Source organism: Oenanthe melanoleuca, chromosome 22, assembly GCF_029582105.1.
Source record: "Oenanthe melanoleuca isolate GR-GAL-2019-014 chromosome 22, OMel1.0, whole genome shotgun sequence".
Taxonomy (NCBI): domain Eukaryota; kingdom Metazoa; phylum Chordata; class Aves; order Passeriformes; family Muscicapidae; genus Oenanthe; species Oenanthe melanoleuca.
The window spans coordinates 4,321,141-4,439,530 of record NC_079355.1 but is presented as its reverse complement, the minus strand read 5'-3'; the positions used below and the strand labels follow the sequence as shown (position 1 = coordinate 4,439,530).

The 118,390-nt window shown below is 42.8% G+C and overlaps 7 protein-coding genes across 18 annotated transcripts in view; 2 read left to right on the top strand and 5 right to left on the bottom strand.

The window, feature by feature from the left end:
* Window positions 1–2,024: 2,024 nt before the first annotated feature.
* KAT6A (lysine acetyltransferase 6A) lies at window positions 2,025–34,916 on the bottom strand. 2 transcript variants are annotated; one of them, XM_056508665.1, is made up of 18 exons: window positions 34,745–34,916; window positions 32,847–32,889; window positions 31,962–32,732; window positions 22,728–22,836; window positions 22,073–22,188; window positions 21,743–21,824; window positions 20,859–20,994; window positions 19,322–19,635; window positions 18,070–18,188; window positions 16,459–16,574; window positions 15,532–15,673; window positions 14,926–15,087; window positions 13,936–14,029; window positions 12,492–12,723; window positions 11,207–11,417; window positions 9,845–10,537; window positions 8,812–9,133; window positions 2,025–7,053 (listed from the first exon to the last, which is right to left on the bottom strand). In XM_056508665.1, exons 3-18 carry the CDS (start codon window positions 32,562–32,564, stop codon window positions 4,469–4,471), a joined length of 6,036 nt encoding a protein of 2,011 aa, XP_056364640.1. In that variant the 5' UTR covers window positions 32,565–32,732; window positions 32,847–32,889; window positions 34,745–34,916; the 3' UTR covers window positions 2,025–4,468. The 2 variants fall into 2 exon arrangements, with proteins under 2 accessions (XP_056364640.1, XP_056364641.1); XM_056508666.1 differs by lacking the exon at window positions 32,847–32,889 and having other exon boundaries at window positions 34,745–34,846.
* Window positions 34,917–34,950: 34 nt separating this feature from the next.
* Window positions 34,951–45,502, top strand: AP3M2 (adaptor related protein complex 3 subunit mu 2). The gene is made up of 10 exons (XM_056508674.1): window positions 34,951–35,160; window positions 36,496–36,548; window positions 38,522–38,796; window positions 39,414–39,585; window positions 40,103–40,240; window positions 40,782–40,867; window positions 41,419–41,552; window positions 42,352–42,559; window positions 43,249–43,393; window positions 43,828–45,502. The coding sequence occupies exons 3-10, from the start codon at window positions 38,524–38,526 to the stop codon at window positions 43,926–43,928; spliced, it is 1,257 nt and encodes a 418-aa protein (XP_056364649.1). The 5' UTR covers window positions 34,951–35,160; window positions 36,496–36,548; window positions 38,522–38,523; the 3' UTR covers window positions 43,929–45,502.
* A 524-nt stretch (window positions 45,503–46,026) lies between these two features.
* Window positions 46,027–59,529, bottom strand: PLAT (plasminogen activator, tissue type). Of its 5 annotated transcripts, none has more exons than XM_056508669.1 (14): window positions 57,611–59,529; window positions 54,953–55,054; window positions 53,895–53,934; window positions 53,356–53,487; window positions 52,857–52,970; window positions 52,327–52,501; window positions 51,679–51,770; window positions 51,251–51,425; window positions 50,836–50,921; window positions 50,206–50,401; window positions 49,586–49,722; window positions 49,362–49,502; window positions 47,790–47,938; window positions 46,027–46,925 (listed from the first exon to the last, which is right to left on the bottom strand). In XM_056508669.1, exons 2-14 carry the CDS (start codon window positions 55,031–55,033, stop codon window positions 46,767–46,769), a joined length of 1,677 nt encoding a protein of 558 aa, XP_056364644.1. In that variant the 5' UTR covers window positions 55,034–55,054; window positions 57,611–59,529; the 3' UTR covers window positions 46,027–46,766. The 5 variants fall into 5 exon arrangements, with proteins under 5 accessions (XP_056364644.1, XP_056364643.1, XP_056364645.1 ...); XM_056508668.1 differs by having other exon boundaries at window positions 59,397–59,500; XM_056508670.1 differs by having other exon boundaries at window positions 54,953–55,056; window positions 57,614–59,372.
* A 64-nt stretch (window positions 59,530–59,593) lies between these two features.
* Window positions 59,594–70,312, top strand: IKBKB (inhibitor of nuclear factor kappa B kinase subunit beta). The gene is made up of 21 exons (XM_056508667.1): window positions 59,594–59,698; window positions 59,771–59,865; window positions 60,534–60,651; window positions 61,391–61,460; window positions 61,881–61,969; window positions 62,426–62,515; window positions 62,873–62,997; window positions 63,327–63,434; window positions 63,736–63,865; window positions 64,316–64,510; window positions 64,763–64,877; window positions 65,228–65,351; window positions 65,605–65,756; window positions 65,873–65,934; window positions 66,375–66,484; window positions 66,740–66,789; window positions 67,306–67,405; window positions 67,592–67,739; window positions 67,937–68,064; window positions 68,799–68,889; window positions 69,378–70,312. Exons 1-21 carry the CDS (start codon window positions 59,594–59,596, stop codon window positions 69,444–69,446), a joined length of 2,274 nt encoding a protein of 757 aa, XP_056364642.1. The 3' UTR covers window positions 69,447–70,312.
* VDAC3 (voltage dependent anion channel 3) lies at window positions 70,176–82,869 on the bottom strand. 2 transcript variants are annotated; one of them, XM_056508676.1, is made up of 9 exons: window positions 82,777–82,869; window positions 80,977–81,048; window positions 79,818–79,867; window positions 75,665–75,817; window positions 74,566–74,618; window positions 73,094–73,321; window positions 72,040–72,190; window positions 71,070–71,127; window positions 70,176–70,823 (listed from the first exon to the last, which is right to left on the bottom strand). In XM_056508676.1, the coding sequence occupies exons 2-9, from the start codon at window positions 81,041–81,043 to the stop codon at window positions 70,732–70,734; spliced, it is 852 nt and encodes a 283-aa protein (XP_056364651.1). In that variant the 5' UTR covers window positions 81,044–81,048; window positions 82,777–82,869; the 3' UTR covers window positions 70,176–70,731. The 2 variants fall into 2 exon arrangements, with proteins under 2 accessions (XP_056364651.1, XP_056364650.1); XM_056508675.1 differs by having other exon boundaries at window positions 82,245–82,833.
* A 1,807-nt stretch (window positions 82,870–84,676) lies between these two features.
* POLB (DNA polymerase beta) lies at window positions 84,677–92,855 on the bottom strand. 6 transcript variants are annotated; one of them, XM_056508661.1, is made up of 14 exons: window positions 91,913–92,855; window positions 91,778–91,835; window positions 91,638–91,704; window positions 91,034–91,108; window positions 90,457–90,515; window positions 89,693–89,742; window positions 89,237–89,288; window positions 88,200–88,254; window positions 88,040–88,112; window positions 87,482–87,552; window positions 86,693–86,779; window positions 86,251–86,315; window positions 85,590–85,729; window positions 84,677–84,977 (listed from the first exon to the last, which is right to left on the bottom strand). In XM_056508661.1, the coding sequence occupies exons 1-14, from the start codon at window positions 91,971–91,973 to the stop codon at window positions 84,883–84,885; spliced, it is 1,008 nt and encodes a 335-aa protein (XP_056364636.1). In that variant the 5' UTR covers window positions 91,974–92,855; the 3' UTR covers window positions 84,677–84,882. The 6 variants fall into 6 exon arrangements, with proteins under 6 accessions (XP_056364636.1, XP_056364633.1, XP_056364638.1 ...); XM_056508658.1 differs by having other exon boundaries at window positions 91,485–91,704; window positions 91,913–92,018; XM_056508663.1 differs by lacking the exon at window positions 86,693–86,779 and having other exon boundaries at window positions 91,913–92,023.
* Window positions 92,856–116,927: 24,072 nt separating this feature from the next.
* ERLIN2 (ER lipid raft associated 2) overlaps window positions 116,928–118,390 on the bottom strand; it is a 2,239-nt gene continuing 776 nt past the window's right edge. Inside the window, exons 3-4 of the mRNA XM_056508614.1 lie at window positions 117,320–117,454; window positions 116,928–116,974 (exon numbers count right to left, since the gene is read on the bottom strand). Coding sequence (XP_056364589.1) covers window positions 116,928–116,974; window positions 117,320–117,454 — 182 coding nt within the window. The remainder of the gene's footprint in view (window positions 116,975–117,319; window positions 117,455–118,390) is intronic.

Here is a 118,390-nt window from a genome sequence, read left to right as displayed (position 1 = left end):
CATGTAGCTGAAGTCCTGCCTTGCTCTAGGTGAAAAATAAATGTTTGGTGAAGTTGCTGAGCTTCTCTGTATTTGGGGCAAAATAATTTTATATTCAAAGCTCAACTTCAGGCATCTATTTTTAGGTAAATTATTCTGGCTGACAAGCTGTGAAGATAAAAGCTGCTGCAGGCCTCACCTCAGCTGCTGTAAACTTGGTCTGCCTCAGTCAATCTGCATTCCTCTATTACTTGTAGAGATCTTGCAGAGATCGCATCCCAGCAAGGAGCTCTTTCCTGAGCTTATTAAGAAGGTTCAGTTCTTTTTAGCTTTTTCTGAATTATCTCACTGCTGTAACCCTCTAAGGTCATTCTCCTTTCAGTTAGTTTCTTTCAAGAACCCCAACTCTTGTCTCCCAGACAGTAGTTTGTTGCTAAAGGTTGCATTCAAACTCTTCCCTGCATGCTGAGAGCTGGAAGCAGACATTTTGGTTCACCTATCAACTAATTTAGAGCAAACCTGACAGTGTCGAGCAGAGCAACTCTCCCATGCCCACAGTATGACCCTGGCCGTGGCACTGCAGAACCTGCAGGAGCAGCTGTTCCCACCATGCTCTGTGGCACCAAAGGTTCTTGCTCAGACAGCCAGATTTCAAACCTGTTTTGGCTTGGTAACTGTTGCCGTAGAAAGGCGAGAAAAAACAGCAACAAGACACTGTCTTGCTTGGTGCAAGAGCAAGAAAGAGCAATTTATTGAAGGAAACCATTGCCTTAAATAAGGCAGTTCATGCAAAACAAAATACAGACAGATCATTGGTCAGAGAAGGAGACACCTCTTATCCCAGGCTTTCTCATGGATCCCGCAGATGTTTATCTTTTGTTATGGTTCTTTCTCTCATGTTTACAGTAGGAAAAGAGCCTCTAGCTTGGGAAAAATCCTGGCTGGAGTTGAGAAAGGAAAAAGGCCTGGCTGAAATGTGCCTAGGCCTTCAGCAGTGCCCACAGGTAACTCTCTCAAAAGAAAACAACAAAAAAAGATGACGACAAAACAATCCCAAAAATACAGCAAAAACAACAAAAAAATAACCACAAACTCCCTCCAACAATCCTCCTTTCCCCTCTTTAGTCATTATCTAATGGTAGGATTTGATAGTTTGTTGGACGATTCTGACAAAGAGGTCACCTATTTTATGGCTCCCAAGTGTGGCTGTCATCAAGTCAGCCCACACAAACTGAGGCTGGGTTTTTTTTATTAGTTTTTAATTAACAGTTAACAGTGCAGCCCATTTGATCAAATAATGCTTTTTATAAACAGCTTGCCTTCTTGAAGACAACCCGTGTGACACAACCCGTCTGTGGAAAAGTCTTTGGAAGGTTCTTTTGGCCACCAGGTCTCTCTATGGCTCAGGCCAGCCCTGAGGAGCAGCTCTGTCCTGAGCTGGTCACGGGGAACTCCAGCAGCCACCCCACTGCTGCTGGACTGTGCTTCCCTCACTGATTCCATTCCTGCTGGACTGTGCCTTCCCTCACCGACCCCACTGCTGCTGAACTGTGCTTCCCTCTAGCGCTGGCAGAACTCTGAGCCTGTGCAGAACGTGCAGCAACAGCACGGCACCCCAGGGATCCAGCTGTGCCTTAGAGCTGCAGGGCAAACCTTGCTGGGTGAAATATCTCGTTCTCTTCCTATCCGAGGTTCTCATTACAGACGAAAGATCAGCTAAAAGAAAAACACACTCTGCCAGGTTGAAAGTACACAAGTCAAAATTACAAACTGAAGCTGACAAAAACCAGGACCACATTTGGTTTTGGCCAGCCTTGGCAGAAAGGAATTTGAAGGTGGTGACTTCTGGAAAGGGTTCAAGTTTGTTCTTCCTAATTTTTCTCTAATTTGAAATTCTAGATAAAAATTAACATGAACAAGAGATCTCATAAGTGAATTCTCTTGAAGGTGAAAAGGCCCACAGGGAATCATTCTCCCAGGACAAGTATCAGGGACAGCATTCACCACTCAAATGGAAGAAAAAAAATTTACACGCACAACTGACATCCAAAATGGCTCAACATAATTTATTTTTTTTTTTTATGTTAAAATGTACAGAGTTCTTTTGAAAGTACTTGCTAGAAAGGGGAAAAAAAAGTGATATTACATACAAGGAGAGGAAGGGAGACCATCCAGCCAGGAGCGTATGACATGGAGAATTACAAAGGCATCTAGGCACCCCCTTCCCCTTAGCTTACAAGTCACCATGAACAAAGTACAAAGAGGTTACAAAACAGGAAAAGCAAATATAAACAGACAGGAATAGACTCAGCTTCATTTGTACATGCGGCTTTTAGAGGCATCTGGAGCTCCTATTCACACACTCTAGAGATCTCTTTAAAGAGAATTTTATCTTTCTTAAAATAGTTTTTAATATTCTACAACAAAGATAAAAAATTTTAAAGATGGAATGAAATGAAAAAGCTCTTATTTTTAAAAGGCATCGAAGTCACTAACAGTGAGATTTTTTAAATTTCTTTTAGAAGATTACCCAAGTTATCTTGCTAAAAATACATTTTTTTTTAAACAGAAGTGAAAAAATGGTAGGTACCAATATTACTGCGTTGGATAATTTCTTTTTATATATAGAAAAGAACTTTTTTTTTCTACAATAGTTCTACAGTCACAAAGGTTTGTGGAAAAGGGAGCTGCCCAATTGATAAAAAAACCCATACAAAACCAAACCAAACATAAAGGCAAACAAACTAAATTCATGGCCCTCGTTTCAACAGCTTCTCCTCCTGTCTCAGACCCACCCCCACCCCAGGAAGCAGCGACACAGCTGAAGATCTAAGAAGAGAGGGCAGCACAGTGCGCTTTCTACACGGGTTATTTGGAACTGGAATATTATATACAGAGAAATGGGGTCCTACACAGCCTTGTACATGCTCAAAACTAAACAGAAACAAAAAGTGGAAGTCCTTTGAATCCTGCCTTGTATGGTTAGCAGTTACTGGAGGAAAGTCCATTTTAGTGCATCTGAAGAAACCCCAAATTTTAGATTCTTTTGGTTTAAAAACAAAAGGAATTAGTCTTATTAATGTATCTGCATTTCTACTTCATATACAATTAAAAAAAACTTTACATTAAAGGGTTGTCCCTTTTTGTATTGGGTGACATGCCAGCAGTGTAGCCAAAATTAAGTAAATTGGATTTTGCAGTAATAAATAGCAAAATCCTGCCGCTTAGACCCTGCTATGGTGTTGGGACGGTTTCACTGCTGTAAAAGAGGCCGATTCCCTTCTTTTCCCACACTAGATCAAATGTGTGACTATTCCTATAAAATGGATATCAAACACAGTAAGAGAATCAGGAAAAATATCACTGACCCCTAGAACGCGGCACATTCAGCAACTTCTACCCCAGAGCAGGAATGGGGAGTGACGAGGACACCGCAGGGCTCTCACCCCAGTCACCAAATGCACACCTTTTCTTCCAGCATTTCCCAAGCCAAGAGATTAACTGGGAACTGCTGCTCCTGAGCTCAGTCTGACTCCAGGGCTCAGAACCAAACCCTCAGCAGCACAGAGCAGTCTGGGCTCTCAGAGCTGGGGGTGCCTGAGGGCACTACGAGAGCCTGGAACCATCCCTTGTCCTACAGCCCATCACCCACCCTGTCCTCTTCACCACTGCCCAAGGGACATGGAACAAGCTCTCTCCTGAGATGCTTCCAGCAGTTCAGTGACAGAACATGTGTGCATGCATGCACATGTGTGTTCACGTGCATGCCTGGGTGGTGAATGGGATCATTTTAAAATTACATTATATTTTCAGCATAGAACATACAATTTCAATTAACTCATCTACAAAAACACCAATGTGAATGGTTTATTGTTTACACCTAACTCCAAATTTTACTGAGGGTGAGGGAGTCAAGGAAAATTAAAGATTTTTCCTGACTTGCAGAAATAAAGATCTTCATTTATCCTCTGTGTCCCCTTCCAAATCTCCCAATAAGTGCCTCCTGCTAGAAGTAGGAAATGTTACGTGGGGTTTAGAGGGAAGGTTGTTATTCTTTGAGATGTCAAACATTTTACATGGCTGCAGCACTAGAAACTGCATACAGAGGGGCACAGGGGAGGGAATAGGACATATTGAAAAAAAAATTTAGGAATATCACATTACATATAGTCTGTCCACTTTGTCAGCAAAGTAAGGCTCTTTTTAAATTATGAAAAGATTTTGTGCATGTTTCCCCTCTTAAAAATATCTGTGATTTTAGCTGTAAAATGTTTGACGACTGTAAAGAAAAGAAAAACAAACAAACAAACAAACAAAAATCAAAAAAATAAAGACCAGGCTTCCTAAAAAAAAAAAAAAACCAAAGAAAATCCCTCTAAATCTACAGCAATATTTTAACTGGAAAAAGGTCCATTTTCTCTGGTTTGTCAGTATAAAAGGTTCCTTTATTTATATTTATTTCAGTTTTTAGGATGCAAGTTGATCTTGCTCATCTTCTCATGTATGGTCCATTAAGAGACTGCTTGGGCACCCCAGCAGCGTTCATGTAGCTGTGATGGGAGGGGCCAGTGTACATCATGTTCCCATGAGGATTTGGCTGCATAGGCTGCTGGGTATAGGCCTGGCTCCCCATCATTCCCATCTGCATCTGCATAGGATACTGTGCTGTCTGGTTCATGTAGGCAGGGTTGCTGTGGTAGCTGCTGTTCATCATGGGCTGCGTCATCCTGTAGCTGTTCATGGCGTTTAGGGTGTTCATGTTCATGGAGTTGACGTTGTAGGGTGCAGTTGGCATCAGGTTGACGCCCATGTTCATGCCACGCTGCACGGCCAGGGCACGGGGCCCGGCCTGCATGGCCACGGCGGCGCCGCTGCGGCCGTACAGCTGCTGCTGGTGCGCGCTGGCCGAGGGCAGTGGCGCTGACTTGGAGCGGATGGAGATGTGCCCCTTGACCGGCATCTGCCCCTGGAGCCGCTGGCTGTGTGCAATGCCGATGTTGGTGGCAGACATGTTGCACTGCAGCAGAGGGGATGTGAGGTTCATGGTGCTGGATGCCAGGTTTGGTGGGGGAGTCATAGTGGCTTGTGCTTGTGGGGTGCCAGCCAGGGGGTGAGAGGGAGCCAGCTGAGCCAGCCCTGTGTTGGAAAGAGAAACGCTGGTTGCATAGGAAGTCACAGCAGGAGAATGGCTATAAGGCATGGCATGAGGGTCCATAATGGTGTTTGTCAGCTGCTGCAACTTGGCTAGACTGAATGTGGCTGATGGTTGCGAATAGCTCCCAGCACCAAAATCCCCAGGAATCCTCTCATAGATACTTATGTTCCCAGTGCTGCCTGACTCGGGGATTTCCATGATCATCGGTGCTGGGGTGAAGCTGTTGTTCATGCTACACTGAGATAATGGAGGCTGCTGCTGGGGGGGAGGTGGGGGCTGTGGCTGCTGCGACTGTGGCTGCTGCTGTTGTGGCTGTGTTGTTGGTTGCTGGTTACTTGGAGGCCTTTCTACTACACAGCTCTGAGGTGACTTGATATTACAGTTTGCTGCAGGCTGGACACTGTTTTGCTGCATCATGCTGCAACTGCTGCCAATGTTTGCCATTTGCTGAGTGACAACACAGCTGTTCTGAGTGAGGCTGCTAGAAGAAGACAGTCCTCCATACGAACAGCTGCTCTGGGAAGAATTATTTCCACAAATGCTGCCTCCCATAGTGGAGTCATAGCTGCTGGGGTTTTCATAATTCTCTGTAGTGCTCTCAATGCTGCCAAGGTCACTGAAGCCACTATCCACCACCTGCTGAGAGTGGTCCGATACTGAAGGCACATCCATCATGGGGCTGGTCTCCATGTTCTGCATAGAGGGTGCGGACAGGGATCCCTGCTCAGGACTGATCTGTGTGTAACTGCTCTCCAGAGCAGGCACATTTGGGCTGCTGACAGAACGCACAGACTGGCTGGGGTGGGACTGAACCGAGGATATTGGACTGTTGTGTTCTGAGGCCTGGCAATCTTCAACCATTGATATCTGAGGATCCTCCTCAGTCTGGGTGTAACTCTGCAAAGTCTGACAAGCTGCAAGAGTTTCTTCACAGTCCTGGTAAGCTACATCATGCTCATTGCTTTCCTCCTGTGTCAAGGACTGGACTGCTTGAACAGTTTCAAGATCTAGTTCACTATGAGGAATCTCCTCCTCTTCCTTTAATTCAATTAAACCCTCTTTATTACTTTGCTCTTCTTCATGATCATCTTCAGACCCAGGGACATGCTCTGAGGCCACTGATGTCTCATTGGAAGCCTGCTCTTCCTCAGAATCTGCCTCTGCTTCATCTTTTTCTTTCACATCTTCTCTACTGCTTGGTATGTTTGTTTCTAAAAAACATTCCTGCACCTGAGGCTCCTCCTTCACCCCTTCTTTAACAGGGTGTTCCTCCAACTCTTTTTTCTTCAAAGACTCTGAATGACCATCATCTTCATCATCAGCATCATGGTCTTCGTTTTGATTTGTCACTATTGCAACTTCCTCTTCCTCCTCATGGTCATGTTCAGGTTCATCTAATTCTTGCTGCTCTTCTTCTGATTGCCTCTGCTCTTCTAAAATCCGTGGCTTCTCCTCCACTTCCTCTTCTGCCTCAGGTTCTTTTACTTCTGGCACTGGACTGCTGTTGCTATCTACAGGAGAAACTGCTCTTACTTCACTGCTGGCTACATCTTCATCTTCTCCCTCTCCTACCTCTTCTGCTTCCATATTTGCATCTTCCTCTTTCCTTTCCTCAGTGAGAGGCAGGTCTTTTTGCTCAACACATTCTTCTTTATCTGAAATTTTGGCCTTACGTCCTGGTTTTGAATTAGCTACCACTTCATCAACTACTTCATCCTGAACTGACAGCGGCACCTCCTCCCGGTTCAGTTTAAAACCTGGTTTTCGACCAGGCCTTTTCTTCCAGTGGACTGGTTTTCGGCTTTTCCCTTTTGGCCATCCCTTTTTCTTTTTCATAGGTGTGGAAGTATCTGGCTCAAGTGAAGAATCTTTTGCTTCACTATTCCTCAGCATAGATAACGGTTTCAAGGGTGGGTTACCTGAAAATACAAATTTAAAGACACTGTTCAAACTTTTTTTTTTTGGTAATACTGCACATGACATTTTCTAAGAACATCAACTTTTCCAAGATTTTCCATGTTCAAAGCTCTGAGCCTTTAATACACAATTCAAATTAGGCTCTAAGCTATATAATAAAGTCCTGAAAAGACAAATTAATTGCTGCAACACTCTATTTTTGAATTGTCATAAGGCAGTGCTGTCCTTCTTGCCCAGCCTAATTTTTTACCAAAATAAAAAGTCAGCTGTTTATGATGAACATGTTTAGGTAACTGACAGCACACTGTATTTTCTCTAAAAGCATTACAGTTTTAATATGTATATCTAAAGGCAGCTGCACTGAAGGCAAGGGCAGCCAACAGATACTGTGTGATATCAGGAGCAGCAATACCCTAAAATAATATGGTTACTATTTTATTGCTTCAGGGACTCTGAACAACTTGCAGAAGTTCAGGGGAAAAAAAAAAGCAACAGAAGTGAGACAAGGGAGCCGAAAGCACTAAATGAAAAGTATTCATAAAGTAGGTGAGCCAGAAATGTATCATTGTAGTATAAAATGGGTGTGAGTTAAATCAGTGGCTTTCAAAGTACCAATTTTGATCCCTGATCACTTAAAGGACTATTCGTAGTCCGCAAAAGATGGTTAAAAAATCACTGATTTATTTTATAAAAGAATATATAGATGCATCCACTGCATCTCCACCAGAAAACATCCAGAAGAGCACAAATGAAAAAGACTTAAAACAACTGATCTAAGAGATCTGTCTTCAACTCCATAGTCTTATTAACGGTGCTAGAGTAACACAAAAATGCATTTAATGAGTAATCTAATCACAACAGAATTTAACAGAAACAATGGTGTAAGACGACTGTGCATGTATCCCCACCAAGCAAACTCAAAGTTGTCTGCATGTTTGCCCTAAAACTACATAGTTATATGCTGTAGTAAGGATTTAACGGTAACTGATGCCAAATAGATAGTAAACCTGGCTATTATTGTATTAATGCTTTCAACATTAAAGTACTTTGAAAGAAAAATTCTTCTCTGGAACCACAGCCTAACTGAAAATCATCAATTAATGAGGCAACAATTTTTTCTTATGTGATAACGGCACCATACTTGTTTTTCACACAGTTGTTCATTTTTATTTTGCTGACTGCTTTGCACTGTGTAGCCCATCAAAACAAGGACATCTAATAGCCATGAAGAAGATTGCTAACTGAGTATCTGAATGATAGATGTGTCTTCTGAATTGTCAGTGGACTCTTTGTCAGAACCAAATTAATTTGTTTTATGAACTGAAGGTTCAGAGAACGTTAAGGAACTATGAGAAGCTGAGAGGGTGAACATGCAATGTGATGAAGAAGAGGATGTCAGAAGAGATAATTTAATATTTCCCTCTGTTATGGAAAACTGGGGGCTCGTCAGTTCATTTCCATTTTATTTCTGTAACTGACTCTGCTGCATGGGTTTTCCCACAATTATAGACACCAATTCCATTAGGAAAGCTGAATCAAAAGGATAGCCTGGGATCAGGTCATTGCCAATAGGATAGTTAAATGTATGCACCACATTTTCATAAAACTAGGGAATGTCTGAGGCTAGTTTGACTGGTAATTTATGCCTAACCTACATCTCAGCTGGAAATTAGGAGCCAAAGAAAGCAGCTGGTTCTGTCATGAGCTGTTATCATCCAACACAACCTATCAAACTTTCACCAGTGTACCTGCATACATACCATTATTGTCATCAGACTCCTCCTCATCTCTGGACTTCCTCTTGGAAGAGGGTCTATGCCTGAGTGTGTCTGGTTGGGCTAAGTGCCGAAAGTACCCACTTGATGAAAGTTCACTCTCCTCCTCTTCATCCTCCTCCTCCTCCTCCTCTTCCTCCTCCTCAATCTCAAATGTAGGCTCTAATTGAGGCATTGGTCGTTCAGAGTCTGAGTCCTCAAATGGTTCATCCAGCACTTCTGTGGTTTCTGAGATGGTTTCAGTGACAACACTGCTGTTGTGATGCTTACGCTTGCGGACCCGCCTCTTCCGATGGAGAATTGGTTTCTGAAAGTGAAAGGTGGGAAAAGAGAAGATAGATTATCATGTGCAGTAGAAACTAAACACTAGATAAATACAAAACATGAACAGCAGAGAACTCCCTTCTAGAATCCAGAATTCACTAGAAATACTGTCTGGCACCTGCCACTAGTTATAATTTAAACAGCTGAAGCCAACAGTCCATCCATAACAGCTGGAACTGGACACACTATAAAACAGACGTAAATAGCTTAGAACAAGGTGCAAAAATTATGCAGAAAAGAACTTTTTAGTGCAGCATCCCACGAAGAAAGCATTTGCTTAGACACATTGATAAAATTCACATCTCCAAGGTAAATAATTTCAATAATTTCTGATTTCTGTTGTTTAGAGAGCATTTGTGTTTTGCAAGCTTCTTTCATAAGTAGGACTGTATCTGTTTCTATTTTGCATGACTGAGAAAAACTTTAATAACAAAGTTAGGAAAAAAAAATCAAAAGCACAAGATAGAAGCTAGAATCAAAAAACCCTCAAACTCCTACCTCTAATTCACCATAAACAGCACTGCAAAAAGTAAGCAGGAAGTACCCCACAGAGAGAGTTCTGGAACATGGAACATGTGCTCCCTGTACACTTAATACAGGCCTTATGAATTGCACCATCCTTCAGAAAGCCCCACCATACTTACAGAACTGACTGGGTAACACAGTCAAAAAGAACAAGAAACAAGGCACACACCTTTCGTTTCAATGTTGGCTTGGTGAGAACAGGTGGAGAGCTCGAACGAGGACTCACAGGCTCATCCTCTTCCTCTTCACTGCTCTCACTGAAACACCTCAGAAGTGCCCTGTCACTGTCACTGTAGCGCCGGGGCAATCTGTCACAGTCCTCTGGGAATCTGCATTTCAGTGGCTCTGTGTTCTTCTTCAACTGCCCTCTCCACCTTTCCACACCTTCACTGTGCTGCCGACGGGAAACTGCAGATTTTTCACCTTTGCCATACTGTCCCTGCGAAGCAGCAGATTTTTCCTCATCCTCAGCATACCGGCCTCTCGAGGCTGGAGATTTCTCCTCGCATTCACCACATCTTCCCTGCAAGACAACTGACTTCTCCTCACAGTCACTGCATCGGCCTCGGGAGGCTGCTGATTTTTCCTCACATTCACTGCATCGTCCACTGGCAACTGCTGTTTTTTCCTCGATGGGCAGTGCTGGCTCCTTCTCACAAAAGGGCTCATGAAGTTTTTTGCTCTTGCGGTTCCATCGACCTCTTCGTGATGGCTGACTGTTTGCAGGAAGACTATCCAGGGGAAAAATGTGCTTGTTTGGTTGTGCAGAATTGGCTGGAGCAACAATGTCTGGCTTTTTTTCACTCTCTGTTGGTGAATAAGGCTCCTGCTCTTTCTTCTCCCATGACACAGATTTTACCACCTGATTTAAATAAGAACAAATAGATTTCACACTTCCTATTTCAGCATAAATGTCTATCCTGAATTTTGATTACACAAAAGCATTTCAGCAAAAAGTCAGAAAAGTTTAACAAAAGTGACTTTTAAAAATCGGGGATTAAAAAAAAAGATTTGACCTTTAAGAACTCCATGTAGTGCTACTTGCTACTCCTTTCCTCAGAGGTGATAATACACTTCACTTAGCTTCCCAACTAGCCACTTCAGTCAGCCATTCATTCGTGGCATGCCAGAATGCTAACTTAACCTTGCTACATTCAAACACAGTATTTGTGCAATTTTTAAGAAAAAAGTGAGAAAAACTTGGAAGATATTTATCCATTAAAATGCACAATTAGTTTAATGTAAATACAGTAACAGTAGATAATCTGCCTCAGTATTCTACTCAGCATTCACTACCTGATGCAAGAGTGCAGCCTTTCCAAAAATTGTTCTCTTAGACTATGCCTCAATGTTTTCACTAGTTTTATTTTCTAATCTGAAACCATAAAGATACATAAACTAACCATGACTGCATTGCTTTTTATGATTACGACAAATGCACTAGCTTCACATTTCAAATTTTGTTAGTGCTGCCTCCAAAAGCATTAAGTATAAACTACATGCCACACAGAAATAAGAGATTCACTCTTACGCTGGTCTCTGGATCCTTTTCTTTCTGCTTTTGTTGCTCTTCATTTTCCCCATCCTCTGTTTCCTCTTCTTCATCTTCAGAGACAACTGAGTTGGAAACTATAACAGGTGTCCAACGCAGACATTCTGCATCCACATCAATAGGTCGGACATTATTTCTGAGCTTTGCCATGTGCTCCTGGATGAGCCTCTCCCGACGAATGATCACAAACCTGAACAGCAATGATACTCTGATCAGGTGACATACTGCACATGCTGCCATGTGAAACAGATACATTACAGAAACTGTATTACTCTCAATCCTCGATGCCACAAATACTTCAGAGAGAACAGAAACTCATTAAAATAGAACAATTTTCAGTACCATCTGCAGTACCAGAGAAAGCATCTTACAACTGAGGAAATGTTAAAATTCTTTCCACTTCTCGTTAATGGTGAAGCCATTATCCTTCCATGGGTAACATCTAGCTGCATTTGTATTATGGACAAGGGGTATGTCATTTGGTGAATGGGCACTATAAGGTGAAAGCTACTGAAGAGAAATAAAAGGACTGCTCAAGAAAACTTGCAGTCCCAATACCACAGTGCATTTTGTTTAAATATCTAAGATAAATATCACTGGTTAAATGTGTACTGTGAGTTGAAGACATAAAACTATTCTCAAGTTTTCCAAATAAGTTTCAACTTTATCACAAACAGAATAGAATACAACCCCACTCATGAAACTGCTGTGGTCTGAAACAAGACTAACGCCCAGTATTTCACCTGACTTGTTGGCTGAGCAAGCAGGCTACCTCTATTCTATACCAACACACTTCATCTCTCCCAGCCATCTGTCTCCCTCTTCAAGCATTCCATGCTAATCCACAGAGTTTATGGCATTTTTGAGACAGAGGAAAGGAGGAAAACAACTGTCTGCTCATTGTCTGAAAATAAGGAGCAGATCTGCTTCTAGAGAAGGGAAGTTACTGTGCTTTCTCTATTTGTGAGTGTATTAGACTCATTTGGCTGAGGGATCCCAAAAAAACACGACCAAAAAAGCAACATGCTCTCACAGCAGCAAATTACTCAAAATTCCACATCTGCAGTGTGATACAGCTGGACATCTGAGCCAGCATTGGCATGGAATGATTTATGCATTGCACCTGAGTACCACGGTCTGAGTATCTGGACACTAAAGTCTTTAGTAAAATCAAGTCTATTAGATATGTTTTGTCTTCAAACACCATTGAATTTCAATGAAATACATCTGAAGGTATTTGGGATTACGAGTCTCTTGCACTCACTGATCACTACGGAAGTCAAGCATTCGTAGATGATGCAGAGTGGAAGTGATATCTTGAGGGCAGATTCCAGTCAGCTTGCTCAATTTCTTGATGCTTAATTGCTTGTCACGTTGATGATAAAGGCACTCCAATATTACACTTTTCCAATAAGCCATATATGACAGGCGCCCCAGGTCTGACAGGGGCTTCTCTGGTGATCCTGCTTGACCCTCACGCTTTGAAAGCAAATAGCCTAAACATAAACAAGAAAAAACTTTCAAAATATGAGCCTCTGTTTCCACCCCCACTTCTACAAAAGCCTCAAACAATAGCTTAGTGCTGCTTACAAGTTGTAGACAGCAGCTCTGAATGATACTTCGAGTCATGGGGCCAATTTTTTATTTTCTTGTTTAAACTCCTGTTATTCAGCGATCGAGTTTGAGATTTCTGAACTCTGCTGCTATCAGACACTCACTAAAGGCAATGCCACAAGATGGCAGCAGGTGCCTACCTAGAAACTACACCAAGCTAGAAGCACAACAGCAATAGCAATTTTGAAAATGAAGAGGAAAAACACACTCTTAAAACTAATATGACTAATAATTTTCTTGAAAATTCTCTACTGTCAAACTTAGGACCATATTGGAGAATATCAAGCTACATTTGCAGAGATGTCATTATTTTAAGACTGTGATACATTGCATGGGTTCAAAATGGAAGAACATGGCAAATGTGCCTTCTCACCATCTTTCTACCACAACCTGCATTTGTTGATTTCTCAAGATACATCCTTGAGTTCTTTTGCTTCACCAGTATTTTCAGGAGAACAAAAACTTATCTACAAAAGATACAATTCTGATATAATTCTACCAGCAGAGTTTTCCTCTGAACATGAACTCCAAAACTTGTCTGTCCACAGGGAGGGCTGTATTAAATTGCCCTAGGCACAACAAAGAAATGTACAGTTACAGGGGAAGTTTCCCATGACATTACTGAGATACATGTAGGAATCTCAGAATTACCTGAGTATTCAGAGCTTAAGTATGTCTGGTTTTATTGCTCTCAAAGTTAAACTAAAATGTAAGACACTTCTCCTCAAGACACTCATTCACCTCCTCAAGCTGCTGAAGATTCCCACAGACCATGCAGCCTTACTGCCGGTTTCTGTATAAGGAATTATATGCACAAGACAAGCCTCTGCTAAAATCACTACACTGACACATGCCTTTAGTTTCTACCTTAAGTTGCTTACACAGAAAACTTTGGAATTAAGGAGAAAATTATCAATTTCTCTTTAGAGCTGAAGTTTCAACAAAAAGAGTAAATGGTCAAGTTCAGATGACTTTATAAGCTTTAGAAGCCTTGTCCTGAAGTGTGTTTTATTTTGAAAAGTATCTGCTTCTACTGTTAAGTCCTTTAAAATAAGAAAAGACACACTAAAAAAAGTAAAGAAAAAGTTCCTTACTGAAGTCAATTAGGAACCTGCCATAGCCCTTACGCTGGTATTGTGGAAGAATCATTATACAGGAAACATTGTACTTCTGTTGGCAGTGTTTTTCCTGTTGGAAAAAAAAAAGCATCATATTGGAAAAACAGATCAGTGAGAAACAGTGTAAGTTGCTTTGTAAAAGTGGCTAAGTAGTTCTATAGAAAAAGTGAGATAGGACGCCACAAAGTTTCTTAGGAACAATAAAGCCAAGGAAAGATTTTAAAGAGACAATATTAAAACTCTATAATCATTTCAGATAAGAAAAGCAAAAATAATGAAAACTTGACATAACCTTCTGCTTAGATAGCATACAATAAAGAACATGGGCTGCAGAGAAGATATATTCTAAGAATAAATCTGAATGCAGCTAAATTCATTGCAAAAGAATGCAATTTTCCAGTGATTCTTTAAATGCTACAAGCATAACATACCAAAATCCAGCCTCATATCTACTGTTCTGAATACTAAAAAAAAAAAAAAAAAAAAAGCTTCAAATAAAATTATTTTAAAATAATTGAAAAAATTAAGGATAAAAATCTTAAGAAAAGTTCTTCTGAAATCTTGGCCCTGTTCCCTCAAAATAAAGAAAAGGCTTCAAATCAGGTGCAAAGTTGCCAAACTTGTTTGGAAAACAATGTATATACACAACAAAAGGTGAGATAAACAGAATTACCAAGGAATGCTATCTCCACCAAGAGCAGGAAGTAATTTGAAAAGATTTTTTTTAACTACTAGCTGCAGTACAACTTCCTTAGCAAGTATATGCTATCTAGTGTTTACAGGAAACTTGGGTTTTACTAGGTGGTGGTCTCCGAATGTAATATAAATAAAAGCTGGTTGCAACAGATGTCTATACCTATATTACATAATTTATTATATAAAATGCAAGAGCCTAAATTACAACAATTTAAAGAATCCAAAGCAGCACTGCTCATCATACCAAACAATTCGTACCCAAATACTTACCTTGGAAAAGTAGCCAACAAGGTGACAGCCCTTAACATCATTCTGTGTCAGCACATAAAAAAGAAATGGCTCCACATCATAATAGAGAGTCTTGTGATCCAAGAAGAGTTTAGCTAACAAGCACAAATTCTGGCAGTAAATAGTGCTGACATTGCCATCAACCTGAGACAGGAGGAAAAGTTCTGTCACTCCATTTGCTGTTACACAAGCACGGGCTTCACCTGAGTATCCATGCACATTTGAAATGTCTTAACATGAGAGAAGACTTCTCTGCCACAGGAAGGATCTCAAAGGACTTAAAATTTCCACAGAATGGAGGCTGCGACAAAGTCACTGTTACATCCAATAGCTTAAGAGAAAACTTAAAATTAATTTTTGTAAAATAAAAACTCCAGATTTTTACAAAGTGAGTCTTCTGTGTTTTATGGATGAATAATCAAGACACAAGGTCAGTTCCTACTGGCTGCATGCGTGTTGTTCTTCACTCTTGGAAACTCAGTGTTTCAAGAATGAAGATTTTTAAGACTATCAAAAATTTATCACATGATCAGGTGCTGAGGACCCTATTTTATAGGTAAGAGAGAGTGGCTTCATTTTCTAACTTACCTCAAAGACTGATATATTATTTTTTCTGTAAATTTCATTGGCTGGAGGATGAAACCAGCCACACTTTTTCATATGCTGTTGGAGAATAGTTCTGCTTTTCATGTATTTTAGACAGAATTCACAAAGGTACAACTTCGGTAGCCTGTAAGCAAAGATAAAGAAAGAGCAGAGACTGAAGACAGAGACTTCTGTATAAATTTCCTCACTCCTGCCAATAGGGAACTTGATGAAAAACTCAACATACCCTGATCTTGTGTGTGTGGTAATGAGGGCAAAACCACCTTACCATGGTTAAAGTCATGACACTATTCTGTAACAAATGCGTATTAAAAAAATGCCCTTAATGTTCTGCAAAATTACATTTACATTATTAACTTATGCTAGGAGAAATAGATTAAAATCCTAGGAAAAAACCAGTAACCCCTCCCAATTTTGCACTAATGATGCTAGGATGGATGAGATAAATATGTACATACCCTTGAGTGATGGGTCACACCACCACCTACCCGTTTGCTTTAAAACCCTATTACATATTACACTGACACGAACAACTGGAATGCAAGTATCCCAAAATTATTGTGATTTAACTCCATTTATTTACTCTAGCTTGGTTAGGAATGTCTTTGTACAGCTAGAATAATTCCTCATGACAGACCACATGCTCTTATTAAACGGCAGAACAAAGAGTTTCATTAAATTTTCTTCCTCTAGCTATAGCCCTTACAAACCATCCCTCTTTCTGAACAAAGTACAGAGTTTGCAGTTCAGACAATTTGCAAAGTTCTTAAGCAAGGTAATAGCAAAGCAACTATGTGTGCAGCACAGAACAATCTCTCAGACACCAAAATATGGAAACTACCAGATTTCTATGACTGCTGGAGTACAACTTTCCCATAAACACTAAAGAAGAACAAAGCAGAGTCTTACCTGGAATATTCCTGTGGATATGGGGAGGAGTACCAGGTCTGGATTTCATACTTGCCAAATTCAATAACAGAAGGGCAGCGGACTTGTGGATCAGGGGGCCCAGTCACCCCTACTTTCTATGCAAGGGGAAAAAAACCCAAGTTTTCATGAATTTCCAAGTGAAAGACTTTTAAGATTAAATAAATTAAAACATTTTAATCTACACAGACCATCCTGCTCGAACTCACTGCTAATTAGGAAGAAGCAGATGTTGCTCTCTGACACTAAAAACCAGTACCAGTCACACTTCAAGGAATCATGTGATTCACAACAAGAAATAATTAATAAACATCATTATACCATGTATCTCCACTACCATTCATGGTGTTGCGTGTCATAATTTTAAATATAAATTAATAGAAGACTAAGTTTGAGTCTCGCTGTAATTCTCTTTCTTGTTATTTCAATAGTAAGAACAGAAACATGAGCTGCTCCTGAGGTTAAAAACTAGAATATGTGAGTATTTAACATTACACATTAGCATCTTCCCAGCTCTGAGACTAGATGGACTACTGTGAATGTAGCAGCTACCAAACCAATATTCAGGATGCAGGTACCTGCTTATCATCACAAGTGCTGAAGAATTAAAGAAAAACCTCACATTTATTAGAAGAAAAAAATACAAATAGAGTATTTTAAACTATTTATACAACCTTTATTTCCCCTGTTCCTCTGATAGTAACCGTGTATTTTATACAGCAACTAAAAATAGGGATACTAAATGCTCTACTTTAAAAGAAAACAAATACTTTTCTCAGCTCATGAAGATTTTATCTCAGAAGACTGTCACTCACAGAATTATAGAAATCCAACTATTCCTACTAGCCTTGCATTATAATATGAACAACATGGACTGAAGTTACTAACAAATGAAAACACTTCATGGAGAAGGTCAGCAACTAATGTGAAGAGTACCAGTGAATTACCTATATGCAAATTTATGCTAGCAGAATGAGACAGCTATCTATACCCAGGACAACGGGTTAGTGTTTGAAAGGCAACATTCCAAATTAACATCTTGCTAAGCTTCCTAAGCAGGACTGGAATTGGCAAAAGTCGCCTCAGGATCTAGTCCTAGGCATCCACATTTCATGGAGCTCTAGATGCAAAGAAACAGCAACCTCTATTGGTAAACATCTATCCACGTGCACACAGACACAAACAGCAATGCTCTATCCTGTTCCACAAGGAGTTAAAGTATCTAGAAAAAGAATGCTTTAACTACTCAGAGACTCTATGTGATCCATGCTGCTAGAAAACCATCCCATATTTAACTGTTTTCATAGTCCACATGTTTTACCAGTTATTTAACATTCTGAGAGGACTAAAGCCACAGCCCCCAAGGCTTTTCAGTCACCTTACACTCTTATGTTCACTTTTATATTATCCTTCAGCTCAGCCCATCACTCTGAAGCAGCAGAAACCAAGCACATTAGTTTCTGTGACAGACTGACTCATCTGAAGTTTGTGTTTCTTAGTGTTATTTTGTTGTTGGGGCGGTGGCTTTAGATTTGTTTAAATTTCTTTTACAAATATGGTACCTACTGCCAGACACTGAAAATTTAACTTTACCTGCAGCGCTTGTTCCTGAATATCTCGAAACAACTCCATGTCTTTTTCATTTAAGACATCCTGGCTTCCAAAAAAACGTTCCTCAGTTTCTTTCTTTCCATCCCAGCCATCCTGATTGTCTGTAAATGAGAGAGAAAAATGTGTTCACCTAAATTTCCAAAAAGTATTTGCTTTTGTTGCAGTGACAAACAACATCTAGCTGTATTCACACACTGTACCAGGTTTCTTTTATGGGACTTTCTATTCAGATTTGGGACCATAAAGGAAGAACACGTTCTAGATTTGGGACAATGTAAGTAGTATTGTCCTATATTTAAGCAGGTTCAAACATCACCACCTAGATATTCACAGTACCATGAAGGCATAAATGGCTTACTACTAAGGACACCTACATTCATCACCTTAGAAACACCCCTTTGAAAACAAACAAACAAACAAACAAATCTGAACAAAAAAACTAACAAAATCCTCCAGACACTTCACCTCACTCCCAAAGCATTAAGTCACATTGCTGTTCTTCCAGCACCAGCCAGGTTAATGCAGGTAACTATTCTAAAGCCATAAACATAGTAATTTATTGTGGAATATTTCCCACTGCCTGCTTAGGAACAATTCAGAACCATTCAACAAAACTGTAAATAGCTGAATACAGAAATGAAATAAAGGTCCAGGCATAGATAATATCTTAAGGTAGAAAAGAAGAAAAACCAAGGAAAGCAGAACTGCATTCCAAAGGGAAGGGATGGTTTTCAGCACTAAGATGCTAAGCCATACAAGCAGGCTTCTCTGTGGCTGAGAAACCTGAGAAACATTTGCATGAATCCATACATTGGAAACTTATGGGTCAGTCAGACTGGTTTTAGTTATCTGTTTTCCATTTCATACTTCTACCTTGCTGCTTCTAATTTTCATGAACCACTGCCTATGTTATTGCTTTCAAATGTGACATTATTTAGCCCATTTCCTAGGCTGTCTGCAAATGCCTCCTTACCAATGGGCATTCTACCTCACTGTAATCATTTAACCCTTCATCACACCTTGCCATCACATACAAAAAGGTTAAAGTCTGCAGGATCAATTCATTTTTCCAGCTCGTATTCTACCTCAATGCACCAAACAGAAGTGCATTCCAGTGTTAACTTTCAGCTCGAAGTTTCCATCCTCTAACAATTCCAGGCACTTCAACATCCTACCCTTCGAACATTTGCTTGGTATACAGGATACTTACATTGGCAGGGTGTAAAATCTTTACCTGTGGGCCATTCTGAAGTGCTAGACTTCCTGGTACCCTTTTTCCTGATCCTATACTGCTGAGAATAGTCTACCACTTCTCCTCGAGCTTTTCGTCCATCAGGGGAGGGAGTGAAGAATTTAGTAAGGCCATCTATAAGCCCTTTGGTTTTCTTGTTAAACTTCAAAGTGTTGCTGCCATCTCTGCAGAAGTCCAAGACATCTGTCTGCTCCACGTATCCTCCTTCTGATGATGCTGGCTGGCTGGACAGAGCCATCTTACGCTTCCGACCCCGGCCAGGACCAGTGCGAACTTTGCTGAAAGGACCTTTGGATCTAAAGGATGAGAAGGGGAGAGACGTGGTCAGAAGATACGGTAAGGCGGCCTCCCACCTTCTCTAACGTATTTATCAACCACACAGAAACGTCAGCTGAAGAATCTAATAATACAGGAGTCATCAAGAGGCTGTGTACCCTACAGGAGACAGGATTTAAACATCTCAGTAGAAGTACTGTAATATTTTTCTCTACATTGAACATTATGTCAAACTAATTTGAGTATAAACAATAGATTTTTACTGATTTTAAAATCAGTAACTAGAATGAATACATTGCACAGAAGGCTTCAATTTATGCAATCTTAAACAGTTTTCCTTTTGCTCCTCTGAATTATATTTAGAGTTCTTCTATGCAAAGTTATTGTACTAATTAAAAAAAAAAAAAAGTTTAATAGAGATGCTCCCTCTATGTTTTTAGAAGCATTAAATTTTGTAAGGTTGTTTTCCAGAGCATGCTCTGGTGCTATTGGTTAGAATCAACTGGTCGTTCAACTGTTTTTTAGCTGATCTCATGTCAAAACTTACATTTTTGTGACATGCTCCTTCACTGTTCTGCACCCTGAAGAGTCCAGAGCGCTGCATCACAACCAGCACTGCACAGCAATCTTAATTCAAGGAAATTACTTTGGCTGAACAGTTATCCAAAGAATTCCTGCCCACACAAATCCAATTCCCAGACAACTAGCTAGCTGCCCCACAACAACCACAACATGGCTGCAACAACACAATCTGTCTTGGCTCAATAGAGTTCTCCACAAATGCAGAAACATGTGGAATGGAAGCAGGAAGGGGCCAAATATTTTCTGGCAGCAGTGTCAGATTAAATATGTCAAAAAAAAAATCTCATATGCTTTATTGTGATTACTTAATTTTTTTAAACAACAGGAAGGGCTCTTGGGAAATGCAAAGCAAGGCAATTATGCCGGAAGAAGGAGGCATCCAGCAAAACAGAATACATGAACAGCAAAATTTGCCTACGACTGTAAGGAATAGTTAAAAAATAAACTAAAAAACTAAACTAGTGAATTACTACAAAGAGTAAAAATGCTTGGCCAAAAGAAGCACTGAGGTTACTTGTAGTCTTTCACAGCCCTTTTCAGAAAATCTGTAATGAAAGCTCTTAATCGTAAAAGAAAACTTCTCACAAAGTAAACTAGAGACCTCAGAAATACCCACTGTCCTACAGAATCTCACATCTTGCTCTTCCTTATAGAGACTTACGTTGTATTTTGATTCTTTAACCTGTTTTTGGGACGTCCTATAGGGTTAGCGTAGCGTCTTTTGATCTGTGCTGCCTTTTTCTGTAAAAGTTTTCTTCCTTTCTTCCGTGGTCGGCATATTTGACATATCCACATACCTATAAGACACAAGTCCCCATCACCATCACCAAATGCAAGAGACATCTATATAGGACAAAAGGGAGAAATACAGCCCACAGGCCTTCTGAGATTAATGATAGGAATAGTACGAAAGGCCCTGATTAGCACACAGATGTGTAAGAAGAATTATGCGTATGCTTCAACAATCTAAACTCAAGTCCTGTTAATATTCCCCAGCCCCCAAAGAGTTCCAAACACAAAGGAAGTTTCATTAATTGGCAGTACATCATCAGAAAACCTTGATTTAATGGTTAATTATCCCATTATCTGCTTATGACTCTACCACTTCCAACTATCTATTATATGAAAGTTCTCTTCTAACTACCAAGGAAGAATCTTTCATAGATAATCTGATTGGAAAGAGAAGTTCATTTGTCCAGAATACTCCACTGTCAAAAACACAGGAGTTGTCTCTCTCTTTTGTACAAGGTTATTCATGCAAATGAAAGCTGATCATCTTAATTTGTAGGGATCTCTTCTATTCCTTCAAACCTCAAGATTTTCTTTTTCAAAACCCTTCACAGAGAGTAACGTACAGGAAACAGGAGATAGTGAAAAAACTTGGATGTGAGGTTCTGACCCTTCTTTGGTTTCTAATACCTGAAAGGTAATTCCATACAAAAATGAGCTAAATGTGGCTAAAAGAGGACCAAATAAGTGGAAGCACTGTCTGTTGATCTCTTCCAACACCATCTTAAATTATCCCTTTCTCCACAAAGTCCTTACCTTTTGGCATTCTGGTAAGAGGAGGATCACAGCATTCCATGTGAAAACCACGATCACAGGAGTCACAAAATAGCATGTTATCCTGTTGAAGACAGATAATCTCTCTTTATATGTGCATCAGCATCAAGCCCCCCATTAATTTGTCACAATTTCAGAGAACAGGCAAATAGTTTTCAAGTACAGACAATTCAAGATATTTCACAGGTCTCAGACTACCAGACTAAAATAAAAGCTGCAGACATTTACCTCTTAAATAATTTTATTTTGTAGTTTAATATAACAGCCACAAAACTGGTATCCTCATCATTAAATCCACACTCCACTACTCACAGCATTTTTTCCTTGATCTCTGCAGGAACTGCATGTTTTGCATTCAATACACTGCCATCGCAAGGCTTTCACTCGAACTGTCAGCTCTGGAGAAAACTTCAAACAGGATGGATGACCTAGAGAAAAAAAGAGAAAATTTTACTGGTAAAATCATTATTCTTCTATTAATGGTCATACATAGCTCACATAGAGGCTACTGTATCAATGATGTATTCCCAGAATTTTGGTTATTCAGATATTCCTATTTTTAGGTGCTTCTATTCTTAGCTATTTGTAACACAAACCAATGCCCTAAATAGCAAACAGCAGGCCCACATACAAAAGAACCTAAATTTTCATCACTGAATTGAGAAACATGATGAAACTGGTCTTCACTGCCACATTAAAAAAAAACAATTTCCAGGAGCCATATGAATTATTTATGCTAGGTTAACTCAACTGTTTCCCCTCTGGAAGCCTAAGATTCAGCTGAACTAACTGACATATTCCTCTCATGTCTGGGTCAGCAGGAGTGACCACAGCAGAGTTCTCTGTCCCAAGTGTCAGGATTCTCGCTAGCTGCACACTCCCTCTGTGCTTGGGGCAGAGCAGGCAGGGTACAGCTGCTCTGGCTCCAGGGAAGGGCAACACCAGCACCCTGGCAATGGTCACCTACCACTGTTGCCACAGTCAGCACAAGAGATGAGCTCCTCAGGCTTCTTCTCCCGATTTTGCTCTTTTGTACCAAGGCAGAAACTGCAAATTGGAATTGGTTCAGCAACCGGCTGTGAGTAAAACAGACAGTTAGAGCACTGGGGATCTCAAGGGAGCAAACTGTAATACACAAATTGACACAGATGTTTATATATGACATAAACATGATGTAATACACATCATGTCTCAAAGATTTTCCCTGGTTCTCACATTCAATACAGCACTAACTGAATAGAAGTTAGTACTCCAAAGCACAAAAACTGTACAACTATTAACATGGCTATGAAAAACTAAAATCTTCCTGCAGAAAATTATGTGAGTATGCTATTTAGCAATTACAAGCAGATAAAAAGGTGTGATCTCTCTGAAAAAGTTATGAGGGCAGTTAGACATTGTGTAGGAAAAAAGATGTATTTAAGATGAGGCACAGCACAAGCAAAGTAAGAAATAGATATGAGTTAGCCAACAATACATTTGGACTGGAATAATCAGGACATTTTTAAATTTAAGGACTGACATTCAGCCTCATCAAAGATGTAGCAAGTGCAATAACTGTTTGTTTTAAAGTGGTACTTGATCAACTAATAAGAGTGAAAGGATGGCGTAACTTAACATTAAGTGCTGGATTTAATTATCTAGAAAATTCTTTCTAATCCAATTCTACATTTAAAACCTATGATTGATAATTTCCAGAGCAAATATGTACACAAAATTGAATTTAAAAATACAATAAAAATATGCTAAAATCACATTGAAAACATCGGAAATGGGAATAATGTTAGATCATGGCAAGTTTTGAGAAACATTCTTTGTATAGCTGTATCAGGTTACAGTTAGTGATTTCGAACATACCTTTTCAGAATCTATTCTGCAGGTATATATGTGTATGCTGTTAATTACTGCATGGAAGCATATGCCAGAAGAATTTCAAGCACCTTTACCCTGCCTAAGCCAAAGCCAAAGCTGTATCCAGAGTAGTTTCTTACAGGCACCAGGTTTGTTTATTTTACTGTAATACAGGAACTGAAAACGTGAAAGCTCTACCTTTCACTCAGTGTACAGACAAAGCACACACAGTACACTTTCAGTCTGAGATGTCATCCTTAAAGCGCCCACTAGATGGAAACAATTTGAACACCTTGGAAATTTGCTGTTTCAAAAGTTAGCCACACAACAGGAATGAAAGCCTGGCATTCTTTATTTAGAATACAAGTATTTATATTAGCCTTCGGGTAAATCCCAAATAATGCTGAAGTATAAACTAATATGAAATCACCTTCCCATCAAACCACTTCAGTCTGGAATATGTTCACAGGATTAGTTAATTGAAGGATTGCAGCTTTTGCTCCTTTTGAGAAACAGAGAAAACAAGACAACTTTAGCTAGTTATGCCAAGCACACAAATCATTACTATCCAAGTGGGAGGGGGAAGCAAGCACCTTTACTGCCCACAGGAGTATCATTCCAGCCACAGCCACCAGAGCAACTGGAGCTGAAATAAGCTATGCAGGGATTCCCTATCCTCTTCTAACAGAGAGAGGGGATCTACTGCACACAAACTGTTCTCTTTTTCATGACTGGGCTCTAGGTGCCAGACATCTAGCTGCTTCCAGTCACTATCAGGTTTAGAGGGAGGAAAAGAACCTTGCGTATGAAGGTTCAGCCAGTGCTTTAATTTCTTTGGAATCAAGATTTCAGGAATTACTTTTACGTTCTGCCTTTTGAAAGGAAAGCTGTAACACTCATGCAACTTTTTAGGGGAGAAATAAAATTATTTCATATATCCTCTGCAGGAAGTTAATGAACAATTCATTTAATCAAATACAGTTTTATAGACAGTCAACAGCCTAAGATAGTAATTCTTTTCTGTTCCAGCCAGTATTTGTGCATACCCTGTTCATGCCCACACGTAAACACTATCTAGATTTGGAACCAGCTCAAAAACTATCCTTCACAGCTTCAATGTTTCCTGCATTTACTACCCCTGGCAAGCTGCAAGCAAACACTTTAATCACATTTTAAAAAACCCCAAAACATCTATAGTTTGGGGAAAGGCTCTACTAGAATTCAAAATGTTTTAGAATAATTAATTAAATTGGAATGATTTTGAATGTGGAAATCAGGCTACTCTTCCAAAGCTTCTGTGTGAGACTGTTGTACTAAGTACGGAGAGATTTCACTGCTGCTGTGTTTGTTCAGCAAAGAACATCCTGGCAAGTGAAAAATGCAAGCACACAATGAAAGATTAGTGAAAACAAGACTGGAAGCAGGCAGCTCAGTTTCATACTGAAAATTTTTGGCAGACATTCAACTCCTTCTGCTGTTTTGCTAGCAAGCACATCTATCTGTGTGATGTCACCAGATTCAGCGAGGGAGGGAGCCAGAACAAATTGGACTGACAGCGTCTTACAGCCTGCCAGCCTCTCAGCACATGCTGTTACTATACAAAGGGTTTCTAGAAACTAAATGCTCCTTAAAGATTCTCAGACTGTATGCTCTCCTAAAGGCACCTATGGAGAAGTGCCTATGGAAGAAGTGTAGTAATTTCACAATCTCGGTTTTGTCCAACCTATCGGCTTTGTAGTCCTCTTAATTCAGGAGAAGTGAGGTTAGGAAATGCCTCAAAACTCAGTCAAGTTGGCATGCCACAATGTCCCAATGCTCACTTGTCAGTAATGTTAAAGCACTTTACAGATGTTTTAATACCAACTAGGGCTCACCAGATACCAGGACTATCTTTGTCCCATCATCACATACATGTTTCTGGTAGTCACTGTGGTTGGAATCGAGTGGGAATAGAATTTAAACCAGCATAAAAGAAACACATACACTCACAGTAACATTTTTTTTGCTTTGCTCTTTAAGACCCCCTAGAAGAACCGTAGATGACTTCTGAGAATTCACACTAGATAATGCTTTCTTGTGTGTCTGTTTTTAAGCAAGTGACAAATCATTACTCCTCACTTCAAACAGCCCATTCTGTTGCAAAGGTTTCCCTCAAAAGCTGTAGCTCCTGGCAAGAGCAGATGAACCAGAAAAGACAGAGGGAAAGTACAACCTACACCACATGTAAAAATTATTTAAAACATGAGGAAACATGTTTCAAGTGAGCATGACATCACAAAGCCTGGATTAAATGCCTTTTGGATCAGTGGCTGGAGAGGAAAACTGATCCAGTTCCATGCCTCAATAAAATCAGAACCAATGAATTTCATATCATCAAAGTAATTTTACAAATCATGTGGGCGTTTTTGCTGTATATGGAGAAAGCTGCAGAATTTAGGAAATACTATTCAATAATATCAACTTGTAGCAGCAACAGTTAGTAACTAACCCTTTTTCTATATAAGTTACCAAATCACAACTCTTAATGTTCCCTCCAGACCGTAGAGTGAAGAAAAAAAATAAGCAACTGAGAGTAAAAACAGAAATCCCTTAAAATACTGTTTTTACTCAAGAAAACAACGCTGAATATATTAAAACACCCAAGAAAAGCTATTACCGAAACATACACATGTATGTTTGTCTGTATAAATGGATATTGTCTCCAATTCACTTGTTGAATCTCATTTGAAAGGAAGAAGCATATTAATTTAGCAGAAAGATGGCCTAAAACACGAGACTACATTAAAACAAATATGAAATGGCATACAGAAGAAAGGAACAAGCATGAAATACATACCTCTTCTTAAGAGAAACATATAGGGTCATTTAAATAGAAAAATTAAAGGACATTTAAAATAAGTGCTGCTGTTTGAGGAAAGTCTAATACAACGGAGAGAAAATCTGAAATGCTGCTACAAGAGTAAAGCCAAGTGCGAAGGCTGATAGCTTGGATACTAGTGAGGTATACACAGGCTGCATTTTCTGCAGTGATTATTGATATCTGGAAACCAATGCAAAAAAGCAATGTAAATAGTATCTGGGGCCGACAGTCAAACTGAAGAAATTATCTTACTACCAGATACAGTAAAAACTTCACAGAATGTCAACTGGAAATGCTTGGACAGACGATTGTTAAACAACCTTCCCAGAATTAACAAGTTCTGTAATCTGAGGATTAAAACTATTCAAGATTTGTTAGTCACAATCAGAATCACATGCTAAGACTTCCTGACTGCAAACTCAGGACGGTGAGGGGAAAGAGAGGCTCAGATTTCCTTCTCTGCACTATGAAGAAGCTCCCTTCACTTGACACTGATTCAGAAGCCTAGCAGTTCAAGTTACTGAAGTTTTCTTTACTCAAATAATATCCTGTGAGCTCTCAAATAAAGTCTGTCCCAGCTTCATAATTTTCAAGAAAATATAGGATGTTGTCTTGAGAGTGAAAGATTATTATATTATTCTATTTTAGATCAAAAAATATTTCTAAGCCACAGCTGCAAAAGAAAAACACCCCCCTCAAATTAAGAGCAAGCTACTATCTTAAGTCCTCTCACTGAAAAAAACCCCCTTGTATTCCACAATACTTAAAAAAAAGGAACTTCAACATTTACTTTGATTTCTAGAAATAAGTTATTTTGGGGATAAGGCTTTGTTAAAACCTAAGTAATGTCTGTGCATAGAGGTAATTATTCTATCTTTAAATACTGGAAACTGCTTAACTTCCAAGTCTAGCAGCACCCCTAAAATAATGGAAAATACTTCAGCTAGAAAATGGAAAAACATATTTAACAGAATACAGAGCCTCACATAATTATGATACCAGAGAAGAGGAGCTGTTAATTAAAGATCACTATGTGATTCAAGTCTGCTTGTAGTTTACCCAGGATACCCACACAAGTTCAACTGTGATACCAAATCCTACTCAGTTTTTGAACCTCTACCACCTTGAGCATAAAAAGGAGAGAACAAAAACATTCTACACGTTAAGTCTTCACTATCAAAATTCACTGCTCAATATGCCACTCTTCACAGTAACACTTAACCAAGTCCCATAGTCACTACATGCTGTTTTCTCTCCCAGCACCACACAGGCAGCCTTATACAGCAGGTGTGGCAAAAACCCAAACACATGCTGATAAAACTTTTTATGAACAGGTCTGTTGCTGAGCGACAAACCCATACAAAGGTATCCTGAATTTGCAAAGCCAGGTGAAGTCAGTCAGAACATTTTATGGTTGTACATTTTGAAGGAAAAAAATACCATTGGTGGCAGCACTAAGCAAGTGCATCTACTTGTTCCTGAGATTGCCCTGAAGACTTTGCATGCAGCTTAATGATTAGCAGCTTCTAAAGTTGTCACTGCAATGCCCAACAGCAGAATTACCTTCCTTCCTTCCATGCACACCTTCAAGGAATTCACTATGAGCCCCAACAAATTCAGAGATCCAGCACTACAATCAAAACACTTATTACTATATATCTAGAACTGAGTCTCAAAGACTGAGGAGAAACTTAATGCTGGGAGAGGCTGTATACTGTTCATGAATTCTAAATGAAGTCAAACCTATACACACACTCATCTAAAGGCAATATCCGACACCAATTTTTCTGGACTTTTAAGATCATATGGGACAGTTCAGCAGAAATGGGGAAAAACGTTGACTTCTTTTATAGTTCAGAATACCTTTCGGTTTTTAGTATTTTCAAACCAGAAGCTATTTTTCATGCATAGGTCCACAGACTGGTTAACTAACCTTCAAAAGTACCTTAAAACAAGCAAATATATTAGAAATGGGATTCTGTTTCCTACTCAAAGGTCATTCTTCTTGGACATCCTTCTCCTTCCTTTCTTTTGCATCTCATTACAAGTCCAGATTTACAACAGCAGTAACAATGGGTAGACTGCCCAATTCTTGAACATTTAAATAAGCAATGTTGCAACCTCTCATCTAATGCCAGAAGCAGTATTATTAGCTGCTCCGAGGAAAGGTGTTCATACATCAGAAAAATATCGGTGAGGAAAGAAAAACTAAGATTTATACATCAAATACAGAAAAAACATAAATAGGTGGACTAGAGGCCAACATGACTTAATCACAACTCACGAGGATAAATGTAGTTTGAGATCCTTGAACAAGCAAATACCCACCTACTTCACAGAGACTGAAGGACTCAACAGTCTGTCACACATAGTGTTTGTTCACCAGATTTTGTTGACTCCCTGTTTGGACTTAAGAACATGGAACCTATTTTTCGACTAAAATTGCAGTACTTCATTTAATAACTATTGCTTTTTAACTTTTTTCCACCTTCACTATGACTGAAGATAAAATTGCTGGGAAACTAGGAAGAAAGCAGGAACAGAATGACCGGTCCTCATTCTCTCTGCTGTTTCTTCCCTTCCTACACAACAAAGCTAACACTGGAATCAAGCTGTTTGTTTCTTTATCAACACTCTCCAGCATTCATTCACTCTCCTCTCTGCTTGACTAGCCCTTAAAGCTCCATAGTAAATACAATTTCTTTTTTAGCGTAACTTCAGAGAGATGTCATTCCACATCTGTCAATAATCTACCGGACATAACGGACTGACAACAGGGATCTGGCCAATATATTACACTAGTCTCCTGCTTTTTAATCTGCTATCCTAAACTCAGCTTCTGCTGAAATTGTGTCAGAGAACACTGCTGAAAAAAATACCTCCTCCACAGTGGTACTCATTGACACAGGTATGCATCGTAACATCTGGTATCTTCTCACAGTGACAAGCTTTGCCTCTAAGTTATCATGGCTCCAGACACTGCCAGCACGACTCTTGGTACTGTTCAGCCCCATTCTATAACATCCATTCACAGGTGTCCACAGCAATAGTATTTAGGACCTGCTTAGATTGGCTCAATTACCAAGAGCTACTTCACCTGTTCATTAATCGAGTGAATAAAGTTCAAAGCAATTTTTTTTAACACTTGTGTTTCCAGAGCTACACAGTGTACAGATGGAGGCCAGAAGGTTTTTTTAGACATAACTACAGACTTCTCTTGCCCAGAACCAGCTGGAAGAGAGTGAATCCTAGTCCTCCTCTAGCTGGGAGCCTAAGCTTGAACTGCCCTTGAAGAGATGGGTGAGCTCTCAATACGCAATCACAGCATTCTGGTTGCAGATCATTTGTGTACTTCGCCCCACACAAATAAATCAAAAAATAACCTTTTACCAGTAATCAGACAGTTCTTTCATTTAAGACATGGAATTAACAATTTTTAATGTTAAACAGGCACAATATAGCAATAGCTATTGTATGTTTAGAGGCCTTCAAAACAACTATGATGCCCTCATAGCATACGAACTTTCGAAAAAGATACAAGAAGCTTGGCTTCATGTGAGTTTATGTTCTGGGATCTAGATATACTGCTGGCAAAAAGGAAGGCCTGACTTGCCACTCAATCAATACTGGCAGAATCTACATGTTTTAACATAGTATCTTCAAAATTACTTCAGAAACTAGTATGAAACTCTGCCTGAGTTATGCAGCACAGAGACAGTACATGAAGAGCAGAAATCTAGGGTTAAGCACAGACACGCAGACACAAAAACTCAGAAGAATGAATTGAAAAAATCCCTTGCAAAATTTCTATTTTTCCAGGGGAGCAAAAAACAAATCCCAGAGTACATTCAGTAGCTCATACCACCATTCACCACACCGATTTATAACATTTTAAGGAAAGTGCAGGGAACAATTAATCTCAAAGAATATCAAGCTACTCCTGAGTTTTGGCACATTACAGGGAAGCTGAATAGGCTGTGAAACATGCTGTGTTAATAATATGTACAGTCACTATTATCATCTGTTACCAATACTCTCTCAATCCAGCCACCTCATGCGCCAGGTTTGTTTATATCCAGTCTTCACGACATTTTACAGCTATACTGATTTCATTATAGAAAAAGTTGGAGACCTACATAGAAAACACCTGTAGACAGAACACTGGAATTTTCAGCATAGTAATACTTCCTACATTACGCCAGCCCACAGCACAACACACTGACAAGTACTGTGTCCACAGTAAAGCTCCTACAGTTAAATTAGAACTTCATGGAAACTTTACTGGTGATAAAGCAGCTGTGCAGATTTTATTTTCTTTAGGAAGAAGACTCCCACAGCAGTTTTAAATCTTCAAATCCTAATAGATCATTAAAGCATCTTTAACCAGAGAGTGAAACTGACTTCAAAAACCATGAGTAGGACACACCCAAAGAACTCATCCCTGAACAGAATATTTATACCATCCAAAAACTTCCCATTCTGCTGAGAAATATATCTCTTTAGGATAAAAAAGAATAATTTTCACATTCTAGATATCCTAGAGACAAGTAGCGCAAATGTATGAATCACTGGCAAATTGATCTTCAGTAAACAAAGACAAGCTTCTGTTTTACTCTGTGCTCACAGTAACAGAAAAGATACTGACTGGGTATGAATTTCACTCCAACAACTTCATCTTGAGGTTAGAGCAGAGGATCAATGACCTCAGGAATGCAGAAGTATGGCGGAAAGGAGGGGAAAATCAGGAAAAAAAAGAGAAAGCAACAGGAAAAAGATACTTTGTTTTTTATATAGAACTTATACTTAAAACGGGGGAGAGGGGAGGGGGCAGAGGATGCACAAGTCCTTGAGTGCTCATTCCAGCATCTCCATGCTCTCTAGATCACAGAATGGCTTGGGTGGGCAAGGACCTTAAAAGTCATCCAGCTCCAACCCTCTGTCGCAGGTAGGAACACCCTCCACCAGAAGAGGTTTCTTCCTATTTCACAACAAAGAGGTTCTGGGACAGAAAGTCCTTTGACCATTATAAAGAAAGCCTCTAAGACAGCATTAGGTGGCAATTGCTAAACAATGCTTCTCTGTTACCTGAATTCAAATAGAAAGAAGAAATGGCAGACAAATAAAAATGTGAAAGTAGGAGATCATCTCAAGTTTGCTTTGCAAATTCACCTCACCTCCAAGACAGGAGGCTTACTGCCTATCTTTTGCTGACACACCTACAGCAAGCCTGTTACCATACCTTCAGTTCCACTGCACACAAGTGCTGTAAATTCCCCACAGTAGCTCATCTGCAGTTTTCTGGTCCAAAGTACAAATTACAATCCATTACATTTCCTCTCATGTTTAGAAAATTTGATATAATGGGATCCTAAATACACATTTGTAACTTCTAACATACCAAATTCAAGATCATGGGCCTCAAATTACAACTCTATACTGACACATTCCATCGATCACAAGAAAACGACCATGCAAAAAACTGTTTCTTACCTTATCCTTTTCATGGGGAAGGAGACATACTGGAGGAAGACAGGAAAGAGATTCAAAACTCTCCTTCCCATCAGCATTAGTGGTTGCTTTAGTGTTGAGCTGGTACAGAGGTCCATCCTTAAGGAGCCTACCATGGCCAACAGCACGTTTGACAGCTAATCGTAATTGCTGGTGAAAAATGGAGGCAGCGCTACCTCCAAATAATGCAGACACATCTTTCTGACCTTTCAGAAAGCGCTCAATGTTCTTCAAGGATGAGCCGCTGGACTCAGCCAAGCCCTCAATTGCCCGTTTAATAAGTTTATTCCAGTCCACATTTGGTTTACCATCCAACTTGCCATGGTTCCGAGGCTTCGGAAGTGCTATTCTCCCAGGATTATCAGGATCCTTGTAGGAGTTGAGACCCTTGTTGGAGACTTTTAAAATAGTTCCATCTTTAACACTCAACTCTAACTGTTCCAGAACAGTTTTGCGGTCCAAACCATGTGAAGATGACACTGCATTGCATATCCTCTCCTCTGAAGGTCGTTGTTTTTGCTTCTTTACCTTTTTGATTGCCTCCAAAATCCACTCTGTATACAGCGGGTTGGCGAGTTTTACCATGGTGAAGTATTCTGTATATCCATAGAGTCGTTATCCTTTATCCTGATGCTGAACGAGTTTCAAATGATGAGAAAACAGATCCTCAAATGATGGGAACCAGCTAACCATAGCATACACGTTTTCTGTTCTGAATTAATCCTTCTTTCTCAAACATTATTTGCTTTCACACTGAAGAGAAGAAAACAAAACAGTTAGAAACTTCTATACTCTTTCCAATAAATCCTATAACAGCTTCACAGAAAGGTTTTCCACAACGATATAAAGATTTCAGCATTATCTCACCTGAGCTTCTGGTCTCACAATCAAAAGAGCTCTAATGTTAGGCCTGAAAGAAAACAAGAGAGACACTAAAAAAAACCAAAACACCAGTTATGAAGAATAAAAAGTAGCAGACAATGTTAATTTGTTAAACATATAGCAGAGTTTTAAGCCACTACAGTTCTGAAATACTGAAGTAATACTTCAGGTTTCATCTTCACTACTAATAAAAGCATACTTCAGCACCAAAATTACTCCACCCAACCTAGAGAAAAGTGTCCTTTCCATTCTGATCCATTACTCTATACCAAGATTTGTATCACTGCTAAGCACGACAACATAAATTAATATTTGGGGGGGAAAAAGAAAACCACAACAAAAAATCTTAAAAGAGCAGTAGGTCTACTAATTTTAACACATGGAAGACACTGCCTGAAATTTCAATAGAAAATAGGAAGAACCAAGACTCTTAAGCAAACAGCAAGAAACTTTCAGAGCACTTTCAGGAGCATAATCATGGGTTTCCCTTCTGTAAAGAAAAGCTGTGACAGTCGTTCCACAAAGGAAAGACATGAAGAAACACAGCTAGAGATTATAATTAAATGCTCTACTTTTAAAGGCTATAAATAAAAGAATACAACATAATTTTCAGTATTGATGAGGCCCACTGAAAACACCTGAGGACAAAGTAACAGGTGACCATACACAGCTTAAAAGGAATGCTTATGACACTGCTAATTAACAATGCTGGTGAAAGGGTATGAGGCTCTACTTCAGAGCCTTTAGCTAGTTATCTTTAAAATAGCTTTTTCTAGGTGTGGTAACTGTCTGCTGCCCTGAAGTTCTACTTCAGGAATACACTACTACACAAACCGAGAAGGATCTGTAAAGTGTTTTTTACAAAAAATAACGAATTTCTTCATGAGAACTGTTAGACAAGAGCTACATCGACAACATAGTTATCCTGGTCTGCTTTCTAGTAAGTACTGAAGAATTTATCAACATACAGAATACATTTGCATCTAGACATCAGACTCAACAGCAGAGCTCCACACGGCCAGTACTGGAAAGATTCTGAAGGACTGCTTAAACCAGAAAGGATGCAGTGCTTGCCGAGAGTTCTTTAATGCTGCGACAATAGATGTAAACGGAAATACGGCCCTCGACACTTGTTCTCCTCGCAAGCAGAGATGCGCTCCGGCGGTGCCCCTGCCCGCCGGGATGCCGAGGCCCGAAGGATTCCGTTCCCAGTTCCCAGCCGAGCTCCCTGCGCAGGGCGTTATGCAACCGTCCGGCCAGGCCGGGGCGACATCGGGAGGGTCCCAGCACCCGTGGGTCACTCGCTCACTCGTTCTCTGCGTGACAAGCGACCCCTGCACCTGCTACCGCTCGTCCCCATCGCCACCGAGGCTGGGTCCCGCACACGGCGCCCCAAGGAGCGCACTGCCTTCAGCACAGAGACTCGCCCCGAGAAATTCGGGAAAAGCGGGGCCAGGCCGCAGCCGCGGCAGACAGCCGAACCCCACGCAGCTCTCCGTCCTCCCGGACACCGGCAGTGCAGCCCGGCCAGCTCCTCGCACTGGTACGGCTGGGCCCGCACCGGCCTCAGCCGCGCTCTCTCGCGCCAGATACTGAACAGAGCTCAGCTCGCGGACCCCCGACCGGACCGCTCCGCTCGCCTCACCCGTGCCGTGCCGTGCCGCGACCGCCACCCTCCCAAGGCGTGGGCCCGGCGAGCGCCGCGGGAGCGGACGGCGGGGCTGGGCCTGGCGCAGAGCGGCGGCGGGGCCGGAACAGGCCGCGAGCCTGGAGCGGCCAACGGGCCTTCCCCTTCCTCAGGCCACGGAGCTCGCTAACCGCCTGTCCTCGACTTCCTCGGCATCAACCACCCGAGCCGGCGCGGCTCCCCCAGCGTTACTTACCGACGCCCGCGAGCACGGGGACCCGGGAGGTGAAGGCCGGACGGCAGCGAAGCCCGAAACTGACACGGCGGCCATCTTGGGCCCGGCGCGCTGCGGCGGGGGGCGGGGGGGGCGCGAGGTGGAACAGCCCGCGGGGGGAGGAGGGTGGCCAGGCGACGGAACAGCGCGGTGGGGCACAGAGGGCCGCCGGGGGGCGCTGTGGAGCCGAGGCGGGGCCGTGCTCGGAGCGGAGCGGAGAGCGAGGGCGGGGGAGCGGGGCGCCAGTGAGGGGAGCGACCGGGCTCGGGCGAGGTGGACGTTCCGTAAAGGCGTACTTGGGGAGTGGTGGCTGCAGACCTGGGCTTTTCGCTGTGGCTGTGCGGAACTGCTGCGGTCTGGGAAGGCGAGCTGCGGCCACCGGAGGTTCGGGCAGGATGGTGAGAGAGCTGGGACTGCCGGCCGCGGGCTGGGGCTAGATACCTGTACCCTGAAGAGAAGGAAGTTCCTCTCTTAGTTAAGCTTGCGCTTGAAAGCACGACTCTAGGCTTTTTCCGAAGCGATGTGGAATTCTGAAATAACCATACTATTTAGCTCTTAGAGTGGGTACTATGCCTGTGCCTATTCATATGTGTGCGAATAAGGGCTGCTCTGTCCTTGGCCATCTTTGCCAGATAATTTGTGTAACTTTCTGACATATTTTACTATGTCGAGTAATGAACAATACGCATATGCCACATGACAGTGCTTTGGGAGCTCTCTAGGTGCTGGGGGTGGCTGTGCAGAGCTGGCTGTCCAGGGCCCGTTCGAGCTCCAGCCCTGGCTCGCTCGCACCACGGGTTCTCCTCGGCTCTGCACAGATAGAGCGTTCCACTGGCATGTGCTGAACCTTGGCAGTCATGAGCAAAGAGCAGGCTCTCATTTAACAGCATTCTCTCTTAGGTTATATTTCATTGAAAGAGTTTCATTTTGTTATGCATTCTGGCTGGATTTGTGCTGCATACAATTCTCTCACCTTTTGTAACCTGTGGCTCAGCTTACCAATTGATTACACATCATAGACTTTTTCACCATTGCTTTAAAGGGCAACTATTGCGTAAAGTTTCTTATGAGTTTCTGGTTTTAGAAAACAAAAAATAAAATTCTATGAAATGTTCCAGAGACAGAGTTGATAAAGCAAACATGGTGTTTTTTTCTGAATGGCTTTGTTTAGTGTCTTAAGGTGACAAATTTCTCTTTTGAGCAAGAGAAATTACCTTGATGTTTTAACAGTAAGTTTTTCAGTGTGAAAGTTGAATGTTCCCAGTGAGTTGCTTATTAGTTGAAGCAAATGGAGTTTGAGGTGCTATTTTGCAAGGTACATATAAACAGTTCAGTTTCTGCCACATAGACTGCAGAGGTCTGGCCTTGTCTTGTCAGACTTGAATTCTTCCAACAAATTAACCTTCTCATACCTCTTCCCAAGTCTTCAGGTCCGCAAGGCTTCCAAATTATAGGGCTGCCTTTAATTACAAGACTGTGGTGCTATATTCAGAAAAGCTAATAGAGACATAAATGCAATTTCCAGATGAGAAAGTAAAGCAAGACTAAGAGGATGCAGTACAGAACAGTGAAAGCCAATTGTGTTCCTACAACAGCGTTGATCTGTAGACTCTATTCTGTTTTAGAATTAGCAGTAGGTTATTATTAGCAACCTCGGAAAACTAATTAGTTTTGTAGACTATTTAAACTAAAAAATGGTCTGTTTTCATCAACTCTGTCTTGTATTTTCACAGCACAGGCTAACAGCTAAATCATGAGAGTTCCTGCATATGGCAAACTACAGACGGTAAGGAATTGTTTTATTGTAAAGACTGATATTTTGGCAGCACCATTTTACAGCACTGCTGTTTGACTGTGCACAGTTTTCTCTTGAGGTTCTTGAGGTTTTTAATGAAAGTAAAATACCCTTCAATTGAGCAGTTTTCAGGCTGTCCTTAAGTTCACCAGCAAAATTAAATTCTGTTCTGGCAGCATATTCTGTCATGTTTACCTTTAAGTTCGATTTTCTATAAGCTCCCAAACCATTGTGCAGACTTTCAGAGCAAAGCATGGTCTAATGGTTTGGAAGCAGTTAGCTTCCCTCAATAACCTTTTCCACTGGTGTGCAAAACTACTAAGTTACTATATGGTTGCTTTTGTTTCAGCACCAATGTTCTTGACAGCTAAGGAAGCTAAAGCAACTGTAGGAAAAATAGGAAAGTGACAATATAATAAATTGGATAAAACAAAATTTTGATGATGGGTACAGGCAGTCAGAGGGAAATGGCAGGATTTAAATAACGTAATATACTGTCAAAATTGAATTGCATTTCATGAGACAATAAAGAATGCCTTAATTGAAAATGCATACCCCATGAATGTTGATTTTAAAGTCCGGATTAAAAACAGAACTATTTTGTGTTTGATGGAGAACCAAAAGTATAAAAGTTCTGTTGCCAGTTTAACTATGTTCTGCTGCCTTCTGTCTGTGATACCTATATGACTCCCAATAATACAATCTCCTCATAGACTGATATGATAATCTTTACAGTGCTTTTGTGTTAAAAACTGATTATATTAAAAGAATAACTTTAAATTTAGAAGTGATGTAATTAAATGACAATGCTTCTGTGTTGCTCTCAAATGTAATTCATCACAGTAATTTAAGTTGGACATTTAAAAACGTTGTTGTTAAAAAAATTGCATTTTATACAAATACTGACCATAAAAAAGAAATTAATATATAGGTCATTTCATCTTCATTATTGTACTGCTGTAGCGACTAACTCATCTAGTCCATGTAGAATTACCTAATGCTTTAAATAAGGATGTATGTATACATTAGTGTTGAAAGGTAGTATCAGAGTAAGTGAACTGACCTGTGCCCTATTTTTGGAAAAAAAACAGCTACAACGAATCAACAGAAATAAAGATGCCAATTCTGAATGGGCCTTTGCTTGCATTCTGACAAAATTTGTCACATCTTCCAGTCTTGGGGATATCACCACTTAAAAGATTTGCCCACAGTCATGAATCACAGTTGGGTGTGAAATCTCAGACCTCAGTCTCTTCATGCTGGTTCAACAGTCCTCCATGTAAGAAAGGCCGTATAGTAGGAAAATTATTTGCCATGGCATGTTTTACTCGGAAGTCCAGGGATCTGCTATATGAACAAGAAATACTAGTTCTAATTATGTAAAGGAGAAATTTGCTAGAGAATTTAGGTTAGTTTGGCATGACAATTATTTTCATGCCAGATGGATGTTTTCTGGGGTGTTAATCCGTGGTGAACTACCACAATGTAGTGAAAACGTTCCCCTAGCCTCTCCTCCCTGTAAAAGCCGGATTATTTCCTCATTTCGTGAACTATACTCAAGTTCCCTCTAGAAAAGGGAGCCCTAAAGACCGGTGAGGAGCAGGCGGGGGAGCTGCACCCCGCCGAACGACGGGAACGCGCGGCGGCCTCCGGCGTACCTCCAGGCGTGAGGACCCCGCGTGGGCCGGCCCCGCGCCGCTCTCTGCTTTGTCGCGGGGGTACACGGAATCGGTGGCGGGACAGAGACGCGGGACCCAGGGGCAGGGGGCGCGCGGGGCTCTGCCGGGCGCGGTCCCGTACCGTCACGGGACGCGCGGCTCTCGGCCCGCGGGCGCGGCTGTGCGCGGGCTCGCTGTCCCGAGCAGTGGGCGGGGCTGGCGGCCGCCGTGCTGAGCTCGGGGGGCGGGCCTGTGCGGGGAGCGCGCTGGGGGGTTCCGCTCCAGCACGGCCCGGCCCCGCCGCAGCCATGATCCACAGCCTGTTCCTGATCAACGCTGCGGGGGACATCTTCCTGGAGAAGCACTGGAAGAGCGTCGTCAGCCGCTCTGTCTGTGACTACTTCTTTGAGGCGCAGGAACGGGCCTCGGAGGCGGAGAACGTGCCGCCGGTGATCCCCACTCCGCATCACTACCTCCTTAGCGTCTACCGCCACAAGATCTTCTTCGTGGCCGTCATCCAGAGCGAGGTGCCGCCGCTTTTCGTCATCGAGTTCCTGCACCGCGTCGTGGACACGTTCCAGGTACGGCCTCTGACTTTAGAGAGTGGATTGGCCGTTCAGGCCAGTAGTGGATTGTGTCAGACCCTTAGGTCTTGTTTTTTATGAGGGTACCAGGCATGAGTGTGTCGTCACTGGCTTAGGTGCATATTAAAATCTGATATATCTGAAACAGAATGTTTGTTTGTAATGCAGAACTAGGATTTCGTTGCTGTCACAGTATACATATACTCATTCTTTATGCAAAATGCCCGATCTCTTTAATTGCTGTAAGTAACTAGAAGCTCTGGTTTGTGTTTTTACACGTGCACTTGCTCTCTCCTAAAAGATGCTTGAAGTCCACATAGAATAAGACAGTAAGTAAATTAATTGTTCCATTTTAAAAATTACTGAATTAGTTGGAACTGCTTATGTGGGAATTTGCCACCTTACTGGAGTAGTGGCCAAAGTGTGCTCAGAGTTGTCTATGGGAGTGGCATGTGTGATGTGCTTGTAAGTAACACAGGGAGTTTCAGTGGTTTTTTGCCTCCTCCAAGAAGAGGCTCGGTTTATTCCTGTGTGGGAGAGCACTGGACTGTGGGAGAGCACTGGACTAAGATTCTTCTTTTGGGGATTGTTGAGTTATTCTTTCTTTTGCACAGGATTATTTTGGTGTCTGTTCAGAGGTAATAATCAAGGACAATGTTGTGGTGGTTTATGAGGTGCTGGAGGAGATGCTGGACAATGGCTTTCCATTGGCAACAGAGTCGAATATTCTTAAGGAACTGATAAAGCCTCCTACTATTCTGCGAACAGTCGTCAACACCATCACAGGTACAGGGAAACAAAAAGAAGATAAACTGGTACAGGTGGAAATATTCTTGCATAAGTAAATTAGGACGTGAGTGAAGAAAATTTATGTTGTTCCATACCATTCATGCAGCACAGGTGTATTTAGAGAGTCATGTTTGAGGTTCCTTCCAATTTCAGCATCAGCTGCACTTTGGTTTTGCATTTGGTTTTCGTCTGATTTGGGTCTTTTTAAACCTAAAAAGTCAGACTACATTTTCAGTTACAGACATGGCATGACTTCGAGGATGAGTTAGTTTGATGTGAGTTTGCACATCCCCATGTGTAGACACTTCCCCATGCATTACTGTGGTATGTTTTAGAGCTGGGTGCAAGAGAGATGTACATTTTTGGAGTACAGGGAGTCTGGGAGAGTAATTGCTCTCTTACAAAGAAACAGAAGTTCTCAGGGACTAGTTATAATTAAGCTCTATAAGTCCAAAGACTTGTTCTGCAGCATTGCCTAACTTCTGTGGTCGTTGATTCCCTTTCTTTTTTCCAGGAAGCACTAATGTGGGTGACCAGCTCCCCACTGGACAGCTCTCAGTGGTGCCTTGGAGACGTACGGGTGTAAAATATACCAACAACGAGGCCTATTTTGATGTGATTGAGGAGATAGATGCAATCATTGACAAATCGGGTACGGAAGTTGCTCCTGGCTAAGAATAGGATAACTTGGTCTGATAGTGCTTGAAGAGAGAGTTAGGTTTTTAAATAGGTGGACCTTCATCCAAGTGTGGATGCTCTGTTCCTATTTTTACTCTGGAATGTTGCTAACTTGTATGTGCTATTCAGTCAAAAATTTTACAGAGGTACTGAGATTTTCACCTGTCTTTGTTCTTGAGGTCTCATAAGCAATTCTAAATTGGGGAAAATAGAAAATGAATAAAAATTGTGCATAGCACTTTCTCTTTAGTATTTGTCTGCTTCTTAATCTCGTTAGAATTGGGAGCTATTGTCATTGGCCATTAAAATGAGCATTGCTGGTGTCCTTGATTCTTAACCAAATTAATCTTCCAGAGGAGTCATTGGGAATGATACAAATGTTGAGCAGGCAACATAATGAGCCATGGCATTTCATTAAGAAAATAGATTTCCTTCCTCCTCACTGATAGTTCTTCCACTTTGTGATTTTTTTCATCAAGTTCACATAATCACCTGTGTTTACTTTATTGTTACAGGTTCCACAATCACTGCTGAAATCCAAGGAGTGATTGATGCTTGTGTCAAGCTGACTGGGATGCCAGACCTTACCCTCTCCTTTATGGTAAAGCTCAAGGATGTATCTTTACTTAAGTATTTTGAGTAAGCAGGTTTCCCAGCCCTGCTACTGAGATCGGAGTCTCTTGATGATGGATCCCAGTGCATCAGAATCTGGGTATGCCAGAGGAAAAGAGAAAGAAATGACAATGGGAACTCATTGGTAACTTCAGCAACGTAGAGCCTAAACTACCTTTTTCAGATTATTTGTTTAAAAGCACAGATAATGTGTGTTGTGTCTAAGTTTTTGAGATCCACTGGGGCTTTAAGCAGATATCCTAAAGGGCCACCTCTTTTATGAGTATGCACTAATGCAATTATGTGATATGACTTAAGTTTTCTAAAATAGGATTTAAAATATCCTGAAACAGGATAGAGGCTATTGAGTACTGCTTTCACATGGATATAACAGCATCAGATATGTCTGAATGTAGACACCTTCAAGTAGTCAAGAGTGTGTCAAATGGTAGCCCTTCATGGATAGAAGATTGCTAAGAAGAGGAGGTCATTTTAAGTTGTACTGCCTTCACAAACCTTGTGACTTTCTTTTCGTTTCAGAATCCTCGATTATTGGATGATGTCAGCTTTCACCCATGTGTGCGTTTTAAGCGCTGGGAGTCAGAGAGAATACTCTCCTTCATTCCACCTGATGGAAATTTCCGCTTGCTGTCCTACCATGTCAGTGCTCAGAAGTAGGTGATAAGTCTCATGGTGTGAATTATGAAATTTGGATCCTTCTGGCTAGGAAGATGATAAGGAACTTTTAAAGATGAAGTGGCATGTTGAGCCACCTGAAGTACAGGTGCATAGTGACTTGCATTTTTCTTTTTTTTAATTGCGTCTTTTCTCCTTGTTTGGAGCAGTGATTCCATAATTTCTTTTTGGCCAACCAGCATTTTTCAAAGGCTACTAGCAGATAAACAAACTATATAGAGAAAGAACTAGACAGTGTGAAGTAATCAAGCTGTTGATTGCATATGTTTATAAAAACTTCTTAGAATAAAACAAGATAGTTTGGTGGTCCTGTTAGGTTTTTGACAGCTTTCTTAATGGAACCACAAGTTCTTGTCCACATTTACACTCTTTTCTAGAAGCAGCTTGCCAAGTACAATTTGGGGTTACAGCATCTAAAGAATTTTGCTGGGCCTCTGTCTTATCTCTAGTAGGTGGAAAGGAGTGGCAAATGCAACCAAAAGCATAAACATGAAGTTCAAGCGCTGCTGCACTGTCAGGAGCTCCTTGCCAGCCTGGTTATGACATGCAAAAACATTACTTGTCTTTTGCTCAAGCCTCGTGTTTTATTGGATGTAGTTCCCTGTTCTGATAAAGAAAATAGGATACAGCAAGCTTGTATACAAAAAATGTAATTAAGACTTGAGAATGGAATCCTAACTTTGCTCCTAGCTCAAACAAATGGGTGTAGGATTTCCTTCTCTTTTAAGCAAATACGAAGGCAAGAGATCGACAAGGACTTTCTGTTTGTGTCTTTAGTCTCGTGGCAATTCCTGTCTACGTTAAGCACAACATCAGTTTTCGTGATAGCAGCTCACTGGGACGGTTTGAGATCACAGTGGGGCCAAAGCAGACCATGGGGAAGACTATAGAGGGAGTGATGGTCACTAGCCAGATGCCAAAAAGTGTCCTAAATATGACCCTTACGCCCTCCCAGGGAACACACGTCTTTGATCCAGTTACAAAGGTAAGAGGAAAGAGAGAAATCAGATAATGCTTTTTTTAAAACTTTCATATCTATCAGAAAATGCAGTCAGCCTGTTCACATTTACATGAACACTACCTTGCTGAAGGCAGTTATGTTGGGGTGAGAACTTTTTCTGAATAACTGCATACTAGGAGTTTTCTTAATCCCCAGAACAAATACTTTGGTGTCTCTGTGGATTGTAGTTTTGGCTATTTGGCATGTGAAGAAAACCTAAGCACTGGTCTTGTATGGGACATCAGTCTGGTGGATGGCTTGCAAACATCTGCATATCTAGTTGTCATGCCCAGTGCTGCATGTTGGTCTTTTGCAAACACTGAGGGTTGATTAATAGTTCTGATTTGGTTTGGTTTTGTTGTTTGAATCTGAGGAGTTAACTTTTTTTTCTTCTTGCAAACTTTAATCTGATGGGTTTACCCATGTGGCCTTTAGCACAAGTAGTGGAAATACCACGTTCATAGTAGGCTTTTGGGAAGCCTCATGGAAAGAGGGGGAGAACAAAGGTTCTGAGGTATCTGCTCCTTAATCCTGTGTCTGGCTAATATGAAAGGCAAGATACTAAGAAAAAGACATTTTTCATAGAGAAACATTAAAAACTGTCATTGGAACAGGGCTCTTCTTTAGAGGGTGCAGCATTTGAGTTTTACTTCTGCATTTTCTACTTCTTAAAGCTACTGTCATGGGATGTTGGGAAAATAAACCCCCAGAAACTGCCAAGTCTGAAGGGGAGCGTGAGCCTGCAAGCTGGGACATCGAAACCAGATGAAAACCCCACCATTAACCTGCAGTTTAAAATTCAGCAGCTGGCTATATCTGGTAAGTGACTGTGAGGTAAAGAAGTAGAATGTTCTCTGCTGTGCCGGTGCTCATTCTGCATGTAGCTGAAGTAACTTCACAAACCTTCTGAAGTACATTCTGCCTGAAACATGTTCTTCAAGCAAAAAAGTTGTCTGCTTTGACTGCAGATATATTGATTTGTTCTTGCTGGTGCTTTGTGAAACAACTTATCTACATTTTCTGGCATTTTGTGCTTACAGACCTACAAAAAAAATTTAGGGTACGGATGTGTTTGTAAAGAATGATTCTAACAGTTAGCAGTTGTCTGCTTTTCTCCATTCTGTATACTGCTTGCTGAAACTTTCCCTGTGCTTTCTGCACCCCTAGTATGATCTTCTGTCCCTTTATCCCAAAGGCGTGTCAGCTTTGTTTGTGGCAACAGTCGGTCTTATGCTGTGTTTGTTTGCCTCTAGGACTGAAGGTGAATCGCCTGGACATGTATGGGGAGAAGTACAAGCCATTCAAGGGGATAAAATATATGACTAAGGCTGGCAAGTTCCAAGTCCGAACCTAGAGGCTTCTGATAGTGAGGAGCTTGTTCCCTATTTCCCCAGTCCCTTGCTGTTGGATGCAGCCTCTTATCCCATCCATCTCTTTAGGGTTGCTCCCTTGTCTGTAGTAGCATAAGCAGGCCAGCCAGTGCTCAGAGTGCTGGAAAGCAGGAAAAAGTAAGGTTGACCTGAAACCACCTTGTTCCTACCTGAGTCTGAAGTATTTGGAACAATAGCAGATGGGAGAGTTGCTCAGGTCCCTTAGGATTAGTGAGTCAGCTGTGTAAGCTTGTGTCACTTTCATTTTGCTGTCTTAGAGGAAATCCTAGGGATTTATGGCCTTTTGTAGCTCCTCTTCCTTGTATTTTGTTTGGCTTTTATCCCTTTATAGATGATACAAAGTTGAATTTCCACAGACTTCAATGTGATGATCCAGCATCTGCCTTTCTGTATCATGGGCTTTAGGGTGGAGAGCTATGTAGTTCCTGCCAGCAGGGAGAACATCTAGTTGTTCTGCCTCAAAAGGACTGGAAGAAGTGAAAGGGTAGGTTGTTCCACCCAGGATGGGAAGTTGAGAAGAACTGAGAGTGGGAGTGGTCCCACACAGAGGGAGGAAGGGAGGAAGTGCATTCTTTCTCTAGATATTTCATAAGGTCATCAAGGATCTTGAATCGCTGATTACAGACTTGAAATACATTCAGATCTTTCAACTGATGAGCGGTGGTATCTCCATGTAACTCTGCTTCTCCTCTTATTTCATCAGTGTTTGAAGGAAGAAATTCTCCTAGCTTTTTTGGGGAATCAGATTATTTTAGACTGGTTGGGAACAATCTGACATGGCCTTCCTTCAGGTGCTCTGAAGAGACAGATAGAGGAACTTTTGCGGAGACAGCACTGATAGAATTTGAAGCTGTGGCTACATGAAGATAACCACCGTCCAAATAACTTGCTGGAACTTGTTTTTGCTTCTCCTTGCCTATTGCAAATGAGGTTACTGCTGTTTTCCTGCTCACTGATGTCTTTCTTTGAGATAATTGTGACCTGGTACCTTTGTAGTGTTCTTCCTGTCCTACCTCATTTCAGTTCCTGTAACAGTCAGGTGCTGTGCAGAAGGATTCAAACCTATGCCAGATTTCTCACTGGGATCATCTCTTCTTCAGGAGCTGTTGCTGTATCTGCCCATTCCAGGCTGTGCTACAGTAGAACATAGGAAATGAGAGGCACCTGCACTGTTCATATTGTCTGTAACGGGGTCTTAGGCCCCTACATGCCAATGTGTTTTCTCTTGGTAGCAGAACTTACACCTAAGCTGCTATACATGTGACCGCACATGTGTGGCTGTGGAGTCCAGCATGTACAGTTCATGCCTGTGAACAGAACAGGGTGGCCCTAAACAAAACATAGCATTCATTCCACCTTGCATGTGGTGGATACTTGCAGTGGATAAGTGGCATCTTGCTTTGGGATTGCAAGTTCCGGTGCAGCTGAAGAATTCCACAGCAGCTGGGATTCTGCTGAGATGACTTCAGTGCTGAGCATGTTCAGTGCAAACAAAACCTTCAACAAGGGCATCAATAAAATTAATTTTCACATGTCATCTGTGTAATTTCAGAGTGGTTTGTGCAGGCTTTACAAGAAATAAAGTTTCGTATTTGAGAAGGAAGTTAAATTATGCCAATTGGATTGTGTGTAGTGGGTGCCTTAGGGAAATAAATGTCTTTATGCAGTTAGCACTGTAAATGTGGGACTTAGTTGCTGTCTGAAAAACTGAAGTTAATTGCTTTCTTGCTAATTTTTCTTAGTGTTTCCTAAAAGGAGTGCTGAGCATTTCCTGGAACCTCAGGTGAAAATGTCTTTAGGAATGCAGCTGAACCATTTTTGTTTGCCGGGTTGGGTAGCATACTACGTGCAGTGCTTTGATTATGAAGACAAATACCTCATCACCTTCCTGCTCCTCAAGTATTAATACTGTCCTTTGGCTTTGTAGCTTTGATTTTTAAAGGGTCTTTTAGCTACTGCTGAAATGATTCATGCTGCTCGAGATTTTGAAAGGTTTCTTATACCAATACGCTTGTCCTTTGTTTTGCCCTGCTGCACAGAAGAGAGAGCTTTTGCTTCATATCAGATGAGAATGCATAGAAATTTAATAGTCAAAAATATGCATTGAATCTGTGGCAAATCAGGCTGGTGTTAAAATTTTTGCCCATTCCGTTATCAGGAGAAAAACCAAGTGAAAGAATAAAATATCCTAATAAGCATGCCATCCTGAATTTGCTCAGAGAGTTTAAGCTCCAACTCAGTTAATTAATTGGTTCCAAACTGAAGAAGCAAGTAGTGTATTAATCTGGAAATAAGCAGCCCATGCCTACAGCTTTTGTTCTTTCTATTGGAAACCAGCTTCTATTGAAACCAGCTTAAATTACCAAAGTCAAATGGTATAAGGACAGAGCTTAATGTCTTTCAGTTGTACAGCCAAGTAAGGAGGGAGATGAAGTTTTCAGGAAATTAAATGTCCCCTTCAGTTCACACCCATTCTTAAAGCAATACAGCTGCTGAAGAGATGCATGATGTTCTCTCATTCACTCAGGGCTAGAGTTGATTTTTTATTGTACTTCTGTGATTTGATGCAAGGTGAAAGTTTGGTGATGTTGGGGAAAAGGATGATTAGCTTCCAATAACCTGTAATAAGGAGAGTATTTTGAGAATATGCCCTTCCCACACATTGCAGTTTGTCTTCCTGTTGTACTAGAAGTCCTAAGCATCTGGACAAACAGGAAGCCCTGCCAGCATACTTAAGTAAGCACCCAGAAGGAAGCTGTGAGGGCATAGTTGCAGGATTGCAAAGGGTTCATTTGTCTTTCTCAGAGTTTCATAGTGTCCTGAATCCAGTCCAGATAGCGATTCACATTGGTATAAACACCAGGAATGCCTCTGCGGCCACAGCCTATTCCCCAGCTGATGATTCCAATCAGATACATCCGATCATCCTTCATACAGACCAGAGGCCCTCCAGAGTCACCCTACAGAGAAGCAGCAGATTAGTAACAATCTCTTTGTTTGGTTTTGCATTGTTTTTCCCGCCCCTACTGGATTTAGAGGTGCACTAGGTGTTTACAGGAATACCCTATGTAGTATGCTCACAAATAAAGAGGGCTTAGTCACAGTACTTCTATCTAAGTCACTTTTATGTTCCAGACTCCCTCAATGCTCCTCTTACGGGGAGGGACACAGAAAAATGTAACACTGAAGGGTCTAACTTTGTATGGAGCTCATTTGTGAAATGCAGGTAAAATATTGAAGAGAACAAAGAGAGGAAGGCCCTTATTCAAGCTGTAAAGATCCAAGGAGTTTTATACTGCTGTGTGTAACAGTAAAGCAAAAATATTAAATAGCTGTTAAACAGAAAGGATACGGATTGAATGCATGTCTTCCTTTTTCCTCATGTCATAGCTGCTTGCTCTCTACCATCTTTCAGCCTTTCTTCTTTTCTCTACTTTTCAGTAGAAGGGCACCCCCTTCCTTCTACAGAACCCCCTACTAAGTGTTTTGCATGCTCACATAACAGAAAATACTAGGAAATGCTGGGGTGGATTTTCCTGTTCAGTTTTGTGGTATTTCCTGTATTTGGGGTTTTCAGCCTGTGTTGCTCTGGTTTATTGCTTGAGTGTTCCTGCCTTCCCGTCCATAGGGGTGGGGGAAGAGAAATGAAAGAGAAGCCACCAGTTCTGTTCTGTTCTGTTTATCAGAAGTCTGCTACAACTGTCATGTATGCAAATACATAACTTTAAACTATTTTCTGAAGCTTTTTGTTTGGTTAGCTCAATGTACAGAGAGAAAAAAAGAGACAAGGAAAAGAAAAGAAAAAAGAACAGAATTGGGTTTACCTTGCAGGCATCATCAAGGTGCCTTGTGTCTCCTGCACATAGCATGTTCTCTGTGACTGTCCGGTTGTCCAGGTACTGTGCTGTGCACCGGCTGGCTGGGAACAACCTGACATGGCCTTGCTTCAGGTGCTCTGAATAGAACGGAGAAACTGAAAGAAAAATGACAATATAAATACATATTTATGTCTGTGTATGTGTATACATATAGGGTTTTTTAAAAGTTGCAATTCAGTTTCCATAGTTTAGGGGAGAGTGAACAGAAGTAGCTCTATGGCTAAACTAAAATTTCCTTGCAAAAGGGTCCTTTCGTATCTTGGGTATTCCACTTCGATAATTAGAACAGCTTAAATCTAGTTGAGAAAGAATATTTTTTTCTTCAGCAAGCTGGAGAGGTTTATGTAGGCTCCAAATTAAAGACTGCTGGGTTTCTCGGGTGGATAAGTCATCCTCGCATAGTTACATCAATCAAAATAAAGTCACAGGAAATGTCTATGAAAATGCCTTAACTGTATAAAACAGGATCCTAACTTTTTAACATAACACTTGATCTAATAAAAGTTAGATGCCTTGTCATACTGAGTAACTGATACACCTGTGTTGGAATGGAAGAGACTTGGTTGGATGATTTGGATACTGGTCTTATTCTCCTGTATAGCTACAATTGCACGAAACTGAAAGTTGGCAGGATTGCTGTTATTCGGTAGAGTTTTGAATTACAGTTGCAGTATCTTTTCCCTCTCAGAGTTTATCTTGTACTCCCTGTAAGCAATGCTGAGGATAAGCTTGAAGAGCATTTAAAAACACTATGCCACACTTACAAGCTTACGTGTCTTTACGTATGTTCCAAAACCCCTATGTGTCCAAACTGTGATTAGGTCTTATATAATGGATGCTTCACAGTTTCTGTCTTACTAAGTTTACAAGTTAGAGAATTTAAAAAAAATGGAAAAGGAAGAAAGTAAAATAAGAGCTGGCTGGGTTTTTTTTTTTGTTCTATTTTAATGCAGGTCTGCTTTTGTATATTTTCAGACAGCTTTTATTTATGTTTGTTATAGTTTCCTTTAAAAGCAATTTAGCCAGCCTTTTAATTTATATCTGGGATTGTTATTTCTTTAGCTTTTTTTTTTTTTCCTTATCTCTGCATACACAATGTCTCTTTTAGAAAACTGCATCAATCTGCAACTGTATAGTATGTCAAGCCTTGACAGAAATGGATTTCTGTCCAAATTACAGTACCTAAATATACTGAGTACAGCAGATGTGGCAGCCCTGATTGCAAATCTTACATTTGTCCAACCTTATTCATTGTGCCATTTTTTTTTAGTTTTGTACTGTGAAGAGTATCAAGGAAGAATCTACTAGCCCATACATCTGACAGAACTCAGATGAATAACTTACAGCAAAAAACTTGGTTTTGAGTAACTCCTCCGTACATTTTGTAGTGCACATGTAAGCCGATATGATACATTACACATTCAAGGACGCTAAAGGCTGGAATTCTTTGAGGGCAGATGACTCAAGCTCTGGACATACTATCTTCTACTTGCATGTAGACATGTATCTTCTACTTACATTCTTCATTTCTGCCATAGCCAGAGATCTCACATTCAGTCCAGTCAGGCAGCTGCAGCTCTGTCATGGGGAGGCAGGCAGCACGGACAGTGCCTGTTTCAACAGCACAGTCTTCTGCATCTGAGTTTAACTGCAACAGAGCTGAATGAGGAAAAAATATCTCCATTAATCACAAACTTGAGCCAACCATGACTTTCCAGTCACAAAGTCAGAAATGTTCTTACCAATATCATTGTTGAAATTTTCTGAGTCAAATCTCTGATGCACAGTGTAGCTTTTCACTCGGAACTTCTGTTCATTTTCCTCGGGAGTTGCTCGGGAAGTCCTACCCAGCACAATCTTCAGCTGATTTGTACTAAAGCTGAAGAACAAGAGAGTCTCTATTCCTGTGTTAACTAGAGTGGACCCTTCCCTTTAGGATGTTCTGTTGGAATGTCTGCTTCTTTTTGTTTTTTTTTAAATTTATTTTAGCTCTATTATTATTTTGTTACCCAGGCAGTTTGACTTAGAGTGACCTATTTGCCTTCATTTTTGTTCTATATACTTACAGCTATTAGGGCAAAGCTCCTCTGCCAGCCCCTTGCGTTCTCAAGTTTCAGATGGTTCTGCAAGTGTATTGACAAGTTCTTAAGGTATCTGATACTCTCCTGTGGTACCTTAATGCCATACTGCTAGTTTGCCCAATTAAATTCCTCTCTGTAATGTTCATCACAATTAACTATAATGTTTAATGCAGACTTGGATGCTTCTATTCTATATTCTTGGATGCTTCTATTATTATTCTATACTGGATGCTTCTATTTTCCAGACTTTCCCCCCAGATAGTACTGAATCCTGAACTTACCCTTCCTCAAAACAGTGAGCAGCTGACAAAACCCAGCAGGAACTGATCAGAATTCCTCCACAGAGGAAGTGCTCTCCAGGCACTCGGTGATACTTCACAAAGATGGCAGCTTGCCATGGGTGAGCTGCAATGTCTGCGTAGGAGCCTCCTTTGATCCTGTACTGGTGTGCTCTGTGTTGCCGTAAGCCACAGGTGGCTGTGGATGATAAACCCAGAAATTGGCTTTTTGTTCAGGCACTCTTGTTTTAGTTAGGGTTAAGAGTCTGCTGGTCACCAGTGAATGTTGAGGCAGCCTGCCACAAACTGTTTAGTATTTGACTCATCTCTGTTTCATAGGAAACTTGTATTCTGATTTGAAAAATACAGTAAGGAAACCCTGCCTTTCCTGTCCTCCATTTCTGCAGTCTTCCCTTCTGGCAGAGCAAAAGGCATTTCTGTGAGAGTGGAGCTACAGAATCCCTTTCTGCTATGAAAAGCTTTTTTTGTTTGTTTAACTCCAGCTCCCTTTTAACTGGAAGATGTTTGAGTGTAACACAGCTTTTTACCCCCAGATTTTATTTTACTAGAGATGACATGCAGGACAGTAATGCTTCAAAGAAAGGGAAGAATCAGGAGTGCTGGTATCCTTACAGCAAGTAGGCACATTGCAGTATTCCCATGTGAGCTGATTTCTTTTCAAGACATGGCACCAGGGCTTGCTGTCATTATCAGGATTCCTGCAGTATAGGAAAGAGAAGAGTTATTTGTATTTTCAGATCTGCACGAGTTTGCAGAGGTGTCATACTGTGACCTGAGTATATTCTTTTTGATTTTTTGAGAGATACAGAGGGCCCTAAGGACACGTGAAATTTGCACTTGTGGAGTCTGATCTTAGAGAAGCATAAACAGGTCAGGTGGAATAAAATTACTATTGGTAGTGCCACCAGGAATGTATTTCCTGTGCTTTACTACTCCGTGTAAAAGACTATAGCCTTGCCTTAAAGTACTACAAGACAGTTTGGTGGGTTGTTGTTTTTTTTTTTAAATTCTACAACCAACTACATACCTGCAGAAATTGTGACTACCAAGGCCAAGCTGGTAAGCATCTCTTCTCCAAGCAGTATATAGCTTGTTTTCAAGGATTCGAGAATTCCACTTCAAACAGGTAGCTCCAGAACTGGTAACGCTGTGGCTGCCACGATAATCTGTGCCTCTTCCAGATCTGCAGTTGATGTTACTAACTTCAATAAGAAAGCTGCACATTAACCGACTGATGTGAACCTGTCAGTTGTTCTAGGTGTGATTTCTGTCAAGGCATCTCTATATTACCAGTATGTATCTCATTCTCTCAGTGTCATAAATACTGAAAGCCTAAATATGATATGAGAGTCTCAACTTTTTAGGCTACAGAAATAGCCCAAGTCCACAAAGAACCCTTATATATGCAGTGAATAATGGAAATTCCAAAGTCCATTCCCTGTCCCTTTTATGTACCTTTTGAACAGGAGGGCACACTGCAGTGTTCCCAGGTGTACCTTCCCCCTTTGTAGACATAGCACCAAGGTCTGGAATCCTCATCCGGGTTTCTGAAAGAGTTCCAATATTATGCGTCATTATAAACCTATTGTCAGTAGTGCCATGTAGCCATCTAATTTGCTAACTTAGTCCTGCTCTGCAGTGAAGATGTGGACTGAAACATCAGAAGTTGCTGTAATTCCTCTTTTAATTCTAAAACTGTGGAGTACATTGAGGTGAAGATGAGATGGCCAGTAGTTAGCAGGAGTGGACGGCATGTTTGTGCACTTCAGGTCATGTACAGGAAGCACTATTTTTACAGTTCTGATCAGGATTTGAAGCTGTAGGAAACTGAACTACAAATGGAGTTTAGAGAGGACTGAGAAGGAGCAAGGGAAAGACTGTGGGGTGAGAGATACTTGATTTTGTAGTCAGCCATAAACATCCAGTCTAGGAAGATCTGAAGTTCAGATATGTCTACAGACGTTGCAATTACTGCTCACGGGCTGCACAATATCTGCACCTGTGCAGAGAGTTCCCTGCTTGGTATCAGACTACAGCAAGCAGCCATTGTTTTGCTCCAGGCTCTTAGAATGGGTTGATTCCTGTGTGCCATCAGCCCCTCACCTGCAATAGTTGTGATTGCCCAGTCCGAGCTCAGCAGCATCCTGTCTTTGCCCGCTGTACATCCGGTTCACCAAGGCGTTGCTATTCCAATTTAAACATTCAGTTCCACTCTCTGTCATGCTCCACGTACCCCTGTATGTTACTCCAGTGTCTTTGTAGCATTTAACTTGAGTATCTGAACAAAAGGGAACAAAATGTAAGGACAGCATACCAGTTCTTTCCCAGGCAGCTTCCCCAGTCTCTGTTCTGTTTAAACTTGGCTCTCAGACGTCTTGTGTAGTAAGTCAGTGAAAATGCCCTGTCAGGAAGACTGTAAGCTTATATGAAGGTCTTCAGTTACAGAATTCAGAGTTTTATTAAGAGACACACAGGTGTCCTTAAAAGTTCTTTGTAGTATTAGCTTTAGAATAAAAAAAGACAACTTAATAGTGAGTCTAGCCTACAGCAGGAGCTTCTGGGTACCTCATCCGTGTGTACTGTATAGCTAACACTAGTAGTATTGTTCACAGCAGTTGATGTGATATACTCACCAATTTCACACTGCTTCCCTGAGAAACCTTGGTGGCACTGGCAGATGAAGAGCTGTGGAGAGTAATATGCCTGTGAACATTGGCCCCCATTGTAGCATTTATTTTTAGTGCAGGCTGTGGAATAAGCAAAAGCCAGGAAATACTGTTAGATTTCACAGAAGCAAGAAACTGGCAATGTATACACATCTTTCATTTTCCTGTCAGATTCCTTTAGCCTGTTCTGTTTTTCCCTACCCACCTGTTACTGCCATGTGTTTACAACTTTTTTGTATAGCACTTCCATTCCTTCTTTATTTCATTCTCTCCATATATTCTATTAGACTTTCTCAGCCCCTTGCCCACTCCCAAGACACTGTACACTGGTATTTTCAATTCTATCCTCTTCTATTCCCAGACAGATTTTCTGTGCAGTAGCTCTGGCCCTGACAGTGGAGTTCTTCTTTAAGATGATTAGATGGACAATCTCTCACAATTTCCTTTTTCTTTTTATCCTACTTACCTCTGACAGGTACAGTGTGGCAATGACTCCGACCACTGTCGCACCTACAGTATTCTATTCTGCTCCCTGAAAGCCTCAGCCAGGTCCCCCTGTGTTGGTAAATTTCTGCAGATGAATTATCTGTGCAAATGGCTGTAATCGGAGAAAGGAAATCCTCTTTTAGAGATTCAGGGAAAAGACCTGGCTGAGCCAAAAGACTCCCTTGTATTTCCAGGAGAAAAGTATCTGTGATGAGAGCATCTGTCTAATGGATTGCCCTTTTTCCTTCTCAGACCACAGCTGTCCCACCTCTATCGCTGGCTGGTCTGCTGCCAGATGTACTGTTCCATTATTGACTGGCCTCTTTTTCTTTCAAGAAGAGCAGAGGGAGGGGAAAACTTTGTTGTGGATGGTATTAACCATCTGGTATTTTGCCTTCTGAATCTCTCATCCACATAACCATAACAAAAAGCTTTCAGGCTCTTTCTTCAGCATTTTTTGCTTTCCATTCCCATGTTCATAATGCTCCAGCTAATATAGTTTTAGTTAGCCTGCCTTACCTCTAGATCTGGCTCCTCGTTTGAAACGCGTGTGTAAGCCCTGCAAGCAAAGAAGGTTAATTCTGTGAGTAACTGCTCTCTTAAAGAAGGTGAAGAGAACAAGCATCTTCAAAGATTCAGTCCTTTTCTTGAGGTCATGTGAATAAGGGAAGCTCTGAGGAACTGTCTGCCCCCTGCCCCCGTCAGACAGTACAGTGAAAAGTGCCTCTAGTACCTCAGTATGGGTTCCTAAGAATTGCAAATCATGCAGTTGCCATGGATTATCAGGTGATTGCTTGTCATCTGAATGAGGTGAATTTAGGATGTGCTGTACTCACATTGTGTGTGAAGCCATTATGTGTTCTTGGGGCATTGCAAATGCTGACTAAAGCTTGTCAGCTATTTGAAGGAGGTTCAAACAAATAATTTCCAAGGTAAAGTCAACAATAAGTTACTCTTGCTCACTGACATGCAGTTTCCCCATAAGACTTTATAGCTTGATTATCTTTAAGAGATACGTCTCCTGCAGCCAATTAAATGAAATTTAATTTATTTTGGATAAAGTTTTATGGAAGAAACATATTTAGAAAGCTTCTTACATTAGGCCACAAGAGGAAGAAGATATAAAGAAGAAGGAAGGGTGGAACAGCAATTTTTTGAGAAATTTATAATTGTGTAGCATTTACTCAAGCTGTGTGTGGTGTGAGGCTTAAAATGAGGGGACAAGGGAACCACTGATGTCCAGTTTTAAGTGAGAGTAGTGATGAAGATAATGACCATGAAAAATGAAAGGCTGCTTACAATGGAAATCTTATTAACAGTGAAAGGTGACAATGAACAGATACACCAAGATTACCTGGAGAAGACTTGCTTAGTGAAATAAAAACCAGATAGGATAACACGTAACACATCCACAACAAGAGATAGACTACTTTGCAACATTTTTCTTCCTCTGATTTCTAGTGATCTAAGCAGATTCTACTTCTGCCTGATGCAGACAACTGGAGTCAATAGTAAAAACGTGCTGCTGAAAATACAGGAAGATGGTAAGAGAATTATTTGATGCATTCGCCTCTTACCTGGCACTGGGCAGTCATGACTGCTCCCACCAGCACAAGGAGACATGGGAGTTTGCCTTCCATTCTGAGTGTTTTCCACATCAACTCCAAATCTCAAATTACCTGTAGAGACAAAAAATAAGATATTGAACAAAGGAGGTTTACAGTGTAAATGGAGTTCAAGGTGTAACTTTAAATGAAAGTTTTAAATCGTGAAAATTCTTTTTACAGATTTTCAGCTTGTCGCCTCTCAGGTTTCTGGTCTAGCTGTCCTGGTCTTCCTTGGGAAACTTCCAGGCTGGACCCAGATGTGTTTTAATTTGATAAACTTAGAAACTTGATAAGCTAAAGCACACTCTTTTAAGTCTAGAGGAAACTGAGAGGGTGTTTCCTGGGGGATAAGACAGAAGTAAATTCCAAGTACTTTTTCCCTAAACTGCAGGATGCCAACAGTACCATGTGCGCTATGGAGATGGACTTGTCTGATGATGCAGTGTGATGGTGATTTGAATAATTCATTGAGATTCAGGTTACTGACACCTACTTAAGAGACCTCTTGCGGTGGCACAGACTTCTACTGAAGGGTCAGTTTGTGGTAACAGTGGTCTGTGAGGATTTGCATTTTTTTGTACGACTGCTGCTTTGGGTTACAGCGAAGGCTTCTCTCTTGTGTAGAGGATGTGTGGGCAAAATTACTTTCTTTGATGATAGTACTGAGGACAGTACTGCTGTGTCTCTTATTTTCAACATTTTTACTATTTCTCCCCAACTGAGCCTTCAGTTTTTACTATTTCCATATGCTTTTGCTAAAAAGGCAGAGGATGGCAGGCTAGCTTTTGTTCTGATATTATTTATTTGTTGCAGCATCTTTCTGTATGTCACTTTTGTGCAATCACAGCTATACATTATTGCCTCTGGTCCCTTCAGCAGCTTTACACTTCAAAGCCCTCCTCAATCCACCAGGAAGAGTTTCTACTTTTTCCAAATCAATTTACAGTCTGACTTCTTTATCTATAGTCTTGGGAGAAAACCTTCATTGATCCCTAGTAGCAGATTGTGAAGGTGCAATGTAGATGTGGTGGAGCCCCCCTGCTTTGAAAATGTCTCACACCAGAAGTTCATTTCCTCTCTTCCTCTTAAAATATATAATACCTCCTATCCAAACCAAGAGCTGGGAGTGAGATAGAGTAGCAGGCACAAGACACAGGCAAGAAGATACAATTTAATTTCTAGTCTCTAGGATTGTCCTGAAGTTCCAATTATTTGGAATAATATTCAGGAACTGTTGCCCACACTATCACCTTTTATATCATCTATGTTATATGCAGAAAGCTAACCCAATTATTTGAGAAAACTACTACTTCCAGAAATCAGGAGCTCAGACTCTGTTTATATAAACCTAGAGAAGGCAGCTGGATAACAGCTGGTGAAACTGGAGTATGATAGATGAGTCATAAACTGTGATTCAAGGCTAATATGGAGAAAGACTCTGTGGTTTTTTAGTAGTTTTGTCATTGGGGTTTTTTTGTCTGTTTTAGAATTTGTTCAAAGCAAAAGGCACAAATAGTCCAGTTTATGAAGCAGAGACAGGAGTACAACAGGATAGTTTAGGATGTGATTTCTCATCACTGAGCTGCAAAAAGAAGGGACTTAAGTTGCAAGTCAGACTGAAAAGATTCACAAGAACCTCTCCTGAGAACCTTAATTACTCCATGCTTTACCTTTGGGTCGCATCTTGGTCCACCACTAAACCCTGTCCCTAAGTGCCACATCTATAGATACAGAAATGAAAAGTAGCTTTCCTTTCTCCCAATGACATGTCTCCATTCCAAATTACCTTGTTTATGGTCTATAGCACTAATAGCTTTCTTGATGATGATCAGCTATCTTGATTTAGTTGAAGCAACAGATTGCAGACCCTTGCTGCCTTTTCCTGCCATCTGGATAAAGCATTTCTGTATTCCTTTTCTGAACTGAGCAGATGAATAGCAGATTTGAACTATCTCTCCATAAAAATATAACAAACAGACCTCTGTTTTGGGGGGAAAGAACTAAAAACCCAAAAGAAGACAAAAGTAAGATGCTATAGTCTTTGAAGACATTGGAGGAAATTAATATTTCAAAGTCTTACTTTGTTTTGGGAACCATTCTCAGTATTTCCTGTGGTTTTGGCCACATTTAAAGAGAAGCATATTTAAGGAGAACTGAAGATGACCCACCCTCCTCCTCCTCTGTGTCACTCCATTATCATGCTTTGGAACCTGGGGTGAAAGGTATAGTCTGATCTCCTCCTGGGAAGATTAGATAAATTCTCCTTTTGCAGCTAGTTTTCTGTGTCTCTTTACCTTACCATCAAGACATTCATCCATAATTATTTATTTAAGTTTTTCTGCTATTGTCATTTGTGCAGGAGACTCCTCCTTCCTTAGCTGGTCAGAGCCCGAGGCTGTCAGCCCCTTCCCTGGAAAGCTTCAGCTTTCTTGAAACAACTGAAAGTTGCAGCTTTACCCATACTATGAATCTCTTCAAAAGCAGGAAGGCAGCAGCTCAGTTAGTTAACTATCACAGTACTTCAGTGGGGCTTATTAAATAATAATATTTAATAGTATTTAATGACAATGCCATTGATGTTGAAAACAGGAAATGCCCTTTTTGAAATAGGTGCAGAGTAGTGCCTACCTTTTTTGCTTTTTCTCTTCTGTATTCTCTTGATGTTTTTCTTTCCAGACCGCTCTGGGTTTGTGTTTCCTGTGTGTCTGCTCTGATCTCTGTCCTCCTTGTAGCGCCACTCGAGGGGTGGAGACTCCCCGGGCCGTGGCCGTGCTGCAGCATCCACCCCTTCCCCGGCTGGCGAGGGGCTGCTCCGGCTCCGGATTGTCGGGGAGGGAGCGGAGCTCCTTGCGGGCATGCTGCTGGACTTCATGGCCAGTTTGTTTTGTTACTTCTCTTTTCCAGTCAGAGAGCAGATTCAATCTTCAAAATATGTTTTTCCCCACTGAACACCTTGCTGTTCAGTGACAGAATAGTACGTATCCCTTACAACAAACTCTCCTGTCTATGCTTCTAGGAGTGTGAGTGAATGCACAGCTGCATTATTTCTAATATAATTCGAAGTCTGCAGTATGTTGTCCTAATAATGAGAAACTCTCGTTTCAAGCACGAGTGTAGTGTGCTGTACTCCTAATTTTGGCAGAGAGGCCCTGACCCTTTGCATGTGGAGCAAAGCATGCCCTGAACGGAGCCATGAGAAAAAGAACAGTCGGGGAGCTTGCAAGTAAATGAGCAAAACTTCAAACGAAGTTCAGATAGAAATAATGAACAGCATGTTGAAGGACAGAGTTAAATGTTCACTGATACTACTCATCCTAGAAAAGGAAAGAATCTACTCACCAGGATGTGGCCATGAGGTATTCAGTTATCAAATTGTGGCAGACAAATGTGGTGATCAGTTTTAGAGCTGATCTTAGGGCACTGTTACGAAAACAGTCAGCGGTGCAATTGCTACAGTGATGAATGTGTCCTACCTTCTTGGAAGAGATTCACTAGCAATCAGGCTCCTGACAGAATTTAGAGTAAGACATAACTAGCATGTGATGGATTTCCATTTTAAGGAAGCAGCTGCATGGAGTGCTCATTTGGAACACGGTGCCGGTTGTTTTTGATAATGGTAAAGATGAAACATTGGGTACTCTGTATGTTTAGCTCTTCTCTGCATGATCTATGTCAGGATTATCAAATGTATTTCTCCAAGAGTCACAGTGCTGGTGATAACATTACTGCCATAAGTCTCATTTAAGTGTAGCTGTATTTGACCGTTTCCAGAAGGGACTTCCAGTTGTGGAGACTGAATACTGTAGAGCAAGCAGGAGCTAATTTATTTTATTTTTAAAGATAATAGCCATTTAATTTCTAGATTAAAGATGGTAACAAACTAATGGCCATGAGGCAAGGTTTCAAAAATTATTTCCTGGCTTTTCACAGCTTATGGACAACTATAATTGTCTACAGAGTGTGGTGCCATTTGTAGGGCTTAACATATTTTAGGAAAGCCAGCAATAAAAGTGTCTGCTCTCTCAAGCACCATCTATTGGCTTTTCTCTAAGTTGATCCTCGGGATAATTTCAGCAGGACTGTTTAATATCAGTGACTAAGTGTGACATCACACAGCAGGCCCGTGTCACCGTGACAGGACCCCGGTGGCTTTGGCACGTCCAGCGCAGGCGACTGAAGTTGTGGCAGGTCTTGGAGTGTCCCTTCCAGCCCCGTGCTGTTGAGCGTCTTTGCAGCGGCACTAAAGCACCTCACGCCAGCCAGCCCGGGAGGAAGAAGTGTCCAAAGCCGATGTAATGCCGAGAACAGCGCTTTGTTTCGGGCGGTGCGGAGGGAAACGCAAAGGGTGCATTCCGGGTTGGCAAATTTTGGAGATGCTGTGGGAAGAAGATGGCAACTCTGCAATTTTACTTACGCAGCCCACGAGCTGTACTCTCCTCTCATGCCGAGCCCTTCCGCGCGGTACCGCGGCCCCGCCGATCACGGTTCGCCGCTCCGAGCGGTGAGGCCCCGAGCGGGCCGAGCCCGGCCCTGGCGCGGCCCCTTTAAGGGCGGGCGGGCGCTCGCGCCGGAGCCGGAAGCGCAGGCGCTGGGAGCGGAGCCGGGCCCGCCATGAGCCGGCCGCCCGCGCTGCAGGCGCTGACCTGCGGGCCCTGGGAGATGCGGGAGCGCCTCGGCACCGGCGGTTTCGGCAACGTTATCCGCTGGCACAACAAGGTAGGGGGCAGCCGGGCCCGCGGCGCCCCGGCTCGGGACCCGTGCTCAGCCCAACCCGTGCTGTGCCCACAGGAAACCGGCGAGCAGGTGGCCATCAAGCAGTGCCGGCAGGAGCTGAGCCCGCGCAATCGCGACCGCTGGGCGCTGGAAATACAGATCATGAAGAGGTGAGGCGGGGCGGGGACGCGGCCGGGCCGGGCGGAGGGGTCGCTGCGCAGTGTCACGGCCCTGGAGCGCGGTTCTGATGGGCGCGCCGAGGGAAATGGTGGCGGAGGCTTTCGGCCAAGGGATCCCCTTCCGGGAGGTGCCCGGTCCCCTGCGGCGGCAAGTGCGGGCAAGTTCACGCGTAAGACAACTTCACGTTGTGCTGCATGAGACTCTTGGGTCTCACGCTGCCGTCTTCGGCTCGTCTGCCGTGCCCTCAGCGCTACAGCAATAGTGCTTCCTAGCCGCTGCTTTGCCTGATTTACCGTCTGTGCCGGGGCAGTTCCTTGGGGTGTTGGATTGACATTTTCGGGTGTAGCGGTCTGATTGCAGTTTGGGTCTTTTCTGGACGGTGGCAACAGACTGCCTTGCACTCCTTTGCAAGGCTTGTTGCCGTATTTTCTAGACAGGTCTATAATGCATACGTGTCAAAGAAACACACTTTCTTTTATGTGAAATGCCAGGAGTTGGAATGAGTCTAGGTCCGTGAAAGATGCAAACCTTTAGAATTCACTAATTCAGTTTCTAAAAGGATATATGACCACGTAGGACTTTGAGTGATGACCGTGAGCATGTGAAGCTGTAGCAGTTGCAGAACGTTACCTGTACTTGCCTAATTTTTGTTCCACAGACTGAACCATCCCAATGTGGTGGCTGCCCGTGATGTCCCTGAAGGGATGCAGAAGCTCGCACCAAATGACTTACCATTGTTGGCCATGGAATATTGCCAAGGTGGAGACCTCCGCAAGGTGAGGTCCTTGGGGTGGTAATCAAGGAATGGATTGGCTTCTAATCTGATCTTAGGTTTTCTGCTGAAGTTTTCCCTTAAAACCTTTGCTTTCACATCTTGATGCTTCCTAATTCTAGTTGTGGCATTAACCAGTGTTGGTGGCTTGGTCCTTGATAGGATGTTCAGCTTTTAAAGACTTAAGTGCTTTGTGAAACTCTTTGTATTTTTTTGGGCGCAAGTGACACCGTGAGAAGTTTGCACATAAAGAATGAGGGCAAGCATAAGGGATGTGCAACACTACGTGAGTATGGCAAAGACGGTTGTAGGGTAGGTGCATCTGTAGGTGGTACCCTTCCTGAAAGTGATTGACTCTTGTCTGTCATAGGAAGAAATAACACGTGATAGTTCTAATCCTAAGGCTTTTCTGACCTTTGCCATAATCCATTGCTAAAACACAGACCTTAGGCCTCAGATTGGAGTTGATACTGTCAGGCCCTGGGGAAATGGCAAAGAGGCATGGAACAAATAGAAGGATGAGAATGGGATGACAGTGCCTGCTCCTTTATCCTATGCAATTAAACCAAGGCATAAAGCTGTAATTGCTGCTACCACTGGTCACAGTCCTTCTTGAGTTTTGTGCTTCTCGAGAACTTAATTGCTGTTGCTGAAGCTTCTTGCATCCCTGAGAATTTGTGGGACTGTGGGCCTCACTCAGGACAGAGGAGGGAAAGACTACATTGTGTGTTGCTTACTTGCAGTACCTGAACCAGCTGGAGAATTGCTGTGGTTTGCGGGAAGACTCTATTCTTATTTTGTTATCTGACATTGGTAAGTCATAGCAGTACCTTCAGTTGTCTGAGCTATGGAAACCCTTTTAGTCCTGAATCCACTCTCCAAATATATAGCAGTGACCTTAGTGACTACATTTCGGACTGACCTTTTGTGATCTTGATCACCCACCAAAGGTGCGAGTCTGGGAAGGTCCTTGCTTTCTGGAAGCTAGCCAGCATTACTACAGTTTACAGGAAGGATGTGAGGGAACACCCTGAGAGAGAACTCAGCTTGTGTCCAAAGTTCTATCATGCTGGATGCTGACTTTCCCCCTTATACTCAGTATTTCATTGTACATTTGATTGTACAAGGTTTGATATGAAAGCCATGCTTATTACTAGATAGAACTGAATCCTTACTGAGTTCATGCTAGGTACTGTTAATTAGCTCTTAGAACTGGCTTTTTCTGTGTCTCAGCTTCTGCTCTCAGATACCTTCATGAGAACAGGATCATCCACAGAGACTTGAAACCAGAGAACATTGTGCTGCAGCAAGGAGAGCAAAGGGTAAGCAGGAAGCAGTTGTCTCTACTTGCACAGACAAGTAAGTGTACAAGGAACATGCATGTGCTTCATGCAGTCCCTCTGCAAGAGCACTCAGCCCAGGATAATGCCCACCTCAGGTCACTGTGTCAGGTGAATAGTCTTCTGTGTGCAGCTGAGGCATTGTATTAGACATCTGTTAACACCTGACATTTTGACTTTCAGCTATTAAAGAAAGCACCAGACTGTACTGATTGATCAAAGATCAGAAGGAGCTAGACACATAACTGCTAAGTGTGCTACGACACTTTCAAATTCATCGTGATTTTAGGAATCTACAGTCGCCTTCCGTTTCTGCTTCTGTCTCTTCACTGGCACCTTTCCTGCATAGCTTTGAACAGCTGACCGCTTTCTTTCTGCTGTATGATGTGCTTTTAACAGGACTTCGGTCTAGCATTCTTATTCTCTATTGTGTTTCAGTTAATACACAAAATCATTGACCTTGGTTATGCTAAGGAGCTGGATCAGGGTAGCCTATGCACATCCTTTGTTGGGACTCTGCAGTACTTGGTAAGGAAGGAGTTCAGCTAGAAGAGCAGCTGCTGCTTTCTGGTGGGATAGAATTAATTGTTATCAAGCTTTGGGCTGGGATTAAGTACTTGCGTGATATGGGATGTGTTTGTGGTGCTGAAGCTAGCAAAGGTGACTGCTTTTTTGCTGACACTGGGTTTTCTGCTAGTTATTTCTGTTATAAATAAGCAGGAGTGCCAGTAACCTGTGCTGCTCACTCCAAGAGGGTCTTAAAGTGCATTGAGAGGCAGTGTTCAGTAATGTCTTTAATCATTTGTACAAATGTTAATGAGATGTTAAGGGATAGAGAAAGCTAAGAGCTGAGTGGCTTTGTCTCATGTATGTAAACTGTATCAGGCTCCAGAGCTGCTGGAACAGCAGAAGTATACAGTGACAGTGGATTACTGGAGCTTTGGCACGCTTGCCTTTGAGTGCATTACCGGCTTCCGACCTTTCCTACCCAACTGGCAGCCAGTGCAATGGTGAGTGAGCTATGCCTGGGTAATGAGTGGGCATGATGTGACTTTCCTGTTTACAGGAAGTAGAAGTGTGGTCCCTTGATTCTGAGGATAAAATCCCTATATTCCTTGCCCTTATAGAAACTGACCCCCTTCACAGGAGTTTGACTCACTTGAGCAAGTTCAGCATTCCTGATATTGCCCTGTGGGATAAGGGCTGACTTATGCAGGGCAGATAACAGAAACCAAAGTGGCATCTGTATTATATGTGTCGAGAGTAGCTTTAAGAGCGTGCTAACATGTAGGCTGGGAAAAGCAGGCAATTATTTCACCATTGTACTTGCTTACATTAGGCATACAAAAGTGCGTCAGAAGAGCGAGCTGGATATTGTTGTTTCAGAAGACTTATCTGGAGAAGTCAAGTTTTCTAGCAGTTTGCCCTGCCCGAACAATCTAAACAGGTGATTGCTGTGCTGAGATAAACGAATCTTCTGCAGAAGGACCAAGTTTATAATATATGCCTTACTGCGTTAATCTGTGAGTTAATTGAGTGCATAACACAGGCAGTACTGCTGTCACTTGTCAGACTTGTGTAGTCTTGGTTTCTGCCTTCTAAATACTGCATTTGTGATGAGGGGGGTGGAGTGTTACAGGGAGAAGGAGGGAGGGAGTTTTGGTAGTTCTCCCACACAGAACAGGTCATATGGTTACTGCAAATGCACTTTTACCTCTTCTGATTTCCTTCTGGTTTTTATTGCTTAGTGTTTTGTCTGGGAGGCTGGAGAAATGGCTGCAACTCATGTTAATGTGGCACCCACGTCAGAGGGGTACAGATCCTGTATATGGACCCAATGGGTGTTTCAAGGCTTTGGATGACATTTTGAACTTGAAGGTAAGCAACAGGTCTTTATTACCCGAAAAGTTTTCCAGAGAGCAGTTGCCTGTAGCCTGTGAGAGATTTGAATCATAAACTTAGGAGGAAGAGCGAGGCAGAAACTTGTAGAACTGTCTTCTGACAGTGACAGGTGCTTTCCTCTTGCTTTGAGGACAAATACTCCCTGAGCTTGTTGGGAGCAGTGAATAGCTGCTGTGCATGCTTAGTTCCATATTCTGATAGAGGATTCTACAGCTGAAGCCATTTAATTGCCATGTGGCCTCTCTCCCACCTGGTGGAGGATAAGAACTCTGCAGTAATGTTAGGAAGTAGCTGCGAAGTGACTTCTTGAGTCTGCCAGTTGCTTTGAACAGTTTGTTGGTGGTCATCATCTCAGTCTCTCAATCTCTGCTCTAGCATGACCAATGTATCTTTAGCCTTTCTCATGCCATGCTCCTCTTCTTGTAGTTGCTCCATGTTTTGAACATGGTTACGGGAACTGTGCACACCTACCCTGTGACAGAGGAAGAGACTCTGCAGAGTGTGAAGGCCAGGATTCAGTCTGATACGGGAATTCCAGAACAGGATCAGGAACTCCTGCAGGAAGCAGGACTTGCATTGTTTTCTCAGAAGTTGGTCACTAAACATACAGGTGATAGCAAGGTGAGTCTGCATACTCCCTTTCTTGCTTTTGAGTGAATCAGAATACACCACTCTCATTTTGGGATCACAGCACTCCCTGCTGTTGTGGCATGCTTTTGTTGTGGTGTCCTCACAGGCCTAACAGCCATTGGAGCATAGGTACCCTGTTGCCTTTGGTGTTGTGTTTTTGGCTGAGGAGGACTATTCTGTTTAGGGTGTTATCAAAGCTTGCTTTTCCTGAGGAAACCTAGTTGGGTCTTTTGTCCTCCGCAGGTGAATGATACTGCAGCTGCGGACACAGACCTCCTCTTCCTCTTTGATAACAAGAAGGTTTCCTATGAGGCTCAGGTGGCCTTGCGTCCTCATCCAGAAAGTGTTGACTGCATCCGTAAGGACTTCCTCTGGCATGAAAGTGAAGGGGAAGGGTCTGTGTTGAGAGGAATGCCCATATCTGTGGTCTGTGTCATGTACAAAGAGTACAGGGAGCTTTTGCGTATAGAGACTGAAGAAGCAGTAAAATGGACTGTCATTTATTCAATTTATCAGAATAACTGAAAAAAGGAAGTGTTTGATTGTGATACACTGGGGGAACTTCACATGGGTTATCCAGCTCTAGGCTTTGCTGGCAATAACATGCCCTTCAAAGGAGCAATGCTTTGGTCTGTTTTGTGATAACACAATTTTCCTGCTTCATGGTGATATGTACATTTCCCTTTCCCCTGCCTCCTTTGTTTTCAGTTCAGGATCCAAAGAGGAATCTCCACTTTTTCCAGCTGCGGAAGGTGTGGGGTCAGATCTGGCACACAATCCGGATGCTGAAAGAGGACTGTAACCGGCTCCAGCAGGGGCAGCGAGCAGCCATGTACGGTGGCAGTTTCTCTAGAATACTTACTTCTGTCTTTGTGCTCTGATGAAAGGGAAGACAGAAATGGGACCCTGTTGGAATAGGGAAGCCCATGATGGGAGCTGTAAACAATTAATGAAAGGCTGAGAGTTAGCCCTTTGGCGCAACTGCATTTGTCCTCACTGCTGTCTCAAGTATCTGCTTTGGATGTAAGTGGAGGCCTGGTGAATTTTCACTTTTAGAGGCTAATAGGACCTTCTTGTCCATGCAGGATGAATCTGTTGCGTTACAATAGTACTCTCTCGAAGATGAAGAATTCTATGGCCTCCCTTTCTCAGCAGCTGAAAGCAAAGCTGGACTTCTTTAAAACAAGCATTCAGATTGATCTGGAAAAGTATAAAGAGCAGATTGAATTTGGAATTAGTGAGTATAGCATCTAGCAAACAGGTCTTTTCATGCCTCTTATCCTCACAAAAACACCTACCTCTTCTTTCTCTGTGAACCTGAGAAAGCCAGTCACTCTTCTTTGATTCCTGTAGCTTCTGAGAAGCTGCTGTTTGCCTGGAAAGAGATGGAGCAAGCTGTGGAATTTTGTGGAAGGGTATGTTTCTAAATCTAACTGCTTATCATAAAGAAAAAGTGGCTTGTTTTTATTATCTTTCCCCTCCTCCTCCTTTTTCTTCATTATCCTTGCCTTAAATAGAAACTCCTTGTGTCTGGACCGATTCCACATTTCACATTGCTTTGGTTTGTGTGGCACTGTTTTTGTCCATTACTAGTATTACATGAAGCTCACTCTGTTGTAAGGCCTAGGGGGGAATAGTGAGATCTTGGGGAAACCCCAAAAATGTCTTGGAAGTTGTTTTATCCAAGAGCACTGACCTAATTTTACCTTGAATTGAAATGACTCACGTTCTCATTTGTCTTTGGCCAAGGCTGCTGTTTGCAGATGTATTTAGAGATATGAATGAGAAAGGAAGAGCCAGTGTGAGTGGTCATGTCTCAGACTGTTCTGTTGCTTATGTTTGACCGTGCTTTCAGGAGGATGATGTGGACCAGTTAGTGAAGAGGATGATGGCCCTGCAGACAGACATTGTGGACCTTCAGAGAAGCCCACTAGGTCGTAAACAAGGAGGAACACTGGAGGATTTGTGAGTTGAACTACCTTGAGCTTCAGATGCAGGAGTGTTTCTAGCTGAGCTTACTCACTACAGGACAAGGAAAGGGCTATTTCTTCCCAAATTATGGGGGATTGGGAGGACTTTAACACTAAAGATGGTTTTTGACTCTTCTTTCATTGGTCTGAAATGGCAGACAGATATACAAAAGATTTGAGTTGTCAAACTATTTGTTCTCAATTTTGATTCTTTGGAAATCCTTTGTTTTTTCCTGCTTTTTTCTTCTAGAGAAGAACAAGCCAGAGAGCTGTACCGAAGACTGAGAGAGAGGCCAAGAGGTAAAAGCCACTTTAGCTCAAGGTCAGCTTGCTTTGTGCAGATAGTAAGTTTGGAGATGCAGTAAAGATCACTGAGAAAACTTCTGCCTTCTAGGCCTGCCCAGACACTGGCAGCACATGGCCTCTCCTGGACTTGCCTTTCTTTTGAGAGGGGAGTCAGGGAGTCATTTTCACACTAGGCCAGCCTTCCTGTATTGGTGCTTTGTAAGCTGTTCTCGAAACTCTTCTGGAGCTCTTCTCAGAGCAGGCTGTTGCCACGAGTATTGCTGCTGCTTCTGTGTAGGAAGGATGGAAGACACAGCTGTTCCTCTGATACAGTCCCAACTCTCCTTTTCAAGTTCTTTAAATTTTGAAGAAGGTGGCTAAAATTCAGTGTAATTCATCTCACCCAAACTCGCATATCCTGAACTTTGGATCAGTTTCAGGATTGAAGCAGTAGTGGAAACAAGCCACTAAGAAGCTTCTCACTCTGTCCTGTAAACCTACCTTTCTCTGTAATACTGACTCTCATTCCAGATCAGAGGACAAGCGGTGACAGCCAGGAAATAGTACGACTGCTCCTGCAGGCAATCCAGACCTTTGAAAAAAAAGTTCGAGTAATTTATGCCCAGCTCAGGTGAGCTTTGTAGATTTTATTCAGAGTTGAGAGGAGACGTTTTCTCTTCCAGCAAGAGAAGGTTTAAAACCCCGTGCATATAGCTAATGAGATCTTGCCGTGTGTGTTACAGGAAATAAGTAACTATAGAAATGTTCTACTGCAGTGGCCCATGTGTGATCTGATTATTTTTTACTTTTTTAATAGTAAAACCGTAGTTTGCAAACAGAAGGCATTGGAATTGTTCCCCAAAGTGGAAAAAGTGATGAATCTTATGAGTGAAGATGAGGAAACAGTTGTTAGGCTTCAGGAGAAACGACAGAAAGAACTATGGAACTTGCTGAAAATTGCTTGTGTAAGTAAAATAAGAACTCCAGTTTAACCCAAGAATATGGTTTGTAGCACAGGTTACGGAAATAATAGTAAATTGAGTATGTCCTGTGGTTCTTTATTTTGAATTAGTGTTAAAGCCAAGTTCCAGGTTGTCTCATATTCTTGGCTGCTGAAAACTAGTGGAAATAATTGCACTCAAATATTGTGTGTTTTCTTCAGAGTAAAGTCCGTGGTCCTGTTAGTGGCAGTCCAGAGAGCATGAACACGTCACGTCTTGGGAGCTCAGGTCAGCTGCCACTGCAGCTCCCTTCTGGAACATACAATTTATCAGAATCTGTAAGAAGAAGGTGAGGCAAAGTTTGGAGTTCTTCAGCTGCTAATGCCAGCACTGAAAAGCTGGGCTTCCTCTTCATGAAATAATGGCACACAGGGTTTCTCATATTTTACACTTTGTGTTCAGCTTGCATTGTCAGCAGTTTTGGTTTACTTAGTAGTTAGATTTCCTGGGGCTTGCAGATCTTCTTCCTTATGAAAAATGGAGAATCATGTACAGCTTCACTTCCCCTTGTCTCAGTAATAAAGGTGGTTTTTTTTGTTTTCTCCTTAAATCTGAAATGGTTGGGTTCATTTGGAAGTACACAGCCAGCAAGAACTGTTGAAGCACTGTCATGTAAGGTTGTAGTAGCTGAGCTGTATGATTTGAGGAGACTGCTGGAACCAAGCAGGTGTAGTTCTGGCTTGCTTAAATGAACTGGGTCACCACTTGGAAATGAGAGACCTGGGTTTGTTTATTTGCATGTTGCCCTATCCTTAAGTTTATAGGCTGTTCTCAGCTTTTTCTCTAGCAACAGTGGTTCCACATAGTAAGAACCCAATCTCATCTTGGGATACATTTCCTTTCCCCTGTCCAATAAATCAGGGGTTAGCACCAACTTTTCAAGTTGCAGTATGAATTATAGGCCTATGACCTTAGCAACACTGGTGTTTCGCAGAGTATCTGCCAGGAATATTTCTTAATGATAGAGGCAGCGTCTCTTTAAATTGCCATAGAAATTAATAGTGTAATAATTGTCCCCTTCAGTGAGGAGCTACTGCTGGAATCTCGGAAACTTTGTAGCCAGCTAGAAAACGTGATGCATGACACAATGAAGGATCAAGAGCAGAGTTTCTTGGTAATGTATTCATTCTTCTATAAGTTGACTGGAGAAGGGCATGGCTTTAAAGTTCTGCTTGTGCAACTTTGCCACCACTAATACAGCTAATTGAAATTTGCAATTTACTCTTGGCCAAGGGAAGAGTAGGAGTGCAGAGATAGGAAGCAGCTGTTCCCTCACTATCTGCTGCCATACTCTGCCAAGACTGGGAGCCATGGACTGGGAACTTGTGCTGAGCAGTAAAGGAGGGGGCAAAGCACTTGGCTGTTGTACAAAAATATTGCAATATTGGGGTGATGGGGCGGCGGTACAGTGGTGGGCAGGGATGTTTAATTTAATGATGCAGAATACTAAAAAGAGAGTAAAATACTAGAGTGCAAGTAGGTTGTCTCTCCTTGACAGCAGTCACATGGCTCATCATGAAATTACATTGACCAGCTTGTTCACAGTAAACTTGTTAAAACTCTTAGCTCAGCTGTAAGCTGGTGTTGAATTTTATTCTCTAGGCTCTAGACTGGAGCTGGCTGCAGCTTCAGGTAGAAGAAACAAACAGTCCAGAACAAACCCAGATGTAAAATCACCTCAGTTGCCTCTGAAGCCATGCTACCTTGGGAAGCCAACTGTGAAAAGCTGCTGCCTCTCAGAAGGAAATATCAACTGCCTTCTTCTACTGTCACCAACTGCTTCTGTGATATATATGGCATAGCTTTTAGTATCCACTTCTCAGACACTTTTTCACAAAGATACAGTAGGGAATGCCTGTTCTAACTGCTTGTAAAATGTTCTTAATTGTGCCTTAAGACAGCAGATACTCTATCCTAATATATCTTCCCTTAGGCATCACCTGTGGCTGTTTTGCTGCATTTTAGGCTTTCTAAGGAACACTGGACAAAAACATACACCCAGTCACTGGCAGATGTCACCTTCCTAATGAACTGTGAACTTCATTTCTTAACTTTGCTGATTTGCACTTTTTTTCTTTAAGTGTAATGGTTGTACTTTTATCTAATACTTGTTTCCTCTATGGGAACGAAATTATGTAAAACATGTAAACTTTTGGTTTGCTCTTTTTGATGCCCTCAATAACATTATAATGGAAAAAGCTGCTTTCAATGTGCAGGTCTCTAAAACGTAAGAGGTGTAAGAATGTTATTCTAGAAACCACAGAAGGAAATCTTCAGTGTACAGGTATTGTGTAACAAAATATTCGCAGATTATCTATTAACCATGCTTAAAGTTGCATGAAATGAAAAGACCAAGAAACCCAGCTGGATGGAACCTTGGGGAGTCAACACACGCCAGCCTTATGTTCTGACTGTGACCACTTTATTTCATTCTGATGTAACCCCAAATTTCCACTACAGCACAGAGACCTCCTTTTATAAAAGCCTGTGAAGTACAGGACATGCAAAATGCAATACAATAATGGGGAGAGGTTGGATTTTCTTCTGGTTTTTTTTTTTTATGTTTGTTTTTTTGTTTTTTTTTTTTGTTTTTTTTTTTTTTTTTTTTTTGTTTTTTTTTTGTTTGTTTTTGTTTTTTTTTTTTTTTTTTGGTTTTTTTTTTTTTGGGTTTTTTTTTTTTTTTTTTTTTTTTTGGTTTTTTTTTTTTTGTGGAACAGGTTTAAAATAAAGGAAACTGAAATGCGGCACAAACATCACAACTTCCATGCATGCCTTCAAGTGTCTTCCTTTGTTGTGCTGGCACACTCTGGACTTCAGCATTGGGTTAAAGTCATTCGTGGGAAGAGTAGAAAGTTCACACTTCTTCAAATTTCAGAGTAATATTAAGGCTGAAATGCACTGGGTACACTTTTCCTCATCTTCCAGAGCACCACCAGTTGTTTTACTTAAAGCTGTGTTAAGCTTCCAGCTCAAATCCCAGCCCAATTTTGTGACCTCCAGCACTGAAATTTTTGCCGTCAATCAAGCCTGAGAGGGTCAGCTTTACACCTACAAAAGCAAGTCATGAGAACCATCACACACCAGATCCCTACAGTGCTCTCCCTCAGGTACCTGACCTCACTCGTGTGGCTCAGCTGCCACAGGAACTTGTGTACACAGACATCCTTTACTTCTCTGGATCCGCCTAAAGACTTCTAGCTACTTTGTTCATCTCTTCTGGCCTTAAGATGACATTAGATTAAATCACAGTGTAGCACTTAATGCTATTTGCTGCTACCAGTGAGAATTACGTACCAGGTCGGAGGATCTGAGTATAACCAATTCCAATGAGGCTGGCATTGTTGACTTTAGCCTACAAGAAAAAAAAAACAAACAAGAAAACACAGTATTTATAAACTCTGTTTAATAAGTATTTGTACAGAAGTGTTCCAGTGCCCTCAGAAGGTGGCTTATGCATTAATGCTCTTCAGCTACTTGTAGACCAACCTCTATTAGAAGCATTCCAATCTTTTCCTTTTCTAAGGAGTTTCCAGCTTAAGCAAATGGTGGTCCAGTTCTGCCTAGACAAAATGCCATGCTATTCCTCACTGCCTTCTCTATTATGTTTTTAAAGAGCCACTCCTAGAGTCCCTCAGAGCCTGTCTTGTTCACATCACTCAGGAGCGATTTTCTTTTTTCTTCCAATGAGCTAGAAATACATGAATATGCAATCCCCTTTTTGCATTACTACATTTTGAGCTCTTTACAGTAGTATAGATCATCTTTAATTTTGGTTCAATGCTCCAGGAACTAATTGTTGTTTTGAAACGTAAATGCTTGCTACTTCAGTTCATAGTATTAAAACGCACACGTCAACTGACTTTCAAGGGTTAACTTACTGTCAGGAGAAGGCTGTAAGCTCAGCTGGACTTCTACCTCTGTAACTATAATGTGGTTTTACATTATGGTTTTAAGAACTAAAAGGACACTGTCATTTCGTTACCTCTTGAAATACATTTTGCACCACACCAGCACACTATTCCAAACACACTAGTCAGACTATTTCACTATGGACAAAATTACATTTTAGACTTCTTTTCTCCCATAATTTCACAAGTATGATGTGTGAGGTCCCAGTTCAACTCTGAACCACAACAGGAGCCACAGTTTGCAATCCAGCGTGCTTCCTCAGTAACTTAAAAGTAGTTAAAGCAACTGCTTCATAACACGAATTTCCAGTATTTAGGGGAGTTTGAAATACTCATTTCTGTAACAGGATTCTTACCACAACGGAAGTCTTCTCATCCATTTGGTACTTTGCAGCAATACCAAAACGTGTGTTGTTACTGCCAGCAGTCCATGCAAGATTGACTGATGTCTCCACTTTATCATTAACCTTCTGATAAATAGACCCACCAAACTCTGTGCCATCATTCCTGTTTGTAATAGATGCAAGTGTGTCAAGCCTTGCCTTGTTTAATAACTCTTTAGATTAACCCGTCCCCACAATCATTTGATCATTATCTCCTAAAATGAACCAAGAGATCCAATACTTCCCTGAACACAGGCTCACTACTTTCTAGGTGGAGCTGGCACACTCCTGCTCATACTTTTTTTACACAAAACACAGTTTACTTGCAGAATGGAACAAGACTTTCCAACAGCCAGAGACCTACAGTTTGAGGTTCTGACAAAAAAAAAGAAAAAAAGAAAAAAAAAAAACACCAAACAACCCACTCAGATAACCTGGTTGCTTGTCTCAAGCAAGCCAGTGTGCAGTAACACATAAAGGAGACTCCAGTTACAGGAATGAGAAGGCTGAAAATAATGTTCTTGCATTACAATAATACACCATGTTCAAGGCATCTCAAGCCACCTGAAAGCCAAGACTAGAGCTATGCAGTGATGACAGCTGGAAACAAACAATGCTACACCATGCCTTTCTCCTTCACCTTGGGCATTTCTGAGGGAGGAGCTTCCTGTTTGATGGAGAGGGTGAGAAGGTACAGTAGTTTAATTGAAGGCAGTTTTGTCTCGTGTCATAAGAGAAGTTAAAGCTCACAGCTTTTAATTACAGATTACCATAAAGTGCCTTTACATCACCGTATTAGATGTACAAACCCCAAAATTACTCTCAAACAAGGTATCAAGACAGCCGATAGCTGGGAGGTTTCCCCTATTCCAGTTGTACTGGAAATGAAAATACTGAATATAAATTAATTTGAAACAAATCAACATCCCCTTCACTTCACCCACCTTTGACCTAAGGCCATTACTGTTAACTATTCCTACTGTTCAGCTCCTCTGAGAATGTTTATCTAGGCTCAGGTAATACTTACACACTAGTGTGCAGCTGAAAGTCTCCCGCCTTATATCCTAAGGCAAAATTATTTTGTGTAGTCTTATACTTGGCTGTATCAAAAGCCATCTGGTAGCCAGCAAGCCAGCCTTCAAAGCCCAACACTGCCCAGCCATAAAGGGTTGGTCCAGAGAGATCAATGTCTACGTTGCAGCCTACATGTATATAATCTCTTTTGTAGGAGGTCTTCAACTTTCCACTCTTCTTCCTGCAGAGAGAAACATGCAGTTTTATCCACATTAGTATACAAGGATGTGATACATGCAGTTTTATTCCAGTATGTACATCCCCTAAGGCCAACTAATGAAACTCCTGTAATCCCACTCAAAACTGAGCTGCTGAAGAGGGGACAGGATAAGGATAATGGTGTTACAAATATTCACACTGTGCCACTTTTCTCCCTACCACCCTCAAGAAGCAGAAAGACAAAATCATTTCTCCTTAATGCTTTAAAACCCATCTGGTCTCAAATTTTTCTTCTCTGGATGCATTATGGCAATGTCAGTTTCTTTCAGGAGCATCCATAAATCTGCAGCAACAGCAACAGTTTTCTATTAACTTTTCTCTGGTTCTCTCCAGTGTTGCTTCTGTGTGCGGTGCTTGCTTTCCCTTCTTCTCTGCTGGAGACCAGTCTCCTCTACCAAAAACAGATTTCTTCATCCTCCAGACAACATCCACTTGCTCTGCCTTTTTCTGTCTCTCTTGTGATACCTCTTCCTCTCTCCAATGCGTCTCTGTTGATTTTGCTACCAATTCAAACACAACTACAACAAAACTTTACCACCTCTTTAATACTCTCCCCAATCTCCTTTCTCTTTCACTCAAGACACAGCAGAACACTTGTGCTGCCCGTCGCTCACACCTAGCCCTGGGGTCTCATTTTTGACTTAGTTTCTAATTCCTCATATCCAAGCAGTATTTTAAACTCAAGATTATTCTGTCAGGCTCTCCCCAACAATAAAGTAATGCCAATCACTATTTGCAAAGCAGTCTCAATCTATCTTTTTGCATTATTCAGACATAAACACCCCTCCTTGGCTCTACTACTTACCAAATTTAAGTACATGAGTATTGAGAAAGACAGCTAAGTGCTATTCCACTGCCCATTCTACCTCCTCATTCAACTGTGCACAGACAAAAGCATCATAAAAAAAAAAAAAGATTGTTTTACTGAGCTGACAGCCTTAGGACTGTCAGCACCATGAAGACCTAGTTGTTTAAGGGGAGAGTTAACAGATCTAGTACCTGCTGCAAAACAATAAATTTGCCACTAGCCAAAAAGCTGAAGAGTGTTTTCAAGCAGACCTTGTCCTTCTGAGTTAAATATTATCCACTGCCTGCAGAACCTTCTCCAATAAATGCTGAGCTTTTACACAATAAGCAGAATAAGAAGGTTTAGAAGTTATGGGAAATTCTAGCATTCCTCAGATAAAGGTAATAGAAAATGCTTACCCTGTGTTTGGTACAAATGTAGTGTCAAGACCCAGCTTCAACCCTGCAGCCAACTGCAAAGAAAAACAGACATCTGCTCAAAAACCAGTTGAAACATAATTCGCTATATTCCACTACTAGAACACTACTTCCTATCTAAAGAGAAAACAAAGTACGACCATAATGTCTCTCTCATGATTTACAACAAAAGCTGAAGATGCTGCATGACGAAGGATTAAAATAGGACTTTTTCTTCCCAAAATAAAGCCCTTTAACAGCACAGACTTTGTAGGTATGTTTTTACATATGAGAAGATGAAACATCTAGTGCTGAAAACAAGAAAATTATTCACAAAATAATGTAAGGAAGAAAACTACTCACTTCATGTTTACTTTATAGTTCAACCAGTCCATACAATAGTTCAAAAATCTCTCTCAAAATCTACAGATACTCTGTTAAGAGACAGTACTTCTTCGCAGGCCAAAGCACATACCCATCTCATTTCCCCCCACCTTTGTTATTACCTAAACAGCATTTTCCATTTTAAAGCATGGGTAAAAGTACAAACATGAATGGCCACCCATGGCAGACAGCACCACAGAATTTTTACAACCTTTGGCATCATTATCTTACACTCAAGGCATTAAGTGAAAGGCATAAACCTATTAATGTCAAAAAGAACTGTGTTTTGAGAGCAGCCCTTTGTGTAACCAGTGCCAAGCTGCAAGCATTCATCTTTCTCTTCAACCTTACAAAATATATTCAGTCTCAAGGCAGCCAAACTTGAGTGCTTATACGTTAAAGCATTTAAAATTACGAGACCTGTCTTTGGTTTCCCTGCCTGACTGCAGCAGTGACAGTTCTATGTAGTAGGCTCATTCAACCAGCCAGGTAATTCTCCACAGCTGTACCTGTACCCGTACATCATCACATAGCAGCACATGGCTCTAGGAATGCCAGCATCCCCCACTCCCATCCTGCGTGTTCTGCAAATACATGTCACTTCTTTTAATACTCCAGATACTTTTGTGCAATCTTCCTTCTCCAGTGCTTTCTGTTCAACTCAATACTGCCTCATACCAGCTACAGAAATATTTCCAAAGTATCTACTTGGTCTTACCTGATTCTCAACAGAAACTTCTGTTCCCAGTGTGTTATCTGTGTTCCACTTCTGGACGAATGTCAGTCCCTGGTCTTTGACCTTATATTTGGTCTCTAGACTGCCTGAAGCCTTGCCTGTGTCCGTGTTGGAAGAACCGGTTGCGGTGAACTCCTGTCAAGAGCACAATATCACAGAATCGCAAAACAGTCTGGGTTGGAAGGGACCCAGAAGGACCATCAGAAGTCCAATTCTCACGTGAATGGCCCATACAGACATCAAACCCACAACCTTGACATTATCAGCACCATGCTCTAATCAACTGAGCTAGTCACAGGGTTGCACTCTTTACATTCAATTTTTCCACTTGTCAAGTGCCAGCACTCATACCCTCAGGCCTTTTGACAGAATCCTCAAAATCATCACCCTCTGCTTCCTTATCCCTACCTAAAATGATTTCTTCTGCATCACAACATGCTGCTCCTTCTGGCATCTCTGTTCTGGATATATTTCTTTTATTGAGGTGTACCGATAGACCCTTGGAACTTGCCTAGGTTGGCAAAAGCCATATTACACAAAGACCTGACACTTTGATCTACTTTTAATTGTGGGACTTTAATTACTTGCTCCCCCATCTTAACTTTACCACGCTTTTTCCCAAGCTTATCCATAAAAAAATCCTTTTCCTGACTTTCACTGCCAAAGTGGCAGTTATCTGAACATTCCCCACAATTTGCTCTGTACCTTCACATGACTCCATACCCTGATATAAAAATATACTTGCTTGGGATACAAAGCTGTGTATATATTCCTAAGATTTTCTTCACAATCTCCTCTAATTCTCTTTATCATCTTACTAGCACTGTCTCAATTGTGGATGAAAAAGCACCTGTTGCAGTCCTGGACATCTGCTCCCCCTTAGGAAAAGCAATCCTACATTCAAGTTACACTGTTAGATGAATAGCAAAAAGAAAAAAGGACTTTTTCTCACATTTCTCCAAATATCTTGTGTGTTTCTTCATTGTAGTAATTTTTCCCCCTCTGTTTCAGCAGTGAAAATGTTTTCTGGAGAACTGATGCTTTTCATACTGACTCCTGCACCCTAACGTTGTGGTTCCCTGTAGCATTTCTGCTGTTGTCATTTAGACTCTTCAATATCCTGTGGTGATGGCTTTAGTACCTCACCCCACAACTTCTCTTTCATTACTTCAGCCAGTAACTACACTTCAGAAGCTAAGTCACTCTTCATATGGCACCTTCAAGTTGCAGACCTTTTCCCCTTCATAGTATCAGAAAGTAACCTGACCCCAGCACCACGATATGTCTCTGTCAGGCTGGTCCTTCCCTGAGCAGTGTAACGGAACCAACAGCTTTGAATTTTGGAGAACATGAATTTTGTAATATGCTATTCGGTCAGTCCTCCAGACATCAGAGCTTCCTGTCACTTAGTGGACTTGAAGTCTCAATGTACATCTCTCCTGGAATAGCTCAAAAGCTACTCAGTGTTTCATGCACAGCTGAGTATCAAGCAGTGAACAGGCACAATGCCTCATCAGTAAGCTCAAGGTGTATGAGAAGCAAGGTTTTATGAAGTATTTGAGAACTGCTCTCATTTGTTATCCTCATCTCTCAAACATTTCCCTTGAAGGAAGATAAATAATCTGTCACTACAAGTTTTGTCTCTCTTGAAGTTTAAATATTGAAAGATACAGTGCTTAAGAGACAGCAGGAGCCATTCCCAACATACCCATGCTTTGGAAGCCATACCCAAGCCCTGACTTTCCAGATCCAAGATTGTATTCCTGGATGTACATTACTTTCACAATTCTGGACTTTGCAGAGCACACAAGGATACAAAGACTGTCTTTAAATGGTTGTGAAGTGCTAGGGAGCCAGGTCACATTCCTTACACACAGCTTGGGGCGCTGAGGGATGCTGCTGGGGCAGGAGGGGACACCTACTTAAGCTAATGCCCTACTGCAACAGCACAGCAGTTATAACACATCTAGCCAGCTAACAAAAACGTGATAGAAGTCAGGATGTGTTAAGACCACTACAAGACATAATTGCTATATAGTGTTCTCATGTGACTTCCACAAATTCAGTGTAAAGGCATCTCAAACCTGTATCAGAATTCAGAAGTAACTTTGTTCTAATTGTAGAACAGGTAACTGATTAAAAAAGCTTGGTTTCTTTCTCAGATCAAGCAAAGGAGAGACTGTAAACAGTTGTCTCAAAGCAAAATGAAATAAAAAACCCTGCACTGCTGTATGATCAAAAGCCAAAGCATTCTGTCAGGCATCAAGAACTCAATCTGGTTTCGGAAGCAGGCTGCCACAGTGACAGAAGTCTGCTGCCATCAATCTTTATCTGTGTAAACCAGAACGTCTCACCAAACCATAATTTCTTGAATTTTTTGTAGCTGAAAAATCAAACTCATTCTGGCTCCACATCACACACACTAGTCTGCATCAGCAGTTAAGCGTAGCTTCTCATTGTCCTTCCAGCTTATGGTGCCCAGCATCTACAGGAGCACCATGCACTTAGAAGGCAAAACCACTTGCCATCTGTGAAACAGTTTTAATCAAGAGACACAATCATTGTGGTTTTTGAAGTCTACAGGTATCACCATTGTTTTCTAAGACCACGGGAAAAACACCCAAATGTTTGTGTCATAACAATCGGAGGTACTATTAATATCCACATATGAATTAGATCTCATGCTTTGTTCCTAACTTCATCTCCATCCCCAAAACTGTATTTTGTTGCATCAGAATCCTCATCAGAAACACTAACAAGCTCAAAACCTGAAGCAACAGACAACTGTACCAATACCATATCTATCTTGTTTTCCCTCTCGCTGTTTTTACAGTGTTCTTCTTGTGAGTTGTTGGACAAAGATTGCAAATGGCTTTATGCACAAGGATCTCACAGCAGATCTAGAGCTCTGGACACAGTCAAACTTTATGACGTGAATAACAACACGACTAAAAACAATTCAACAGTTTACAAATTACTTAGTATGCAGCACAGAAAGCCTTGTCAGACAAAGCAATAAAGAGCAAATATGTCAAAACAGTCACTATTCTTACCAACTGGATAAGCATCCAAAGAAAATTGCATGGAAAAGAAAAAGCCCATTTTAGAAATTAAGACAGTTGTTCATGTTCCATCACAGTCAGAAGACAGCATAATTAACTATATTAGCATATTACTTGAGAATCAAAACTTCCAGCCAGGAAAACTGCCTATCAAGAGATGTCAGTAAGTGAAGGGAGCCATAGTAAAGGGACCACATAGTTCCTCATGCCCACACATTCCTGGTGCACAATACAAGTAATCATCAAAAGCTCAACTGAGACAGAATACAGCAACACAAAATTAGGGACTTACACCACTTGCACAAGGAGGGAGCTCAGGCAAATACCATCACAAAGCAGGCTGAAAAGCAGGACGTCTTACCAATCAGAACAGCACTGAGCGGTAAGATGTGCAGAATTCAGAGTCAGTGTAAGAAAAATATTATCTAGTAAATAATATATGCCTATGGTTAAAGATCAAAATTATGACACCTATATTTCTGGTTTTGCCAGCCCTCCTGTGAAATTGCGAGAAAGCTCCACTTCTCCATCATTAAAATGGAGAATATTCACAGAATATTCTGTAACTTGGAATGCAAAACCTTACTTAAGCTCTCAAATTCTAAATACAGGGTACTACAGAAGGATTGTTTAATTAAGTCATGAATTTTAAGCACAGCAGAAATGAGTGAAAACACAGTTAAGTTAAACTCTGGTGCTTATTTGTCCCTTGACCTTTTGGTTAGAAGTCCTTCCGGACTAAAAAATCCTATTAAAACTGGTAACAGCAGGGAACTCAATTGCATTTGTAAGCGAAATGAGAGCTATGTAAGGTGAAGAAACTCATGTCTGGGATGTGTCAATGGAACAGGGAGGAAAGTAACAACAAGGTGTGTGAAAATTCTTGTATGCCAAAGGAAAAGAAGTACTGCTACATCAGCTACATACTATTGCAGAAATATCTCGCTCAGCTATGCGTTTTAAAATGAGAAATGAGAGAAGTAACACCTGCTAGGAAGTTAATGCTTGTTATCAGTTCAGGAATTTGTCCTTCTGTTGCTATGCTGCTGATGTTGAAAGCCCCCAGTACTTACCACCCCGCTGGAAGACTTGGTCTTCAACTCTAATTTGACCATTCCAAATCCTGAAAATAAAACAGGATACAGTGCCTGTTTCACTGAAAGATACAAACAAGGCTTATTTTCAACATACCCAAAGTGTGCCAGGTAGGGTACACCAGCCTGAAATAGCCTATTTTCATGTTGAAACAGTAGTTGATCATGCCGATGGTTACAAGGATTATGAGAAGAAGGATTGAAGGAATTTTGACAACTCAAAGTAAGTAGCCTCATAATTTACAATCATAACAGACACCAACTGTCAAGTAATTCCTCCTTCTGTAACTACCTGCTAGTCTAGGGCTCATCAGTATAGTTAGCCATCTCTTCTGATTTGCTTAGTTTATGTTTTATTTCTGACTGCAGCGTGGGAAATTTTTATTTTCCTCTACTCCAAAAAACATGTTTCAACTTACTTCAATCAGTGCCATACACAGAAGTACTATTGCCTTCTTCCTTTTCTGTCTGCTCTAAAACTAGGGAAATACCTGGCCGTTGCACAAGGTAGGAAAGCTTGAAGTAACTGACACTAAAGCAGGGAACTTGAACTGATTTTCAGCAAAGCCTGTACTCCAGGGTGGGAGAGACCAGACCACAGTGCATGTAAGTTTTATGTAGCATATGAATTTGGGATACAAATGAAACCTTTACTGCACACAAAATCCGACAGAAAAAAATCAACACTTTCTAGTACTGTTTCCAAAAAAGGGACAAATGCAAATACTGTGAAAATATTTGCACTCCAGCTTTAACAACAGGCTATTCTGATTAACATAAAGATCACTCTGCCTCAGGAACCTGTTTATTGCCACATACGGTTTCCTACAGCAATCTACGTCAATATCCCTGATTTAATGATTCTAAACAGAAAAATCAGAAGGTTAAAAAGACTGATATGGAGTCCATATTAAGGTCAAACTCGTAGCCTTCTCCTCAAACTCTTTGCCACTGTAGTACTTTCATAAAAAATGTGTCCAAAGTTCAGAATCAGAAGGGGCTAGATGCTCCAGGGCTCTGCTGATTTTCTACCATAAGGTATTAGCGAGTCTCTGATGTACTCATGTTCTTACTGGCATTTTCAAGATACCTAAGAAAAAAATATGAAAGGTGATCAAACCATCCTCATCTTACTTACCATATCCCTTGTTAAAAACATCCCTGGCAGACTTTCCCAAGTCACTGTATGACGGTGGGACAGCCATTGGATCTGAAACATACGGGAAGCTGTAAGAATCTTAGCTGTAACAGCATAAAATCCAAACTATATCCAAAGCATTAATAAATGTCTATGATTAGTAGTCTCCAAGTACGTCACCAATACGGAACTGTCAGTTCTTCGAAGAATGTTCATCAAAATCATCCTTGCATCATCACTGCTTTGTCAGAAACAAGCTTTGATTCAAAGAGTTTATGAAAGCCAATCCATTATTTAGAATCACCGAACCCCAGCTATTATATTCAACTCTGTATGCTGGCCTCACACTTTCACATTGTAGAAGGAACTCGAGGGAGCCTTACTGCTCTTCTGATAATGAGGAAACATTGCTTTTGTGACAAGACCCATTCTGAAAGGGACCCCAAGTGGCAAACGACATCAACAGTTAACAATTCCAAAGGAAAAGCAGCTGTCACTTCCATCTGCAATTGTGACTTCATGGAAAGCTTTTTCAGAGATGTCAGTGAGTCTTTCTGCACTGCACACACCAAGCAGCAAAAACTAAATTTGCTCACAGGGGTACATTTCCTAATACTGTTACAGCTACGTTAGAGGACAAAGCTCAAAAGGACGGACATGTAATGTTACAGTGCAGATAATGCATTTTGCTAGTTACCACAACTTAGGGATTTTGCACCAGACAGTCTGCAGTAAAGAAACAGACAAACTCTTCCCCAGTGGAAAATGTCTTCCTCTTCTAAAATAAGTTTGCATAAATGTAAAGGCACACCTGCTCCAGAAGAGAAGAGCTATCAGGTGCTCCTTTCATTTGACTTTAAGAGCAATTCTTTATCATTCCTGCTGCTGATGCATTTGTTCATACTCTTCTCTGCAACACCCAACACCAGAAATCCCCAATCCCCCATTGTTTATACCAAACTGAAAAACTGATCTTAAAAGCAATGATGCAAACAAACCATACACAAGTAACTTGAGTTATCACTTGTCTCCCACCATTTTAGTTGCTTACTGGTGTACTAAGTTTCTCTGTCGTGAATGCAACACTACTGTTGTGCTTTCAGACAGCCAACCTTTCCTAAAATTAAGCACTTGGGCAATTTACATAGCATGGTATACAAACGCTCTTTGTTCAGTGACTTAATAACTAAACCGCAGTATATATCTATCAGTACACAGGCTCGGTGGTCCTTGTGGATTCCTTCCAATTCAGGATATTCTACACATACCTGTGGGTTTAGAGAATCTGGAGCCCATACAGAACACTCCATGATCATGATCCGCACCTTTGGCAGCGGAGCCGGAGGGGCGGCGGCTGCGCGACCCCGGGAGCGCGAGCGCCGCACCCGCCCAGGGCACCGCCCGCGTTACGCAACGGGTAACGGAGCGGTCGCGCTCCGCCGCCGCTTCCCGGCCCAATGCCGGCGCCGTGGGAACGCTCGGGCGTTGCCGCCCCACAAGTTCGTGCCTCCCGGCCGAGAAACCGGAGCGGCTGCAAGTCCCCCGGCCGACCGGTGTCAGGGACAGAGCCGGCCCCGCGTCCCGGGGCTGCCCTTTCGGCAGCCCGTCACCCGGAGGACGAGGATTTGCCGCCGGAGCGAGCGGCCGGCGCCCCCTCGGGCCTCTGGCCCAACCCCGCAGCGGCAAGGTGATTCGGAGGACGCCCGCCTCGGCCTCGGTGAGGTCTAGAGGACAGCACCGGGCTCCAGCCGGACAGCGGCGCAGGACCCCACCCGGCCCCCGTCGCGGCCCCGGCGTTACCTGCCGCCCGCGCTGCTCCGGCACGGCTCTCGGCGCCCCCCCGTCCGCATGCGCGGCGCCACCGCTGCGCACGCGCCGCGGCTGCGGCCCCGCCCACTCGGGCCGGCTGCGGCCGCGCGGCCCCGCCCCGCCCCGCGCGCGGCCCCGGCAGGGCGGTGTCGCGGGAATGCGCCTCGGCCTCCCGCCGCCTTCACGAAAGGAGGTGCTGCACCGGAGCCACCTCCGGGCCCGGCTGCCGCTCCCAAGCTGTACTCCGGAGGCACGGAGGAGCCTGAGGAGCTGTTCAGTGCCGCAGGTCCCGCGCCCACGGCGCTGCAGGCAGCCCTGCCTCACCCACTGCCAGAGTCGGTCTGAGACCCCAGCGGGCACTAATGGTCCTCTTGAAATAAACGGGCCAGGAGACCTGCTCCTTTATAAGGATCAGTTCTGGGAGGGAAACCCGAACGACTGCGCACACCGCTGCTGTTCCAAAAAGACAACACCGAGGAGGAGTTATTGTTCAGTTCTGTCTTCACAGGCAGAGCTGGGTCTTTTGTCCTCACCGGTCCCTAGAAAGACTGCTGTGGTTTGTTATTGTAAGGGGAGGTCCTGATGGCAGGATGCAATTCAGGTCATGGTGCAGCTTCGGATGGTGACCTTGCCTTCTGCGTTATTTTTCTCAGCTGTGGAACACTATTTTCAGTCTTGGATATTATTTGGGCTCGTTATTTTAGGGGTTCCAGCGCTGAATGGTGTCCCAGCAGTCTCTGCATCTTTCATTTGCATGTACCCCATTGATGTCACTCCTCACAGGTGCCATTTTAGGGAGGCAGCGAGGGCAATAAACGGACGCGAGGGGAAAAGGATATGGGATAAGACCATTGGGGCCGAAAACAGGGTGAGGCCAAGAACTTAACAATTAACATTACAGATAACTGGAAACATTTATAAAAACATACAACTTTAAACGCTGTAAAACTTTCTCTGGGGAATGTCCCCATGAAACCACTTGCCCTGCCCGGAATCCCAGTGGGGGCCAAAGCCACGGGCAGCATGCCCCTCCCTCCTGCAGGAACGGGAACGGGGTCAGGATGGGCATTCGGGACAGGAAGGGGAGCGGGATCAGGATTGGCTTCCGTCCCGCGCAGACAGGAGCGGGGCGCGGGGGGCAAGCTAGGAGCAGGGTAAAACTTTCTCTGAAGGATTTATTCATAACACTCACAAACCCTTCACCTACCGTAACAACAAACCTCCTTAACTCATTGCCAGCCCCATTCGAAACTTCTGCACAGACAATCCCCTTAAGGCCCCCAAAGCCGGAACCAAAGGAAGGAGACCCACCAAGGTAGGCTCACCCAATCTTAAGGCAAGACTTGGTAACTGGGACAAAACCAAACACTAACAGAATGGTGCAGCAAGTATCATTGACCAAGCCCAGCTGTTACTCTGCACATAAATAAGATTGTCAATGCACCCAAACAAGACTACAGTAAATGCCAAATTATGCAGATTCCCTGTGACAAGGTTCAGAGCTATTGCCTCCCATGGTTACCAAAATCTTGCAGTCTAGTACAAGTCTAGAAGAAAAGCCAGTCAACTGAGATTTAGGGAGTGGAGAGAGAAAGGAGAGGAAAAAAAAAAGACACAACTTACATTCATATAGTTCACAAAAAACAAGCAAGGTCTCTTCAAGAAGCCTTTTTGCACATAGAGGAATTCACAATACTATGCAGAGAGACTGCAAAGCCGACAAGCTCTGTCTCAAAGCCCAAGACAAAGTAGTCTTCTGGGCTACCTGTTGGAAGCATCAGTGTAATGCTCTGTGCTGCCCAGGAAACATTTGTAAACACGGTAAGCACGTGTTACTGCTTTTTGATCTTCTAAAATTACAGCTAATAAAATACATTACATAGTCATGATGGAATATTCAATTTGTTTATTCCCACTGATTACTGAAGAAAATACTAAATACATCAGCTTTATGTATTTTTACAATGAGGCATGAGAATACTTCACACAGTACCACGTTAACTTCTAGTTACCTTACATACTACTGCATCATGAAAACATCTCTCTAGACTACAAACAGTAGCAAGCAGACAAGTAGACAGTAGACAAGCAGTTAAGTTATTCACTCCGATCCTTTGGCTCTCGGTATTTCCACTGGATATAGTCAAAGATGTCTTTTTCACACTCTACTGGCAGGGCCTCACCAGCAACTCCTGCAAGCAAATTATACAGGCTATTTGAAAGGTGGAAAGTCTGTACCATTCAGAAATGACAAAAGCATTTCAAGATTAAGACAAAACTGCTGTAGTAAAAGACCTAAAAATCCCACCCAGAATGGCCCCTCTACCCTCTGTGAAATTTTCATAGTGTTTACATATTGATTCTTACTAGACTCAAAGGAAATAAGGTAATGAATTAACTTTGGGGCCATGTAGCTATGCAGTTTTCAATAAAGTTATAATTGTGTGCGGGTATATATAGTCACCTCTCCTCCAAAGCAAAGCAATTGAAGGACATGACATGCCCTGTGAAAAGAATAGGAAACCAAATATGTGCTGTGCATGGTACAGAAAAAAATCTTTAAATCAGTAAGACATTAAGTAGATTTGAAGGCCCAGAGTTAACTTTGTGCCACAGAGCTGCCTATTGTAAGCAGGCTGCCTCTTCTTGCTGTAATGGCGACCAGTACAGAAAAAGGACACTGTGAAAAAATTCACAAACTACAGCATTTATCAGAAGTATTTCCAAAACATCGCAACCAATTGAAGGAGATGACACAAAGCGCGTAACTAGAAAGAATACTCTGTGCAAAAGCCCAGACTGACCAGTAACTCCTAAGCGGCGTATTGTATATTCATTGATTGTGAAGCCCATTTCCAGAGCATGAGCTCTCATGTTCTTATTGAATATATCACTTCCTGTGAAATACAGCACACCACAGTAATACTGATCTTTTGGGATAAGCCTAGAACACAAAAGTAGAAGTGAAGACTTAGAATGAATATATAACTAAGAAGTAACAAGCCATTTAGAATTCAGTCATTCAGACACGTGTAGGTTTACTTTGTGTTTATGTGTCTACATTCTGCAACTTCATACATTTTATTTTCCCACCTGCCAGATGGGACAGCGAAAGGTTCAGCATATCTACCCTTACCCAGAAGTTACTGGTGCTCAGTCACTACCTGGTTACAGTGCTCGCACTTCTGCTGAGAATCAACGTCAAAGCAGGATGGTAAAAAAGGACACAATTCTATATCTGAATAGAATACCATGATTTGAAGCACAACATTATTGCTAATAACCTGTTGTAGTAATTGGCAGTTGTCCAGGGGCTGCCACTCTGCAAAGGCATTAGTGACCTAGTAAATGCCGTTTTCTGAACATGGAAGTAAAGATCTGAGTGCAAAAATTGATGCAAACGCCTACTCTGTAGCAGACAGGTAAGCCAGGGGTGTGGGTTGGGGGGGGTTTTGACGCGTGTACCGGATATCAATTCTCCGATGCGGATAGGCTGTTCCATCTTCTTTATCTGGCAGCTGACAGACACCCTGTGAGGAAGTAAGGCAAGTGAGAAATTCAGATGGAACTGAACAGATTTGAGAACCATCTTTACCTCCCCCACCCCTAAACAACCTCTAAATAATTCTCAGTCATCCTGGAAAGCAAAGTTAAATCTCTGCTGAATTGAATAAATATTTTACTAGAACAGTCAGATATCAGAATACAGCGAATCACTATTTTACACTGTTATAAGAACTGCTGTTCAATGTAGCATACATATAACTGCTTCTTAAATTTTTATTGTACTGTTATAAGAACTGCTGTTCAATGTAGCATACATATAACTGCTTCTTAAATTTTTATTGCACCAGGAAGGATTACAGGACTCCTCCACAACATCCTTCACCACTAAAAAAGCTCTTACCATGAATTTTGTGTCACCTTTAGATAGCATATCTGTGACAAAGTGGACTTTTTCCAGTTGTTCTACAACCTGACGCAAAAGTTTTGACTAGGAACAATGATAACAAAGAAGAAATTACTTCACAAAAAACAAGAATATCTTACCTATTTACTTGGCAGAGGCTCCTATAAGTACAGGACATGATCATAATTATATGTGCTATTCTAGATAAAATTTGACCCAAATGGATGTAACAATAGTACTGGGAAAAAGCTAATAAGATTACAGTTGCGCAACATAAAAACCATTTCTACTAATACCCCACATGAGATTGCCTTTAGTTGGAAATGGCAAATCTAATTCAGCTTTTAAACAATTAATCTATAGAAGGAGCACAAGAAAAAAAAACAAAACACTGTCATTAATACTACTTCAGAGTTCATCCCAAAAGATCAAAAGGGCAGCAGGACAGTTTCCTATCACCTAAATGACTATGGTTACACAAAGAGATACTCAGTCTACCAGCAAGCTTTACAGCTCTGCATTATAAAAACACATGAATTCAAGTGGGTGGGAAACGTGTGACAGGAAGAGGATGGACAGAAGGGTAAAAATAAGCATATTGACTAGTTCTGTAAGAGAAATGCAACATAATACATGGATTTGAGAAGTAATTGTAACTCCTCAAAATAAACAGTGATCCAAGAGAAAAATTCAACATTACAGTAAATACAAAACCACAAGAAGCTGCAATACAAGTCTGAGACTATGTGCAATATACAGTACTGATCCACAGCATCTGAGAAGTACCTGCTTGGATGATTCAGATGTGAAACTGGGATGGGTTAGGAGAACATCCATATCGCCACTTGACTCTGCACCTAGGCAAGAAAGAAGCAAAGAAAAATCCTTCTCTGTGTGGCAATGTATATGAATGTTGGTGAACACACATCTTACCTCTTCTTGTAAGCATGTTATTCTAGCAGAAAATGGTCACTACTCAAGATATTAGCAAACAAAAAGATACTCTTAAAGCAAAAGAACCATTTTTTTTTCATCAAGAAGTTTATATTCCCCATACCTAAGAAAATATTCAAGATATTTCAATATTGCTGTACTCTATAGCAATGAAGCACAAATGTTGTTAATGTAAAGACAACACAATCCACGTTACAACATACTACTCTTTATGGGGGAAGGGTGGAGAAGGAAGGATTTAGGTGGTGTCTCATTACTGAACTAGCTAGTCAAGACAATACTAACAGGAAAGGCCAGGTTCCAGCATAGATTCTGTGGGGAACAACCTACATAGTAATCTGTCTTGCTTATTATCCCAAAATAAAAACAACAGGATCACAGAGTACCAACCTCGCCTAAAACTGCCACAGACTGTAGCAATATAGTTTGGGTCCAGCTTCTTTATCTCTTTGAGCACAATTTCCTATGTAAAAAAGAAAGAAGTGTATTTAGAGTTGCCATTCATTCACTGGCTATCAGAACCTCACATTCTTAACAATGAGATTCTTACCTGCATTTGAAGCATTTCTTCCCTCGGGATTCTCTTCTCAAAATCTTCAAAGTATCTGCAAATATAAATATAGAAGTATCTGAAAGAGTGGCAAGGGCGGCATCTTAAAATTTGAGTCAATTAAATGTATATCAGAGGAAAGAATACTAACTTACACTACTATCCCATCACAAAGAGCTCCTGACTCTTATCAAACATCTTAGAAAACATCTTGCAGGGTAAAAACTCAGAACTGCGAGCTTGACAATGCTCAGAATGTGGTCTCACTATTTCCACTGTATACAAAGAGCTGGTATGAGGCGGGAGGAGTATGGCCATATAACCAATTGCTTAACACTTCCACAGCCCTCTGAAAACACAAAACATTTCTGACAAAACTCAGCCCACCAGCAAGCAGGAGGAACCAGTCCCTTGCCCATCCTCAGAGGTCACCTCTGCTGGAAGGAGCTAAATGAAAGCTCGCAATTCAAATACAGCTCCAGATATACTTGCCTTCCACTGTAGAATTCAGATTGTCAGCATGCTTCCTGACTGAAAAAGAGGGCAAGTGAAACACCATTTGGCTTGATTGGTTCACCTGAAGCCTCTGAGAAACATGGCTATAGTTCTTCCAGAACTACCACACTGAAGAGACACTCAACAAACAGCATTTAAGCTGATGAATACTGAGGGACAAACACATTCTGTGCAGCATTCTCAAGATGAGACACGCAAAGGTCTTATCTTTCTCACAGCACATAAAAAAATAGCCCGGGCTTCTAGCCACTTCTATGCAGATTGCAAAGAAACAACACCACAGCCTCGCTAAAGAGATTCTCTGGAGGTGAGCTAACTAGGAAGTCACTTGATATTAGCTACCCTCTGAACAGAGGCCAAGTCTTCCAACTCCAATGAAACAAAACCTCTAAATAACTGCTGAAAAGCATGTAGAGCACAGAGAGAAGTCAACTTTACCCAGTCCGTGTAACCTTACATTACATCCTGGTGTCTGAAGGAGTCATTGAAAACACCAAGCACTTGTACCCAAGAAAGCTTACTTCAACCCAATTCGCTGGTGATGGGTCAGCTTGTGCTCAATTTTTCTTAGATCTAGAAAAAAAACCCAAACAAAATAGTTAATCGAGGACGAAAAATCTTACAGTAACTTTCCACCAACGCACAGATGATGCATGTAAAGAATAGGCAATGAGAATACAGCCTCAAAAGAGGGAATTTCAAAATACTGACACAACAGCTGATAGGATGACCACAAATGCACGGAGCACTTTCGACAGAGCCTTAATAAAGCACAAAACAGCCAAAATCCTCGTTACCTTCCATGTAACCTGCATATACTTTACTTTGGTTATGTATAAAATGCCTTAAACCTGTATACTAACTTTAGCCTCTTACACACCCTCCTCAAAGCCTAGGGCATATATTTTACCACAGTACCACAGTAGAAGAGGCAGCTTGACAGAAAGTGTGAACCAAGGCCCCATATCCACACTTACCTTCTAAAGTCTTAATTCCTTCCTCGACAAACTTTCTAGCAGCAGCAGGACTGCAAAGAGACAAGGCAATCTGGCATCAGCAAAAATCTTACAACACTGAACAGGACATTTGAATTATTTATAACTGTCCAGGTTCTTCAAGGCAAGACTGAGGTTGCTTGTGACGTTTATATCTTTTTAATATACTCATTTTCAGCTTAAGCTTTCGGTCAGCAGAGATCCAAAGCTCGGCCTGCACATTTTTTAGTATTAATGTAACTATACAGTGATGTATAGTTGTAGAAAATTAAATAAATTACACCAAATAGGCAATATTGCTTCAGACAATAATACCAAATGCATGATAACATTGCAGCAGAGTTCTGATGGGCTTTTTTGTTTGCTTATTTTTGTTTTGTTGCCCGCTTTGAGGCTGTGTTCCTCCTTCTACAAAAACCCTGTGGCCAGAGTCTCATTTCCACTTTGGACTTTCACAGTTCCACTCTTGACCTGCATCTCTCTCCTTTCCCTCTCAGCTTGCACACAGGAGCTTCCCACTTCCACTTTGTTACCACAAAGTCTGTAACTCATGATTCTACATAGCCTTTTGTCTCACTCAATCATGTAATCATGACTACAGTGTGTGTGTCAGTGTGGGTATTACATCAGCAGCTCAGGCTCATTCTCTTCATGATGTGCAATCACCCCAATTCTGCTCGTAAGTCTATCAAATGAACAGGAAAAGGGAAAAAGAAATCCCAAAAAACACCCCAATAAACTTTTACCCAATGCCAGTGACTCGTGTCAGGAGATTGATAGAAGCACTTGTGTCATCTTGTCGAATCTACAAAAACAAAACAACGTAACTCAAATCCTTCTTTACTCCATTTACAATAAACAAACAAAAAAAAAAAGAATCCTTGAGAAGATAAAACAGCTGAGTCGGACTCTAGTTTGGAGGTTCACAGTAAGTCACTGCAAAACTGTACCAAGGGTAGTAGGGCACATCCCAACACCACCACAAGTAACCAGCCTGAAAACCACCTAGCCACCAGCCAGCCACGCCAAGGCGAAGAGCAGGCCCAGAGCACAGAACTCCACAGCCTTCCAGCAAGAGAATTCCACTCCTGACAGAAGACCTGCACACGCTGCTTATGTTACCTAAAACATTTTCATGAATAGACAGTTTTGAGGTTTGGCTGAGCTTCTAATTTCTTGCTTTCTACTTACCATACACTCTTGTGTTCATCCTCCTAACACTCTCCAGGACAACAACAGAAATGTGCAAAATTAGCAGGCTACCTTGCAAGTTATCAAAAAAAGCAACTGTCGAGAAAGAGAGAACAAGAGAAAGAAACCCACCTTTTCCAATTTGCGTAGTTTTCCAGTGGATAAGAACTCGTCTATCTTTTCAGCTATTTTAGCACCTACTCCATCCTAAATATTGGGGGATGAGTACAAACAAGTTAACTTCAAAATCACTTGAAGTCATTATACGTGGGAAGCAAGGAAAACTACCTAGAATTCAGAGCCCAGAAAGAACTATAGGGTACCCAAGACCACTTGGATCTTTTACTGGACCATAAAAGAGCACAAGAATTCAATGGTACAATATAAACGGCATAAACACTGTAATGCAAGGGCTATATCAAGTTACTCCCAATCAATAAGTTTGAACAAGGCTTTGATTCTTACTGCTCAAGACCTCTGAATTAACAAAGAAGTAAGACAGGAAAGGGGAAAGATATTTTTACAGGCACAGACTCAGACGGGATGCCCAATTCCAGCTCTGACACCCGCACAGTGGCCACACCTTGTCCCTGTCCCCGAACTCTGGCTCGGGTACCGGAAAGAGGCGTTGGCAGAAGCGGGGTTGCCCCCCAGGCTTCCCAGGAACCCCCGGCACCTCGTCCCCGCTGCGGCTGCCCCAGATCCTCCGGCCGGCAACCCGGGCACGAGCACCTACCAGCTTCTTGGCTTCAGCCCCGCTTCGTATCTTGCTCGGATACCGAGAAATGACGGATGCCGCTTTCCTGCGAAACAGTGCCGATCAACGCACGAGCGGACCGGGGCCCGGGCCGGGGTGCGGCGGGAGGGGGGCGGTACCTGTACGCGTTGTACTTGTGGATGGCCCGGTTCACGTTGCGCTCGTAGTTGGCCAGTTCTGAAGGAGAACCGCGGTGAGAGCAGCCGGGCCGCGGCCCTTTCCACCCACGGCACCGACCGAATGCACACACTTACCGGTGAGAAAGTCGGTGATGCCCTCGTTGGGGCTCTCCTGGGGAGCTTTGCGCTTGCTCATGGCCGGCACCGGAACCGAGCGCCCGCGGGAGCTTCCGGCAGCATGACGTCGCTTCCGGCAGTGACGTTTTTCTTGCAGTGACGTTTTTCCGGCCGTGACGTCAGGGTGCGGCCGGTGCTGGCGCCGGTGCCGCGGCTGCCAGAGGTGGTGGTGTGTGCCGGAGGCCGGCTTCGGCTGTGTTGCCGAAGGCTAGCCTGGCGCATTACAGACCCTCCTCGCGGCTTGATGTCATCGTGGCTCTCTTACTGCACAAGCAGCCAAGTATGGTGGGCTTCAGGTGCCGTCACCTCGGACTCGAATGTCCGTGCTTACCGACCGAGCCCCTCACCGGACTCTTTGTACGCAGAGCACACGTCTGCGTCACGTATCCGAGATTTTTGGCCAGTCTGCTTTAGCGGCACCATTCCAGGCTGCAAACGACGGCTCTTTTCCCTGTGAAACAGAACTCAACCTCTCAGGTTAATGCTATGAGTTTGGAGGAGGCGTTGGGCACTCCAAAGGCAGCCAGCGTTCTAAGTGATGGTATCTTGGGTCTAGTAGAAATCCTGCTCCCGTTGGAATTTTATCAGTTGAAAGCCTGGTCGCTGGGACATGGACCTGTTTCCTTCTGAAAGGAAACTCAACCCCCAGTATAGGGATGGCAGTTTAGTGGGGGCAGTTGGCACTCAAAAACAGCCAGGTTTCTAGGTGGTGGCAGATTTGGTCTAGGAGATTTCCCGCATTATTAGGAGAAAATAATTTTAAGTTGACAGAAAACATTTTCTTTTCTGTAATTGTCTGTGTTTAAATTGAGGGGGAATCTCCTTCCCCTGCGTTTTTAATGGTATCAATTGAAGAAAACTCCAAAAATCACCATAAAAGTCTTGGGGGGAAAAATGAAAATCCCTGAAAAAAACCCCAAAAATTGCTGAAGAAAACCCAAAAAATCACCGTGAAAATCCCTGAAAAAAACCCAAAAATATGCTCCACAAAACTCTGAAAATCCCTGAAAAAAAATGAAGTCAGATCCCAAACAAACCCAAGGAAACCTGCTTGAAATTAAAAGCTGTTTAAGAAATGAGAACGTGACAGACAGCAGTTTAGCAACCACAAAACTATTCCCTAGAGAATCAGCCATATCCAAGTTTACTAACAGGTACCTCTGCATGAAGGGATTTGGTACCTTGTCATTTGAAGACACTTCTGTCATCAGAGACTCCTCATCCATAAAGAGATGCGCATCAGCCTGATGCTCTTCTGGTTTCTGCTGGTGTTCCAGCTTTATTTGATTGCCCCGGCACAACAAGATGCTCAGCATATCCACACAGAGGTCAACAAGTTGACGACCCAAAGTTTTACCAAGCTATGAAAATAAAGACATCTTGGAAGTGAAGAAAACAGGAGGATGGAGCAGAAGGGTAAGGGTATACAAGAGGAATAGGAGTTAACTAAAATCTACTTAGAACTTAGAACTCTTCTGGGGGAAGGAACCACTTCCCTATGTAGAAACCTGATTCTAAGAGAAGTCTCAGGTTGCCAAATAAATAGTGATAGAATTTCATTTATACATATATATATATATTCATTTATACATTATATATATGACATTTGGAGGTACACAGGCCAGTGAATTTTACTTTCTGCAAAGGCTTCTTAGGGAGACCCAGGAGCTGGATTAAAATCTCGAGTTTATTTGCACTCACACCGATCAGCAAGGTAACCCATGCAAAGTAAATCCAAGGCTCCTCAATAGTAAGAACTGACATTTGTTTACAAATTACATGCAGTTTTGTACGATGCTGTGTAGCCGCAGAGACAAGTACAGAAAAAAGAGCTACAGAACTGGAACCTAAGTTTTAACAGCTAAGTCATTTGTACCTTCTACATGAAAATAAACCAAACATAACCACAATATTATTACAATATTTCTCTTACACTGCTGAAGTTCTCCACTGTGGATTTCAGGTATAACAGCATATGCTTTACTCCCAACAAAAGCTGGTCAGGTGGGAGCCAGAAAGCCAATTTTGTCTGAACACCACCTTCCAGTAGGGTATTGCTTCCTCTCTCATAGGGTCTCTTTAGCAAATGGTAAATACAGAATCCAGTAGCACAGCAGGTTGTTCGCTTACCTCCTCGTGATTTTTAAACTGTTTAAAGTGAAAAAAAAAAAAAGCATAAGAGAAAAACAATTATGATTATGAAACAAAAATCTCCTCAGCTACCCATGTTTTGAGATGAGCTCTGAGCTGAACCCAGGGTGAAGCTCAAGGAGCACAAGTCCTGCTAGAGCAGAGCTGTCTAGCAGTGCCCCTGGAATCTGTAGAGTTCACTGCTGGCCTTAGAGAAAAACTCACCAAACCCAGCCCAGGGGACCTGTGATCCCCAACCCACCCAGGGGCAACTTCATGCACTCTGAACTGAGGCCACTGTATGCACCAGGCTCTGCTGTGCCTGGTGAGGAGTCTGTGTACGACCCACCCCTGAGCCCCGGTATCATCTCCCAAACACCACAAAGACCTCTTGTGTCATCAGAGAAAAGCCCTGGAGCAAATTTGTGTCCCAACGTGATCAACAAAAAATACAGAATTAGCTCGATAGAAATGTTCTTTCTGATGGAAGTGTAACCTCTATAAACTGTGAGGTTTTTATAGGAATATTGGCTCAAGAATTCAGTGACTTCAGGTATTCCATACCACAGGTTCCTGAGGTTGCTTGGGTATCCAGAGTTTATAGTACTGGTTAAACTGGTAGAGTTAAGGATACTTAGCAGTTTTCAGAGATTCAAGATCTTTATCATAGAGCTGGAATATCAAGCAGAGAGCAAAGGGTTCTCTCTCAGAATGCAGGAACTCAGTGAAAACAGCAACAAGGTAGTCCACTATGTGTGCTCTTAGAAAAGCAAAAACAAATTTAGCTATTGACATGAGCACAGACACTGGGGCAACCCTCCTTTCTTTGGGCATTGGCAGCAGCCCACAGAGCATCATTCAGAAAAGTACTGAGTTAGAAGTGTTTGTAGTGATCTAGACAAGCGTTCCTGACCACTGAGGTACCTGAAAAATACTCCATATATTAGTTCATGCTGAAGTAAATAATCCATCTTCACTGTGCTGTGCTAAACATGCCTGTATTGTAACAGGAAAAGCCCCCTGCCAAGCACCACCTCAGAGAAGAACTAATTTGTACTGGGGGGCACATACCCCAGTTAACATGTACAAGTTAAACAGAATTTTCTTTCAGTCCATCCCAGGTGCTACTTGACCATCAAATACACACAGAGAACTTAGTGAGGTTCTGTGGGTTTGACAAATCCTGCTCCAAGCCCAACTGATGCCCCTGTGACTCCAATATTTTCCTCAAGGAGCTGGTAGAACTTTGCAATATTTGCCACCAGAGCTTCATTTCTGAAGAAGCTTTCTTTGGAAAATGCATCTATTTCCTACTTAATAGTGCAGTCCTCTCTCCCTGATCTCAGGAAGAGCTGCCTACTACAGCCATGGAAACCACCTTCCTCTCCTGATCTCCACACTGTCCTAAAAACACTGTGACAGAAGCCAGATGGTCCATGCAGGGACAGTGTCTCTTCTCTTTAGGGTCAGGGAAAAAGGGCAGAAGCACCTACAGAGCTTCAATGCCTCTCTCGAGGAAGAAATACCATGGATCTGCACCCCCTTCTGCTTTACATTACTTCAAGGTAAAAAAATGGTAAACAGTAAAAAAAATATTAAAAATGGGTAAAAATGATGCCACTTTCACTCCACTGGTAGAAATTACACAACACCAAAAAACCCTGTACCTGATCCATTTTCAGACTGAAACAGTAGCGTCTAATTCACCAGGGACAACAGCAGGGAAGGAAAATGTTTGGATAATCCTGTCTTCATTTAAAGATTTCTTCATGAAAGTCATCACTGCCCTAAACCTGGACATCCACCATTTACAGGACATCTAGTAAATGAAGAAAAAAATCTAAGCAGAGGATCCAGACTACCAGGAAAAACAACAGAGGTAGAATGCAACACTCCAAGAATACAAGGCATCCTTTTAATTTATTAAAAAAAAAAAAAAAAAGAAACCCACCTTTGTCACACAATACAATGTTATGTGCAACACAAACATCAGAGCTGAACCTTCACTCTGCCTTTCAATGCTTCTGGATCCCTGGAAGTGTCCAAATCCAGGTTGGACACTGGGGCTTGGAGCACCCCAGGCTACTGAAAGGTGTCCCTGTTCATGGCAGGAGTGGAACTGGATGAGCTTTAAGGAGCCTTTCCACCCAAACCATTCTGGGATTCCATGATTCTGTGAACAGACCGAGGCAGAAGGGCTAAATTTCATTTTAGTTCAAAAATGCTGCTTCAAGGGCATGAAGAGAGATTTCAAATACTATTAAAGTGGCACGACCACATCAGAAATTACTTACAGGTGTAAAGAATTCTCTGCCTATGCTGGAAAAAATCCTCCCAGCGCCGGGAGCGGTGGGTTTGGGAGGTCCTGGGGCCGGCAGGGGGGCGTCCCGGCTCCCCAGCCGGTTCCGGTCAGCACAGGGAAATCACCGCCTCTGCCCTCCTGCACATGGCCAGTGGCATGGCCCCAGCTCCCTGGGCCGCAGCAGGAGCGAGCCCAGAGCCCCGGCAGGAGCTCGGAGCGGCAGCGGCAGCGCCGCGCTCAGCCCCAGCGCCTGTCCCGATGCCGCCCAGCCCCCAAGCCCCACACTCTGCCCACCGAGGGAGAGGCGGCACCGCTCGGGATGGGATCCGCAGCTGGCATCGACAGCATCCTAACCAGAATCCCCAGTCCCAGTGACAACCCACCTCAGCAGCCTGGGCTCTGCCCATGCCCCTCACGTCGTCGGGTTGGCCTGCCCCCCGCATCACAGCTATGACCCGCCCCCCGCGTCACAGCGATGGCACGCTCCCCCACATCACAGCCACGGCCCGCCCCACGCGTCATAGGGTCGGCACGCCCCCCACCGTCACCAGCTAGCCACGCTCCCGAGCATAATAGGGTCGGCCTGCCCCTCCATGTCATCCGATCAGACCAGTGCCTCGAATCACCCCGTCGGCCAGACCACGTTCATGCGGGCCGCAAGAAATGTCCCCTATCACATGATCGAATGGCCACCGCCATATTCTCCGGCAACACGATACTATGTAGTTGCAGCCATACTTGTCTCGGACCACGTGGCCAAGTTGGAGGCGCCATATTTAAACAAAACCACGTGGCATGGAGTACACCGCCAAATTGAACCGAAAGCATGTGGCAATATGGGCGCCGCCGTATTAAACCAAAAGCATGTGGCTGCATGGGCGCCGCCATATTGAACCGCAAGCATGTGGCCACATGGGCACTGCCATATTGAAAAAGAAGCAAGTGGCAAGAATGGGCGCTGCCATATTGAACCGGAAGCACATGGATAGCACGGGCACCGCCATATTAAACCAGAAGCACGTGGCAAGAACGGGAGCTGCCATATTGAACTGGAAGCACATGACAAGAATGGGCACCGCCATATTGAACCAAAAGAAAGTGGCAAGCACAGGCGCCGACATTTTTACGGAAAGCATGTGGCAGGGAAGGCGTCGCCATATTGAAAGGGAAGCTAGTGGACAGCATGGGTGCCGCCATTTTTAACCGGACACAGGACCCGAACACATCCTGGCGACAGGAATGGCGGCGGAATAGGGTGCCGTGAGTGCGGGATTGGTTGGCCAGTGTCAGTATCAGGTCGGGTTAAGCAGGACACAAGAATAATGTCTTTAGGAGTAGGGAGGGCCCTGAAGGGAACCAGAAAAAAGACAGTGCCCAACCGGAAGTGGCTTCGGCCACAACAAAGATGGCGCCAACCGGAAGTGGCATCGGGTTAGGGTTAGGGTTAGGGTTAGGGTTAGGGTTAGGGTTAGGGTTTGGGTTAGGGTTAGGGTTAGGGTTAGGGTTAAGGTTAGCATTAGGGTTAGGGGTTAGGGGTCAGGGTTAGGGTTAGGGCTGGGGGTCAGACTTAGGGTTAGGGCTGGGGATCAGACTTAGGGTTAGGGGTTAGGGTTAGGGGTTATGGTTAGGGTTAGGGTTAGCGTTAGGGTTAGGGTTAGGGGTTAGGGGTCAGGGTTAGGGTTAGGGCTGGGGGTCAGACTTAGGGTTAGGGGTTAGGGTTAGGGTTAGGGTTAGGGTTAGGGTTAGGGTTAGGGTTAGGGTTAGGGTTGGGGTCAGGGTCCGAGTCAGGGTCAGGCTCGGGGTCGGGGTCAGTGTCAGGGTTAGGGGTTAGGGTTAGGGTTAGGATTCGGGTTAGGAATAGGGTTAGGGTTAGCGTTAGGGTTAGGGTTAGGGGCTAGACTTAGGGTTAGGTTTAGGTGTTAGAGTTAGGGTGAGGGTTATGATTTATGGTTATGGGTCAGTGTCAGGGTTAGGGGTTAGGGTTTGTGTGGGGGTTTGTTGTTGGACGAGTCGCTGGACAGACTCAGGAGCTTACTATTTTCTGTTCTTCAGGTTTGTAGTTTATTATAAAGGCATGGGTGTAAGAAAGAGTGTAGAGCATGGAGATAAGAGCAAGAAGAAAGATTAGAGAGATATTAGAGAGCAATTTCCTGTTTACTGTACAATAAGTATTCTTCTATAATAAATATTCTAATTTCCAATAACCAATCTAATAAAATATACTAATTTCCTAATATTTGCATGCAACCTATTGAAACTACTAAATTACCATGTTTTATGGCTTTCTTATCTGTAACCCTTATCTTCAGACCTTTCCTGCCAGGCTTGGGACAGGATGTCTGTTGGTTCTTTGGTATTTGTGGCATTTGGTATCATCTAAACAAAGGAAGAGGCCTCAAACCTTAACATGACTGTTTTCAGCGTCTATGTCAAAGTATGCCAACATCTCTATTTCAGAACTACTTGCTAGGCACTCATAATATTTTTCTATTCCCTCCATAAGAGGCTACGGGTTAGGGTTACGATTAGGGTTAGGGGTTAGGATTAGTGTTAGGGTTACGGTTTAGGTTTAGGGTTAGGGGTATGGGTTTAGGTTAGGGTTAAGGGTTAGGGGTTAGGGTTAGGGTTAGGGTTAGGGGTTAGGGGTTAGGGGTTAGGGGTTAGGGTTAGGGGTTAGGGTTAGGGTTAGGGTTAGGATTAGGGTTAGGGTTAGGGTTAGGGTTAGGGTTAGGTTTGGGGTCCGGGTTAGGGGTTAGTGTTAGGGTTAAGTTTAAGGTTAAGGGTTAGGGTCATTCATCAGGGTTAGGGTTAGTGTTAGGTTTAGGGTCAGGGTTAGGGTTAGTGTTACGGGTTAGGGGTTAGGGGTTCGGGTTGGGGATGGGGTTAGGGTTAGGGTGAAGTTAGGCTTAGGGGTACGTTTAGAGTTAGGGTGAGCTTAGTTTTAGGGTTAGGGTTTAGGATTAGCGTTAGGGTTAGCAGTTAGGGTTAGGGTTAGGGTTAGGGGTTAGGTTTAAGATTAGGGTTAGGGTTTTTCCTCAGAAATTCCTGGTACCTCACTGGATTTTGGGGCCATTTTTGGTTTTTTGCTGTAGATGTTAGGAGTTTTCTGGCCATTTTTGTTGCATTTTCTGGGGGTGTTTTATTTTCTCTGTGCTACTTTCGAGGGAATTTTCTGGTTTCTTAAGTCTGAAATTATCCCGGATTTTTCCCAGTATTTTTCCCAACAATGTCCGGAATTTTGACAGCTTTGTGGTGTTCCAGAGTAGATTTTAGGGTCAGAGTTAGGGGTAGGGTTAGGGTTAGCGGTTTGGGTTAGGGTTAAGTTTAGAGTTAGGGTTATGGGTTATGGTTTGGGTTAGGGTTGGGTTTAGGGTTAGGGTGAGGGTTACGGTTAGGGTTATAGTTTTGGGGTTAGGGTTAGGGGTTAGGGTTTTGGGTTTAGGGTTAGGGGTTAGGGGTTAAGGGTTATGGTTAGGGTCGAGGTCGGGGTCAGGGTCAGGGTTAGGTTTTTGGGTTAGGGTTTAGGGTTAGGGTTAGGTGTTAGGATTAGGGTTAAGGTTAGGGTTAGGGTTAGGGTTAGGGTTAGGGTTAGGGTAAGGGTTAGGGTTAGGGTAAGGGTTAGGGTTAGGGTAAGAGTTAGGGTTTGGCTTAGGGGTTAGGCTTAGGTTTGTGGTCAGGGTTAGGGGTTAGTGTCAGGCTTAAATTTAAGGTTAAGGATTAGGGTCATTCATCAGGGTTAGCGTTAGCATTAGTGTTAGGTTTAGGGTCAGGGTTAGGGTTAGTGTTACGGGTTAGAGGATAGGGGGTCGGGATAGGGTTAGGGTCAAATTAGGCTTAGGGGTACGGTAAGACTTAGGGTTAGGTTAGTGTTAGTGTTAGGATTTAGGGTTAGGATTAGTGTTAGCAGTTAGGGTTAGGGGTTAGGTTTAAGGTTAGGGTTAGGGTTTTTCCTCCGAAATTCCTGGAATCTCACTGGATTTTGTGGCCATTTTTGGTTTCTTGCTGTAGATGTTAGGATTTTTTCCAGCCATTTTTGTTGCAATTTCTGGGGGTGTTTTTGCTTTTCTCTGTGCTAATTTTGAGAGAATTTTCTGGTTTGTTATGTCTGAATATATTCTGGTTTTTTCCAATGTTTTTCCCAATAATGCCTGGAACTTTGACAGCTTTGTGGTATTCCAGTGCAGATTTTAGGGTTAGGGTTAGGGTTAGCGGTTTGGCTTAAGGTTATGTTTAGGGATAGGGTTATGGGTTAGGGTTTGGATTAGGGTGAGGGTTAGGGTTAGGTTTAGGGTTAGGATTAGGTTTATGGTTTTCGGGTAAGGATTAGGGGTTAGGGTTCGGGTTAGGATTAGGGTTAGGGGTTAGGATTTCGGGTTTAAGGTAAGGGTTAGGCATTAGGAGTTAAGGGTTAGGGGTTAACAGTTAGGGTTAGGGTTAGTGTTAGGGTTAGGGGTTAGGGTTAAGGTTAGGGTCAGGGTCGGGGTCTTGGTAAGGGTCAGGGTTAGGTTTTAGGGTTAGATTTTGGGGTTAGGGTTTAGGGTTAGGGTTTAGGGTTAGGGTTAGGGTTAGAGTTAGGTCTAGGGTTACGGTAAGGCTTAGGGTTATAGTTTTGGGGTTAGGGCTAGGGGTTAGGTGTTATGGTTAGGGTTAGGTTTAGGATTAGTGACGACGGTGGTAAAGAAGAGACGGGGTCTTCATGATATGCCATGAAGCCCTTTATTGATCCACAAAGCAAAGTTTATATACTTTTTTACCTATTTCTAAAAATAGCGCACCAATCATATTAGCGTTACTAAGTTATATAACTAAATATCATTGCTCAATCTATGCCTCGTTTAAGCTAACCTGGTACCAGGTAGATATTACGAAAATCCCCATAAAAACTGCAGGGTAAGCTCTTCGTACCAAGCACTTTCTTATCTCTTACATTCCTTCTTCCAAATCCCGCTTACTCTTGCCAAGGCTTGCGGCCTACTGTGGCTAACACATCCATGTCGGTTGTGACAAGCTGAGCAGTGCTCACAGTCCTGCTCTCTAGTTGTATTCCCACATCTCCCCCTTTCTGTTCTACCAACAAGATCTTCTTTGTTAACTTGTCAATTAGTTTCTGAACACATTGTAAAATACAAGGCAAACATATTACTAAAAGCAAAAGCATAGCTAATACATAAAATCCAGTTTTAACTAAATGTTTAAGCCAGCCTGTAAGTCCCCATCCTCTGAGTGTGTTTCCAAGCCAGTCATTATTATCCATGACTCTTAGTTTGCTAACGCTGTCTCGGAGGGCCTGTATGTTTGCATGAATGGATTGAGATTTGTCAGAAAGATTCATGCAGCACATACCTTCAAAATCCTCACAGCCATGCCCATGCACTAAAAGTAAAAAATCAATTGCAGCTCTATTCTGTAGTGTAGCATGCCTTACACTATCAATGTCTGTTTGTAAGCCTGTTAAAGCAGAGCTAGTAGCATTGGTTTGTTTTGCAAGCCAACAGCCAAGATAATTTTAAGTTTTTAATGCATGCGATGTTCCAATAGATGGGATAATAGAGGCAAAAATCCGAGCTCCAAGATTCCAAGCTTCCACACTGTCATCACAATCTGGGCTATAGATATGGGTGCTGCACTTTGCTCGCACTAACTTTTGCAGGGCTGTTAGGTTATGATGAAAGGTATGAAACATAGATAGTCGGCCAAATGTACAAGGCCCTCCTATAGCCTTCCCTAGAATCCCTTTCCAGGCTCTATTTCCACATATCAAAATGATGCTATTGATTAATCCAAGCACAGCATTTCCAGGTAAAACGTGCTGAGGTAAAATGTGATTACACCAGGCAGAAACATTAGAGTATATTCCTGTACCTGTGACATCAAGGCCAAATCCTTGTTGGGCAGAGGGTTTACCAGGAAAATTTAGAAAGAAACATATAAAAGATTGCATAGATCCAAAAATGTCCAATTCTTGGGGCTGTAGGGGTGTAGGATAAAAGTCTCCAATTTTGTTTACTCCTAGATAGCTTTCGTTTACCATGTACCATCCAGCTGGTTCACCCTTTTTCTTACGGTATTTGTCCTCACACCACCATATGGGTTCCATTCGGCCTGGAGCATCACAGTTCTTATGCATAGTCATGTTATACAAAGCATCCCATTCAGCTTTTTCTAAAGGCACAGCAATTAGGCAAGTTTGAAAAGGATTACCTGGAGAAGTCATAGAAAGGCACAGTGTAGATTCATTCAATGCGTCAGCAAGCGTAAGCCAAACATTACGTTCTGGAAGGGGCAACAATGGCAATGTTTCTACCTGCCCTTCGTGAAGGCCGAGCCCTAGTACAAGGATCAGCCCAAGGAGTCGGATACGGCTCCCAGAAATATTGATGTGGAAGCCAATCATGGTTATGTCCACACACAAATTTCAAAATATCACAATTACCAAAAGAGTGTTGTAAAGGATCACAAATTGGACAATGGGTACGGCGGCGGCTTGCAATACAATACCTAACCTTTTCTGACACTTCTGACACTGACACAAGGCCCACACCTGGTGCCAATGTTCCTTGCAAATAAAACAAGATATGGGGTTACATTCAAATCTAAGTTCCCGTTTCAATTGTCCCAGTTGCCGTTCACGACGATGCACCTGCACTTCAAGGATGTCTTCTACTGTGTCCAGGGTCAGACGACCACAGAATTCAAAGAGCAGTGCAAAGTCAATGAGTCCTCTCGTATCAACGAGAAGCTGGTTGAGACGATGGTCCGGTGGAATCTGGGACTGGAGCCGAGGATGGCTGAGTCGGGATATCCAGTGAGATGCCAGGGCTACAGCAGTCCACTTTCTGAGGAGATTCCAAGGATTCTCGGAATGGTCTCATGCTCTTGGCCGGAATCCACCTCGGGCTGTTCTCTGTGGAGACACAAGCATACTCTTTTCCCCAGGTGACAAGGGGATAGGGTCCCATGGTCTTACCTGTTTCTGGATCCTTAATGAGGACTGGAGCTTTCTGTTTGACCTCTAACTGAGGATTATTACCAAAATGCCTAACAATCGGAAGGTTAGGGTCCATCAGTGAACAATTTAAAAAGTTAAAAACATACAATGCTTTCTGCAGCCTTTCAGCTGGGGTGGCATTCCCCATTCCCCCTTTCTGTTGTAACAAAAGACGCTTAAGTGAAGCGTGTGCTCTTTCGATGATAGCTTGGCCTGTGGGGGAATGAGGAATCCCTGTTTTGTGTGACACTCCCCAGAGAGCAAGAAAACCTACAACTCTCTGAGAGGTATATGCAGGACCGTTATCAGTTGATTTCAGACGGAATCCCCAAGACCGCAAAAGCACTCACAAAGTGACCACATACGTCCTTTGCAGATTCTCCAGTGTGACAAGATGCAAACAAGGTACCTGAAAATGTATCTATAGAAGAGTGAATATATTTAAGTCGGCCAAATTCAGGAAAACGAGTAACATCTGTTTGCCAAATTTGAAGGCTTTGAAGACCTCTAGAGTTAACACCTCCAGCAAGAGAAGGAAAGGAGTGTCTCTGACAATCTGGGCACACAGCCACAATACTGGAGGCTTGGCGAGTTGTCAAGCCGAAAGTGCGTGCAAGTGCAGCAGCATTTTGGTGAAAAAAGGAATGACTGAGTTTTGCTTGAGAAAAGCGGTCTGGTAACACAGGCTGAGTTGTTTGAACTGGTAAAGTAAGCAAATCTGCTTGACGATTCCCTTCTGCAATAAAACCAGGTAACGTAGTGTGAGAACGAATATGCATTACAAAATAGGGATGCCATCTGGTATCTAAAAGAAAAACAAGGTGTTCTAACCATTGAAACAATTCTGCATTAGGTACTTCCTTGAGTACTGCAGCTTCAGCTCGCTCCACGATTCCTGCAACATAAGCAGAGTCAGTGGCCAAATTAAAAGGAGTGGCAAATTGGTGAAAGGCCCGCCCCACAGCTGCTAATTCAGTGATCTGGGGAGAACCTGAAACAGTAGTAACATCTGAATTCCATCGGTTAAGGTTTTCATCCCACCAAATTAACACTGATTTATGGGTACGGCCCGACCCGTCTGTGAAAACAGTTAAGGCTTGCAATGGGACCTCACTCCTTTTGGGCTGCATTAGAAGATTAAAGCCTTCTGCCACGAGTTTGTGCTTCGGTGGATGTGAAGACAGCTGTCTGGAGAAATTAGCAAGAGCCATTTGAAACACATCAGACTGTTGCAGTAGCCACTGCAAATAAACAGTAGTAATAGGTAAACAGATTAAACTAAAATCCACACCTGCAAGTGTGGTAAGCCTGTTGTTAGCTTTGATAATAAGTAATGCCATCATTTCATGTTGAGTACTAATAGTTTTAGACATTTGGTGTGACAGAAAAATCCACTCGATCAACAGTGAGTCTGGTGCTTTAGGATCCCATTGAAAAATCAAAGCATGAGGTTGCTTAGCCGGATTTAGGATAATTAGAGAGAAAGGTAGTTCAGGGGCCCATCAGGCAGCTTGCCTGTTTGATACAGCATCAGCCACCTTTTGCAATGGTTGGCAAGCATCGGGTGTAAGCTGACGAGGAGACAGGAGATTGGAATCTCCTTTTAACAAATTAAACAAGGGGCTTTGAAATTCCTAATAAGGAACGAACACAATTAATTGTCCCCAAAAGTTTTTGAGCATCATGCAGAGTCCGAATGTTTGTGTGAATTTGCAAAGGCTGAGGGGAAATAAACTGAGTCCTAATGCGCCAACCAAGGTATTTCCAAGGAGGTAGTTGTTTTATTTTTTCTGAGACAACACTGAGTCCTGCCTGAGTTACAGCAGCAATGACAAGGGCTAAGGTTTTCTCCATTACCTCCTGATGTTCTGCTGCAATTAGAATGTCATCCATATAATGATGCAACAAGGCAGCAGGTATTTTTTGACGAATGGGACTGAGGACCTTTGCAACAAACCACTGACAAATAGTGGGGCTGTTTTTCATTCCTTGTGGAAGCAGAACCCAGTGGTATCGCTGCAAAGAAGCTTGCATGTTAGTACTAGGTAAAGAAAAAGCAAATTTAGTAGCATCAGCAGGATGCAAAGGAATGTCAAAAAAGCAATCTTTTAAATCAATGACTGTTAAATGCCAATCTCGAGGAATCATGATAGGAGATGGGAGGCCAGGCTGTAAAGGCCCCGTATCCTTCATTACAGAATTAATTTTATGGACGTCTTGGAGCAAACGCCACTTACCAGATTGTTTTTTAATTACAAACACAGGAGAATTCCAGAGACTGGTGGAGGGGACTATGTGACCCTTTTGAAGTTGTTCTTGGACAAGATCAATGAGTGCGTGCAATTTAACCAGTGGTAGGGACCATTGATCTACCCAAACAGGTGTTGTGGTTTTCCAAGTTGGTTTTAGGGTGTCGCGCACCTCAATGGCCCCCGCTAAAAATCCGACTGAATTTTGAAACCCCATTGAGAAAGTACATCCCGTCCCCATAACACCATAGGTACAGATAAATCAAAAGGCTTAACAGATGCTATGAGGCCTTCTGGTCCCATGATTTGAATGAGACTTTGGCTTTGATAGCTTCGACTACTCCCCCCGATCCTGGTGAGAGCTTGGGGTACCTCAGTGAGGGCCCAGTCAGAAGGCCATTTATCTTGAGAAATGACAGTCACATCAGCCCTGGTATCTATGATACCAGTGAGTGTTACTTTGTGTTCCTGAAATGACAGGGTGCATTTGCAAGTGGGATGCTTATGAGAAATTGTCTGTACCCATAATATTTGTGGGGTTTCTGTAGAATCAAATTCTCCCATCCCCTTTTGTTGTTCCCCTGTAACAAACACTGATTCTTGTGGAAAATGGATTAACTGTGCAATGCGGGTTCCCTCAGGGATAGTACAAGGGGGAAGGAGTGTCCATGCCATGATTTTTATTTCTCCAATAAAGTCAGAGTCTATTACTGCAGGGAGAACAAAAGGTCCTACATGATTATTTGAGGATCTCCCTATTAGCAAAGCGCCTTTTCGTGGTCCCGGTGATCCGAAGATTCCTGTAGGGAGTAAATGAATAGAAGAGTCAAGTAATGTTACTGTGACTGAGGTTGCCAGTCCATTCTGGCACTGCCTGTAGTTGCTGGGTGAGAACTTGAGGAGACGCAGCATGGGACACCTGCGGTGGTGGCACTTGTGATGGCATCTGCGGAGGCGACCGGAGAATTTGTGTTGTAGCGCGGCGCTGCTGTCCCGTGCTCTGGAACCAGTTTCCCTGGATCAGGCGACCTTCGGAATCATACTTACAACGACATTTGTTAGCAAAGTGCCATCTCTTTTTGCATCGAGGACACAAAGTAGGTGCTTTTGACTTGTTTCCTTTCAGAGCAGGGCAGTCTTTTTTAAAGTGTCCAGGTTTGCCACACCCATAACAAACTTCTGCAGACTCAGAGGGACTCTACGGCAGCAAGAGCTTTGGCCATAGTTTCATACTGATGTTCTAAAGTCCCAATATGATTGCATGCTTCAATCATTTCTGTTAAAGTTGGGTTTTGATTTGGCAAAGATTTAAGTTTTTTGCAGTCTGCATTAGCATTTTCAACAGCAAGTTTTAAAAGTAAAATTTCACGAGCCTCTGAGTCATCAATTTGGTGTTCAAGAGCTTGCTTAAGGCGGTCTACAAAATGCATATATGGCTCTTGTGCCTCCTGAGTGATGGATGTAAAAGCTTTCTGAGGCTTTTGAGTATCAGGCACCTAAAGAAACGCCTGCCGAGCTACTTCCCGGATTCCGTCTAAGGCTTCTCTCGGGCAGTCTCGGGCTTGGGCAGCAGGATCTGTATGTGGTCCTGCCCCCATGAGTTGTCTAATTGTAAGGTTTGCCAGAGCTGTATTAGCATGACCCACATAAGTAACCATCAGATTTTGCACACCTCTTTCCCATTCTTTCTCCCACAAAGCGAGTTGAGCATGTGTTAGCAGTAACCAAGAAAGCATTCTTAAATCATGCAGGATCATAGTGTGGGCAGCAAGCACTGACTCCAGGATGGTCGTAAAAAACAGAGAGCCAATGCCATGATCAGTAATTGCCCGTCAGAGCTCCTTAATTTCTTGAAAAGAAAGTGGCTCCCATTGGGCTGTTTGTCTTCGAGCTCCCGAATAAATGACTGGAGCGACAATATTTTCAGCAATGTCCAGATCTCCCTCCATTAATGCTTGTTGTTTTAAAGGGACCCAGTTGTCGTGAGGGTCAGGAGGAAATAAATTTGGTTCATCATCAGGATTAACAACCCCAGGATCAAAGGGATCCTCCTCTCCTTCTCCTTCGCTGTTTTCTGGACAGTAGCCAGCAGCAAAAACCCCTGTGGATTTCGAAGAGCCTCTCACCGTTATTTTTGGTGGAGGGGGGTTTGCGAGAGGGGGGGACATGGGTTGCACAGAGAGAGATGAAGCATTCTCTCCTGCCTCTGCCGGTTGTGAAGAGCTGCGAGTTTCTGCGGCAGGGGGGCAGGGGGCATCCCCCTTATCTTTTGCTTGTAATTTTTCATGGGCTTTTAAAGTCTCAAAAACAACCTTCCAAGAGGGAATCATATTCGCAGCTGCTTTGTCTCCCTTAGTTACAGCATTCCAAAGTTTCACTCCCACTTCGTCCCACAAGTCTGTTGTAAAGATTGTGGTCTGGGAGACCCTCGGCAGATTAAATGATGTCCATTTCAACAAGATTTTTAAGTGATTCGAAGGCTAAGTTTTGCCGTGCTGTTGTAACAGCTTTTGCATAAGTTCAAAAACGTCTCTTTCCTCTCTGGACATTGCCTGTCCCATGTTTCCCCGTAGCAAATTAGAATTCAGGGGAACGAGCCCCTGTGTCTCACCTCACTCCAGAGGGGTTGAAAGCTTGTCACTGGCCAGTGTCTCCCGCTTCTCCGGAGCGGATCCTCCCTCCTCCTCTTCCAAGTGGAATCACGTCCTATGGGGACTCCGTCGTCTGGTCAGTTGCAGGTCCTCACACGGGGCACCATTTGATGACGGTGGTAAAGAAGAGACGGGGTCTTCATGATATGCCATGAAGCCCTTTATTGATCCACAAAGCAAAGTTTATATACTTTTTTACCTATTTCTAAAAATAGCGCACCAATCATATTAGCGTTACTAAGTTATATAACTAAATATCATTGCTCAATCTATGCCTCGTTTAAGCTAACCTGGTACCAGGTAGATATTACGAAAATCCCCATAAAAACTGCAGGGTAAGCTCTTCGTACCAAGCACTTTCTTATCTCTTACATTCCTTCTTCCAAATCCCGCTTACTCTTGCCAAGGCTTGCGGCCTACTGTGGCTAACACATCCATGTCGGTTGTGACAAGCTGAGCAGTGCTCACAGTCCTGCTCTCTAGTTGTATTCCCACAGATTAGGGTTAGGGCTAGGATTAGTAGAGGTTAGGGTCAAGTTTAGGGTTAGGGGTCAGACTTCGGTTTAGGGTTGGGTTAGGGTTAGGGTTAGGGTTAGGCTTAGGGTTAGGCTTAGGGTTAGGCTTAGGCTTAGGCTTAGGCTTAGGGTTAGGTTTAGGCTTAGGTTTAGGCTTAGGCTTAGGGGTTAGGCTTATGTTTGGGGTCAGGGTTAGGGGTTAGTGTTAGGGTTAGGTTTAGGGTTAGGGTTAGGGTTAGAGTTAGGGTTAGGATTAGGGTTAGGGTTAGTTTTAAGGTAAAGCTTAGGGTTATAGTTTTGGGGTTAGGGCTAGGGGTTAGGTGTTACGGTTAGTGTTAGGGTTAGGATTAGGGTTAGGGCTAGGGTTACTTAGGGGTTAGGGTCAAGTTTAGGGTTAGGAGTCAGACTTCGGGTTAGGGTTAGGGTTAGGGTTAGGCTTAGGCTTAGGCTTAGGCTTAGGCTTAGGCTTAGGCTTAGGCTTAGGTTTAGGCTTAGGTTTAACCTTAGGCTTAGGGGTTTGGCTTAGGTTTGGGGTCAGGGTTAGGCGTTAGTGTAAGGGGTAGGGTTAGGCTTAGGGGTTAGGGTAAGGGTTAACGTTAGGTTTAGGGTAAGGGTTAGGATTAGGGTTAGGTTTAGGGTTACAGTTAGCTGTAGGGGTAAGGGTTAGGGTTATGGGTTAGGGATTAGGGTAAGAGTTAGTTTTAGGGTTAGGGTCAGGATCGGGATCCGGGTCATGTTCGCGGTCGGGGTCAGGCTCAGGGTTAAGGGTTAGGGTTAGGGTTAGGGTTTAAGGTTAGGTTTAGTGTTAGGTTTAATGTTAAGGTTCGGGTCTGGGTTAGGGTTCCTGTTACAGGTTAGGGTTAGGGTTAGGGTTAGGGTTAGAGCTAGGGTTAGGGTTAGGGTTAGGGTTAGGGTTAGGGTTAGGGTTAGGGTTAGGGTTAGGGTTGGGTTAGGGTTAGGTCCAGGGTTAGGTCCAGGGTTAGGGTTAGGGTTAGGGTTAGGGTTAGGGTTAGGGTTGGGTTTAGGGGTCAGGTTTGGGGTTGGGCTCAGGGCCAGGCATTGGGGTTAGGTTCGTGTTAGGGTTAGTGTTTAGGGTTAGGGTTTCGGTTAGGTTTAGGGTTAAGTTTTGGGTTTCAGGTTAGTGTTAGAGTTTTTGATCAGAAGTTGCAGGAAAATAGCAGGATTTTTGGGCTTGTTTTTTTTTTTTTTTTTTTTTTTTGTGTACATATTAGGAATTTTTCCAGTCATTTTTGGTGTAATTTCTGGGTGTATATTAGCTTTTCTCTGTGCGAATGTCAAGGTAGTTTTCTGGTTTTTAAGTCTGAAATTATCTTGGATTATTCCCAATGTTTTTCCCAATATTGCCTGGAATTTTGACAGCTTTGTGGTGTTCCAGTGCAGATTTGAGGGTTAGGGAAAGGCTTAGGGTTAGGATTTCTCCTAGGGGTTAGGATTAGGGTTTAGGGGTTACAGTTAGGTTTAGGGTTATGGTTAAGATTAGGTGTTAGGGTTAGGCTTAAAGTTAGGGGTTAGGGTTGGGGTTAGGGTTAGGGTTAGGGTTAGGGTTAGGGTTAGGGTTAGGGTTAGGGTTAGGTCCAGGGTTAGGGTTAGGGTTAGGGTTAGGGTTAGGGTTAGGGTTAGGGTTAGGGTTAGGTCCAGGGTTAGGGTTAGGGTTAGGGTTTTTTTCTCAGGCTTAGTGTTAGGTTTAGGGTTAGGGATAGGGTTAGGGTTAGGGGTTTGGGATAGGGTTAGGGTTAAAGGTTTTTTCCCCAGAAATTCCTGTAATCTCACTGGATTTTGGAGCCTTTTTTGGTTTTTTAGTGTAGATGTTAGGAGTTTTTCTGGCCATCTTTGGTGCAATTTCTGGGGGTGTTTTTTCTTTTCTCTGTGTGATTGTCGAGGGAGTTTTCTGGTTTTTTATGTCTGAAATTATGTTGGATTTTTCCCAATATTTTTCCCATTAATGCCCGGAATTTTGACAGCTTTGTGGTGTTCCAGTACAGATTTTATGGTTAGGGCTAGGGTTAGGGTTAGCATTAGGGTTTAAGTGTTAGGGTTTTGGTTAAGGTTAGCAGTTAGGGTTAGGGTTAGGTTTAGGGTTAGGGTTAGTGGTTAGGGTTTGGGTTTAGCGGTTATCCTATAGGGGTTATGCTGAGGGTTTGGCGATAGGGTTAGGGGTTAGGGTTAGGTTTAGGGTTAGGGTTAGTGGTTAGGGTTCGGGTTTAGCGGTTATCCTATAGGGGTTATGCTGAGGGTTTGGCGTTAGGGTTAGGGGTTCGGGTTAGGGGTTCGGGTTCGGGTTAGGGTTAGGGTTAGGGTTAGGGTTAGTGTTAGGGGTTAGGGTTAGGGGTTAGGGTTAGTGTTAGGGGTTAGGGTTAGGGTTAGGTTTAGGGTTTGGGTTAGGGGTCAGGTTTGGGGCTGGGTTCGGGGTCAGGGTTTGGGATTAAGGTTACTGTTAGAGTTAGTGTTTACGGTTAGGCTTAGGGTTAGGCTTAGGTTTAGAGTTAAGGCTACAGTTAGGGTTAGGGTTAAGGACAGTGGTGTGGGTTAGGGTTACTGTTAGGTTTTTTTCCTCAGAAATTCCTGTGGATCTCTGTGGATTTTGGGGCCAGTTTTGTGTTTTTAGTGTAGATGTTAGGAGTTTTTCTTGCCATTTTTGGTGCAATTTCTGGGGGTATTTTTTCTTTTCTCTGTGCGAATGTCGAGGGAGTTTTCAGGTTTTTTATGTCTGAAATTATCTTGAATTTTTCCAATGTTTTTCCCATTAATGCCTGGAATTTTGACAGCTTTGTGGTGTTCCAGTGCAGATTTGAGGGTTAGGGAAAGGGTTAGGGTTTCTGCTACGGGTTAGGGTTATGGGTTAGGATTAGGGTTAGGGTTCAGGGGTTACGATTAGGTTTTAGGGTTAAGGTTAAGGTTAGGTGTTAGGGTTAGGTTTACAGTTAAGGGTTGCGTTTAGGGTTAGGGTTACGGTTAGGGTTAGGTTTCGAGTTAGGGTTAGGGTTAGGTTTAGGGTTAGGTTTCGGGTTAGGGTTAGGTTTCGGGTTAGGGTTAGGGTTAGGTTTAGGGTTAGATTTCAGGTTAGGCTTAGGGTTAGATTTAGGGTTAGGGTTTGGGCTAGGGTTTTTTTCTCAGGCTTAGTGTTTGGTTTAGGGGTAGGGATAGTGTTAGAGTTAGGGGTTTGGGATAGGGTTAGGGTAAAGGTTTTTTCTTCAGAAATTCCTGGAATCTCACTGGATTTTGGAGTGTTTTTTGCTTTTTAGTGTGGATGTTAGGAGGTTTTTGGCCATTTTTGGTGCAGTTTCTGGGGGTGTTTTTTCTTTTCTCTGTGCGAATGTCAAGGTAGTTTTCTGGTTTTTAAGTCTGAAATTATCTTGGATTATTCCCAATGTTTTTCCCAATAATGCCTGGAATTTTGACAGCTTTGTGGTGTTCCAGTTCAGATTTTATGGTAAGGGCTAGGGTTAGGGTTAGCATTAGGGTTGAAGTGTTAGGGTTAGGGTTAGTGTTAGGGTTAGGGTTTACTTTAGGGGTTAGGGTTAGGGTTAGTGATAGGGTTTTTGGTTTGGGTTAGGTTTAGGGTTGGCAGTTAGGGTTTAGGGGGTTGGCTTTAGTGGTTAGGCTTAGGGGTTAGGGTTAGGGGTTTCTGTTATTGGTTAGGGTTATGGGTTAGAGTTAGGGTTAGGGTTAGGGTTAGCTTTAGAGGTAAGGGCTATGGTTATGGGTTTGGGCTAATAATAAGGGTTAGTTTTACAGTTAGGATCGGGGTCGGTTTCCGGGTCATGTTCGGGTCGATGTCAGGGTCAGCGTTACAGTTAGCGTTAGGGTTTAGTGTTGGGTTATGGGTTAGGTTTAGGGTTTGGGTTAGGGTTAGTGCTAGTGTTAGGGTTTGGGCTAGGAGTTGCGGTTAGGGTTGTGGTTAGGGTTAGGGGTTAGGGGTTAGGGGTTAGGGGTTAGGGGTTAGGGGTTAGGATTAGGTTTAGGGTTAAGGTTAGGTTTAGGGTTAGGGCTAGGGGTTAGGGGTTATGGTTAGGTTTCGGGTTAAGTTTAGGGTTTGGGTTAGGGTTAGGGTTAATGTTAGTGTTAGGGGAGACGGGTTAAAGGTTAGAGTTAAATTTAGTGTTAGGGTTCGGTTAACGTTAGGGTTCGGGTTAGGGTAGGTGTCCAAGTTAGGACAAATTTGGGGGGAAAATCTCCTAAGGAGTCCCCCAGAGAATAAACCCTCCTCACAATTCCTCCCCCCACTGGGCTTGGAAAGAATTTTACTCAGGGGGAAAAGTGGAAAAACCTGTTTATTTACAAACACAAGAAAAACACTTCCCAGCAGCAAGAAAGTACAATCTCAGATGAGAAAAAACGTTTTCACCATAGTGAGAGACAGTCAGCGCTGGGAAGGGCGAAAAAGCTTCTTTGGCAGGCTCCAGAGGCAGTCTCTGATGTTGAGGTTCCGTCCAGAGCCGGTACAGATCTTTGAGATGAAGGAGAGAAGGTAGCGGGGGGGAAAAGCAGCAGCCAGGGCAGCAGCAGCAGGGCAGCAGCAGCCGGGGCAACAGCAAGCTGGGGCAGAAAATAGCAGGGCAACAGCAGCAGCCGGGGTAGCAAGCAAGCCAGGGTAGCAAGCAAGCTGGGGTAGCAAGCAAGCTGGGGCAGCAATGGCAGCCAGGCAGCCGGGCAAGCCAAGCAGCACAGCCCAGGGCCCCACCCCCCCGGGGTGGGAGAAACGGCACTGGTGGCAGGCAGCTCCATGCAGACAGCAAGGTGAGGGGGCAGGGAGAGGAGCAGACACAACACCAACCCAGAACATTCCACCCCTTATCCCACATCGTGAACGTTGACACATGTTTGGGATACACACCTACTAAATACAACGTAAAAGCTTTCATCCGACTTTCTCACATCTTCAACACTTACTCATTTCCTCTCATTTCACTTGCTCAGTCCTTCAACACTTACATATTTCTTTCTGTCTCATCCTACAATCAGATCTCCCTGTGGTACACATCGTCTTGTTCCATCTTCCTGCATTATCCACCACGTGCATTCTGGTCCTTGAGCAAAGACAATCCCACTAATGGGTTTGCCTGTACTCGAGGCAGGATTAACCCATACTGCCTTTCCTAACAAACCTCTAACATGGGCCACTGGGACTTTATCTCCATCCACTATATTAAGGGTGTTAGACTGGGCACGACCTGCTCGGTTGATGGAACCTCTGGTGTTAACTAACCAAGTAGCCTTTGCTAGATGTTTTTCCCAGTTTTTAAAAGACCCCCCACCCAATGCCTTCAAGGTGGTTTTCAGTAATCCATTATACCTTTCCACTTTACCTGCAGCTGGTGCATGGTAAGGGATGTGGTACACCCACTCAATGCCATGTTCTTTAGCCCAGGTGTTAATGAGGTTGTTCTTAAAATGAGTCCCAGTGTCTGACTCGATCCTCTCAGGGGTACCATGTCTCCAAAGGATCTGCTTTTCCAGGCCCAAAATGGTGTTGCGGGCTGTAGCATGAGACCCTGGGTAAGTCTCTAACCATCCAGTTGTGGCTTCCACCATGGTCAGGACGTAGCGCTTGCCCTGGTGGGTCTGAGGCAGTGTGATATAATCAATCTGCCAGGCCTCTCCGTACTTATACTTAGACCATCGCCCCCCATACCAGAGGGGCTTTACCTGCTTCGCCTGCTTGATGGCAGCACACGTCTCACAGTTGTGGATAACCTGGGAAATACTGTCCATGGTTAGATCCACCCCTCGGTCTCGTGCCCACTTATAGGTGGCATCCCTGCCCTGGTGACCTGAGGCATCATGGGCCTATCGTGCTAAGAACAACTCTCCCTTGTGCTCCCAGTCAAGATCTATCTTCGACACCCCTATCTTTGCAGCTTGATCTACTTGCTGATTATTTTGCTGCTCTTCATTGGCTCTACTTCTGGGGACATGGGCGTCTACATGGTGAACTTTCACAGGTAGTCTCTCTAATCGAGTAGCGATGTCTTTCCACTCTTCAGCAGCCCAAATTGGTTTTCCTCTGAGCTGCCAGTTCGCCTCTTTCCATCTCTTCAACCATCCCCACAGAGCATTGGCTACCATCCAGGAATCAGTGTATAAATAGAGTTTTGGCCATTTCTCTCTTTCTCCAATGTTAAGGGCCAGTTGAACAGCTTTGAGTTCGGCGAATTGACTAGATCCCCCTTCTCCTTTGGTAGCCTCTGCAACCTGTCGTGTGGGGCTCCATACGGCTGCTTTCCATCTCAAATTCATCCCTACGACACGACAGGAACCGTTGGTGAATAGAGCATAGCGTGTTTCCTCTGCTGGTAGCTGGTTGTATGGTGGAGCTTCTTCAGCCCGTGTCACTGGTTCTTGTTCCTCATCCATGACACCAAAACTTTCACCTTTGGGGCAGTTTGTAATTATTTCCAGAATCCCAGGGCGATTTAGTTTTCCAATTCTGGCATGCTGAGTGATGAGGGCTATGCACTTGCCTCATGTGGCACTGGTGGCATGGTGGGTTGAGGGAACCTTTCCGCTGAACATCCACCCCAGCACTGGCAGACGGGGTGCCAAGAGGAGTTGTGCTTTCGTACCAATCACTTCTGAAGCGGCTTGGACTCCCTTGTAGGCAGCCAAAATTTCTTTCTCTGTTGGGGTGTAATTGCCTTCAGACCCTCTGTAACTTCTGCTCCAAAATCCCAGGAGTAGGCATCGGGTCTCACCAGGCACCTTCTGCCACAGGCTTCAGGACAAACCATGGTTCCCAGCTGCAGAGTACAGTACGTTCTTCACATCTGGTCCTGTCCTAACTGGGCCAAGAACTACCATATGGGGAATTTCCTGTTTAATCTGGGCAAAAGCTTGTTGTTGTTCCGGGCCCCAGTGGAAATCGTTCTTCTTGCGAGTGACCTGGTAGAGAGGGCTCACAATCTGGCTGTACTCAGGGATGTGCATTCTCCAAAAGCCTATGGCACCTAGGAAAGCTTGTGTCTCCTTGTTAATAGATGGGGACATAGCTGTAATTTTGTTAATGACATCAGTAGGAATCTGACGCCGTCCATCTTGCCACTTCACTCCCAGGAACTGGATCTCACGAGCAGGTCCCTTAACCTTACTCTTCTTGATGGCGAAGCCGGCTTCCAGGAGAATTTGGATAATTTTCTCTCCTTTCTCAAACACTTCACTGGTGTGTTCCCCCATACGATGATATCATCAATATATTGTAGATGTTCTGGAGCCTCACCCTTTTCCAGTGCAGCCTGGATCAGTCCATGACAGATGGTGGGACTGTGTTTCCACCCCTGGGGCAGTTGGTTCCAGGTGTACTGCACGCCCCTCCAGGTGAAAGCAAACTTGAGGCCTGAACTCTGCTGACAGAGGAATGGCGAAAAACGCATTGGCGATGTCAATGGTGGCATACCACCTTGCTGCCTTGGACTCCAGCTCGTACTGCAGCTCCAGCATATCCAGCACGGCAGCACGCAGCGGTGGAGTCATTTCATTCAATGCATGGTAGTCCACAGTCAATCTCCATTCTCCATCAGATTTGCGCACAGGCCAGATGGGGCTATTGAAGGGTGAGTGAGTTTTGCTCACCACCCCTTGGCTCTCCAGCTCATGGATCATCTTGTGGATTGGAATCACAGCATCTCAAATTGTTCTATATTGCCGGCGATGTACTATTGAAGTGGCAATTGGTACTCGTTGCTCTTCTCCTTTCAGCAGTCCTACTGTAATTGGATTCTCGGACAGTCCAGGCAAGGTGTTCAATTGCCGGATGTGCTCTGCCATCACAGCTGCTATCCCGAATGCCCACTTAAGGCCTTTTGGGTCCTTAAAATACCCGTTCCGAAGGTAATCTATGCCCAAAATACATGGGGCCTCTGGACCAGTCATAATAAAATGTTTCTTCCATTCCCTTCCAGTTAAACTCACTTCAGCTTCCACCAGGGTGAAGTCCTGCGAGCCACCTGTCACACCAGCAATAGAAACAGATTCTGCCCCCACGAATCTTGATGGAATTATTGTACTCCTGTGTCAACTAAAGCTCTATACTTCTGTGGTTTTGATGTGCCAGGCCACTGAATCCACACAGTCTAAAAGACACAGTTCTCCCTTGCCCCACCCTGGCTAGAGGCAGGGCCCGTCTAAGCCTGTTTATCCTTCTTTCCTGGGGCATACGTCTTAGAAGTTCCTTCGAGAAAGTCAGACATGTCATTATCACTATCGTATTTGGCACTTTGGGTACTGGCAACAGGAGCAGCGCTCCTTCAGGTGGAACTTCCTCTTTCAATCTTGCCTTCCTTCAAATACCTCACCTGTTGTGCCAGAGCAGCCATAGGCTTCCCATCCCATCTCCTCATGTTCTCTCCAGAATCCTGCAAGAAAAACAATAGCTCAGCCTGGGGAGTGTACCTTCTCTCCCCATCGGGGAAACGTCTACGTTGGGTGCCAGGACGTCTAATTTGCACAGCTGAAATTTGGAGGAGGTCTTCCTTAATCTCCTCCGTGAGCCTCTTATGATTTTCCTCTATCTTGCCCTCTAAATTTTGTAAGCGTGTTTCCACAGCGGCGATTCTGGCATGGGTTGGGCCATGCACAGCATCCGCGTATGCCCGGAGCTTCTTCGCCATGTCGAGCACCGTTTCATATATCTCTTCCCGCTTCATTTTTGCTAAGGCAGAGGCATATTCAGATGGCCCGAGTCGCACAAGCTTTCTCCACGTTACCGGGGTGCATGGTACCAGGTCCGAATTCCTAGTTGTTATATCATCTGAAAAAATAATCTCCGCCACCGCCATCTCCCTTGCTCTATGGTTTTCCACTGGGTCTGCTGCATATACAGGTCATCGGCACACAGATATATTTGTGCCACGCTCTCTAAAACACGTGCCCAGAGGCTTTGAGGGTTATCCCCTCTCATCATTCCTTGATCGATGACCAGATCATGAGATAGGGATCCCAGGTGTCTCGCTTCAGTGCCATCTAGGATGGTAGCCTCTCCTGCTGCATCCCAAAGCCGGACCAGCCAACTAATTATGGATTCATCAGGCCGTCTTGTATAATCTTTTCTTAAACCACGAAGATCTTTTAGGGAAAGGGACTCATTATTGGTTTCTGATCTCACACCAGTTGCTTTGACTCTTGATTTTATATCAGGAGGCGTTGAAGGTCCTTCTCCTGCATCCTCATCATCATCCTCCACTGGCCGATCGATCTTCTTGGTGCACTTCCCACTCCTTGTACTAGTAGCCACAGCCATTGGTTGAAGCTTACTGTCTAATTTCGCCCCTGTCCTCGAGCCTGGGGTGTTAACTACAGCCTGAGTAGCTGGCATAGTAGCTACGTTATCTCCCTGTTCCCTTTCCTTTGTTTGTTGTTCTACATTCTCTAACAGGGTACGATAAGCATACGCCAGAGCCCAGCTCTCTGCAGTGATTTTTTTTTCCTTAGGGTCATCCTGACACTTCTCTCTCAGGTATTTTGCAACCTCGACTGCATCCTGAATCTGTCCAGATGGGAAGTCCCAGACTATAGGGTCAGAAAATTCTTTTAGAATTTGGCCCATGTTCTCCCATTTCCCATTCCACTCAAGATTCCTTCTGCTTGG

Excerpts from the sequence above, each read along its gene's own strand:
- VDAC3 (XM_056508675.1), bottom strand. The coding sequence starts at position 82,272 with ATGGGCTCCAGATTCTCTAAACCCACAG. Across the intron at positions 81,049-82,244 it reads CAGATTCTCTAAACCCACAG|ATCCAATGGCTGTCCCACCG; the intron begins GTATGTGTAGAA and ends CGTATGTTTCAG. Across the intron at positions 74,619-75,664 it reads AAGTTTCTGTTGAGAATCAG|TTGGCTGCAGGGTTGAAGCT; the intron begins GTAAGACCAAGT and ends TTTTCTTTGCAG.
- PLAT (XM_056508669.1), bottom strand. The coding sequence starts at position 55,033 with ATGTGGAAAACACTCAGAATGGAAGGCAAACTCCCATGTCTCCTTGTG. Across the intron at positions 51,426-51,678 it reads TGTGCCCTCCTGTTCAAAAG|TTAGTAACATCAACTGCAGA; the intron begins GTACATAAAAGG and ends TTCTTATTGAAG. Across the intron at positions 50,922-51,250 it reads GGTAGTCACAATTTCTGCAG|GAATCCTGATAATGACAGCA; the intron begins GTATGTAGTTGG and ends CCTATACTGCAG.
- AP3M2 (XM_056508674.1), top strand. The coding sequence starts at position 38,524 with ATGATCCACAGCCTGTTCCTGATCAACGCTGCGGGGGACATCTTCCTG. Across the intron at positions 38,797-39,413 it reads GCGTCGTGGACACGTTCCAG|GATTATTTTGGTGTCTGTTC; the intron begins GTACGGCCTCTG and ends TCTTTTGCACAG. Across the intron at positions 41,553-42,351 it reads TACCATGTCAGTGCTCAGAA|TCTCGTGGCAATTCCTGTCT; the intron begins GTAGGTGATAAG and ends TTGTGTCTTTAG.
- KAT6A (XM_056508665.1), bottom strand. The coding sequence starts at position 32,564 with ATGGTAAAACTCGCCAACCCGCTGTATACAGAGTGGATTTTGGAGGCA. Across the intron at positions 15,674-16,458 it reads TATCCACAGGAATATTCCAG|GCTACCGAAGTTGTACCTTT; the intron begins GTAAGACTCTGC and ends CTTTGCTTACAG. Across the intron at positions 10,538-11,206 it reads AAAAGGATCCAGAGACCAGC|GTGGTAAAATCTGTGTCATG; the intron begins GTAAGAGTGAAT and ends TATTTAAATCAG.
- IKBKB (XM_056508667.1), top strand. The coding sequence starts at position 59,594 with ATGAGCCGGCCGCCCGCGCTGCAGGCGCTGACCTGCGGGCCCTGGGAG. Across the intron at positions 59,699-59,770 it reads TTATCCGCTGGCACAACAAG|GAAACCGGCGAGCAGGTGGC; the intron begins GTAGGGGGCAGC and ends CTGTGCCCACAG. Across the intron at positions 68,065-68,798 it reads TCAGAATCTGTAAGAAGAAG|TGAGGAGCTACTGCTGGAAT; the intron begins GTGAGGCAAAGT and ends TGTCCCCTTCAG.
- POLB (XM_056508658.1), bottom strand. The coding sequence starts at position 91,973 with ATGAGCAAGCGCAAAGCTCCCCAGGAGAGCCCCAACGAGGGCATCACC. Across the intron at positions 91,109-91,484 it reads AGTTCGGGGACAGGGACAAG|GATGGAGTAGGTGCTAAAAT; the intron begins GTGTGGCCACTG and ends CCCAATATTTAG. Across the intron at positions 89,289-89,692 it reads AGGAATTAAGACTTTAGAAG|ATCTAAGAAAAATTGAGCAC; the intron begins GTAAGTGTGGAT and ends TTTTTTTTCTAG.